This window comes from Hemitrygon akajei, chromosome 21 (assembly GCF_048418815.1).
Source record: "Hemitrygon akajei chromosome 21, sHemAka1.3, whole genome shotgun sequence".
Classification (NCBI taxonomy): domain Eukaryota; kingdom Metazoa; phylum Chordata; class Chondrichthyes; order Myliobatiformes; family Dasyatidae; genus Hemitrygon; species Hemitrygon akajei.
This window is the reverse complement of record NC_133144.1, coordinates 31,905,528-32,012,594: the sequence shown is the minus strand read 5'-3', so window position 1 is coordinate 32,012,594 and position 107,067 is coordinate 31,905,528. Positions and strand designations below refer to the sequence as shown.

At 44.6% G+C, this 107,067-nt stretch overlaps 1 protein-coding gene across 1 annotated transcript; it reads left to right on the top strand.

Moving 5' to 3' along the window:
* The first annotated feature begins 35,400 nt into the window (after positions 1 to 35,400).
* On the top strand, positions 35,401 to 103,883 carry LOC140714192 (polyunsaturated fatty acid 5-lipoxygenase-like). The gene is made up of 14 exons (XM_073025100.1): positions 35,401 to 35,727; positions 41,757 to 41,955; positions 57,189 to 57,270; positions 65,002 to 65,124; positions 75,648 to 75,754; positions 81,230 to 81,402; positions 82,371 to 82,517; positions 89,482 to 89,685; positions 92,903 to 92,989; positions 93,706 to 93,884; positions 96,859 to 96,980; positions 98,813 to 98,913; positions 100,081 to 100,251; positions 102,315 to 103,883. Exons 1-14 carry the CDS (start codon positions 35,578 to 35,580, stop codon positions 102,492 to 102,494), a joined length of 2,025 nt encoding a protein of 674 aa, XP_072881201.1. The 5' UTR covers positions 35,401 to 35,577; the 3' UTR covers positions 102,495 to 103,883.
* Positions 103,884 to 107,067: the final 3,184 nt, after the last annotated feature.

The window sequence follows — 107,067 nt, the reverse complement described above, 5'->3', positions numbered from 1 at the left end:
AATCTTTTGGAGGGTGGGGAAGAGAGAGAAGGGGGAGAGGGAGAGAGAGGAGCGAGAAAGAGAGCAAGAGAGTAACAGAGAGAGATGAGAGAGGAAGGGATGAATGGGGACCGAGAGAGGGAGAGAGGGGAGAGTGAGAGAGAAAGAGAGCGTGGAGGGAGGTAAGGGGAGGATAGTGTGGAGAGAGAATTAGCAAGAGTGAGAGATATCAAGAAAGGGAGAGAGAGATCTTCACAGGTAATCCTCAGGACAGTCAGTTACAGCGGATCAGGAGAGTGGGGAGAACTTATTCAAAACTGTGCTCCCACAGTCTTCATCCTTACCCTTTATATCTCTGTTCTGCATCCACCTAAAATCAAAATCCTCATCCTTGAGTCATGGTCCTTCTCGTCACTTCTATAACCTCCTCCTTTCCTGCACTAACTGCAGGCACTTGGGCCCTTTCTTCATCAGGAAATTTCTTTGGTCTAGCAGTGCTTCACTGTGGTGGCACGCCCTGCAATTCCATCTCCGCACCTCTCCATCTGCGAAAACCCTTCTCCTCCCCCCTGCCCAGTTCTCCTTTTTGATAAAGTTTGTAATCCCATTATATAACATCTTTGCTTGAGGTCAGTGTTTGTCAGAATTTGTGGACCATAGGATAATTTTCTATAAATGCAAGCTGCTGATAAATATCCCTGATAATTTCCCTCTTATTCACCTCCTCCCTGTTCAGGTCTTACCAGCCTTTCCTTAAGCTGTGACAGAGAACAGACTCAGTGCCTCTTTCAACTCCTATAGCACTTGGACTCCTCCTCATATCAATAAGGAGCAATAAAGATGTGACCTGAGAGGACGAGGTAGAGAGTCAGCATCAAGCGCAGTAATAAACTCCACAAGAGAGGCAAATGCCCTCATAATTCCCACCTTCTGCATTGTTTTACAAGCCTCCTCATTCACATATCATCCTAGGAGTGCAGAAAATTTTGGCACTCCTAGGAGGAGAAAAAAGTCATTGTTTTGAATTTTGATCAGAAACATCAAAAACATCTATAACAGTTTCAGGATTTTTCCTTCCATTTTGCTGCTAGACTAACATTATTTTGCTCCCCAGTACAAATCCCTTGGTTAATTCTTTACACTCATTTGTTTCCCCTTAATCACCAGTTGTTTCAAGCCTGTGTAACAGTTTATGGCTGTACAGAATTGTGCTCGTTAGGGTTGTCAGTGAGACTGTGCTCACGATCTGCCCCTTCAGAAATGATTTTTGTTCCTCTCAGGTGCTCATTCCATAAAGGTCCCATTAAACTTTTCCAAATGATCCATACCATTTGCAATTCATCCTTAATTTTTTGCATTTATCTTAAATTTATCTTGAACGTGGGTCAAAAAAAATTGTTAGGGGCACAGAATGCATCCAGTCTTTTTCCCAGGACAGGGGAACTAAGAACAAGGGTGCATGGGTTTAAGGTGAGAGGGGTCCTCAGGGTCTACTTCTCCATGCAGAGGGTGGTCATAGAATTATAGAAATGGAGAAGTACAGCACAGAAAATGGCCCTTTGACCCATCTAATCTATGCCGAAGCCATTTAAACAGCCTACTCCTAACCCTCCATAGCTCTACTATCTATGTACCAATCCAAACTTGAATGTTGAAATCGAGCTCACATGCACCACTTGAACTGACAGCTCATTCCACACACTCATGACCCTCTGAGTGAAAAAGTTTCCCCTTAAATTTTTCACCTGTCACCCTTAACCCATGAGCTCTGGTTGTAGTCCCACCCAGCCTCAGTGGAAAAAGCCTGGTTGCATTTACCCTATCAATGCCCCTCATAATTTTGTACACCTCTATCAAATCTCCTCTCAATTTTCTATGTACAGAAGAATACAGTCCTAACCTATTCAATCTTTCCTCATAACTCAGATCCCCCAGTCCCAGCAACATCCTTGTAAATTTTCTATGTACTCTTTCAACCTTGTTTACATCTTTCCTGCAGGTAGGTGACCAAAACTGCACACAATACTCCAAATTAGGGCTCACCAACATCTTATACAACTTTATCATAACATCTCATCTCCTGTACTCAATCCATTGCTTTATAAAGACCAATGTGCCAAATGCTTTCTTTACGACCCCATCTACCTTTGATGCCACTTTCAACAAATTATGGACCACTATTCCCAGATCCCATTGTTTTATCACACTCCTCAGTGCCCTACTGTTCACTGTGTAAGACCTACCCCAGTTGGCCCTATCAAAGTGCAACACCTCACACTTGTTTGCATTAAATTCCATCGGCCATTGTTCAGCATGTTTTTCCAGCTGATGCTGATCCCTCTGCAAACTATGATAGCCTTCTGCACTGTCCACTACACCCCCAATCTTGGTGTTATCCACAAATTTGCTTACCCAGTTAACCACATTATCATCCAAATCATTGCTATAGATGACAAACAACAAAGGACCCAGCACCTATCCCCGGAGCACACCATGGGTCACAGGCCTCCAATCAGAGAGACAACCCTCTGCTACCACTCTCTGGCTTCTCCAACAAAACCAATGTCTAATCCAATTTACTACCTCAAACTGAAAGCTGAATCTTCCTGACCAGCCTCCCATGCGGGAACTTGTCAAATGCTTTGGTAAAGTCCATGTAGACAACATCCACTACCTTGCCTTCAATCACTTTCCTAGTAAATTCCTCAAAAATGTTTAGTTAGACATGACCTATCTTTCATGAAGCCATGTTGATTATCCTTAATCAGTCCATATCTATCTAAAAACTTGTATATCCGCTCCCTTAGAATACCTTCCAATAACTTTCCCACAACTGATGGCAGGCTCACTGGCCTATAATTTCCTGGTTTATTTTCCTGGTCAGTATACGAAATGAGCTGCCAGAGGAAGTGGTTGAAGCAGGTACATTAAAATATATTTTCACAACAAGAGGTCATTTTTTTTTTTAAAGGGTATTTTCTTCACAAACAAGAGCAAATCTGCAGATGCTTGAATTCCAAGCAACACACACAAAATGGTGGAGGATCTCAGCAGGCCAGGCAGCATCTATGGAAAAAAGTACAGTCAACATTTCGAGCTGAGACCCTTCATCAGTACTGGAGAATAAAAAGCTGAGGAGTAGATTTAAAAGGTAGGGGAAGGGGAAGAGAGAAACACAAGGTGATAGGTGAAACCTGGAGTGGGGGGGGGGGGATGAAGTAAAGAGCTGGGAAGTTGATTGGTGAAAGAGACACAGGGCTGAAGGAAGAGGAGTCTGATAGAAGAGGCCATGGAAGAAAGAAACAGGGGAAAAGCACCAGAGGGAGGGGATGGGCAGGCAAGGAGATAAGGTGAGAGGGAAAAGGGGATGTGGAATGGTGAAGGGGGGTGGGGGGCATTGCCGGAAGTTTGAGAAATCAATGTTCATGCCATCAGGTTGGTGGCTACCCAGACTGAATATAAGGAGTTGTTCCTCCAACCTAAGTATGGCCCCATCACAACAGTGGAGGAGGCCATGGTTAGACATATAGGAATGGGAATGGGATGTGGAATTAAAATGGGTGGCCACTGGGGAATCCTGCTTTTTCTGACAAATGGGGCATGGTTGCTCAACAAAGTGGTCTCCCAATCTACTTCGGGTCTCACCAATATACAGGAGATCACACCAGGAGCACTGGACACAGTATGTGGCCCACAACAGACTCACAGGTGAAGTATTGCCTCACCTTGAAGGCCCTTCTTGGACCCTGAATGGTAGTGAGGGTCGAGGTGTAGGAGCAGGTATAGCACTTGTTCCAATTGCAAGAATGAATGCCAGGAGGGAGATCAGTGGGGAGGGACGAATGGACAAGGGAGCTGCATAGGGAGTGATCTCTATCTCTCTGGAAAACACAAAGTGGGGGGGGGGGGAATGTGTTTGGTGGTGGGATCCCGTAGGAAATGGCAGAAGTTGCGGAGAATTATGTGCTGGGCAAGTAGGCTATTAGGGTGGTAGATGAGGACAAGTGGAACCCTATTTCTGGTAGGGCAGCAGGAGGATGGGGTGAGAGCAGACGTGCATGAAATGGGAGAGATATGGTAGAGGGCAGCATTGATGGTAGAGGAAGGAAAACCCTTTCTTTGAAGAAGGAGGACATCTCCTTCGTTCTGGAATGAAAAGCCTCATCTTGAGAGCAGATGCAGCAGAGACGGAGGAATTGAGAGAAGGGGGTGGCGTTTTAACAAGTAACAGAGTGGGAGGAGGTATAGTCCAGGTAGCTGTGAGGGTTTATAATAGACATTAGTAGATAAGCTGTCTCCAGAGATAGAGACAGATTGAGAAAGGGGAGGGAAGTGCCGGAAATGGACCAGGTAAATTTGAGGGCAGGGTGGAAGATGGAGGCAAAGTGGATGAAGTCAACAAGTTCAGTATGGGTGCAGGAAGCAGCACCAATGCAGTCGTCAATGTAGCATAGGAAAAATGTGGGACTGTCACTAGTGTAGGCTTGGAACATAGACTGTTCCACATGCCCAACAAACAGGCAGGCATAGCTGGGACCCATGTGAGTGCACTTTTGTTTGAAGGGAGGAATCAAAGGAAAAATTATTTAGAGTGAGGTCAAGTTCTGCTAGGCATAGGAGAGTGGCGGTGGAGGGGAAGAGGTTGGGTCTTGTGTCCAGAAAGAAACGGAGAGCTTTTAGGCCTTTCTGGTGGGGGATGGAGGTGTATAGGGACTGGACATCCATAGTAAAAATAAGATGATGGGGGCAAGGGAACCTGAAATTATTGAAAAGATCCAGAGTGCATAGGAAGGGATTGAGAGTCAAGATATGCAGATATGAGTTCAGTGGGGCAAGAACAAGCTGAAACAATGGGTCTACCTGGATAAGCATATTCCCCATCCCCTTTTCCCTCTCTCACTTTATCTCCTTGGCCGCCCATTGTCTCCTTCTGGTGTTCCTCCCCCTTTTCTTTCTTCCATGGCCTTCTGTCCTCTCCTATCAGACTCCCCTTTCTCCAGCCCTGTATCTCTTTCACCTATCAACTTCCCAGCTCTTTACTTCACCCCTCCCCCGCAGTTTCAACTATGACCTTGTGTTTCTCCCTCCCCTCCTCCCACCTTTTAACTCGACTCCTCAGCTTCTTTTCCCCAGTCCTGCCGAAGGGTCTCGGCCTGAAGTGTCGACTGTAATTTTTTCCTCAGATGCAGCCTGGCCTGCTGAGTTCCTCCACCGTTTTGTGTGTGTGGCAGGTACTTTCTTCATTTAGTACGTGGATTGCTTGGATTGTTTACCTTTTATGTCTAATTGTTAGTCTTTGGACTGGCTCTGGGTCTTCGCTCTGTGTTGCAGGTGTCTCATTTGGGATCATGGGGACTGTTAAACTCTCTTTGTATTTATCACTTTTATTCAATTGGTGGTAATTAAATCAGCACAGGATTTTCAATGTCTTGCATTGTAGTTGTCGCCTTTGGGGGTTATTGCTTTGTCCGGACACCTGGCTTATCTGATTAGTCCTGAATTCCCATGTGCTCCAGGGTATATTTCAGGGCAGCAAGCCAACCCCGCTGAACAGCCCTCACAGGTGAGGAAAGGGTTCACCTGCACTTACTCTCTCCTTGTCTAGTGCACTCGATTTTCCCAATGTGGTCCTCTTTTCATTGGCAAGTCCATGCATAGACAGGGCAGCACTTAGCAAAGCACCTCTGTTCTGTCCATGACAGCCATCCCAAGCTCCTGGTTACACGCTATTTCAACTCCCCTTCCCCCTCACTTTCCCAATCACACACCAATCCGTCTGTCCTTGACCTAGATGAGGCCAAACACAAACTTTTTTAAAAAAAGCACTTCATATTCTGCCTGGAGAGTCTACGATCCTATGGCAGAAATATTGAATTCTCCTGTTTGAAGTAATGCACACCCTCTCTGTTCCTTCCTCCCTCTGTCTGATTCACCCAGGTTCTCTCACCACCCTTAACTTCTTCCAACCCCCTTCATCAGTCAGGGCACTGAGTGTAGGATTTGGAACATAATGTTGCATTTGTATAAGTCCTTCTTGAGGCTGCACTTGGAGCACAGTGTACAATTTTGGTCACCCTCTTTAGGAAGTATATCGTTAAACTGGAAAGAGTGTGGAAACGATTCATGAGGATATTGTTAGGACTAGAAGACCTGAGTGATAGGGAGAGGTTGGTCAGGCTTGATCTTTAATCCTTGGAATGTAGGAAACTGAAGACTAAGAGTAAGAATTGAACTTTATGCGAAGCATGGATTTAGGTTGAGAATGGCAATTTCTCCACACAGAGGGTGATGAGAATATGGAACAAGCTGCCAGAGGAGTGGTTGATACTGGTATGAGGAGGGGTGGGTCTTAGAGGGATATGGGCCAATCACAGGGAATTGGGACCAGCTGGGTGAGCACTGTGGTCCGCAGAGACCAGTCAGTCAAAGGGTCTGTATCTTTGCTGTATTGATCTATGTCTCCTTCCATACTTTGGCCAGACTCTGCACCTTGTTACAAGGATCTCTTGCTAAAATCAGCTCATATGAAACAAATGCTTGGATCTCATCCTTACTTAGCTGGACCTCAAGTGGTAGCAGGAAGGAACAATCCATAAACAATAGTTTAGTCTGTCACTTTGCACTTTGATAAGTTAGTTCAGACCAGTACAGATAGATTGTCCAACAGGGCACTATTCACTCACATGGCACCATGCACATAATAATTGTATTCACTGTTCCTTCAGTTAGGCAAGCAGCAGGGAGACAGCCCAGTGACCCCTGATCCATGGCATTAAGCCAGATCGGACTTCTCTGAGAGGGTTTTGGAATGGGTTTGCTCTAATCCAATTGAGGTTGAACATCACTGCATTAAGCAGGATTGCCATAATAGACAATAGACAATAGGTGCAGAAGTAGACCATTCGGCCCTTCGAGCCTGCATCGCCATTTTGAGATCATGGCTGATCAATTCCTATCAATACCCGGTTCCTGCCTTGTCCCCATATCCCTTGATTCCCCTATCCATAAGATACCTATCTAGCTCCTTCTTGAAAGCATCCAGAGAATTGGCCTCCACTACCTTCCGAGGCAGTGCATTCCAGACCCCCACAACTCTCTGGGAGAATAAGTTTTTCCTTAACTCTGTCCTAAATGACCTACCCCTTATTCTCAAACCATGCCCTCTGGTACTGGACTCTCCCAGCATCTGGAACGTATTTTCTGCCTCTATCTTGTCCAATCCCTTAATAATCTTATATGTTTCAATCAAATCCCCTCTCAATCTCCTTAATTCCAGCGTGTACAAGCCGAGTCTCTCTAACCTCTCTGCATAAGACAGTCCAGACATCCCAGGAATTAACCTCGTGAATCTACGCTGCACTTCCTCTACAGCCAGGATGTCCTTCCTTAACCCTGGAGACCAAAACTGTACACAATACTCCAGGTGTGGTCTCACCAGGGCTCTGTACAAATGCAAGAGGATTTCCTTGCTCTTGTACTCAATTCCTTTTGTAATAAAGGCCAACATTCCATTAGCCTTCTTTACTGCCTGCTGCACTTGCTCATTCACCTTCAGTGACTGATGAACAAGGACTCCTAGATCTCTTTGTATTTCTCCCTTACCTAACTCTACACCGTTCAGATAATAATCTGCCTTCCTGTTCTTACTCCCAAAGTGGATAACCTCACACTTATTCACATTAAACGCCATCTGCCAAGTATCTGCCCACTCACCCAGCCTATCCAAGTCACCCTGAATTCTCCTAACATCCTCATCACATGTCACACTGCCACCCAGCTTAGTATCATCAGCAAAATCGCTGATGTTATTTTCTATGCCTTCATCCAAATCGTTAACATAAATGGTAAACAGCTGTGGTCCCAATACTGAGCCCTGTGGCACCCCACTAGTCATCACCTGCCATTCCGAGAAACACCCATTCACCGCTACCCTTTGCTTTCTATCTGCCAACCAGTTTTCTAACCATGTCAATGCCTTCCCCCCGATGCCCTGAGCTTTGATTTTACCCACCAATCTTCTATGTGGGACCTTATCAAATGCCTTCTGAAAATCGAGGTACACTACATCCACTGGATCTCCCCCGTCTAACTTCCTGGTTACATCCTTGAAAAACTCCAACAGATTAGTCAAGCATGATTTACCCTTGGTAAATCCATGCTGGCTCGGCCCAATCCTATCACTGCTATCTAGATATGCCACTATTTCATCCTTAATAATGGACTCTAGCATCTTTCCCACCACCGATGTCAGGCTGACAGGTTGATAGTTCTCTGTTTTCTCCCTCCCTCCTTTCTTAAAAAGCGAGATAACATTAGCCATTCTCCAATCCTCAGGAACTGATCCTGACTCTAAGGAACATTGGAAAATGATTACCAATGCATCCGCAATTTCCAGGGCCACCTCCTTTAGTACCCTAGGGTGCAAACCATCTGGACCTGGGGATTTGTTAGCCTTCAGTCCCATCAGTCTTCTCATCACCGTTTCCTTCCGAATGTCAATCTGTTTCATTTCCTCTGTTACCCTATGTCCTTGGCCCATCCATACATCTGGGAGACTGCTTGTGTCTTCCTTAGTGAAAACAGATCTAAAGTACTCATTAAATTCTTCTGCCATTTCTCTGTTTCCTATAACAATTTCACCCAATTCATTCTTCAAGGGCCCAACATTGTTCTTAACTATTTTCTTTCTCTTCACATACCTAAAAAAGCTTTTGCTATCTTCCTTTATATTCCTGGCTAGCTTGCGTTCGTACCTCATTTTTTCTCCCCGTATTGTCTTTTTAGTTAAGTTCTGTTGTTCCTTAAAAACTTCCCAATCATCTGTCCTCCCACTCACCTGTGTGTACAAGAACTCCCAATGTACCACAGAAGCCAGCACTTCCCTTCGCAGCATTCAGAGAAGGGTCTGAGTTCTTAGAAGTACAATTCCCATTGCAGCCAGACAAGAACGCATTTGGCCGATACTCCTGTAAACCTTTCTATGTTGTAACCTATTAAAATCCCTTTTTCACTGGGCATCTCTAGAAACACTCTAGAGTTTTTGCCCCTTGCTAACAGCCACGGGGCTCCACAGCAAGGAAACCACCTTCCTCAGGCTACATCGAGGGGGTATATGACTTTAGTCCCACCAAACCCGTGAGTTTAGGATGTCTCCCCCACCCAAACCCTAGGTTCTGTGAAAATGGTGACTTACTGCCCCATTCAATTGCCCTTTGGCATGAAATAACAAACTTCACACTGTATATTTATGAACGGTAACTTAACCAAAGAGTTAGTAAAGAAAAGAAAGAAGAAAACTTAAAAGGCCCATTATAATTAATCAGTCAAATGTGCATAGGTTGGAGCTTAAATCTTCCAAAAACCATATTCACCAATCCTTGGTAGACCCCCGTGCCTTGTGCTCCATCAAATCACGCATTCCCACCGGACTGAATCCTACGGCTGGTTCTCTTCAGCTTCTTCTCTCCTCAGCTCCTGCTGAAAAGAAAACCTCGACTCACTTTAGTTTCCCTCACAAAACCTCTCCCCAGTGTTCTTCAGAACCTTCTCCCAGTTCCACCACCCTGATTGGATGACGCACATCCCTAAGCATCCCTTATCTTTAACAGTAACCCAAACAGGCTGAAAGCAGAACAGTCTGCTCTTACAGAACTGCTAAAATGAAATACCTTCAGCATAGCAGTAGAAATGTGAACCAGGGCCTTACACTCTCATCCCATCAAAAATAGACATGTCCTCATGACACTGAAATTTATCATCCCCTCATTAATAATGCAGTTTTCAAAGGAATTTTGTGATGTCTGGACCTACAATCCATTTGTAAATGGTAGTGACATATCTCACTAACGTCTTTGAAACGGGGTGTCCTCTGTCACTCGGATGATGTGGCAAGTACCCTTGGAACAACCCACACCAAACTCGTCAGTTGAACTTCAGCATCTTCTCTGTCAATCTCCTTTTCCAACCTCCAGGTACTGGGGAGTCTCCAAAGTTGAAAGTCAACTTTCCCTTTCCAGTAGATGGTTTATCTCCTGCTTTTCTCAGGACTAGACATCACAGTCACCGGTAAAAGCTGTGCCATCAGGTTCCCCACCCGAGGGTGAGCTCCCTCTCCGAGGTGTTCCTGACCATCACTGTCATCCTGTTTACCAGCTTCTGCAGTTCGGGCTTCACCAATATCCCAGCAGGTAAGTGTGACTCCTCTTCGTGCTCTTCTGGAGCATCGACCAGAGGGCCTCAGCATCAGGCATTCCAGGAAATTTGGGGTTTCCTGTCACTCGGGCTACTTCCTCAGACCATAAAACGACAGGCTTGGACTGGGTGTACTACACAGATCCTCGTCTGTGCTCATCATCCAGCCTAGAATGGGCGTGCACTTCCTCAAACACCAGGTGAACAGGCAAGGTTTTCAGAAAGCTCTCTCCAACTCTCTCCTTGCAGGCTTCCACTGGCCTTCTCACGACAGGAATATTTCTTCCCACAAGAACTGAAGCTTCACCCTTCTCGACAGGGTCTGGACAAATCAACACTAATGTATCAAGGACTGATATCTGCCTCCAAAAACTCCAGCTTCAACCACAAGTAGCCATCATATGGGTAGCCATCAGTACTAAGGTCCTGGAGCTCTAGGGCACTGAGTGGTGTCAATGGAAAATGCATCAAATACCGGTTGTAGAAGGATCTGTACAGCAGAGTAATCTGACAACCTGTGTCAAGTATGACTCTAACATAAATACCCTTGATCAGTAGAGATACACTGGAGCTTAACCCCACTAAGCCTTCGGGTGAAGGATTTTTCACTTTAGTCCCCCCCTCCTCCCAAGATGCCAGGCTGTTCCCTCACTGGGTCTCTCCGAGATTTCCCCGACTTCCCTTGATGTTTAAGTAGCCATTGGTTCACTTTGTGAAGGTTTTCTTGACCTTCACACACCCACTTGAAGTGTCCCTCCTCATCATAGTTGTAACAGACAATACTGGTCGCTATCCTTTTCAAGCAGCCCTGTTCAGTAGCAACCCTCTGCTTAGTACGTCCCACCAGTGGGTTGGGCTCCCTATCGGCTTTGTCATGCTTGGTGGCAGCACCAGCTGATATCAACGGAGATACCTTTCACGAAATCCTGTAAAGCCCCCACCTGTGGGACATCAGGGGTTGCTTCAGCAACAAGGGCTACTGTCGTGGACTGTGCCTTACTGATGGAAGCCTCCTGCTCTTCCATCGCATTTTCCTCCTCTCTTACTTCTCTGATCAACTTAACGAATGAGGGAGGGTGGAAATTCCTACGAGACATTTGGAGGCTTAAAGCAATCACGTCACGTGACTGCGTGCCCTTTGCCACTTGGTTTATCCTTAATTGATTCACATCAGCCAGTTGAATGGCCCCTTTATGCTGCAAGCAAAGCAGATGTCTCTCTAGCCGGAAAATGTAGGCAGAAAGTTTCTCCCCTTTCTTCTGAAACATGCGCCTAAATCCTGTCATAAACTCCACTGGGCTGCCCGGCATGCCAAAAACACTTCCTAATACTTGGATGTAGCCCACGGAATTAGCAAAGGGGTTCTCTGCCTTCAAGGACTTCAACACCTCAGGAACCAGACCTTTTAGACTCTCTACCAGTCATCGTCTTTCTTAAATGTTATTATTGTACCTGTCTCAACCACTTCTTCATATACTAGCCTCCCACCCTCTAGTTTTGGACTCCCTTACCCTGGGGAAAAGACTGTTGTCATCCCACCTTATCTATGCCACATCGTAACTTTACACATTTCTATAAGGTTAGTTTTCATCTTCCTACACTCTAAGGAAAAAAGGATCATCAATGGTGTTTGTGCAAAACCCTCTGAGTCCACTTGTAGGAATGGGAAATTGTTGCCAGTGTCCTTACGTAGGCCAATGTCCCCAGCATTCAAGATCTGATGAAGCCAGCCCCAAAGGGAAGACCTCCTACTTCACGTAAAAACACTAGGCTCCCAAAGCAGATTGTCCACCCTAAATCCTGTCGTGGCAAGGGATTTTCTAGAAAATGGAAAATTATCCATTGATTACCAAGTGGAGAGAGCAAATTATTCTGGAAAGCTCCCTTGGTGAATCCTTTGGTCATGAAAGCTCAGAGTGAGGAAGAGATAGCTCTATTATGACTTGACTCAATTGTATAAAAAGCATCTAGAAGCAATAGGGAAGATGCAAAATATTATTCTCAACAACCAAACGGATGCAGTGATCAGGACTGAGACTGGAACTCTGAGAAGACTGAAGAAATTCTGCCAGTGTTTTTCAGGACGGTAAAGAGGTTTGACACAGCAGACATAGAGAGACTATTAACATCTGGCTGGAAGCCAGGAACTAGTTCAGGAGAAATGCCTCTAACCAGAAAGTAATTTGAATGTGGAACTCACTACCACAGGAGCACAGAGGTGAAGAGAAAGGTTGCTTTCAAAGGGAAATCTAAAGAATAATTGTTACTACTCAATGTTCCTTTTCCAATTGCTATAACTTCTCCTTTTTACTAGTTCAAATTTACATTCTCTGATAACCTAGAAGGATGTAATTCAGTCCATCATATCCCTGCTAGCTCTCAGAGCAATGCCATTTGTCCCATTCTTCACCTTACTTCCCTGTACTTGCTCTTTGCCACATGCCTATTGACTGTAGTTTGCTTTTCCTACCATCCCAGCTACAGTCAGGGTAGTTTATAGTCACCAATTAGCTCCCTATCAAATAGCTGCTCCACCATTCCTATAATTTTTTTCCCAGTGCCTTTATCATATTTAACATGGAGGCCTGAGCAATCTTCAGTTTAACATCTTCATATCTTTGCATGCAATTTCCCAAAAATCGGAATTCCCATGCTTGTTCTATATGCATCATGTTAAGCCATATTACTATTTGTAATGCTTTGTGCCACAGATCTCTCAAAGTTCAAAGTATACATATTGTATGTCACCATATTCTACCCTGAGATTCACATTCACAATAGAACAAAGAAATGCACTAAAATCAGTGGAAAACTACACACAAAGATTGACAAGCAACCAATGTAGAAAATAAGGCAAACTGTGCTAACACAAAATAATAAATAAATACATACATACATACATACCGAGGACACGAGTTCTAGAGTCCTTGGAAGTGAGTCCATTGGTGGTGTTCAGTGATCACTTCAGTGTTGGGGTGAGAGATGTTATCCACACTGGTTCAGGTGCCTGATGGTTAAAGCTTAGTAACTATTCCTGAATGTGGTGGTGTGAGATCTACAGCTCCTGTACCTCCTTCCCCATGTCAGCAGTGAGAAGAGAGCATGGCCTGGATGGTGGGTGTCTTTGATGATGGATGCAGCCTTCTTGTGGCAGCACTCCTCATGCTCAGTGGTGAGGAGGGCTATTCTGGTGGCAGACTGGACTGTATCCTTTCTGTAGGCTTTTCCGTTCTTGGGCATTGGTGTTTCCATATCAGGCCATGATGCAACCAATCAGAATACCCTCCACTGTGCATAGAGATTTGCCAAAGTTTTAGATGACAAACTCCTAAGAAAGTAGAGACACTGTTGTGCCTTCTGTGAAATGGTTCTTGCATGCTGGTCCCTGGACAGATTCTCTAACACCAAGGAATTTAAAAATACTGACCCTCTCCATCTTTGATTCCCCAAATGAGAACATGTTTCGTGGATCCTGGATCCTGAATCCTTCCTGCTGTAGTCAATAATCAGTTCTTTGGTTTTGCTGATGTGTTACTGGTTGTTATGGCATTATTCAACCAGGTTTTCAATCTCTCTCCTATATCCCAATTTGTCACCACCTTTAATTCGGCCAACAACAGTGGTGTCCTCTTCTCTGCCCCAGTGCATTTGCTGCATCCTGGATTGTACTTACCAAAGCCCACCACCTCAAACCTATCAACCCTGAAATTAACTTCTCCACTTACCAATTATATGCCCGTTCTCCAATCCTTCTAATATTCTGCACAACCTGCTTCAGAATCAACAGTACGTTTGTTCTTCAGACTGAGCAATCTTTGCTGTGGGCTTTGAAGACTAGGGTTCATTTAATTTAATTTTGAAGCATTCATAACATTTACACCATTGCAACTTTTGGCTCTCGTTTTCAGTTGAGGTGGTACAAAAGTAACATCGGGAGAGACCTTTACTATCAGATACCTACCAAAGAAGTTAAGTGCAGTTTCCATACCTACACAAGTCTCCTCAGGCTTTGGTGATTGAGGAGCAATTCAAACAACTCACAATTGGTATCAGGAGCAAGATTCCCTCGATTCCAGCAAATGCACCCTCTTCCGTCTCCAACTCTGACATCAGTTTGACCATGAAGTATTACAGTAGGTCAGACATATTTCTGCGCTTGCAATTAAGTGAGTGCAACTTTCAACAGTGGTGGGAGGTGAGACAAGAAGCCAGCTCTTTGGTGAGTATCTGGTTGATATCTATCATGATGATATCTATGTAATGTCTAAGGTTTAAAGAAGTCTGGAACTGGTGGTCAGGTAACTAATTGCATAACACAGTTAAGTGGTTAAGCTAATATGTACCAAGGATGGAAGACAGTTCATGCCTCACAGCCCTGACGTGTGGGAGCTTCTGGGTGCAAAGTGATCTGGACATATCCTGCAGTATGTGGTCCTGGCTCAAAGGATTTCAGATCGGAGACATTGAGCTAACGACCGAGTTACGAATACATGGTACATCAGAGAAAGGGTAAACCACTGGAGCACTTTCTTACAGGAGCTGGTTGCACCCAAGAAGATAGGGTCTTCTGTCTTGGTCAGTCGCCAAAGGCAGGTGAAGCAGGCGCCTCAGTGCAACTGAAATATTCACTATCATCCTACATGACCTGTTATGTACTTGGAAGCAATTAAGAGATCGCCTACATATTATAGGATAGCACCCTGGTTCCATGTCAGGTCGAGCTCTCCCACAGTCTCTGCTGTGGCCTTGGAAAATGGCCAGACTTTCGTGATTCTAATCTGCCCACCCATGGAGAAGGAAAACCTGGCTCAGGACTTGGGCCTAACAGCAGCCCCCAAAATCCATGTGCACTGTCCAGGTCTGGGTAAATTTTATGTTCCAGAGACAGACTGTTCAGCATCATGGCAGGACTGCCCACATTGCGATGTTCTCATGGGGTGGCCTTGTTGAAATTGGTGCAGTCTATTGTCAACCGATATGATGCATAGTTTCTTTACTAGTCTTGTGTGAGTTAGTGGCTGACCAGATGTCTTCAGAATCAGAATCAGGAAGACATGAAAATAACAATAAGTTTAAAAAAAAGACAGTGCAAAATAAGAATTCATGGGTTCATGGACTGTTCAGAAAGTTGGTGGACAGGAAGAAGCTCAAAGATCAAAATAAATTTATTATCAAGTATATTTATGTCACTATATACTACCCTAAGATACACTTTCTTGTGAGTATTCACAGTAGATCAGAAGAAACAAAATAAAATCAATGAAAAACTTCACATAAATAAAGACTGATAAACAACCAATGTCCAAAAGACAAAAAACTGTGCAATTACAAAAAGAAAATAAATGAATAAGCAGCCAAACAAATAAATAAATAGACTGATAAATACATAGATAGAGAGATAAACACAAATAATAGATAGATAGATGGATAGATAGACAAATAATGAGAACTTGAGTTGTAGAGTCAGTGAAAGTGAGTCCATAGGTTTTGGAATCAGTTCAGTGTTGAGATGAGTGAAATTATCCAAGCTAATTCAGGACACTTCCCATGATCGAGGCACGACTGTGCAAGCACATGGCCATCAGCCAGTTAAGACAGCGAGAAGAGTTTAAAGGAGACAGCTTTATAGAGCAGGCTCCAGAGGAGCATTGACGAAGTAGAGGGAGACAGAGTAGGAAGGCTTTGGCTCAACGGGGCTTCAGTGAAAATGGGTCAAGGTGAGGTACAGCCAGGAAGATCCTGAGAGGCAGGATTTATGAACATTTGGAGAGGCATAATATGATTAGGAATAGTCGGCATGGCTTTGTCAAAGGCAGGTCGTGCCTTACGAGCCTGATTGAATTTTTTGAGGATGAAACTAAACACATTGATGAAGGTAGAGCAGTAGATGTAGTTTATATGGATTTCAGTAAGGCATTTGATAAGGTATCCCTTGCAAAGATTAGTCAGAAAGTAAGGATGCATGGGATCCAAGGGGTCATTGCTTTGTGGATCCAGAAATGGCTTGCCCACAGAAGGCAAAGAGTGATTGTAGATGGGTCATATTCTGCATGGAAGTTGATGACCAGTGTTGTGCCTCAGGGATCTGTTCTGGGGCCCTCACTCTTCGTGATTTGTATACATGACCTGGATGAGGAAGTGGAGGGATGGGTAAGTAAATTTACTGATGATGTAAAGGTTGGGCGTGTTGTGGATAATGTGGAGGCTGTCAGAGGTTACAGCGGGACATTGATAGATGCAAAACTGGGCTGAGAAGTGGCAGATGGAGTTCAACCCAGATAAGTGTGAGGTGGTTCATTTTGGTAAGTCAAATATGATGACAGAATATAGTATTAATGGTAAGACTCTTGGCAGTGTGGAGGATCAGAGGGATCTTGGGGTCTGAGTTCATAGGACACTCAAGGCTGCTGCGCAGGTTGACTCTGTGATTAAGAAAGCATATGGTGCTTTGGCCTTCATCAATCGTGGGATTGAGTTTAGCTGCCTAGCAATAATGTTGCAGCTTTATAGGACCCTGGTCAGACCCCACTTGAAGTACTGTGCTCAGTTCTGGTCGCCTCACTACAGAAAGGATCTGGAAACCATAGAAAGGGTGCAGAGGAGATTTACAAGGATGTTGCCTGGATGTGTCTCTGTTTCACAGCAAGAGGGGAGACATAACAAACAACTCACTGGTTTATTATGTTAAGAGTCTGTTGAACTGCTTTTTCCGAGCTCTGCACCCAGAGAGCTCAGGTCTCCGGGCACACAGTCTTAGATCTTCCGACTTCCACGACACACCAATTCCCTGCCCGGACACCAACCTTCAATCCGCCCTTCTCCAGAGCCACAAAATCTCGGACCTCCAAAGGCAGTTGAAGCTCTTGGGCCACGCCCTTGGCATGCCAAATAACAGCCAGTTGTGAAACCCCGAGAGTGGGTCCCATTCTCGCAATGAACCGTAGTCAGCGTGTAATTCCAAGTCAAAAGAACCCAAAAAGGGATATGAAAGATAGAAATAGAACTGTTTCTGAAGATGCAAAGGAGGCGCCGTTAGGCACCATTGATTCTCCTAAGCTCCATTTAGGCCACACCCTTTACACTGCTTAGAAAGGCAGGCTAAACCAGATGAGATGGCCAGTGGGCCTTATACTCTGATGAGACAGGGACATGCAAAGTCAGCTCCAGCAGATAGGGCGGATGAGATCTAGAGTGACATCCAAAGGCCAGAAGACATTTCTGCAACACTCCGTGGAGAGCAAAGGGCACGATGAGGTACAGGAGAAATCATTGTCAACCACTACAACCAATGAACCCAGTTGTGGCGACCTTCATACCACTGGACCTGGACTTCCAAGGTCGAGAAAGAGGAACTGCCCCAGTACAATAGAATTTCCACTTTAAAAACATGTTACACAGTTTTCCTGCCATCATCGGATATGACAAATAATTACCAAACCAACTATTAGAAACTAATTTACAGTTTTATGGTACTGTAGTAGTATTGATAGTCAGAATCAGAATCAGGTTTATTATCACCGGCATGTGACATGAAATTTGTTAACTTAGCAGCAGCAGTTCAATGCAACACGTAACCTAGCAGAGGGAGAAAAATTATAATAATAAATAAAAATAAAACATATTAATAAATAAACAATTAAATTAATTACATATACATATTGAATAGATTTTTTTAAATGTGCAAAAACAGAAATACTGTATATGACAAATAATTACCAGACCAACTATTAGAAACTAATTTACAATTTTATGGTACTGTAGTGTTCAAAGATTCAATGCCTATTTAGGAATCAGATGGCAGAAGGGAAGAAGCTGTTCCCGAATTGCTGAGTGTGTGCCTTCCGGCTTCTGTATCTCCTACCTGATGGTAACAGTGAGAAAAGGACATGCCCTGGGTGCTGGAGGACCTTAACAATGGACGCTGCCTTTCTGAGACACTGCTCCCTAAAGATGTCCTGGGTACCTTGTAGGCTAGTGTCCAAGATGGAGCTGACTAGATTTACAACCATCTGCAGCTTCTTTCAGTCCTGTGCAGTAGCCCCTCTATACCAGACAGTAATGCAGCCTGTCAGAATGCTCTGAATGGTACATCTATATAACTTTTAGAGTGTATTTGTTGACATGCCAAATCTCTTCAAACTCCTAATGAAGTATAGCTACTGTCTTGCCTTCTTTATAACTGCATCGATATGTTGGGCAAACACGAGGAAATCTGCAGATGCTGGAAATTCAAACAACACACACAAAATGCTGGTGGAACACAGCAGGCCAGGCAGCATCTATATGCTTCTCCTTATAGATGCTGCCTGGCCTGCTGTATTCCACCAGCATTTTGTGTGTGTTGTTTCGATATGTTGGGATCAGGTTAGATCCTCAGAGATCTTGACACCGAGGAACTTGAAGCTGCTCACTCTCTCCACTTCTGATCCCTCTATGAGGATTGGTATAAGTTCCTTCGTCTTACCCTTCCTAAAGTCCACAATCAGCTCTTTTGTCTTACTGACGTTGAGTGCCAGGTTGTTGCTGTGGCACCATTCCACTATTTGGCATATCTCACTCCTGTACGCCCTCTCGTCACCACCTGAGATTCTATCAACAATGGTTGTATCATCAGCAAATTTATAGATGATATTTGAGCTATGCCTAGCCGCACAGTCACGTGTATACAGAGAGTAGAGCAGTGAGCTAAGCACACACCCCTGAGGTGCGCCAGTGTTGATGGTCAGTGAGGAGGATATGTTATCAGCAATCCGCACAGACTGTGGTCTTCCGGTTAGGAAGTCAAGGATCCAATTGTAGAGGGAGGTACAGAGGCCCAGGTTCTGTAATTTCTAAATCAGGATTGTGGGAATGATGATATTAAATGCTGAACTATAGTTGATAAACAGCATCCTGATGTAGGTGTTTGTGTTGTCTAGGTGGTCTAAAGCTGTGTGGAAAGCCATTGAGATTGCATCTGCCGTTGACCTATTGTGGCGATGGGCAAATTGTAATGGGTCCAGGTCCTTGCTGAGGCAGGAGTTCAGTCTAGTCATGACCAACCTCTCAAAGCATTTCATCACTGTCGATGTGAGTGCTACCGGACAATAGTCATTAAGGCAGCCCACATTATTCTTCTTAGGCACTGGTATAATTGTTGCCTTTTTGAAGCAAGTGGGAACTTCTGCCCGTAGCACTGAGAGGTTGAAAATGTCCTTGAATACCCCCACTAGTTGGTTGGCACAGGTTTTCAGAGTCTTACCAGGTACTCCATCGGGACCTTCTGATTTGTTCTGTATTTCATTTAAATGCATAATTTGTTACTCAGTTAAATGGTAGTTTGTCTTTTTTATATCTTTTTAACTATTTCTATGAAAATTCAGCTATTTGGGGCAGCTGCTTAATTGGGTCAAAATGCACTGCTCCCAATGTGTCCCAATTAACCAGGATCTACTGTATTACAAATTAAATCAATAGTACAAAAGGAATGAAATAACAGGTAGTGTAACAGGTTCATGGACAGTTTAGAACTCTGATGGTGGAGGGGAAGAAACTTCCTGAATTGTTGAGTGTGTGTCTTCAGACTCTTGTTCCTCCTCCCCAATAGTAGCGATGAGAAGAGGGCGCGTCCCAGGTGGTGTGGATTCTTAATGATGGATGCCACCTTCCTGAGGCTTTGCCTCTTGAACATGTCCTCAGCGCTAGTGAGAGTCATACCTGTGATGTTGCTGGTTAAATCTACAACACCCTGCAGCCTCTTTCAATCCTGTGCATTGGAGCCTACATACCAGGCGGTGGTGAAACCAGTCATAATTCTCCCTACTGTACATCTGTGGCATACCAAATCTCCTCAGACTCCTAAATCGGAAGAGGTGTCATCATGCCTTCTTCATGATTGCATGAGCACTTTCTGTCTGAGCATTTCCTTTATAATTCTGGTCTAACGCTGTAGACAAGTCTGATGTAACATTACAGATGGCACGCACATTAGCACGTTTACTTTATCGCCAATTCCAATCACCTAACCACTGGTCAGTTCCATATAAAATTACAGGAATGTGTCTGAGCAGCGGAAATGTAATTTCTTTTCTAGAATTCTGAAAAATGCTCTTCTGTTTTTTTCCACTGACTGACTTCTTCTTTTCTGGTTTCCAAATACATAAAAACTCTTTTGAGCAACAGGGACCCATGGTATTGCAACAGCTTCGACAGGCTATGTGATTTTACACTCTGTGACCCTAATATCCTGCTCTCTGATTTCATCAGACCTGTCTCTTGGCCGTTCTCTTGTACTCTCACTGAGATGTTGTAACGGGTGTCATGCATCACCACTGAGTGTGAGTGTCAGGACATCAGGTGTACGGTGACTGAAACGGTCATAATGATTGATGTTATCTTGGAGAATGGGAAATTCTGCCTGGTTCTCCCATACTTTTATTCACATTAAGTTTTCGGGGGATTTTGTGTAACATTAGTTCCATATTTCGTATATCAATAGGAGGCCTGTTACCTGTAACTTCATTTCTCCCACGCGCCGAAAACCCAGTAGTGACCTGCCTTCTCAATTCTAACCACTCATCTACACTGGAACCAGTTACAAAGGCCAAATAGCACCCCCCTCCCAACCTGCATGTCTTTGGGATGTGAGAGGAAACCAGGGCAAAAGCCACCTGATCATAGAATGCACACCTGAGGCTAGGATCGAACCTGGATCACTGGAGAAGGGAAGAAACAGTAGCCACCAGCTGCAGCACCACCGTGACACCCAAACATGGCCAGCATTAATTGCTACAACCATTTGTGCCTCAGTTCACTGAGGTCCTTCTCCTGGAGGTGCTATTATACATGGAGGCCAACACTGAGATCCAGCATCAATAATGTTTCAAGATCAGGGTCTCAATAGAGATATGTGATTTGTAGAGCAACTTTAAGCTTTGACTCCTTGAGTCTGCTCCTTCTGCTTCTCAGTAGTTAAGCCATGGATTTGGGATGTGCTGTTGAAGACAACTCTAAGTATTGCAAGAGCATCCGGCAGGTGGTACACGCTGGCCAGCAATGAAGGGAGCAATTTTTACACTGGGTTCTGATGTTCTGGTTAGGTTCAAGGTTCTTTTTCAGAATGGTTGTGGTCAGAGCATTCATTCTGGCAAATGGGAGAACTGCTTCAAAAAAAATGCATTTGGACGGGCTTTTGGACAGCAGGAGTGGTTTGTAGTGAACTCGTTCTCTGGTTAATGGTTGTCCCCTGTATCTCATTGAAATCCATAAAATATTGAAAAGACTGGATTGAGTGAAAGTGGGGGGAATGCTTCCTTTAAGGGGTAAGTCTTGGACCAGAGGGACCAGCCTCAGAATAGGGGAATATACATTTAGAATGGAAATAAGGAGGAATTTCTTTAGCCAGAAGGTAGTGAACCTGTGGAATTCATTGCCACAGGCGGCTGTGGCAAGTCATGCAGTATATTTAAAGCAGAGGTTGATAGGTTCTTGATTAGTCAGGGTGTCAGGGTGTCAAAGGTTACAGGGAGAAGGCAGGAGAATGAGATTGAGTGGGATAACAAATCAGCCATGATGGAATGGTGCAGCAGACTCAATGGCCTGAAGGGCTTAATTCTGTTCATACGGTCTTATGGTCAAAATACTTCCAATCCATGTACCTGTCCAATTACCTTTACAAAGTTGTTATTGTGCCTGCCTCAACAAGTTCCTCTAGCAGCTCGTTCTACATCTTTGGCCATTCTTTGTGTGACAAAAGTTGCCATTGAAGATCCTTAGATTCTCCATGATCTTCTTTGTAATAGCTACCTCATGCCCTCTTTTTGCCTTCCTGATTTTCTTCATGAGTACACTCCTGCAGCCCCAAGTCATCCAGGGATTCATGATCCCAGCTGTCTGTACCTGACCCGTGCCCTCTTTTTCCTGACCAGACCCTCAATATTCTTCATCATCCAAGGTTTACTACTCCTGCCAGCCTTGCACTTCATTCTAACACGAACATGCAGATGTTGTGCTCCCACCATCTCACTTTAAAAACCTCACACTTGCCAGACATCATTTTGCCGGCAAACAACCTACTCCATGAGGTGGAAACAGATTTGACTGGAAGATGAATCAGCACATGAGTGAAGTAATTTACAGGGCCTTGGGAAAGATTGTTCAGTAGAGAAGAATTGACCTAGCTGGCCATGCAATCAATGTCTCTCACACTTTGATTCTGTTAGTCTCTGACTTTTTTGTCATGGGGACAGGAAGGTAACATTTACCTGGCGGACTATAAAATTATGGATGGAGTTCCTGCCAATAGCACTGACCCCTGCACCATGCAGTACCTGCATACACCCATCTGCCTGCTGTACAACAATTCAAAGAGCAAGCTGGTACCGATCGCAATCCAGGTAATCAAGGCGCTAACCCAGAAGAAGAAGACAGCATTGTGCAACAGCAGAGGTTGGACAAGGACAGCCACGAATGAATTGATGCCAGACTTTTAGAGTCTGCGGGTTAATCTGGAGAGCCAGAGGGGGCAAATGATGCAACTGAAAGGTGGTATCACTAGTCTCACTGCACTGCTCTTTCCCCATTATCCTGGAAAGTTCTCTCTATATCTCAAGTGCTTACTTTGTAAGTTACTACTGAGTCTGCTTCTCCTAGTTTTACAATGCATTCAAGATCAGATCAACTCTCTGCTTCTCAGCTATCTCTCTCTTGGCATCTTTAATCTATGCTTCAGTTACCAATTGTTCCCCCACTGGAAAAATAACCCTAATTTGCTTTCAAAATTTTAACCACCTCTATTAAAATTTGTTTTGCTTTCTTTTCTCTTCTCCCCACGTTAATGAACTCCTCATCCTTGATATCATGCTAATAAATCTTCCAACCCTCTGCAGAGCCTTGAAATCATTCCTTCTTTGGTATAATAATTCAGCCATGATGGAATTGTGGAGCAGACACAATGGGCCGAATGCTTAATTCTGCTCCTATGTCTTATGGTCTTGGGTGTCACAGCAACATAGAGGAAACAGCAGAATTTGGATTTCCAGTCTTTTGTACCCCACAAAGGAGGTTGAACAAGGGGCAGCATAGGCATCTGAGGGTTTCCTGGTGTGGACTGAGTGCTGGTTAACAGGTTGACTATGAATACTATAAATTAACCTGCTTTTCGCTGGTTACTGGTTTCTGATCAGTGAGTGAGGCATGAATCGGTGCTGGGGTCCAAAAGAAGTGTTCTGCAATTGCTGTTGTCTGGTTTGTCCTTTACCCCTGTGAATGGGGTAAGATCAACCAAGACCTAAAGTAGCACAGCTCAGAAGTCATCCAAAATGTTTATTGATACCACGAAACACTGTTACTAAAATAAGTTTGGTACCTGGTTTATTATCGTCACATGTAGCAAGATACAGTGAAAAGCTTTTGTTTGCCAGTCAGATCATTCCATTCATAAGTAGATCAAAGTCGAACAAAAGGACAAACCATAACAGAATATAGTGTTACAGGGACAGTGCAGTACAGCAGGCAGACAATCAGATGCAAAGAACACAATAAGGGAGTTTGAGAGATCCAGAGTTCGTATTTATTGTAAAGAGATCTATGCAATAGTCTTATAACTGTGGAAAGAAGTTGTCATTCAACCTGCTCTTTGGCTTTTGTATCTTTTGATGGGAGAAGAGAGGGTGTCTGGGGTGGGAGCAATAATTGATTTTGTTAGCTGCTTTCCCTAGGCAGTGAAAAGTGTAGACAAAATCAATGGAGGGGAAGCAGGTTTTTCTGAAGAACTGGGCTGTGCTTACAACTCTCTCAAATTTCTTGTGGTTTTGGACAGGGTAATTGCTATATAAGCCATGATGTAGCAAGATAGGGTGCTTTCTATAGTGCATTGATAACAATTAGTGTGAGTCACTGGGGCATGTCGGATTTCTTTAGCTTTCTGAGGAAGTAGGAGAAATGAACTGTAATAAAATATAGGATACACTGCAGGGAGTTCATGTCATGGTTAGCTCCCACAACCTGGGTTCAATCCTGACCTCTAGCCCTGCCTGTGAGGGGTTCTCCTTGTGACTGAGTCTCCTCAGTCCCTCATTTTATAATAGAAAAAAAACATTTACAGAATGCTTGTGAAAACTGACTGAAGCAAACCCCTCCTTTTATGATCTCTCCTTCTGTGACCAGATTATTCTACGCACCTTAACCCAAACAGTCCAGCGGCATTAATTTTCACGTGTTGTAATCAGTAAGATCCACGCACCTGAGGAAGTTGTATTGAGTAGATAGCCGGGCTGTAGGATGTCTGTGGAGGGTACAGCTGTTTTAATGGTGTCTTGTGGTTACCCTTGCTTGCGAAAGGGAACAATTTATCTTGGAGGCTCTTCAGCTTACATGAAAATGGTTAGTGCAAAGTTGCTTGAAGAAAGGTCACTTGTACCAAGCTGAGATGGAACTTGTAATTATGGAACCACAGAATTTTACAGCACAGAATACCAGGTCCATGTAACCTCTTTGTAGATTTGTCCACATCAGATCTATATCCTTCTATTCAAGTGGCCATCTGAATGCAATTTAAATTTTGCTCAATATTTATCAGTCAGAAGATAATTACATGCTCTACTGAAGACACCTGCCAAAACCACAAATATTCATAATATTGCTGAAGGGACCAAAGGGAACATCACTAAATCCAGCCTAAATCCAGGTGCTACAGGAAGTTGGTGCTGGAATTAGTTATGTTCCCTTTGGTCCCTTCAGCAAAACTGCGAATATTTGAGTGAGTGAGTCACAGAGTTAGCGTGTCAGAACAAGTACCCAGAGAAGCACCATCAGCTTTGATTAAATTCAGAAACCCCTGTAGTCACAGGGAGAATGTGCAAATTCCACACTGTCAGTGTTATTGACATATATCACAGAATGTAACTCTTTGACTCATCTGGTCCATACCTACCAAGATTCCCATATAAGCTGGTCCCATCTGTCTGTGTTTAGCCCATATCCCTCTAAACCTTTCCTATCTGTGTACCTGTCCAAGTAGCTCCTGATGAGGGCTACGTCGGTCAAGGTTGACCATGGATGTTGCATCCTAGCTAACTAGATACGCAAGCCAGGGCAGCACAATATGGAGAGTAAGCTGTTGCCCATGTAGCTAGTTTCCCCTTTCCACGCATCTGATGGCAACAGTTTGGCACCAGCAGCGTTGCAGGAGTTGCCGGTCAGCACTGAACTCCACGCAGGACTGTCTCAGGGACTCCAGCTCTGGATTCATCGCTCGGGATTTACTCCTTTGAAACCTTTCCCATGAGTGGGTATAGCTGCAAGGCAATGGAGTTTTGAGATCAGAGTTTCCTTCTCCTAGATGAGTTTCCACCTCGGCTGACGAGCCCCATCTGCCCAAAGCAATTGATTTGAAGGCACCGGTAGCCCGCTTTTGCCCCTTCTCCAGTCAGTAGAAACGGTTCCGCTGGGCTAAGCCAGACAAGGCGGCCAGGAGCTGGTCTTGATTGTCAGAGGCTACTTGAGTCGCATGCCATTAAGAGCATTTAATAGGTGGTGGGAGCTTATCCCCACTACCACTTCCAGCAATAACAACCATAAGGAACCAAGTACCTTCTAAATGCTGTTAATGTACATACCTCCACCACTTTCTCTTGCTCCATATACTGAACACTCTCTTGGGAAGAAGGGTGCCCCAATGTTCCTATTAAATCTCTCCCCTCTCAGCTTAAATCATTGCCCTCCAATTCTTGTTTCCCAATGGTGGGAAGAAGACTGTGCTCATTGCTAGGTTGTTTGAGTTCCTGAGGTGTCATCTGTCCAGGTCCCTCCACAAATGCTGCCTGATCTGCTGAGTTCCTTCAGATTTTTGTGTGTGGCTCCAGTCTGAACGTTGTGGATAGATCTGAACATTATCCAAAGATTAAGTCAAAGCCAACATAAAAGCCAAAGAGAGGGCATATAATAGAGCAAAAATTAGTGGGAAGTTAAAGGATTGGGAAAGTTTTAAAAAACCAACAGAAGGCAACTAAAAAGTGATTAACAAGGTAAAGATGGAATACAAAAGTAAGCGAGCCATTAATATTAAAGAGGATACCAAAAATTTCTTCAGATACATAAAGTATAAAAGAGAGGAGAGAGCGGACATCAGCCCACTGGAAAACGATGCTGGAGAGGTAGTGATGGGAGACAAGCAATTGGTGGACAAACTGAATAACTATTTTGATCAGTTGGTGGAAGACACCAGCGGTGTGGAGGAAGTTCCAGGCGATGCGGTCATGAAGTGTATGAAGTTACCACAACTTGAAAGAAGATTCTTGGAAATCGAAAGGCCTGATGTAGATAAGTCAACTGTATCAGATGGTGTACACCCAGAGTTCTGAAAGAGGTGGCTAAAGAGATCATGGAGGCATTAGTAATAAGCTTTCGAGAATCACTAGATTCTGGAATGGTTCCGAAGGATTAGAAAATTGCAAAGGTCACTCCACTCTTCAAGAGGGAGAGAGGAAGAAGTTGATTATTAAGGATGAAGTCTCAGGGTACTTGAAGGCACATGATAAATAGGCTGGAGTCAGCATGATTGTCTCAAGGGGAAATCTTGCCTGACAAATCTGTTGGAATTATTTGAAGAAATAACAAGCAAGATGGACAATGGAGAATTGGTTGGTGTTGTGTTCTTGGATTTTCAGAAGCCTTTGACAAAGTGCCTCACATGAGGCTGCTTAACAACCTTTGACCATATGGTATTACAGAAAAGATTACAGCATGGATAAAGCAGAGGTTGATCGGCAGGAGGCAAAGATTGGAAATAAAGGAAGCCTTTCTGGCTGACTGCCGATGACTAGTGTTGGATCTGATTCTTTTTACAATATATATCAACAATTTGGATGAAGGGATTGAAGGCAGTTTGCAGGCGATACGAAGATAGGTGGAGGGTTAGGGAGTTTTGAGGAAGTAGCAAGGCTACAGAAGGACTTAGACAGATTAGGAGAACGAGCAAAGAAATAGCAGATGGAATACAGCGTCGGGATGTGAATAGTCATGCACTTAGGTAGAAGAATTGAATGGAGAGAAAATACAAAAAAACTGAGGTGCAAAGGGACTTAGGAATCCTAATGTAGGGTTCCCTAAAGGTTAATTTGCAGGTTAAGTTTGTGGTGAGGAAGGCAAATGCAGTTAGCATTCATTTCAAGAAGACTAAAAGCAAGGATGTAATGTTGAGACTTTATAAAGCACTGATGAGGCCTCAATTAGAGTATTGTGAACAGTTTTGGGCTGCTTACCTGAGAAAGGATGTGCTAAAACTGGAGTGAGTTTCAAAGGAGGATCATGAATGATTCCAGGATTGAATGGCTTGTCACATGAAGAGCGTTTGATAGCTCTGGGCCTGTATTCACAAGAAATCAGAAGAATGAGGGGTGACTGCATTGAAACCTATCGAATGTCAAAAAACCTTGATAGAGTGGATACAGAGGGGATATTTCCTGTGATGGGAGAGTCTAAGACCACAGGACACAGCCTCAGAATAGAGAGGCATCTATTTAGAATGGAGATGAGGAGGAATTTCTTTAACCAGAGAATTGTGAATCTATGGAATTCTTTGCTGTAGGAAGCTGTGGGGGCCAAGTCTTTATGTATATTTAAGGCAGTGATTTATAGATTCTTGATGGTTCAGGGCATGGAGAAATGCATGGAAAAGGCAGAAGATTGGGGTTGAGAGGAAAGTTGGATCAGCCATGATGAAATAATGGGACAAATTGCCTAATTCTGCTCCTATATCTTATGGTTTTACTCCAAATTCAGTGAACACCTCCATTCTCACCTGAGAATGGGAGGAATGTTATTGACAAAGCCTGAATGGGACCGGGAAGCATTTTTCAGTTTGGGCAGCTGATGATGGCTTAGATGATTAGTGGGTGGGAACCAAACTTGAACAGGAAGAAAGAAACTTTGGGGAGGTGGAGGCAGCAACTTTCACAATAGTTAAAATAAAGTTGATAGTTAATAATAAAAGTTAAATAGTTAAATAAAAACAGGCCCTTGAACCACCAAGACACAAATCACTACAGATCAAGTGGTGGTAAATGAGAATAGCACGGGTATGGTGGGTCAAAGGGCTAGACTCAGTGATTCTATTGGTTTAGTGAGAGGTTCTCATTGATTATGAAGGTAGACCCAGTCAGTGTCAATGCTCTGCTACAGGAGGGATGTGATGCGCTTCGTCCACTGCCTCTGACTCTAGGTCTTTGTCTACTATGGGTTGTCAAGAGCGAGACTGGGAAAGCCTTGGGTGTGGCTTGGATTACGGCCACAGTGGCTCTGTCTGCAAAACTGACCAACAAATGCCTACCTCTCCTGACTAAATATGGTGGCACAGCCATTATATCTGGTGTACCTGCTTCTGCCTTCTGGAGACCATCAATATCCAGCTCTCTAACATGATCGAGGACATGCAAAGCAGGTTGGTGACTCTCGTGCCTCAGTTGGGCTTGGGGTATACACAGATTAAAAACAACAATGGAAGGAGGAGTCAAATCTAGATCTGGGGTGTGGGTGGGGTGGTGAGGAGCAGTAAGTGAATTGGACTGATCTACCTCCTTACAATAAAGGCAAATTACAATGGAGAAGATCCTGAGAGGCAAGATTTATGAACATTTGGAGAGGTATAATATGATTAGGAGTAGTCAGCAAGGCTTTGTCAAGGGCAGGTCGTGCCTTACGAGCCTGATTGAACTTTTTGAGGATGTGACTAAACACATTGATGAAGGAAGAGCAGTAGATGTAGTGAATATGGATTTCAGCAAGGCATTTGATAAGGTATCCTATGCAAGGCTTATTGAGAAAGTAAGGAGGCATGGGATCCAAGGGGACATTGCTTTGTGGATCCAGAACCGGCTTGCCCACAGAAGACAAAGAGTGGTTGTAGACGGGTCATATTCTGCATGGAGGTCGGTCACCAGTAGAATGCCTCAGGGATCTGTTTTGGGACCCTTACTCTTCATGATTTTTATAATGACCTGTATGAGGAAGTGGAGGGATGGGTTAGTAAGTTTGCTGATGACACTGAGGTTGGAGGTGTTGTGGATTGTGTGGAGGGCTGTCAGAGGTTACAGCGGGACATTGATAGGATGCAAAACTGGGCAGAGAAGTGGCAGATGGAGTTCAACCCAGGTAAGTGTGAAGTGGTTCACTTTGGTAGGTCAAATATGATGGCAGAATATAGTATTAATGGTAAGACTCTTGGCAGTGTGGAGGATCAGATGGATCTTGGGGTCCAAGTCCATAGGACACTCAAAGCAGCTGCACAGGTTGACTCTGTGGTTAAGAAGGCGTATGCTGAGAGGTAATGTTGCATCTATATAGGACACTGGTCAAACCCCACTTGGAGTACTGTGCTCAGTGGTCGCCTCACTACAGGAAGAATGTGGAAGCCATAGAAAGGGTGCAGGGGAGATTTCCAAGGATGTTGCCTGGATTGGGGAGCATGCCTTATGAGAATTGGTTCAGTGAACTTGGCCTTTACTCCTTGGAGCAACAGAGGATGAGAGGTGACCTGATAGAGGTGTGTAAGATGATGAGAAGCCTTGATCTTGTGGATAATCAGAGGCTTTTTCCCGGGGCTGAAATGGTTGCCACAAGAGGACACAAGTTTAAGGTGCTGAGGAGTAGGTACAGAGGAGATGTCAGGGGTAAGTTTTTTACTCAGAGAGTGGTGAGTGAGTGGAATGGGCTGCTGGTGACAGTGGTGGAGGCAGATACGATACAGTCTTTTAAGAGGCTTTTAGATAGGTACATGGAGATCAGTAAAATAGAGGGCTATAGGTAAGCCTAGTAATTTCTAAGCTAGGGGTATGTTCGGCACAACTTTGTGGGCCGAAGGGCCTGTATTGTGCTGTAGGTTTTCTATGTTTCTAACTAAGCTAATGACACATTGTTGGAATGTGGATGAAACTGGGGAAACCCACATGGTCACAGGGAGAACGGACAAATTCCACACACACAGGACTAGCTTCAATAGGTATCTTGTTCAGCATGGACAAGTTAGGCCAAAGGGCCTATTTCAACAGTGTATGACTGTATGACTTAACCTGATAGTGCCAAAGATTGGAATTGAACTTGGGTATCTGAAGCTGAAGTGTCATTCTGTGTCACTCTTATTTAAACTCTGTGACATTGACCCTATCCATTCTGCTCATGATTTTCTACACATCACCCTTCTTTCCCATATGCTCCAATGAAAACAGTCCCTACCTACTCAACCTTTCTCCATAAATCATTCCCTCCAGTATCGACAACATCCTCAAATATCTCCTCTGAACTCTCTCCAGCTTAATGACATCTGTCCTATAGCACAGTGATTAAAACTGAACACAATATTCCAAACACGAGGAAATCTGCAGATGCTGGAAATTCAAACAACGCACACAAAATGCTGGTGGAACACAGCAGGCCAGGCAGCATCTATAGGGAGAAGCACTGTCGACGTTTCGGGCCGAGACCCTTCGTCAGGACAATATTCCAAACAGCTGATTCTGGTTTTTTTTTTGCACACCTAGACCATAAGACAAAGGAGCAGAAGTCGGCCATTCGGCCCATCGAGTCTGCTCCTCCATTTCATCATGAGCTGATCCAATCTCCACTTTAGTCCCATTCCCCTGCCTTCTCACCATAACCTCTGATGCCCTGACTACTCAGATAACTATCAATCTCTGCCTTAAATACACCCAATGACTTGGCCTCCACTGCCGCCCATGGCAACAAATTCCATAGATTCACCACCCTCTGGCGAAAATTTTTTTTCGCATCTCTGTTCTGAATGGGCGCCCTGCAATCCTCAAGTCATGTCTTCTCATACTAGACTCCCCCACCATGGGAAACAACTTTGCCACATCCACTCTGTCCATGCCTTTCAACATCCACTCTGTCCATGCCTTTCAACATTCAAAATGTTTCTATGAGGTCCCCCCTCATTCTTCTAAACACCAAGGAGTACAGTTCAAGAGTGGTCAAATGTTCCTCATATGTTAACCCTCTCATTCCCGGAGTCATTCTAGTGAATCTTCTCTGAACCCTCTCCAATGTCAGCACATCTTTTCTTAAATAAGGAGTCCAAAACTGCAACAGTATTCAAAGTGAAGTCTTACCAGTGCCTTATAGAGCCTCAACATCACATCCCTGCTCCTATACTCTATTCCTCTAGAAATGAATGCCAACATTGCATTCGCCTTCTTCACCACCGACTCAACCTGGAGGTTAACCTTAAGGGTATCCTGCACGAGGACTCCCAAGTCCTGTTGCATCTCAGAACTTCGAATTCTCTCCCCACTTAAATAATAGTCTGCCCACTTATTTCTTCTACCAAAGTGCATGACCGTACACTTTCCGACATTGTAATTCATTTGCCACTTCTTTACCCATTCCCCCAATCTATCAAGTCTCTCTGCAGACTCTCTGTTTCCTCAGCACTACCAGCCCCTCCACCTACCTTTGTATCATCAGCAAACTTAGCCACAAAGCCATCTATTCCATAATCCAAATCATTGATATATAACATAAAAAGAAGCGGCCCCAACACAGACCCCTGTGGAACACCACTGGTAACCGGCAGGCAACCAGAATGGGATCCCTTTATTCCCACTCTGCTTCCTGCCAATCAACCAACGCTCTTTCCACGTATGTAACTTTTCCGTAATTCCATGGGCTCTTATCTTGTTTAGCAGCCTCATGTGCAGCACCTTGTTAAAGGCCTTCTGAAAATCCAAATACACAACATCCACTGCATCTCCCTTGTATAGCCTACTTGTAATTTCCTCAAAAAATTGCACTAGGTTTGTCAGGCAGGATTTTCCTTTAAGGAAACCATGCTGAGTTCTGCCTATCTTGTCATATGCCTCCAGGTAATCCGTAACCTCATCCTTGATAATCGACTCCAACAACTTCCCAACCACCGATGTCAAGCTAACAGGTCTATAATTTCCTTTTTGCTTCCTTGCCCCCTTCTGGCCCAGTTACACCCATGTTATCAATTAACCTACTAATCTGTACATCTTTGGAACATGGGAGGAAACCGGAGCAACCAGAAGAAAGTGACATGGTCATAGGGAGAATGTACAAACTCCTTACTGTCAGCGGTGGGAATTGAACCCAGGTCGCTGGTGCTATTGTAGCATTACACTAATCACTACACTACCACGCCTTTCCTAATTTATAACTAATTGAACTATTGGAACTATAGACACTTATCTCAAAGTGCTCCCACACTTGTGACGCCCTATTTCCCATGAGTAGATCAAGCTTTGCCCTTTCCCCAATAAGGCATTCTATATATTGCCTGAAGAGCCCTTACTGAATATTACAAATTCCACCCCTTCCAAGTCCTCAGTAATGTGCTTACTGGTGGGGAGGGCTTTACCTATGATGGAATGTCTATCACAGGTAAAGATGTCCCCACCATTGAGAACATCTACAAGAGGTGCTGTGGCAAGAGAGCAGCATCCAACATCAAGGACCCCCACCATTCAGGTCAATATCTCTTCTTGCTGCTGCCATCAAGAAGGAGGTACAGGAGCCTTGGGTCCCATACCAACTGGTTCAGGAACAACTACCCTTCAACCATCAGACGCCTGAGCCAGAGTGGACAACTTCCTTCACCTCAATACTGACTGATTGCACACCCTATGGACTCACTTTCAAGGAGTCTGTGACTTATATTCTCAGTATTTATTTATATATTTGTTATTTTTTTTCCAGTTTTGTTTTTGTACATTGGTTGGTTGCAATTGTGTGCAGTTTTCATTGATTCTATTGTGTTTCTTTGTATTTACTGTGAATGCCCACAAGAAAATTAATCTCATGGTAATATATGGTGACCTATATGTACTTTCATAATAATTTTTTTGAGTTTTGAATCCCAGTCTATGTTAGTAAAGTTAAAATTCTCCACTATAACAGCCCTATTATTTTTGCATCCTTCTGCATTCTTCTTGCATATTTGTTCCTCTAATTCCCATTGACTATTTGCAGTCTATAGAACAACACCACAACAGGATCGGCCTGTTCTTATATCTCAATACCACCCATAAGACCTCACTAGACAATCCCTCGGTAATTTCAACTTGGACAGCTGCAGTAATGTTCTCTTTATTCAGAAATGCATCCTCTTCCTTCTCTTTCCTCCATCTCTATCCTAGCTATATATCACCTGTACTCTGGAGTATTTAGCTGTCAGTCCTGTCCTTCCCTTAACCATGTTTCTATAAAGGCTGTAATATCCTAGCTCCACATAACTTTCTATGCCCTGAGTTTATCTGCCTTACCTGTCAGACCTCTTGCATTGAAATAAATGCAACTTAATCCCAGCCTGTGTAGGACTGGGAAGGAGCAATGTGAGAAATGTGCTCCTGACAAAGGAGCCAAGAATTTGTGTCACAGTCTCAAAGTAAGGGTGGGCTGGTTAGGGCAGAGAGACGGAGAAATTCCGTCACCCAGAGGCTGGTGGATGTTTGGTGGATGAATCCACTGGAGGGCAGTGGATTCATCCAAACTTGATTAATAAGATTTATTATTGTCACATATACTGAGGTACAGTGAAAAATTTGGTCCATACAGATCAATCCATTACTACAATGCATTGAGGTAGAACAAGGTGAAACAATAACAATGCAGAATAAAGTGCAAAGTGCAACAGCTACAGAAAATGTGCGGTGAAGGTAGACAAAGAAAGGAAAATCTGCAGATGTTGCAAATCCAAACAACACACACAAAATGCTGGAGGAACTCATCAGGGCAGGCAGCATCTATGGAAAAGAGTACAGCCGGTGTTTCGGGCTGAGACCCTGCAGCAGGACTGGAGGGGAAAAAAAAGAAGAGGAGTCAAAGTTAGAAGGTGGGAGAAGGGGAGGGAGAAACACAAGGTGATAGGTGAAACCCCGAGGGTGGAGAAGGTTGAAATAAAGAGTTGTGAGGTTGATTGATGAAAGAGATACAGGGCTGGAGAAAGGGGAATGAATAGGAGAGGACAGAAGACCATGAAAAAAAGAAAAGGGAGAAGAACACCAGAGGGAGGAGATGGGCAGGCAAGGAGATAAGTTGAGAGAGGGGAAAGGGGAATGGGAATGGTGAAGGGGGTGGGATCACCGGAAGTTCGAGAAATCGAGGTTCATACCGTCCGGTTGGAGGCTACCCAGACGGAATAAAAGGTGTTCATCCAACCTAAGTGTGGCCTCAACGCAACAGTAGAGGAGGCCATGGATTGACATGTCGGAATAGAAATGGGAAGTGGAATTAAAATAGGTGGCCACTGGGAGGTCCTGCTTTTACTGGCGGACGGAGCATAGGTGCTCGGCAAAGCCATCTCTCAAATCTACACCGGGAGCACCGTACACAGTGTATGACCCCAACAGGCTCATAGTTGAAGTGTCACCTCATCTGGGAGGATTGTTTGGGACCCTGAATGGTGGTGAGGGAGGAGGTGTAGGAGCAGGTGTAACACTTGTTCCGCTTGTAAGGGTAAGTTCCAGGAGGGAGATCGATGCGGGGGGACGAATAGACAAGAAAGTCGCGCAGGGACCGATCCCTACGGAAAACAGATCGGGGGTAGGGGGTGGCGGTGCTTGGTGTTAGGATCCCGTTGGAGATGGCGGGTTATGGAGAATTATGCGCTGGACCCGGAAGCTGGTGAGGTGGTAGGTGAGGACAACAGGAATCCTATCCCTGGTGGGCTGGTGGGACGATGGGGTGAGGCAGGCATGTGCGAAACGGAAGAAATGGAGGTGAGGGCTGCGTTGATGGTGGAGGAAGGGAAGCCCCTTTCTTTGAAGGAGGACATCTCCTTCGTTCTGGAATGAAAAGCCTCATCCTGAGAGCAGATGCGACGGAGACGGAGGAATTGTGTGAAGGGGGTGGCATTTTTACAAGTAACAGGGTGGGAAGAGGAATAATCCAGGTCGCTGTGAGAGTCCGTGGGTTTATAATAGACATCAGTGGACAATAAGGTAGACTACAGTATAAGGTGTAAGTCAAAATTCTATCTTACCGCACTAGGGGACTGTTCAATGTTTTTATTGGAGGTCTAGACCTTAGCAGAGACGGGGACTGAGTGGAGAAATATGGTGCTGTGGTAGAACTTCGGTGAAGGGTAGAACAAGGTGGGCGACGGCTCCCGGGCTGCTTTACCTTGACCTCATGCTCCCGCCAGCGCCGATCCGCAGGTGGAGCTGCAGTCCCGCGCCGGTGGTGAAACGGAGCCGCCGGCACCTCCCCCTAGTTCCGCTGACCTGTTGCTTCACTCTGGGGCGAGTGGAGGGGATCCGCCCCACATGCGCCGAACAGCTACTGGGGCAGTGGAGCTCCCGCACCACAACGAACGCCGGACCCGGAGCAGGACCAGATCTATTTCCAGCCACCGGGAGCAGACCCGAACATAACCCACCCGGATCCGATCCTGACACAATGTTTTCCTACACGGTGACGGTGGCGACTGGGCAGCAGTGGTTTGCGGGCACCGATGACTACATCTACCTGACGCTGATGGGCAGCGAGGGCTGCAGCGAGAAGACCCTGCTGGACAAACCGCTCTATAATGACTTCGAGCGGGGAGCGGTAAGACCTCTCATTCAGATAGACCGCGCTGTTCGGTTGCAAGAGGCTGCACCTCCACAAATCCCTCTTTTCCTCCTCCGCGTCCCTCTCCACTCCGGATCCTTCTTTTCCTCAGCCCCACCTCCACATACTCAGTCCTTAGTGGCCCCTCTCCGTCCACCTCCTCCGAAGCCCCAATCCCCCAGCTTTTCCGCAGCCCCTCTGCCCCCACCTCTTCCGCACCCCTTCTCTCCCCTTCCTCCATTCTTCAGCTCCTCTCTCTCCCCATCCTCCACAACTCCCCAATTCTCCCTCCCCCATCCCCCACAACACTCTCCACTCTATCTTCACCCCTTTCTCTCCACAACAACTCCTAGTCTCTCCGTCCCCATTCTCCCCTCTTCTACTGCTGTCAACCCAATAAACCTCCCTGATCCTTCACCTCACCCCATCCCCAGACTCAACTCACACCCTGAACCTCACTCCCTCTCACACCTTCCACCATACCTCATCATCCCATCCACTGCTCCAGGTGACATTCAAATGAGACCATGTTCCTGATCTCCTGCCCTTTCAGTCAGTGCATCCACACCCCACTACTTCAAAAGAGATGCCCGAGTCTCCCCTCTCTCTCCCCATCTCCCTCTAATCCGTCAGTTTCTTTAACTTTCTGGTCATGGTTTCTGAGACCCTCTGCCTCCTTTTTATCAACCCTATATTATTTCAAACACCTCATTAAATCACTCTTTGACCTACCCAGTCTTTCTCCACAGTAGTTTTCCTGTCACGGTAACGTCCTTGTAAATCTCCTCTGCATCACTCTCATAATGTGATTTGTTGCAAAATCTATATCTTTTTTAGCCAGGATTACTTGTGCCTACTCTGATTCGGTATTTGCACTATCTGTTGAGACTGATTTGTGATTCTTTTCCTCAGTAAATCTATACTAAGAGCAATTCTCAGTAACCGATTAACCTACCAGCAAAGTTTTGGGTTGTATGAGAAAACCCAAGTAGTTATAGAGGAAACATCAAACTCCACACACAACTGAGGCTGTGAGGCAGCAGACAGATGGTAACTTTTTTTTTACCAGGGTAAGGGAATCTGTGATTAGAGGACTTAGGTTTAAGGTGAGAAAGGAAAGATCTAAAGGGGACCTGAGCAACATCTTTTTCACACAAAGGCTGGTGGATATGTGGACAGTGCTGTCACAAGAAGCTGTAGTGGTGGGTACAGTTTCTGCCCTTACATGACAGACCGGTACATGGACAGGAAGAGTTAGAGGCACGTAGACCAAGCATAGGCAAATGCTTAGATAGGCATCTCTTGCTTGCCATAGACACTGTGCTCCTGGTCTTTGCTTATCTGTTGATCTCTTCCGGAGATGTCATTTGGAGTAGAGTGATTTGGGATTCTGCTGTAAGGTAGGCTTATAATACGATGGGTCCACTAGCACCAACAGAATGGAATTAAGGCCTTGGTTGGGAGAGCATGCCGACTTGTTTCAGTTTTCCTTCCATTGCATCCGGAGAATTTAAGAAAACTGTGCTGGTGATTTTTCTTGGAAGTAGATTTGCAGATGGCCCCCATCTATGAGAGTAGGGCCATGCAAGAATTCTGCCCAGTAAAACAATAAGATTAAACAGTGTTTAAGATCTTTATCTTTAAACACTATTTTTCTGAGCTGTCCAAGAACATATTTGCGAACTCAAGATATTAGTGAATTTTCTTACTAATGCCTGGCTTCGTTGTGAGGTTTATAGGAGGTGCCCCATATTGTCCAGCATCCTAGTGTGGACCTTACTTGCCGGACAGTATGTTGAATAGCAGAGGCAGACTGGAAGAAGACCTTTGTTTTATGCCTGTTGATATCCGTGCTCCTGTGTGCTTTGGTCTGCAACCCAGGGTACTTAAAGAGGTGGCTCTAGAAATCGTGGACGCATTGGTAATCATTTTCCAATGCTCTATAGATTTAGGAACAGTTCCTGCTGATTGGAGGGTGGCTAATGTTGTCCCACTTTTCAAGAAAGGAGGGAGAGAGAAAACAGGGAATTATAGACTGGTTAGCCTGACGTCAGTGGTGGGAAAGATGCTGGAGTCAATTATAAAAGAGGAAATTATGACACATTTGGATAGCAGTAGAAGGATCAGTCTGAGTCAGCATGGATTTATGAAGGGAAAATCATGCTTGACTAATCTTCTGGAGTTTTTTGAGGATGTAACTATGAAAATGGACAAGGGAGAGCCAGTGGATGTAGTGTCCCTGGACTTCCAGAAAGCTTTTGATAAAGTCCCACATAGGAGATTAGTGGGCAAAATTAGGGCACATGGTATTGGGGGCAGAGTACTGACATGGATTGAAAATTGGCTGGCTGACAGGAAACAAAGAGTAGCGATTAACGGGTCCCTTTCAGAATGGCAGGCTGTGACCAGTGGGGTACCGCAAGGTTCGGTGCTGGGACCGCAGCTGTTTACAATATACATTAATGATTTAGATGAAGGGATTAAAAGTAACATTAGCAAATTTGCTGATGACACAAAGCTGGGTGGCAGTGTGAAATGTCAGGAGGATGTTATGAGAATGCAGGGTGACTTGGACAGGTTGGGTGAGTGGGCAAATGTATGGCAGATGCAGTTTAATGTGGATAAATATGAGGTTATCCACTTTGGTGGCAAGAACAGGAAGGCAGATTATCTAAATGGAGTCAAGTTAGGAAAAGGGGAAGTACAACGAGATCTAGGTGTTCTTGTACATCAGTCAATGAAAGCAAGCATGCAAGTACAGCAGGCAGTGAAGAAAGCTAATGGCATGTTGGCCTTTATAACAAGAGGAATTGAGTATAGGAGTAAAGAGGTCCTTCTGCAGCTGTACAGGGCCCTGGTGAGACCCCACCTGGAGTATTGTGTGCAGTTTTGGTCTCCAAATTTGAGGAAGGACATTCTTGCTATTGAGGGAGTGCAGCGTAGGTTCACAAGGTTAATTCCCGGAATGGCGGGACTGTCATATGTTGAAAGATTGGAGCGACTGGGCTTGTATACACTGGAATTTAGAAGGATGAGAGGGGATCTGATTGAAACATATAAGATTATTAAGGGATTGGACACACTGGAGGCAGGAAGCACGTTCCTGCTGATGGGTGAGTCCAGAACTAGAGGCCACAGTTTAAGAATAAGGGGTAGGCCATTTAGGACAGAGATGCGGAAAAACTTTTTCGCCCAGAGAGTGGTGGATATGTGGAATGCTCTGCCCCAGAAGGCAGTGGAGGCCAAGTCTCTGGATGCATTCAAGACAGAGTTAGATAGAGCTCTTATAGATAGCGGGGTGAAGGGATATAGGGAGAGGGCAGGAACGGGGTACTGATTGTGTATGATCAGCCATGATCACAGTGAATGGCAGTACTGGCTAGAAGGGCCAAATGGCCTACTCCTGCACCTACTGTCCATTGTCTATTGTCTATTGGTGAATGAGTCAATACTGGCTTGGAGCACAGCATCTGAATCTGCACAATGACATACTTTGCCTGCGTGCTGCAGCTCAACTGCTGAGGTTGGCTGAGCTTGGTACTGTTGCCTTTGCTTGCACTGTTTGCTGGAGATTAACTGCATTCCTGCAGGAGCCTCTTGGGGGCGAGGTGTAGCAATGCAGGGAGGAAGACAATCAGAGTATTGAGCAATTGCTTGACACCAGTCTTCATCAAGATTAGTTAATTTACTTTTTGCATATTGTTGTGGAACAAGTGTAAAATTGAGATAACGTTCTTAGTTCAGCTGGATATGACGAGAGCATGCCGAGGCCGCTCCTAACTGATTGGTGAGATTGTTATAGACCAGCAATTGATGAATAGGGGCTGATGCTCCTCACTGCCCTGCTCCTGGGGTAATCATATGTTGAAGAACATTCCACTGTTTCCCTACATGGATGGATTATACACCATGATTGGAAGAAGTGTATGAGGTGGATCCCAGCAATGTGCCAGGCAGCAGCGAGACCCTCTCTGGTGATGACTGACAGTTTCAACTTTCTTAAAGGTGGTCACAACTACAATGACCCCAAGGTTCCCTGGTTTATCCTACCGTTCTGGCGATGGAGGTGAGGCTGTAGATTCACGACAATGCTCTTCACTGCTAGGATTTAGTTCTTCATTTGGGATGCCATCTGCTCCCAAGGGTTTGCTTTTCATTTCCTTCCTGACTTCTCATCAGTGAGACAACGTGAGGCAGAGCCAAGGATGCTCCAAGCCACAATTGAGGAGGTCTGCAGAGTGTCCCCTCCTGTGTGCTCCAGTTGCCTCACTGATTATGGTATAGTCACATCCATTCCTGACCCTCAGTGTAGTGGAGCTGGAGACGGCATTGACAGCACTGAAAAGCCTGAGCATGTCATTGCTGTCAGTGAGTTACTGGGCTTCTGTGCTCTCCCTGCCCCCATCTGTTCTGTAGTGTGCAGGTTTTCTGCCTTCAGGTGTTCTCAGCTGTTTCATTTGGATCTATATTACTGGGTAACTGGGATGCTGCTCTCTAGCTATGCTCACTTGCTCAACCAGCTATCCTGTAATGTGTTAGAACGTGGAAGAGTACTGCATCAGACAGGCCATTTGCTCCTCAATGTTATCCCGATTTATACTAAATGTCCTACCCCTGTGTATCATCCACATCCCTCCATTCCCTTCATAAACTCCACCGAACTCCCAGTTTAAATTACAACCAATGTCAGGGGATCGAGTTATAAGGTAATGTTGCAACTCCGTAAAACCCTGGTTAGACCACACTTGGATATTGTGTTCATTTTTGGTCCTCTCATTATAGGAAGGATGTGGAAGCTTTAGAAAGGGTGCAGAGGAGATTTACCAGGATGCTGCCTGGATTGGAGAGCATGTCTTATGAGGGGAGGTTTTTCTCTTTGGAGTGAAGGAGGATGAGAGTTGGCTTGATAGAGATGTACAGGATGATAAAAACAATAGAGTAGATAGCCAAAGGCTTTATCCCAGGGTGAAATTGAGGGGGCATGATTTTAAGGTGATTGGAGATAAGTCTAGGAGGGATGATAGGGGTACATTTTATTACACAGAGAGTGGTAGGTGCCTGGAACACATGGTAGAGGCAGATACATCAGGGACATTTAAGAGACACTGATATAGGCATATAATGATAGTAAATGGAGGACTATTGAGTGGGAAGGTTTAGATTGATGTTAGAGCAGGTCAAAAGTTTGCGCACTGAGTGGTTTGCACTGTGTTCTATAAGCAACTGCTAGATTCTGGATGGAACAGATATTACAGATTGGCGATGCTGCTGTGACCACATGCTAAGCTGAAGGGACTTGCAATGTAGTTGCAAAACTAGCTATTGGGCTGCACGTCTTGAAATAGCTGGCCGTCCAGCCAGCTGGTTCCCGCTGGTCTTTTCCAGCTATTTCTACCTTTGGAGTATCAATAATCAATAAGATTCCTGGAAATTCCCTAAAATAAAAATTTTAAATACCATCCCAGAAAATGTAATTAGTTTACAGCCATGACCTATAAACTTTCTTTTGTATGAGGATATTTGGTATGTCACCAAAGAATCTTGCGAATTTCTATAAATGGAGGACATTCTGGCGGGTGACATCATTCTCTGATTGGAGTTTCCAATGCAGAGGGTCGTAGGTTCAGATATTCCCATTTTCTAGACCAGCCAGAGAGGAGATGCAGGACCCTGTAGATCCACAACTTGCTGTGGAAAGAATTGTGAGGATCAATTGCTGTGCATGTTCAAAGTAGAGAGCTGCATGTAAGGAAAGTGGATCTCTTCACTTTCACCACAGCAATAATTGACTTGAAATGTGAAGAGGAACATTCAATGAACAATTCTTGTGGTTCTATGTTTCATTCTCTACATGTGCTAAACCCTAATTCGGTATAATAAGAACAGGGAAACTGAGACTTTATTTGTTGTAGGGAAATATGGAAATTTGGAAATTTCCCTTCATAAACATTGGCCCAGTGTCACCTGCCTGCTACCTAATCTTTTTCCTGTTTGCATACCATTAACTCTCCCCTCTGCCCCTGCAGGTGGATTCATATGATATGACTGTGTCGAGCGATATAGGAGAGATCCTGCTGGTGAAGATTGAGAAGCGCAAGTACTGGGTACAAGATGATTGGTACTGTAAATATATTACCATAAAAACGCCCAGCGGCGAGTACATGGAGTTTCCCTGTTATCGTTGGATTATTGATGACAAGGAAATCGAATTGCGGGATGGGAAAGGTTAGTACTAAACTTTCTTACTAAGAATGTTAAGAAATAAAAAAGAGAGTGGGCTACTCTGCCTCTCGAGCTTGCTCTGCTGTTTAATAACATGGCTGATCCAATCTTAGCTTCAACTTCTTTTCCTATCTGTTACCCAAACCCTTGATCCACCTTTAGATCAAAACCCGTGTCTCACAACTTTAAATAATGATTACAACTCTACTGGACAGAGGATTTCAAAGCTTCAAAATGAGTTGCCTTAAATGATCAACTATTTATTCTGAAACTATGTTCTCAATACCCACATTTCCCCTCCACCCTCAGGGGAAGCATCTGCTCCGTGCCACCTTTTCTATCCTCCTCAGAATCATGGAATCATTGTCTTTTAATAAGATCACCTCTCATTCTTCCAAACTCAATAAGCATAGACCTAACCTGCTCAGTCTCTCCACATACTTCAATCTTTCCATCACAGAATCTACCCAGTGTGCTTTCTCTGCACTGACTTTGAGTCAAGTATCCCTTCCCCAAATAAAGACTTCAAAATTGTATGTGATACATGAGTGATGTGTACACGTGTGAAAGAATTACATTTATATTCTATTTCCTCTGTATTAAAGGACAGTATTGCATCTATTTCCTGAATTATTATCTGAACCTAGTACTAATGTGACCTCCTGACCTGACAGACAACCAATGCTCCCTGATCCTGGACCCTGCCAGCCTGTGACACCTTGGACCTGCAGCACTGACTAAACATTATGTTAGTGCACATCAGACAGGCCGGAAGCCAGTTCCTTGCAGGACAATTTTTCTGGGGCTGTTATGATGGTTTGAGTTTCTTGACAGGGTGGGAAACTTAGAACTCAATTAGGGAGGAGATGCAGGAGCCTGAAGACCCACAGCTTCATCCCTCTGTTACCGTGTTTCTAAATGGTCCGTGGACCCATGACTCTTACCTCATTACTCCTTACTTTTGCATTATTTATTTATTTTGTAACATTTAGTAATTTTATGTCTTTGCATCGTCTTGCTGCCACAAATTTTACATCATGCAAGACAGTGATAATAATAAACATTCTGAAGTGAAATCAATAGCAGAAACTAAAGACAAGTGGCAAATAGTGTCACTAGAAAAAAGAAATTAAATAGGCAAAATTAAATTTGCTGTGTATAACAGCTTGCAGCGGTCACAACCAGGTAGATGAATTATTGGGACAAATAGAAACATAGGAAACAGGAGAGCACCAAGAGGCCATTCAGCCCTTTGAGTCTGTCCCACCATTCAACATGATTATAGCTGGTCATCTAAATTCTGCCTTCTGTTTCAGCTCTCTCTCTGTATTCCTTATTCCCTAGACCACAGGCACACCCCAGATTGTGCCAACATTCTGCCCATGAACACTGTCTTGTTATTCCTCATCATTCTGGCATCTGTCCCCTTCCGTTCCAGTCCTGATGAAGAGTCTCAGCCACTGTTTACTTTCTCCCATGGAAGCTGCCTGACTTGCTGAGTTCCTCCAGCATTTTATGTGAATTCCTCAGGATTTCCAGCCTCTGCGGGATCTCTAGTGTTTATGGCAGGGCTCTATTCCTGAGAACTGTTGTACGTCAGAAATGAACAACACATGGCTTAGGGGGAGGATTGCAGAAACAAAATGTGATGGGAGAGTGAGCAGGCATGGGAAGAACGGCTGCCAGCCAGCCTCACAGATTCAGTGAGTGGGTGAGACAGGTCGGCTCTCCCAGCTCTGGCCAGCAATACCCAGCCCTTGATTGCTGCACCTCGGGGAGGGGGACCCGTTGAGGAGAAAAAGCATGCGGAGATGCCCCATTTCCACTCAACAGAAGTTGTCTGCTGCCCCAACAAAATCAACAGGTCCATCCCCATCAATCCCAAATACTCATTCATGTTCATGGTCTTTCCTTGCGTTAGCTGCTGGCAACCTGGGAGGTCCTGGTTGCTAAGAGCAAGATCGTAACCCTTAAACCGCTGAGTGAGTGGTAGAGAATTCCACATGTTCATCACCCTTGTGAGAAGTTTCCTCATTTGCTCACTTATTGTTATTGGACTGGGATCCTTGAACCAGTTTTCCACCATTAGGAGCATCCTTCCTGCATCTAGTCTGTCTAGGTTTGATTCTTCATAATTTTAGTGAATACAAGCTGAATCAATCTAATCTGTCCTCGTATATCAGTCTTCCCTTACCCAGAAATCAGTCTGTGAACCTTCACTACACCATCTCCGTAGCCAGAGCATCCTTCCTCCAACAAGGAGACTAATACAGCACACATGGGCTGACCATCCCTGGACCCTGCGTAATTGGGATTTTGGGGATCTCCAGCAAGGCATCCCTGCTCCTGTATTTGAATCAATTTGCTATGCTGCCAAAGTTCCATTTGCCTTCTTAAGCATCTGCTGCACCTACGTTCATTAACAGGCGCAGCCAGCGAAAACACACAAGTCTGTGCAGCTCCCTCTTTCGTAACCGTTATCATTTAGATAATAGCTTGTCTTTCTGTTTTTTGAGCCAAAGATGATAACCTCACATTTATCCATAATCCAACCAATTGTATTAATCTGTCCAAATTACGCTGCATCTGCTTTAACACCCAGTTTTGTGTTACCTGCAAACCTGGAGATCTTATACTTGATTCTCTCATCTAGTTCATTGATGTATCTCTTGAATATTAGGGCTCCTAAGAATTTATTAGGCATCATCTTTTCAATTCCCCTATTGATAATTTGATTTGTCCAATCGATATGCAGATTGCAGTCACATAGTTATTGTCATACCTTTATCAGAAACATCTCTAATTTGCTATTTACAGCTTCCACTGCATCTCCAGTTACTGTCCAAGGATTTACATATCAACCCCCACTAACATTATCTAGCCCTAAGTGATTTTTTAGTTCACTCATAAAGATTCCATAGCAATATTCTTAGAGCTAATATCCTTCCTCACTATTACACTGATTTCTTCTTCCTTTGACAATGTTCTGCCTCCCCTTCCTTCATCCCTTCTTGCTAAGTCTCCTGGAATATCAGTTCCCTTTCCTCAACACTGTGTAGCTATGCCTCCTTAAGTGCAGTTATGTCATATATATTTGTGTATCTAAATTTGAATCAATATGTTGAGGAGCCAACTTGTGAATAGCTCTTACTGTGGAAAAGTATTCACAATAAGCTATGTTCACAAGGTAAATCCTCAACACATTATTGAGATGCAATGCCTCCATGTTTGCCATTGTAACATTATTTTACACTGTGTCCTGATTTATTTCTGTCCTTGAAAGGGCTGCCACAGTAGTGTAGTGGTTAGCTCAATGCTTTACAGTACCAGCGACCGGGGTTCTGTTCTCGCTGCTCCCGGTAAGCAGTTTGTATATTGTCCCATTGACATGGTGGGTTTCCTCCCACAGTCCAAAGATGTGCCGGTTTGTAGGTTAATTGGTCATTGTAAATTGTCCCATCATTAGGCTAGGGTTAAATTGGAAGGGAATTGCTAGGCAGTGTGTCTTGAAGGGCCGAAGGTCTACTTTGCATTTCCATCCTAATCGGATTCCGCTTAGATCCATCAGAACATCATTAGAAAATGCATGGAGATTGTTCAAGGATTAACTTCATCAGCCAGGGCACTGAGTATAAAAATACGGAGGTCATGTTGCAGTTAGTTAAAATTTGGTTAGGTTGTATTTATAGTATTGTGTTCATTTCTGTTGTCCCATTACAGGAAGGATGTGGAAGCTTTGTAAAGGGTAGAGTGAGGTATGTTGCCTGGATTCAAAAGTAGGATCTATAAGTAGAAGTTGGACAAACTCTTCTCTGGAGTGTCAGAGATTGAGGGGAGACCTTTTTGAAGTTCACAAAATTGTGAGCGACTTAGATAGGGTAGACAGTCAGAGTCTTACTCAGGGTCAAAATGTGAAGTAATGGGCGACATGGTACTTCAGTGGTTAGCACAACAATATTACAGCTCAGGGCATTTCAGACTTTGGTGTTCAATTCTGCCACTGCTCTTTAAGGAGTTGAATGTGTGGATTTTCTCCAGGTGCTCCAGTTTCCTCCCACAGACCAAAAGGAGCACTGGGTAGGTTAATCAGTCTGTAAATTGTCCCATGATTAGGTTAGTGTTAATCAGGTTTGTCAGTGGATGCTGTGGTAGCGTGACTCAAGGGGCTGGAAGGGCCTACGCTACGCTGTATTGCTAAATAATTAATAGTACTGGAGAGCATATATTTAAGGTGAGAAGAGCTCAAGATGTGCGGGCAAGTTTTTTTTTTACACAGGGATTCATTGATGCCTGGAATGTGCTGCCTGAGGTAGTGATAGAAGCAGAAATGATCATTTTGTTTAAAAGGCTTTTAGATAGACACGTGAATATTCAGGGAATGACAAGGTATGGATCACGAGCAGGCAGAAGCGATTTATCTTAGGGTTGGAAAAAGGGAGCTAAAAAGACTGTTCATGTGCTGTAGTGTTTTTTTGTTCCATGCTGATTCTAGTCCTATATAGGTATAATCCCTCCTGCTTGCACAGATCAGGTCCCAATGTCCCAGGACTGCAAATCCCTCTCTCCTGTACTGATTCTCCAGTCAAAGTCTTTAATTCATTCTCCTGTTGTTATGCTTACTAGTGCAAAGATTAATCCTGGGATTACTGCCTTTTGAGGTCCTGCTTTCAAGTTCATCTCTGAACTTCTTCAATTTGCATTGCAGGACCTTGTACTTTCTCTACTTCTGTCACAGTACCAATGTGTTTCACAGCCTTTGCCTGCTCACCCTCCCCTTAGAGTACCCTGCAGCTACTCTGAGACATTCTTGATCATAAGCACAAGGGAGACAACAAGTCGTCACAAATACATATTTTACAGCCAGGAAGGCTGTGGTGATACTGGAACACATTGGGGCTATCACTGTCATGTATTTAATATTTTTGTAATATTTGAGTATTATTGTAAATGTGTTGTTTGATTAAATATTCTTTGTTGTTTATGGGATACATCATCACACCACCACATCGTAAGTGTGCGCATCCTGAAAGAAAAAATGAAGTGTACACACTCTCCCGGTCTCCCCTTGTTTTTCTATCAATTAGTTTTATCTTTTGGAGTTACAAAACATAACAGTGGCGATGAAGTTTTAAATGAACCCAAGACAGCTACCTACCTGTAGAAATAAAGGGGGACATTCAAGTTAATAAAAAGCATAGTGAGAAACGATTGAATTAAAAGAAACCAGTGCAATGCATGCTCTTTTGAAAGGAAAGAGATGGTTAAGTTAAAAAAAAAGGCTGAAAACGGATGGAATTCACGGGTACATACGCAGTGAGTACCAGGTGATCTTAATCTTAAATTTTGAAAAAGCAGAAACGGATTGCTACATTGGAAAGATAGAAACTTTCGATTGCACAAAAGATAACTGACTGATGTATACTGAGTGAATTGAGTAGTATTTTAAATGGAAGAGCTGATGCGAAACGAGTGCCAGTTTTGCTGAGTGCATTAGGAGGGAGAGCATACAGTTTGCTTCGAAGTTTAATGGCTCCAAACAAAACAGCCAAAATGAGCTTTATTGATATCATGAACATAATGCAGGAATATTTAGAACCATAAAACATTGTTGATTGCAGAATGTTTTAGGTTTCATAAGCGGAATCAAAAGGAAGGGGAGTTCATTTCAGCGTACCTGGCTGAACTGAAGAGATTGTCTGAGCATTATTAGCTCAGTGATAAACTTACTGATACTTTTACAAGAAAGTATCCAAAAACAGCTTCTAACTGAAGTGCAACTCACATTTAAAAGAGTAGTTGAAATTGCTGTCTCAATAAAAACAGCAGACACAATTGAGTTGAGGTCAGGAATGAATATGAATGAGAATAAGATCGCAATGCCCTAACTGAAATCTGGCTTGCTGAACAAATAGTGGTAGCATTGTGGCAGAGGTAGCGTTGTGGCAGAGGGTTTCATACACCAAACCAATATAGGTTTAAAGGCATATCTTGCAGAAAATGCAACAAAGTTGGAGCATGTACAAAGAGCATGTCAGGCAGATAAAAATAAATGGACTGCACAGGGTAGAGAAAAAGATTAAAAGAAAGTAAAGTTTCAGTTTCAAAAAGAGCACTAATTTACATGCTGTTGATGAAAAATCTGATAATGATCACAGGACTTGGGTACCCTTGAAATTCACAATGTAAAAACTAACAATGGACAGGCAATATGGCTCACACCAGATGTGATCAGCAAATTAATTGAAATGGAATTAGACACTGGCTCTCCTGTTTCGTTATTCCATAAAATGAGATTGAATGGTATTTTAAAGATACTGAACTGAAGCCGGCAGATATCCAACTAAGAACTTACACCGGAGAAAATTACCTGTAGAAATGACATACATAACAATGAAGTACAAGAACCAGCAAACCACATTGAAAAAACAGCATTGTGGGGTTGTGATTGGCTGAGACAACTACAACTTGATTGGAGATCCATCCATCGTTTGCATGCCACATCCCTTGCAATAGAGCCAACTGAAAACAAAATTAAGAAAGTACTGGGTGATGCCATAGCAATGTTCAAGGATGCATTGGAAAACTCAAACGTATCAAGGCTAAAGTAGAGCTAAATGAAAATGCCACACCCAGGCTTTACAAAGCCCATCCAGTTCCTTATACCATCTGTGATAAAGGAGCCAGTGAACTCGATCCCATGAGGCTGAAGGAATTCTGTTCAAGGATGAGTGGAGGCCATCAGCAATGCCTGTGGTTCCAGTAGCTAAGAAGAATGGGTTTGCCAGGATCTGTGGCGACTTTAAGGTCACCATCAACCCAGTACTGAAAGTAGATCAATACCCTCTGTCCAGGATAGAGGATATCATTACAAATCTTTCTGGAGGAAAACACTTCACCAAAGTGGATTTAGCTGAGGTCAACCCACAGATTAAGACGGAAGAAGAGTCCAAATTGTTTCTCACCATAAACACTCACAAAGGGTGTTATCACTATAATAGGATTATTTTTAGAGCAGCAGAGAGCTGAGGGCCAGCTGCTGCAAGGCTGCCCAGGCACTCAGTTATCTGGAAGTCATCACTGTTACTGGTAAAGATGTCAAGGTACATCTCCAAATTCTCAAGGCACTGTTAAAAATATTTGAAGATTATGGGCTCAGAGCATGACACAAGAAGTGTGAATTCAAACCAAGCATCACTTACCGTGACAATACCATTGACACTTAAGAACTATGCAAGTGTGCTGAGAAAATACAAGCAATAATAACTCAACCCCAAGGCCAAAGGGCGTGTCACAGTTGCAGTCCTTATTAGGATTTGTCAGTTACTATAGCAGGTCCCACCGAATATGGCTACCGTGCTTCATCCCTTGAACTCATTACTGAAGATTGGGTAGAAATGGCAATGGACAAAGCAGTGAGAGGTGGCTTTCCAAAAGACAAAGGAAATGATGATGTCATACACTGTACACACACATCGTAATCCACATCGTCCAGTGAAGCTTGCCTGTAACACTTGGCCTTATGGTATAGTTTAGTCATATCACATATTATGAATGATGGAAGGGAACGCCCCATGACTTGCATCCCTTACCGCTGCAGAGAAAAGCTACACATAGATTGACAGAAGGACCTTCAGTCTGGTTTGGGGTGTGAAATGTTTCAACTGGTATCTCTGGAAGAGAGTTTTTATCCTCATTACTGATCATCAACCACTAGTGTCCATTTTCATTCTACAGAAGGCTGTTCCACTAACAGCAGCAGCACGAATGCAGAGATGGGCTCTTTTTCTTGGAGGACACAATTACAAGATCAAATAGAGAGGAGAGATCATCATGGAAATGCTGATGAATTGTCCCCTTTACCTATGAAAAAGGAAATACCTGAAAAATTTACCAAAGAGATCACTCCTCTTGACAGATTCTCACTTAATGCAGATTGAAAGCCTATCATGGGTGAAATGATCCAAAGGGAAACCAGAAAAGACCCCACCTATCTCAGGACTACACAACCACCCAAAATGACTGGAATGTGCAGTGGAGAGTCCCTATTTCCCCCATTTTTACCAGCATTGGGATGAACTTGTCTTTAATGGAGGTTGCTTTGTATATAGATCGAGAGTTGTATCACCAAGTGTCGGAGGAGCTACATGCCAGTCATCAAGGTGTGGTCAGAACGAAAGGAATGGCTTGAAGCTTTTTCTGATGGCCTGGGATAGATCTGCAGATTGAGCAGCTTGCCATGCCTTGTTCAGGATGCCAGCATGTCCGTGGTAGACAGGTATCCAGAACTGTCAGAACCACTTCCTGCAGTCCCAGAGTCAAATCCTACGACCACCAGGGATGGATCCCCAGAACCTGAGATTGTTTCACAGCCGCAAGTCTCATTTGCAAAACAGAGTGACCTCCCCAGTCAGGAAAGGTGTTATCCCACAAAGAATGAGAAATCCTCCACAGCAATTAAATCATTAGGCCTGAATGATGTACACACACACACACACGCTCACTCATACACACGCACAGTATCCAGCACCATTCTGTCAGGAGTCACTGTAATTCCTACCCATGGAATGCGTGGGTTCTCTCTGGGTCCTCCAGCTTCCTCCAATGGTCCAAAGAAGTACTGGATAGGCTAATTGTTCATTGTAAATTGTCCCTTGAATAGTTTAGGGTTAATTGGGTTTGACAGGGGTCACTGGGCAGAATGGCTCAAAGGGCCTACTATGCATTGTATCGCTAAAGAAATAAAATAAATAGGTATAATAGTTGAGATGCACCTATATTGAGTTGGGGTTTATAGCTCAGCAGTGAGGAGTGTTGTGTATTTAATATTCCAGTAATATTGTAAATATATTGTTTGATTAAGCATTTTTTGTTAACACAATTCATTACAGGTTATATGTAAAAGTAAGTGAATGGCAAACGTCATCATGCCACCATGTCATAAGTGTGTAGCTCACTAAATGTAAAAATGAAGTGTAAACATTCTCCCTGTTTCCCCATGTTTTTTTTGAACAGGTTTATGTTTTGGAGTTACAAAAAATAACAACCACCAAACCATGCTTGTAATTTTGGGTGTGACATAATTTAGGCAATTCTATAGGTTTGCACGCACATTGTTCAATAATAATGGGAGACATTAACCAAGAGGTAGATGGGGCAAGTGAAGTTCATGTTAATAACAAGATAAAGGGCAAAATCATGGAGGGTAAACAAGATCAAAGGTTTTAAAGGTACATTTAATGTCAGAGAAATGTATACAATATACATCCTGAAACGCTTCCTCTTCACAAACATCCACAAAAACAGAGGAGTGCCCCCAAAGAATGAATGACAGTTAAATGTTAGAACCTCAAAGTCTCCCCCAGCCCCTCTTCCTCCCACGAGTAAGTGGCAGCAAGCAACGATCCCCCCCCTCCTCCCCACCGGCAAAAAAAAACATCGGCACCCACCACTGAGCACTCAACAAGGCAACAGCAAAGACACAGACTTGCAGTACTCCAAAGACTACTCGTTCATTGGGTATTCGACATACCACAGGCTCCCTCTCTCTGATAAGGCAGAAAGAGGTGTCTTCATTTCACAGCAAGTGGAGAGACATAACAAACAACTTGCTGGTTTATGATGTTAAAAGTCTGTTGCGCCGCTTTTTCCGAGCTCTGTGCCCAAAGATCTTGGGTCTCTGGGCACACAGCCTTAGATCTTCCACCTCCCATGACACTCCGATCTGCTCGGACACCGACCTTTGATCCACCTGTCTCTCCAAAGCCACAAGATCTTGGCCCTCCGAAGACAAGCTTGGCTCTTAGGCCATGCCCTTGGCGTACCAAATAACGGCCAGTCATGAAACCCCCGAGAGCGTGTCCCCTTCCCTCAAAAAACCATAGTCAGTGTGTAACTCCAGGGCAGGGTCTTCAAAAGAATCCTGAAAGGGAAAAATAGAGATATTAAAGATGGAAATAGAGCTGTTTCCGAAGACGCAAACAAAGGAGTCGCAGTTAAGCTCCTCCTCCAAAAGATTGTTCTCTGACTCAATGTCTCCAGTTAATGAAGCAAAAGGCCATTTTGTTGTACAATCAGAAATGATGTATTCATAATCGGAACTTTCAAGGAAGAGTAGTTGTAACACAAGAGCGCTGAGCGTAAAAACTTAAAACCAATGAAATTAATTTGAAACCAAACTGTTAACTTTAAGCAAAGGAAGTTGTGAAACTATAAGGGGACAGATGGATGTGGCTGATAAGTACACTGGCAAGTACAAATCATTAGAATTCAAAGAAATAATTAGTGAATTACTAAGACTGATAAATGAAATTAAAATAATACTATGTCAAAGGAAAAACTGAAATAACTGTCAAAAATTAGTTCCAGGGAAGAGTGAAATCTGACTAAATCTCTCTGACATTTGATCTACATTTCACCATTCTGAAATAGGTTGCTTTGGGGATTGTGTTGCCCTGATTATCAGCTTCAAAGTTTCGTTAGGTTCTGAAATGGTTCCTGCAGATTGGAGGGTGGTAATTCTGACTTCACTACTGAAGCAAAGAATCTGGGAGACACGGGGTTATAAAGCTGGAAAGTGAGAAATATGCCCTTCAGCCCACTACATCCATGCTGACCTTTTTGATCCATCCACACCAATCCCACTTTCCCAACCCTGTTTACTTCCTTGCCTATTTCAAGTCCCTCTTAAATGTCTCTTAATCCTAGTGATTGTTTCTGACTCCATCACCTCTGCAGTAGGTGTACTCTGTGTAAAAGGCTTTTACCTCCAAACCCGTAATTAAGCTCGGTCCTCTCACCTTAAACCTAGGTTATCCATGTTGGTCCTATTCTCAGTCACCAGTCTTCCCATCCTGCTGACAATTTTGGCACTCATCCTATCGCTAAGCAACAGTGACAAAGACTGAAAGGCCCCTGATCCCATCCACATTATTCTGCTCTTCACTTGCCCAGCCTCAGTATGGCCTGTTGCCAGGGGAAAAGGGGATTCCGAGACGCAATGTGACTGTGGCTTATGAAGTGGACTGATCACCAGAACAGTCACTAGTGCCCTGAACTACACCTGTGTATCCCTCTGAGAGCAGAATTTTATAGAGGTACCATGTGACGCAAGGGGTCCCACTCAAGTAGGGATAAGGATGCCAAAACATGTTATTTAAGCAATGAGTAATGTTGGTGTTCAATGGTATATATCAGGGATTCCCAACCTTTTTTATGCCATGGATCATTAGCCAAGGGGCCCCTTGGACCCCAGGTTGCAAACCCCTGGGATATATGAATACTGGGAGGTGGAATGCATGCAGTTTTCATGCAGTCACACAAAGGTAATGCTTTTAGCAAGTGCAGCAAGCTTTGTTGCAATTATACTGGGCTTTGGTGATCGCCGTCTTACAGTGGTTGTGTGGATTTGATTTCTAATATGCTTGTGTAGATTCTGGCACTGAAGGAATTGATATAGCAAGAAAATTAGGAGGGGCCCATACCTGCAGTGTTTAGAAGGATAAGAGAACATCTCACTTAAGCCATCCAGGATTGTGAAAAAGATTGACAGGGTGGATCTGAAACTTGTTCACTGTAGCTGGAGAATCCAGAACAGGGGGTGCAGTCTCTTGGGGACAGCATTTCTTTAAAGAGTATTGCAATTGTTTGGAATTCTTTATCCACTCATGACTTTATCAGTGTTGAGTTTGTTCTGTTTCATTGACTGTATCAAAATCCTTTCTAATTTTCAATCCTGCCATTAGGAATCCTTTTCGCCTTCAAGGACAGGTTTACTCTGGCATCCTCAGTCCTGAACCAATCCCATAAGCAGTTCCCAAAATGCTGGGGGCACTCAGCAGATCAGGCAGCATCAATGAAAAGACAAACGTGTTTCAGGTTGAAACTCTCCAATGTCCATCAACTATACATTCGTCTCCATAGATGTTGCCTGACCCACTGAGTTCCTCTAGTATTTTGTGTGTTGCTCCAGATTTCCAGCATCTGCAGTCTCTCTTGTGTACCTAGTCCTGTAAATTTCTATTGCAGCCAAGTGACACAATGGGATAGAGACCCGGGTTCGATCCTGATCTTGGCTGCTGTCTGTGTGGAGTTTGCATGTTCTCACTGTGACTGCATGTGTTTCTTTCCTCAGTCCAAAGATGTGGAGTTCAATAACTACATAAACTATCTGGACCTGTTTCGAGTTGGATCATGCTGTTTCTCTGTGGTAGTCAATGGGCAGCCTGACAGTGGCTCAACAAGAATTAATTGTGCCATTCGAGGGCTATTGTGCTGACAAACTATCACACTAAATCAGTCATCTTGTTACCTTTAACCTAATCTTCACACCGTTACTCATCTTTCACAAGTTTATCTTTATCACATAGGCTGGTGTCAGAAAGCTTTAGAAGTTTGCAGAAACACTCATTTCTGCCTCTTGCAACTGAGCTTGTATATAGGACTATATGGCTGAGTGGATGAGATAGGGATCAATGACATGCACTGCTTCTGTGCCTGCAGAAACCACACACCATCAGTCTGTGCAACTTCATATGAGATCTAGTGGGCAGGGAACATCAAAACGGGCAAAGGTTTACTCAACAGGCACAGACTGGGGTGGTGGGGTGCCTACTCAGCATGAGACAGCACATTCCAGATCCTGGTGTGGACCATATTGCTTTGCCTGCTCAGGGAGTATCTAACAGGATGGTGCAGAAAGAGATTTGCTCTTCATCAAGCCCATACAACTAGTACCCAAGAACGGTGCAGAGGGACTATAAACTACCCCTGTACTGTTACCTTTAATTCCAGACCCCCATTTTGCTTTTGTTTTTAAAATGATTTCAAGTATCAACAAAAAAACTTTAGATAATATATTATTCCAGCAAGACGTACTCCTGTCCCTGCAGAACCACGGAAAATCAGACCCCTCGTGCTCCGTCTCCGCAGGCAACCACACCCCTCGAGTTCCATCTCCACAGGTAATCAGACCTCTCACGCTCCATCTCCATGGGTAATCAGACCCTCGGGCTCTGTCTCCGCAGGCAACCACACCCCTCGGTTTCCATCTCCACAGGCGATCAGACCCCTCCCTTCTGCCTGGGACCTGCGAAGGGCCACCTTGCTTGGGCTGAGGAACAGACGGATGAGGAAGCACCCAGACTGACCCAACAGCCCTCCTACCTCTGCACAGGATGCCCAGACAACAGGAGCATGGGCCTGAGGAGTAGCCAGGACCTGAACAGTCCGTTCGAATTTTCAAGGGGCTGTGCAATCTCTTGCAATCCATATGAGTTTGGAACGTAGACACGTGCAGAAATGGCAGTCAGCATAGGAGTCTGTAAGCTAACTGAGCAATTCAGTTCCACAGGGCAGCTTTGTACAGTGCTTTCTGCCCCAGGACCTTGATGTAAAAGGGGAGGAGGAGCACTTCCACGTACCAACCCACTCTCCCTCACTACCAGGTGTCAGGCAGACCACTGTGGTGAGTCTGGGTGGCAGATGAAGGTACGGAAGTGGAATTGTGAAATCCCTCTGATTATCTGAGAGATGTTATGTGGGGCCAGATCCTAGGTATAGTTTTGGGTCTAGTGGTTAGCTTGGCTGGGATCACGGAACAATTTTGAACTGCCTGGATACCCTTGAGTCTCCCAGAGGCTCTGGCCGCCAGTCTTGGTGTCTCTCCTTCGCCATCCATCCCCAGATGTGACAAGCAGAGCACTTGGCCAACCAGGGGAGACCATGTCCTGACCCAGAGAAGGTCCCAGTAAAGGTTAGACTTCTCTGAGAGGTGAGGGTGCCTGCTATTGAGAGTTTCTGAAGGCAGAAAGTCTCAAACAGGGTATGGACACACACCAGTGATAGGCCATCTTCCTCATTCAGGACACTGTGACAAAGATCCAGCAGTTCCCTTTACCCCAAAATAAATCAGTGACGTGCTTCTGAGCATTGGCAAAGAAGTATTCGGCTAACTGGCATCAGAAGCTGGGTCACCTGTGTGTTCCCAATCAGTGATTGTCCCTGTCGGACAGTATAGAGCAGGTCTGTCCAGTGGCCTTCCTCTGGTGACTCTTCCTTCCAAATCCTGTCATTGGGGCTTGGATAGTTTTTCCAGATGCATGGTACTCCATGCGAAGAATCACATCTCCTCTGGCAGGGAGTCCGCCCACCACTGGCTGACCAGGGGTTCAGAGCACCTCTCCAAGTTAATCCTTCTGGAGGACGGGACAGGAGGGTGGATAGGATCCAGCGCCACCAGCCGCACCTCATTGGTGCAGGCCAAGAGGACAACTTCTGTGCCAGGCCTACACAGACTCATCAATCAACCACCTCTTTCAAACACACAGGGTGGCTGCACAGAAATGGAATAGATTCTGTTTGTTTATTTGTTTATTTATTGATTAATTGAGATACAGCACGTAATAGGTCCTCTCAGCCCATTGAGCCATGACACCCAGCAGACCCCAATTTAACCCCAGCCTAATCGCAAGACAATTTTCCTACCAACCGGTATGTCTGTGGACTGTGGGACGAAACCAGAACACCTGGAGAAAACCCATGTGGTCACCAGGAGAACATACAAAGTCCTTACAGACAGTGGTGGAAACTTAGCCTAGGTTGCTAGTACTGTAAAGTGTTATGCTAACCACTATGCTACTATGCATTTGACTTTCTGAAGAGCCAGTTAGTGGGATTTAGATAAATAAATACATTAGGTACATTTCCATCAGAATATATGAACTATATCAAGGTAAAATGCATCCAGTCTTGTGTAGGATGTAGTTGAACCTTGCTATTCCTACCCCAGGAGGATGTGACTGGACAGTGCAGAGGTAGTATTACTCTCTGACTGACTCTGAGAGTGTGTGACTGGGCAGTGCAGAGTGGGTTTTACTCTCTGTCTGAGAGTGTGTGACTGGACAGTGCTGAGGGAGCTTCTCTCTGTGTCTGACCCCAGAAGGTGTGATGGGGGAGTGCAGAGACTGTCACCTGTGCTGTCCCAGCCCCTGAAGTGCAAGGTTGCCTTTGAACATGAAAAGGGAGGCTCCTATTCATTAGATGAGTACATTCACGGTTGATAACCAAAACACAGAGGTGACTTTTAAAAAGGGAAGGTGTTTAAAGGAACAACTGCTTTCAGCAACATGTCCTGCAAAGTGCACGTTAGACTTTATTTAACTTCCACATGTGTATGAGGAAGGTGCAATTCACTCACTCAATGCTGGCAGACCACTTAACACCCTGCTTCCTTCTTACAGCAAGGTTACCCCGTGATGACCACACTCAACTTGCTAAACAACACCGACACCGAGAGCTGGAAGAGAGGCAGAAGCTTTACAGGTAAGGCCTGATGCAATGGGGCAGATTTACCGCTCGCTAGTTCTTAATCAGTAGTTTTATGTAACCGTGAAACAAACCAGTTTTATCCCCCTCCTCCCATGGGGTTTACAGGCACAGGGTGTGTTACACCGCACTTCAGAGTGCAGCTGAACGTTGTCTGGTTTACTCTGCCTCAGGACTCGCATTCCTCGACAGAGGGGCCAGTTCCTACTTTGGTTTAGCCCACGGCCCAGTGCTGGAAACATGGTTGGCTGACTGCAGTCAGCAAGTTTAAAATGAGTGTTTCTAGCAGAGGAACAAACCACTAGACACTGACGTACTGGGAGTAGCCGCAACACCTCTGGTTTTGTGACTCGTTCCTGCAGTCTCTCAAATTTTCACCGTGAAAACAAAGGAGGTCATTTTGTAGTGTTCCTGCTGCCTTCATGGTAAATCAAATGAGCCTCATACATTTGGTTAATCTAATCTTTGTGGTTACATGATTTGAATTGTTCACTGTGCCAAGTTGCCTTTTTGCTAGGAATGGCATGAGAGAGAGAGAGAGAGAGAGAGAGAGAGAGAGAGTGAGAGTGAGAGTGAGAGTGAGAGTGAGAGTGAGAGTGAGAGTGAGAGTGAGAGTGAGAGAGAGAGAGAGAGAGAGAGAGAGAGAGAGAGAGGGGGGGGAGAGAGAGAGAGAGGGAGAGAGAGAGAGAGAGAGAGAGAGAGAGAGAGAGAGAGAGAGAGAGAGATTCCTTTCACTCTAAACATAAATTCCACAGATGGTGGAAATCCAAAGCAACATACACAAAATGCCGGAGGAACTCAGCAGGTCAGCAAGCATCTATTGGAAATGAACAACCAGTTGACATTTCAGGCTGAGAACCTTTTTCAGGACAGGAAAGGAAGGGGAAAAATGCCAGAATAAAAAGGTAGGAGGAGGGCAAGAAGGCTAGCTAGAAGGTGATATGTATAGCCAGTAGGAAAGATAAAGGGCTGGAGATGAAGGAATCTGATAGGAGAGCATCATGGATCATAGGAGAAAGGGAAGGTGCACTGGGAAAGGTGATAGACAGGTGAGAAGAGGAAAGAGGTTAGAGTAAGGAATAGAAGAAGGGGGGAGGAGGGAATTTTGTTTATTGGAAGGAGAAATTGATATTAATGTCATCAGGTTGGAGTCTGCCCAGTTTGAGTTTAAGGTGTTTCTCCTCACCCTGAGGGTGGCCTCTTCATGGCACAAGGGGAAGCCATGGACTGAAATGTCAGAATAGGAATGGGAATGGGAATTAAAATGTTGGACCACTGGGAAGTTCTGCTTTTGGTGGATGGAGCAGAATTGCTCAACGAGCCTTCCTCCAGTTTACGACGTGTCTCTCCAATGTAGAGGAGGCCGCATCCGGAGCTCCAGTTACAATAGGTTTGAAGGTGAGATGTTGCCTCACCTGAAAGGACTGTTTGGGGCCCTGAATGGAGGTGAGGGAAGAGGGCTTATGGGCAGGTGTAGCACTTCAGCCTCTTGCAATGTGAAGTGCCAGGTGAGAGATTAGTGGGAAGGGATGAATGGACAAGGGAGTAATGGAGGGAGTGATACCAGCAGAAAGCAGAGAGTGGCAGGAGGTAAAGATGTGTTTAGTGATAGGATCCCTTTGCAGTTGCGGAAAATTATGTGTTGGATGCAGAGGCTGATGAAGCGGTAGTTAAGGACGAAAAGAACTCTATCAGTGTTAAGGTCTGGGAAATGGAGGCAATGCGGGTGAGGGCAGTATCAATGGTGGAGGAAGGGAAATCCCAGTCTTTGAAGAAGGAGGACATTTCTGATGTCCTGGAAAGGAAAGCCTCATCCTGGGAACAGATGTTGTGGAGACAAAGGAACTGAGAAAAGGGAATAGCATTTTTACAGGAGACAGGGTGGGAAGACGTATAGTCAAGAATCAATAAGTTTATAAAAATGTTGTTTGACAGTCTGGGAGACAGAGAGATTAAGAAAGGGGATGGAGATGTCAGAAATGAACCAAGTGAACTTAAGGGCGGGGGGGGTAGTGAAGTTGGAGGCAGAGTTGATGAAATTGAAGAGTGCAGCATGGGCGCATGAAGCATCTCCTCCCACTTTCTCCAGACTCGGGGGTAGCCATCAACATCCACATGGGCCCTGCCTTTTCACTGGCTAGGTAGAACAGTTCATGTTGCAAGCCTTCCTCAGTAATACTCCCCAACTCTTCCATCGGTACACTGACGACTGTATTGGGACTGTTTCATGTACCCACGCTGAGCTCGTCAGTTCATCAACTTTATCCCCAAGCAAGTGTGAGATGAGATCACTGCATCATAGAGACATGGAGAGAAAGTATGTGGGAAACAAGACCGTCGTACCATCAACCATTTTATTTACTCCACCTTCCCATTAACTCCCCCCAAATTTTATCACATACTTAACATACACAGGACAGTTGACAGTAACCAATTACTCTACCAACCTGTGTGAGGAAAGTGGAGCACTCGGATGAAATCACAAGGAGAATGTACAAACTCCACACAGACAGGCACTTGAGCTCTGAGTTGAAACCAGGTCTCTGTCACTCTGAGCCAGTAGCTCTACTAGTGTGCTACTGAGGGGATGGACTGTGGGAAGGTAAGCAAAAGGTTAGTGTTTTGAAAATGGTCGGGGGCTATGAAATGCCAAGGGATCTCAGTAGATGCCCGAAGATCCTAGACAATAGTGGGTTAGAAACATATGTGCCTTTCATGGCTGAAGTACAAATTCAAAGGCAAGGAAATTGTGTCAGAACTGTACAAACACTTGTTGGCACTGTAAATTAAGTTGTATATTAGATCCAGCAGCATCCAATATACGCCTATTGTTCTATTAGCAATAACAGTCCCACAAGAGCTTCAAAAAAGGGCATTTATTCTAATGCAAACAACAAAGGGACAAGTGAATGTGATGTCTGTGCCTTAGTTTCATGTGATGAAACTATGTGATGCAATATTCGCTGACCGTTTGACTTATTTACATAGCACACACAAATACATAACACTGGTATCTCTCTGAAATGGATAAGCATCTTTCAGAGTTGCATCCTATAATTACAGATTCAGTCCCATTGACTGGCTTCCGCAGTCATTTTACTTCCCCAGTCTCTGCCTCTGTGCTTGTTCCTGAAACTGTGCAACTTGAAACCCTATTTTTGACTTGCTGCTCTTGAACAGCTATTGACTATCAACATCAAGAGTAGATAGAATCTATCTTGCATGTCACTCCTGGGCCAGTGGGTGTGCCTCTTGCTGCGAGCTCCTAACCTACAGGGAACACTTCCAATGTGATTGCCACTATGAACCAAGAGTCTTTTCAGGCCACAGATTTGGACATTTTCATTGCTGTTGCAGAGTTTTGAAGTTGCTGTCTATTGATTCTGCTTCTCAGTCCCTGAAGCACCATTTTCTGGTTCATTTTCTGTCTGTCAGCTCTCCTCTCTTAAGTTAGGCTGTACCAACCTCAACCATACGTGAAGGTGATGTTGGCTTAACACCCTACTGAGTAAAAGTAGGAGTGGTGTGCTTGATGATAGATTATCTAAGCAGAAATTAACTCCTGGGATTTAACTGAGATTTTAAATTCCTCACAGAAACCAGTGAGATTCCTATTGACACACACAAAATGCTGGTGGAACGCAGCAGGCCAGGCAGCATCTATAGGAAGAAGCACTGTCGATGTTTCGGGCTGAGACGTCAACAGTGTTTCTTCCTATAGATGCTGCCTGGCCTGCTGTGTTCCACCAGCATTTTGTGTGTGTTGCTTGAATTTCTAGCATCTGCAGATTTCCTCGTGTTTGAGATTCCTTTTGACCTGACCACAGAAAATGTGGTCACACTTGTCAAGAAGGGCAGTGAGGAAAAATACCTTCTAATGATAGTTCTGTGGGTCTAACACCAGTAGGAAGGAAGTAATTGGAGAAAATGCTGAGGGGCAGTATTTATGATGGAATGATGGGATCTAATCAGCAACATCTAACATGGCTTTGTCAAGGGATAGATCCTGTCTGACCAATGTAATGGAAATTTTTGAAGTGGTAACCAAGTGTATTCATGAGATCAAAGCAATAGATGTGGTTTGCAAGGACCTCAGAAAGGCTTTGGACATGGGAGACCTACTGAAAATGTTAGGGTATGTGCAATGCAGGGCAATTTGCAAACTTGATCCAAAATTGGCTCAGTAGTAGGCAGAGAGTGATGGAAGAAAGTTGTTTTTGTGATTGGTTGCCTGGTTACAGTGGTGTTCATCTGGAATTAGTGCTGAGGTACTTGCTATTTGTAATATATCGTATGTAAGTGCTTTGGGATGTGGATGTAGGAGGCACGGTTAGTAGGTTCACAGATGACACAAAGATTGGCAGAGTCATGAACAGTGCCGTAGGACACAGAGTGGTATTGATTTGTTGGTGAAATGGTCTAATAAGTGGTGCATGGAGTTTAATTCAGATAAATGTGAGCTGATGTATTTTGTGAGACTAATGAAGCTAGGACACACATCATGAATGGTAGGGTCCCAGGGAGGACTGATGAACTGAGTAACCTTTGAGTACAAGTCTAGAGATGACTGAAGGTGACAGGAAATGTAGATAATGTGATTGGGAAGGCATATGGGATACAGGGCTTCATTAATTAGGATATTGAATGTAAAAGAAAGATATTTATACTGTAAAACTTTGGATAGTGCTCAATTAGAGTACTGCGTGTGGTTCTGGGCACCACCTCGGATCGCAAGACCCTGCAGTGGATAGTAACGTCAGCTGAGAAGATCATCGGGGTCTCTCTTCCCGCCATCATGGACATTTACACTACACACTGCATCCGCAAAGCAAACAGCATTATGGAGGACCCCACGCACCCCTCATACAAACTCTTCTCCCTCCTGCCATCTGGGAAAAGGCACTGAAGCTTTCGGGCTGTCACGACCAGACTATGTAACAGCTTCTTCCCTCAAGCTATCAGACTCCTCAATACCCAGAGCCTGGACTGACTCCTTACTGCCCTATTGTCTTGTTTATTATTTATTGTAATGCTTACACTGTTTTGTGCACTTTATGCAGTCCTGGGTAGGTCAGTAGTCTAGTGTAGGTTTTTTCTGTGTTATTTTTTACGTAGTTCAGTGTAGTTTTTCTACTGTGTCATGTAACACCATGGTCCTGAAAAATGTTGTCTCATTTTTACTATGTACTGTATCAGCAGTTATGGTCGAAATGACAATAAAAAGTGACTTGACTTGACATCATAAGGTGTAGAGGAGATTGACTAGGGTGTTGCCTGGGATGGAGCATTTCAGTTATGATGAGAGATTACTTACACAGTTTCTGTTTGAATGTTGGTGTTCGTCAGTCTTTGTCTGTTGATATATAGTTTCTCGTAAAATTTTACCTGTAAGTGCTTGCAAGTAAATGAATCTCATACTTTGATAAAAGAAGTTACTTTGAACCTTGAACTAGATTGGAGAAGCTGGGTCTGTTTTCCTTGGAATGGAGAAGGCTAAGAGAGGACATCATTGAGATACATAAAACTATAAAGGGTATAGTTAGCGTAAACTGTAGGAAGCTTTTCCTTACACCAGACATCAACAAAACAGGAGGACACATTCTTAGGATAAGGAGTTCCATTGGGGATCTGAGGTGGGGCAGCTTGCACCGAGAGAATGGTGAGCACGTGGAATAGACTGTGAGAGTGGTTAAAGCAGGGTTGCTGACAGCATTTGAGAGGTGCCTACACGAGTACTTGAAGCACCCAGACAGAGAAAGTTATGGACCAGCTGCTGGGAGAATGGATTTTTGCAGATGGGAGCCCACTGTCCAGCATGGATGCAATAGTCGAATGGCCTGTTTTCATGCTGAGTCTATTTTCAGATTTCCAGCACAGCAGCTTTTTGCTTTCAACATTCTTGCATTTGAGACTACTGCCTGAGGTTATGTTTTACAAGCTACTAACCTGTGCCCTTTCTTGTGAAGCAAGTAGCACTTAAACCTTGAAAACTATTCCAATGACGGGGGCTAGCTGCAGGCCCAGCCACATGATACCACCCTTGCTCAATAAGCATGGTGATGTCCCTCAACTGTCTGACACAGCTATGCAGTCCTCTGACGGTCTTGGCTGTCAACCTAATGGAAGTCACAACCCCACAGGCAAAGTTAAATGAAAATCCTTTGTCAATGGTCCTTTTCATCTCTTAGACCACAAATGAAACTGCCTCTGTGTGAATACCTAATAACTCTCCTAAGTTACCAGAACTCAACCGAAGTGTGGTGATGTAATCACTCATAGATTCTCCCAATTTTTAGTTACACATACAGAATTTATAACTACCCAGCATGCAAGCTACCTCTGCAAATAAGATACCTGTAGGTTTCTGGAGACCTAATAATTAGTGAATAGGATGGGTACACTTTGGAGGGTCTTCCATGAGGAATGTAGCTTTTTTTTCAGTTCCCTTATTGCTTGTTCACTGACTGCACTTATCTCCTGCCTCAGGAGTATCTCTGGCCATGATAATCATTGTCCGGGGAAAAGTTGCTTCCCATACCTAGTTATACACCTCCAGATTTTCCCACCCACCAGTCATTGCCATAACCCATGTATGTGGATCTTTACTCTCAGCTTGTCCCATCCGCTGCATGCTCACACTTCTCTGTATGTTCCTTTTGCTTCACAAGTTGGTGGAGCAGATTCCGGAGGAAACATTCCTCTCATCATCAGTTCTGCCTTTGAACTGACCTATGGAATCTGGTAACAATTAAACTGATTAGAAAGACTGGCCCTGTTGTAGGAATCAAACTGGACACACCGGAGACTGTGGTAGGACAAAGGACCCTGTGGAAAATCCTGGCAATCCTGCACGATGTTTCTCACCCTCTGCATACCACCTTTGCTGAACAGAGGAGCACTCTTTAGTAATAGACTAAGACAACTGCACTGCTCCAAAGAGCGCTATATGAGGTCATTCTTACCCTCGGCTATTAGGCTCTATAATGAGTCAACCTACAGCTGGAGTAGTGATAACCTGATAGACTGGTTGAGGTAACATTTTTTATTCTTTCTTACTTCTCATCTAATACTTGTATATCTGTGCACTTGTAATCCTACTGTGACACAGTAATTTCCCTTGGAATCAATGAAGTATCTATCGATCTATCTAACAGTGGACTGACTTGCTTAACCTTCAGTCAGCAGCTGAGGCTCCGGGATCTGTTTTCTGTCAACACACATAAAATGCTGGAGGAGCTCAGCAGGTCAGGCAGCATCTATGGAGGGAATTAGACAGTAGACATTTCGAAGGGTCTCAGCCTGAAACATAAGCAGTTTATTTCCCTTCACAGACTCCAAGAGATTAGACTATTTTGCTGCTGAATATACAACACTGACTTTCTCCCCAATGTGTGTAAGTACATCATATAATTCTATACAAATCTGCGCAGATTCAATCTGTTTGCCAGCTTCCTTGTGCTGTGTTGGAGCGCTGTGTAGAGTTCATGTCCCCACAGAACAGGAAGGAAGTGAGAACACCAGGGAGGGAGCAGAAAAGATCTACAAGGATATTGCAGGAGCTGCAGATTTGAGGGCCAAGTCATTTCGAAAGATCTGAGCACGGCACGCAAAATCCATGCATCCTTCCTCTTCCCAAACCCCCTCCTAATGTACCACCCTCTTTCTATTTGTGCTCCCCCCTCCTTTCAGTCACTTTTCCCCACTGTATGCCTGTTTTGTTTGTTACAGGTGGAAGGAATGGCATCCGGGTTTCCCGCTGAGCATTGATGCACACCTCCACAGCGATTTACCACGAGACATCCAGTTTGACACCGAGAAAGGAGTGGACTTTGTGCTGAATTACACAAAAGCGTGAGTAGGCATGGTCTTTCCACCTATCCCAGGTGGACCTCAGTGCGGGGCGCCTCACTGCCTTTTTCCAGGGGTTCCCAACATGGGGTCTGGACCCCTTGTTTCATGGTATTGGTCCATGGGATAAAAAAGCTTCAGACCCCTACTTTAGGCAGAATAACCTATTTCCATCTGCGCTGACTAAGGGAACACCATCCAGTGTAACACCATCCCTAATTGAATGTCCTGGCTGCATTCATGGTTTTCCAGAGACAACAGATACTTTGGTGTTGTACCCAAGTTATCTCTGCATGTCATAGAGTCACCAAGAAGTACATTACTTTAACCAGCCCTTCAGCCCATCATGTCCGTGCTAACCACCAGCCACCTATTTACACTAACCCCACATCCCATTTTATATTAGGAAATAGAACATAGAACACTACAGTACAGTGCAGGCTCTTCTGTCTAAGGTATTGTGCTGACCTTTTAACCTACTCTAAGATAAATCCACCCTTTTGTTCTTACATGGCTCTCCATTTTTCTATCATCGATGTGCCTTTCTAAGAGTTTCTTTAGTGCCCCTAATGTATCTGTCTCCTGGTAAGGATGTTCCACACACTCACACACTATGGGGGGAAAAGAAACATCCTTCTGACATCCACTGGACTTTGTTCCGATCACCTTAAAATAATGCCCCTGGTATTCGCCGTTTTTGCCCCGGAAAAAAAGTCTCTGGCTATCCACACAATCTATACCTCTCAACACCTTGTACACCTCTATCAAATCACCTGTCACCCTCCTTCACTCCAAAGAGAAAGGCCCTAGCTCACTTAATCTATCCCTGTAAGACATGTTCTCCAATCCAGGCAGCATCAGGGTAAATCTCCTCTGCACCAACTCTAAAGCTTCTGTATAATGAGGCAAACAGAGCTGAACACAATACTCTGAAGTTTTGTTCAACCAGAGTTTTATAGATCTCCAACATTACCTCACGGTTCTGGAACTCAGTCCCCTGACTAATGAGGACCAACACACTGTACACTTTCTTAACCACTTGATCAACTTGTGTGGCAAATTTGAGGGATGTATGGACATGGACTGCAAGATCCCTCTGTCCCTCCACACTGCTAAGAATCATGCCATTAACTCTGTATTCTGCCTCAAAATTTGACATTCCAAAGTGAATCACCACACTTCTCTGGACTGATCTCCATCTGCCACTTCTCAGCCCAGCTCTGCATCCTGTCAGTGACCTTCGTCAATCTTCTACACTATCCACAACTCCACAAACCTCCATGTCGTCTGCAGACCTACTAACCCACCTTTCCACTTTCTCACATGTCATTTATATTTAAAAAAAACACACAGAGCAAGGGTCCCAGAACAGATCCCTGTGGAACACCACTGATCACTGGCCTCCAGTCAAAATATGCTACAATTGCCCTCTACCTTCTATGGGCAAGCCAATTCTGAATTCACGCAGCCAAGTCTCCCTGGATCCCATGCCTCCCGATTTTCTGAATGAGCCTGTTATGGGGAACCTTATCAAATACCTTCAAAAATGCATTTACACCACATCCACTGTTCTGCCTTCACTGTGTGTTTTGTCACCTCCTCAGTCAGGCTTGTGAGGTATGACTTGTGCCTCACAAAGCCATGCTGGCAATCCCTAATAAGACTATGCTTCTCCAAATGCTAGTAAGTCCTGTCCCTAGGAATCTTCTCCAATAATTTGCCCACCACTGAAGTAAGACCTACTGGGACTACTATAATTCCCAGGGTTATCCATACTCCCTTTCTTGAAGAAGGGAATAACGTTTGTCAGCATCCAATCATCTGGTACTAATTCTGTGGTCAGTGACGATGCAAAGATCATAGCCAACAGCACAGCAATCTTTTTCCTTGCTTCCCATAGTAAACTGGGACATATCCCGTTAGGCACCTATACTAACGTTTTTCATTTTCAAAAGTTCCAATGCATCTTCCTTCTTAACACCAAGCTGTTCAAGCATATCAGCCTGGTTTGTGCCATCCTTTCAAACGTTAAAGTCTCCCTCACTGGTGAATTCCGAAGAAAAGTACTTATTAAGGATCTCCCCTACCTCCCTCGACTCCAGGCACGTGTTTCCTCTTCTCTCCCTCATCAGTCCTACCCTCACTCTAGTCATCCTCCCTGTACTTCACATATGTGTAGAAAGCCTTGGGGTTTTCTTCCATCCCACTCACTAAGGCTTCTCATACCTTCTTCTAGCTCTCCTAAGTCCATTCTTCAGCTCCTTTCTGGTCACTGTCCTGGCTCTGTCTGATCTTTGCATTCTAAACCTTAAGTAAGTTTCCTTCTTCCTCTTGACAGGGTGTTCCACATCTCATGTCAACTATGGTTCCTTCACCCTACTATCCCTTCTCTGCCTCAATGGGACAGATCTATCTAGTATCCAATGCAAGTGCTCCCTAGACAATGCCCACATTTTCCTGAGAACATTCATTCCCAATTTACACTCCCAAGTTCCTGCCTAATCATATCATAATTCCCTCCCCACAAATTAAATACTTTCTCATAACGTCTGCTCCTATCCCTGTCCAAGGCTATCACCCAGCAGTGAAGCACTGGGTCAGGAATTTACTAGCATGTTAACCACAGCACCAGTCAGGTACCACTTTAGCTCACTTGCTTTGCCTGATGTGTATCCATTTAGTTTTGCCTTCTACCTCCACCACCGAGGGTACAGGCCAGGGAGTCTGAAATGTTCACCCAGTGAGAGATCTGACATGAGATCTGGTTCGTTTCCTAGCACCATTCACCCCACATTCCCATGAACTTCCCCAAGATTCTGTCATTCACCTACACATTCAGGACCTCAGCCAATGCACCTTCCAACCTGCATGTCTTTGGGCTGTGAGAGGAACTTCAGGCCTGTTTTGGTATGAAGGGGTAATTATTCTGTGCTGATGTTGAGTGGATAACAGTGAACGTATGGCCTGTACACAATATTTTGTCTTGAAGGCAATGACAGTGGAATTGAAGATGGACATTTAAAGCCCACTAATTTGTCAGTGCCTATTTACGCAGTGCCTGGTCAAAATAACACCAGTTCCTGGCAGTTTGCAAAAGTTCTGGGGGGAAATAAAGTTACTGAATCTGTCTTCCAGTTCCAGGAAAATGCTGGAGGAGGTGTTGCAAAACCCCAGTGTTTGGGGAAGGAGGGATGGTAAATGCTCGAAATTGGAACATTGTCCATGGGTAACTGCTGGAATCCATTGTGCTTTTCAATGCCAGAAGGTGTACTCACTGACCACCACACCGTGGGCTCAGGGGCATCTCTGGGTCAGATGAAGGAGCAGTGGTTGCTGTATCCACAGGCGAGAACTACTATCCCATCACAGAGCATAGAACAGGCCCTTTGTTCCGCTATTTCCATACTTCTATCAAGTACCTATCTATACTCATCACATTTACTAGCAGTTTCCCTGTGGCCTTGGTGTTTTAAGGGATTGAATAAACTACTCAGATGTTGCTGGGGTCTCTGACTCAGTCACCCTCTCAGGTAGTACATTCAGTTGCCAACCACTTTCTGGGTGAAGTTCTAGCTTAGTGGTAGGGCTTTTCTCTTTGGAGTGATGGAGAATGAAAGTTGATGATTGACATGTATAAGATTATAGATAGAGTGGAGGGCCAGTGCCTTTACCCCATGATGGCAGTGGCCAATATCAGCAAGCGCCATTATTGAAGTGAGTGGAGAAAAGCTGAGGGGAGATGTCAGAGGAAGCTTTTTTTTCACAGAGGGTAGTGGTAGAGGGAGGTACATTAGAGACATTTAAGAAACTCTTAGATAGGCACATGGATGATAGAAAAAATGGACAGTTATGATCACTGTAGGAGGGAAGGGGTAGATTGATTGTGGTGTACGTTAAAATGTTGGCGCAACATCAATAGCTAAAGGGCCCTGTATACTATGCTGTCCTGTTCTATGTATGTTCTCAGTCACCTATCCTGCTACTTTAAACCTACGCCCTTTGGTTATAGACAGCTCTCTGAAGGAAAAAGTATTTCTCTATCTACAATCTCTCTGCCCTTCAGCCTCTTTACTTCATGGAACACAAACCCAGCCTCCAGAGTCTCCTCATAGCTGAAATGCTCCAATCCAGGCAGCATACTCTGTACGCTACCCAGTGCAGTCACATCCTTCCTGTTTTATGGTGATAGAACAGCACGCAGTCCTCCAGCTGTGGTCGTATTGTACATGACCTCTCAGTTCTTAGCTTGCTAGCTGGTGAAGGCACATATCTCCTACACATCCCACTCTGCTCACTGTGGGGCTCCTCTTGCCTCATGTGAACAGGAAGTTCACTGAAAACGCAGTAACATGGACGTGGCAAATGCTGTCCCGTTACATCTCCTTCATCAGAGCCGGTGGCATCCATTAGTCCTAGCCTGCTAGAACCGGGTGGGGTTGCTCGGACTTCTTCGCCACCACTCTCTGTGTCTTTGTAAGCTGATGTATTTCTGGAGGAGACTGTCTGCTGGGAAAGAAGCAGAACCCAGGGTCTGGGAAGCTAGTGTGGAGGTTACTCTTGTGGCGATAGATGCATTTGCTATGGCGCAGTGGTGGCGGGGGTGCAGTAGGAACGTGAGCCATTGCAGAGGCTTGGAATGGTACTGAGCCAATCAGAGCGCTGGGTGCTGCTCTAACGATGCAACAATGTGCAAGAGTCATTTGGCTATTCTGACCATTTTACCAGCTCCTCTGAGCTTCAGGGCTCCATTAGAGCCAACGCTGAAGCACTCTGACTGTGAAGGACCAGAAAGGGAGAGGGCTTGTGAAAGGGTCTGGTTTCAGTTCTGCAAAAGTGAGGTGAAGAGGAGGCAGTTTGCTTACTGTGAATAGTATTTGGATCCAGCTCTGGCACAGGCAACTTCCCCAGTTTCAGGAATAGCAGTCAGGGCAGGAAATAGAGGGTGTTTTACTGCGGCGAGGTGCAGGCTCAGTACAAGTGTTATTAACCCTGAACGTCGGCAGTGGAAAGTCTCCAGTCACTGCCCCTGCACGCATCCCATAATATTCCAAACATGGCATCAGCGGTAAAGTCTCTGATGACAAATAATGGGAGGCGGTGGGGTTTAGAGAGCAGCCGAGTTGTGGGAGTGTCTGCCCTAGTTGTGGATAGTCACAGTGCAGCAGAACAGGAAGAGGAGAGTGTGAGAGTCAGGCTGATGCACGAACGTTTACAGAAGTCCCAGTCAGTGCTCTGAGCTGGAGGTGATTATCGATAATGGATAGGTGGGTCACAGAGTGGGTTTCTGTGTGGAGCCAGGGTCCTAATAGTTGTGGGATCTAAAACTTCTGAGGCTTACTTTGTCAATAACTCCTTGCCAGAGCAGACTTTCAGTAGAAGCTTCAGACATACGTTGGGCCCACTAGCAAATTAGATCTAACCCCAGTTTCGGGCTTGGATGGTGTAGTGCTTTACACAAATGCAATAAATGAGGACCTGTTTTTTTGCAAGACACAATTATAACCTACCCGCACTCTGTGTCTCCAAGCTCCCAGTAGAACAGGGGTTCCCAATCTCTTTTATGCCATGAACCAATGCCGTTAAACATTCCCAGAACTAGAGCCTGATTCAATCGGCATTACAAAGCGTCAAGTATATAACTCTCCTGTCATCAGCTCACAGGAGACCCACATACAAAGTATACAATATCAGTAGGATTGTGATGTTTTTCACAACTTCAAGTTTATTGTCATCTGACTGTACAAACAACCAATGAAACAACATTCCTCCAGATCATGGTGCACCCACACAACGTACATCACACGAACTAAAAGGCGGAGTACAGGCTGTAAAAGCTGTTAACAGTACAGTTAACAGCTCGCTATCCTGCTGACAAGACCTCAGTGGTGGCAGGGTATTCTTTAGTCTCAGAGCCTGAAGGAAGAAGCTGTTACCCAGTCTTTTTAATCTATATCTCTCCTACACATTTCAGCAAGGTACAAGTGACATCAATAGATACACTTCACATAGTTATAATTGGCATTTTTTTAATAAATTGAGTCCAGTAATTTGATTCCCCCAGGTTTGTTGTTGAATCAACTTTGGGACTGTTTCGTTCTCGACCTGACCAAGTCTGTTTCAAGTCCAACCATGTCTGTTTCTTTGCCAGACTTGGTAGGATTTGATGCTTTTCTGAATTCTACACAGGATCCAAGTTGAACACAACTGTAGAATGGAGTGGGTCACCACCCAAGCCCAGAGAGAATGCTGCACAGTTAAAGCCCACCTCCTGTGCCCAGCTGGGGGAAGGGGTGAAGCAAAGGGCGAACGGAAAGGAGCAGGAGGACAGGAGGAAGTTGGCAGTGTTCAACTGGAGCTTCACCTGTGATGTCCCATCTTCCTCCTCCTCCACCCCACCCCCTTCCTCTCCTCAGTCTGTGCCTCGTACCCCGATTCTTCCTAGCCTGCATGCTGCCCTTCCACTAGTGTCAGTCACCGTTTGCTGTTGGCGAGGCTGTGTAACACGTGGCATCTGATGGGGGTTAAGTGGTGGGTGAACTGGTGGGGTGAGTGATGAAAGACGAGCAGTGAGGGGTAGATTAGTGGTGGGGAGGGTTATAGCACACGTTGGGACTTTGAAAAGTGACTGATATGTTGCAGTGAATTTAGATCCATGAGATAGCAGAGGGTGTACTTGAATAGCTTACTAACGGTCTGACTGCACCCAAATTTAGGAAGGAGTTGTGCACATAAATGCACCGTTCCTGGTGACACCCCTCTCTGCTTTGTCTTCAATGCTGAGGGTCTCAGCTTTTTCTCCTTCAGCTGTAGCACCCTAGCAGCCATCTTGCAATCAAGGGCTTCTATGTGTTGATGCACAAACAAATATCTGCATTGCTTCAGCTTCACGCTGTGCGTTTGACTACTGTACTCGTGGTATTCCACAGATCATCCTGGTTATACAAATATCAATCCATTTCTTGCAAGATTTTATCCATTGTGGACTTTGGTAAAGCTTTCAAAAAGGTCCTGCATGGCAGGCTGATCCAGAGGGTTAAGATCTATGGACACTTGATGCATTGAATTCAAAGTAGTCAAAGGGTAGATCGGTTGGAATTGTGGGCAGAGCAATGGCATATGGAGTTTGGACAAGTATAAGGTGTTGAACATTGGGAAGTGAAATGTACACAGTTGATAGCAGGACACTTGGCAGCATTGGTGTACAATGGGAGTTTGGGAAGTAAGTGGATAAGGTGATAAAGAAGGTGTATCACATACTTGCCTTCATTGGTTGTGGAACTGAATATAGAAGTTGGAAGTCACGCTATAGCCCGATAGAAGTTCTGTTAGGAGAAAGGTTCTGCTGAGTATTTTTGTTGAGTTCAGTAGACATTCCAATTTTGTGAATATCTCTACAGCAAAACACAGTGAATATTATCTACTATCTGAGACTTCTCCACACAGCTGCATGGTTCTGTTTGTGCCAATGACCCATTCACTCTGAGCAGTCTTCACAAATTCATGCATGCTTTTCCAATTCCCTCTCAGCCGTGTTCTTCAGAATGAATGGTAGTGACCTGGGCCTGTGACAGACATGTCTAATGTGAGTGTGCAGATTGCACCTTTCTCCTGTGACGGTGTAGATTGTATCCTCCTCCTGTGAGAGTGTAGATTGTACCCTCCTCCTGTGAGAATGTAGGTGCCCTGGTTGATAAATCTGGGATAACACTAAAATTGGTGGTTTAGTGGACATGAAGTGGACATCTAAGGTTACAAGAAGATCTAGATGAACTGTGAAAGTGGGCCAAGGAATGACTGTGAAATGTAACGCAGGCATATGTGTAATAATGTATATGGGGAAGTCATAACAGTGCAGGACGTATACAGTGAATGACAAAGCACAGGAGAGTGATGTAGAACAGAGACCTGGAGGTAAAAGAAAATTGTCCCTAAAAGTGGTGACACAGGTGGACAGGGCAGTGAAGATGGCCTTTGGGACTCGAGCCTTCTTTGGTCAGGGCTTTGCATACAAGAGTTGGGACATCATGTTGCCCTGTACAGGGCAATAGTAAGATTACAGCTGGAGTATTGTATTACATTCTGCTCCGATGAGATTAGGAAGGATAGGACTAAGCTAGAGAGAGTGCAGGAAAAAATCACAAGCACTTTGCCAGGACTGGAGCATTTGGGTAAAAAGAGGGATTGAACTGGCTAGGATTGTTTTCCAGAAGTGAGGGTGGCTGAGATGTGATGTATAGAGGTTTATAAAATCAAGTGAGCCATAAATAAGATCTGTAGAGTTAGTCTATTTCCTAGGTTGGGGTATTCTATAGTCAGAGGAGTGGTCTATGTGAGAGGAGAAATATTTAAAGGGATCATTAGAAGCCACTTTTTCCACACAGAACAGTGGATACATGGAAAAAGCTGACAGGGGGAGCTATACAATTACAACCTACGGACTCACTTTGAAGAACTCTTCAGTTCATGTTCTCAATAGTTATTGCATTTATGTATTATTATTATTTCGGTTTTCTTTTGTATTTGCAGTTTGTGATCTTTTGCATATTGGTTGTTTATCTGCCCTGTTGGTGTGGTCTTCTACTGATTTACTGATATGCTCGCAAGGAAGTGTATCTCAGGGTTGTATGTGGTGACATATACTGTATGTACTTTGATAATAAATCTACCTTGAACTTTTGAACCTTGAACATTTAAAAGAGATTTGGACGGGCACGTGGATAGGAAAGGTTTAGGGGGATAGAGGCCTAATACAGGCAGATGGGCCTAACCCAGGTCAATATTCTGATTGTCATGGATGAGTTGGGCCAAAGAGCTTGTGTCCATGCTGTATAACTAAGACTCTGAAGTCATTCAGGGTTGTTGGGGGTATAGACTAGCTCCACGGTGTCAAAGCCACCCAATGAAAATTGTATGTCTCTTTCGTGTTTCCCGTTCAAAAAATAAACCTGCTGCAGTGTGTCAAAACAACAACTTTGCACTCAATGTCAGTAAGACCAAGGAATTGATTGTGGAAGGGGATGTCGAGGGAACACACACCAGTCCTCACCTAGCGATCAGAAGTGGAAAGTGTGAGCAGCTTCAGTTTCCTGGGGGGAGGGGGTCAGCATCTCTGAAGATTTATCCTGAGCCCAACAAATTGTCACTATTACAAAGAAAGCATGACAGTGGCTAAATTTCATTAAGCATTTGAGATTTGGTATGTCGCCGAATGCGCTGACAAATTACCGCAGACGTACTGTGGAGAGCGGAGAGTTGCATCAGTGTCTGGAGAGGAGGGGCCATTGCACAGGACTGGAAAACATTGTAAACTCAGCCAGATCCATCATGAACACTAGCCTTCCCAGCATGAGGACATCTTCAAGGGCGTGATGTATCAAAAACGCAGCATCCATTGTTAAGGACGCCCATCACCCAGGACGTGCCCTCTTCTCAATGATATTCGTCTGCCAAGTGATGTTCTACCACACTGGAGTGAAAAATATCAGGTCCTGTTCACTCACACTGCACAGAATGTTGGGGAAACTCAGACAACTTCCAGGGAGAAAGAAACACAACTAGTGTTTCAAATTAATGATCATTAATCAGAATTCTTTAAAAATTTCATTCAAAAGTAACATTAATTGATTGGGCCAGTTGTTACAGACCCTATTTCCTGTTATTTAAAAAGCCAACTCTCAATCTGAGTTATCTGTCAGCTGCTCCTCTGTACTTATTCATTCACCACCAACTTCTTTCTAATACTGAAACTTTGATTAAGGAATTGTCCACATCTCACTCTTCTCTCACTAAATTATTCAGAGATAGATCATGAGCTTCAGAGAATCACTCAATACTTTGAGGACCATTTGGGAGGAGATAGTGATCCTTAACCATCCAGAGCCTCTCATATTTAGACTTCTGGATAGGAGAAGTGTCTTATGGTTATTTACTAATCTTTTGGGATATAAGCATCTTTGGTAAGACCGGCATATATTGGTAGTGGTGGTGCTGGTGATCTCCTTTGAGACACTCTAGTCATGTGGTGAAGCTGCTTCTCCACTTCTACGAGAGAGAAGTTCCAGGATTTAGATATGTGACGGTGAAGGATTGGTGATGTATTTTCAAGCCAGAATGATGTGGGTCTTGGAAGGTAACTTGCAAGTGGTAGTGTTCTCATGGTAGACCTTGTCTTCATTTGTATCTCACATGATCGTACAGGTCACAGGCTTGAATGAGCAAGTGCAGTGCATTTTGAAGATATTCTACACTGCAGCTGCTGTGATGAAGGAACTGAGCATTTAGGGTTGTGAATGGGGAGCTAATCTCCTGGTTTTCTGAGCTTCTTGGAGAGCTGTTGTACAATATTTCAACAGCTGCAAAAAGTAGGTAAGGACCTTTCAAGCTGTGTCCTTGCAATAGAATAACTTCAAGGAATGAATTCTTACTCCCATCCTCCATCTCTCCTATGTCTGTGCCAGGTAGATAGAACATGTTAGAAAATGCTATATTATGTAAGCTGCTAATCGAAAGCAAAATTCTTTCTCTAGGATGGAGAATCTGTATGTGAATCGGTTCATGCACATGTTTCAATCTTCGTGGAGTGATTTTGCTGATTTTGAGAAGATCTTTGTCAGAATTAGCAATACAATTTCAGGTAAGTAATACTCCCTCTATTCACCAGGCTCCACACTATCAAGGGAAATATTGACCAAGAAATTCGTCCACTGCTAAGCGCGCAATGAACAGCTTGGGTTACTTTGAGAGGAATGTAGTTAGTCCCTCTCCAATGGAGTCAGAGTGGCCCTTCATCCCTCTATGTCCTTACTGACCTGCTTGCCCATTGAACACTAAGCTTACTTCCCTGCAGTGCTGTTTGCTTCTAATGCCTTTCCTATCCATGTGCCTGTTGACATGCCTCCTAAACATTGTAATTGGATCTGATTCCACCACTGATTCTATGTACTCGATTTGTTTTCCTCCAAGTATTCCTTTTGAAGGCTGCTCTTCAGCCTGTATCCACCACACATTCATAGCCAGGCATTCTAGATCTTGTCCTTGGTTCTGGAGGCAACAGAAGTCGAACCTTCGATTAGGTCCTCTGTACAGGCTGGCTCCTGCAAACGAACTCAACAGGGTGTGTTGTTGCACCAATCCTCTTCTCAGTCTTCAAGTCAGGTTTATTGTCATATCCACCAGTACCTATATGCACAGGTGTAATGAAAAACTTGCTTGTAGCTGCACCCTCTGAACCAGCATTCATAAGAAAAACATAAATAATTACATTTATGGATTTGCAAGCATTTGGACGAGCATAGTCTGATTAGGGATAGCCATCTTTGTGAGGGCCAGGCTGTGCCTCAAGAGTCCGATTGAATTATTCGTTGGTGTCGCAAAGCACATTGATGAAGGTAGAACAGTGGATTTGGTGTTTATTGATTTTATTAAAGCACTTCATAAGGTTCCCTCATGATAGGCTCATTCAGAAAGTCAGGAGGTATGGGATCCAGGGAAACTTGGCTGCAAGGATTCAGAATTGGCTTTCTCACAGAAGGCAGAGGGTGGGAGTGGATGAAACATCTCTGCCTGGAGGTTAGTGACCAGTGGTGCTCCGTGGGGATCTATTTGGGACACGTTCTTTGTGAGCTTTCTAAATGAGTTGGATGAGGATGTAGAAGGGTGGGTTAGTAATTTTGCAGATGACATCAGGGTTTCTGGTGTTATGAATAGTGTAGAAGGTAGTCATTGCTTACAACATTGATGCAGAGCTGGGCAGAGAAGTGGCAGATGAAGTTCAATCCAAAAAGCGTGAGGTGATACACTTTGGCAATTCGAACATGGAGGCAGAGAACAGGGTTAATGGCAGGATTTTTAACAGTGTGGAAGAATCTGGGGGTACAAGTCCATAGAACCCTCAAAAAACACAAGAAATTCCACAGATGCTGGAAATCCAAAGCAACACACACAAAATGGAAGAACTCAGTACGTAGGCAGCATCAATGAAAATGTACAGTCAATGTGTTGGGCCGAGACCCTTGTTCAGGACTGGAAAGGAAGGGGAAAAATGCCAGAACAAGAAGGTGGAAGGAAGGGGATAGAGGATAGCTGGAAGGTGATAGGTTGAAGCCCAAAGGTTAGGAAAGGTACAAGGCTGGAGAGGAAGGAATCTGAGAGGAGAGGAGAGTGGACCATGGGAGAAAGAGAAGGAGGAGGGATATCAGGGAAAGTGATAGACAGGTGAGTAGAGGCAAGAGGCCAGAATGGGGAATACAAAAATAGGGTATGGTGGGGGGAGATATATTTTTTACCATTCATGCCATCAGGGTGGAGATGACCAAGATGGAATGTAAGGTGTTGCTCCTTCACACTGAAGGTGACCTCATTATGACACAGCAGGAGGCCATGGACCAACTTGTCAGAATGGAAATGGGAATGGAAATTGGAATTAAAATGTTTGGCCATCGGTAAGTTCCACTTTTGGTGCATGGAGCAGTGGTGCTCATCGAAATGATGCTCAAATTTCCGATGAGTCTTGCCAATACAGAGGGGGACACATCAGAAGCACCGGATGCAATACACCAATGTAGAGGAGCGCAGTGGGTCGCATTCCGCCATTGATGTTGCCCTCATCTGTATTTCCTCCATTTCTTGATCTTCTACGCTCACCTGCCAATTCACCTCCTCCCTCGCCTCCATTCACAGTCCCAAACAGTCTTCCTAGGTATTGCAAAACTTAACATACAAATCCGCTGGGGCCGTCTGTTGCATCCAGTGCCCCTGATGCAGCCTCCTCTATATTGGTGAGATCTGTCTTAAATTGGGTGGCTGCTTTGTTGAGCACCTCCACTCCATCTGCCAATAGCAGAACTATTCAGTGGCCAAACATTTTAATTCCCGTTCCAACATGTCAGTCCATAGCCTCCTCTTGTGCCATGATGAGGCAAACCTCAGGATGAAGGAGCAACACCTTTTATTTTGTCTGGGTTGCCTCCAAGTTGATGGCATGAATATCAATTTCTCCTTCCGGTAAAAAAATATATCCCTACCCCTCCCCTCTTCTTCCATACCCCACTCTGGCCTCCTACCACTTCTCAGCTGCCTATAACCTCCCCTGGGTCCTCTCCTTCCCTCTCTCCATTGGTCCAAACTCCTCTCCTGTCAGATTTCTTTCTCTCCAGCCCATTTCCCTTCTTACACACTTGGCTTCACCTATCACCTCCTAGCTACCCTCCTCCCCTCCCCCCACATTTTTATTCCTGCATCTTCCCCCTTCCTTCTTAGTCCTGAAGAAGGGTCCCAACCCAAAACATCGACTATCTGTTCATTTCTATTGATGCTGCCTGACCTGCTGAGTTCCTTCAGCATTTTGTGTCTGTTGCTTTAAATCCCTCAAAGTTGCCCTGCAAGTTGGTAGGGTGGTTAAGGAGGCATATGGTGTGCTGGTCTTCATTAGTTAGGAGACTGAGCTCAAGAGCCATGAGGTAATATATTTCTTTAAAACTCTGGTCATACCACATTTGGAGTGTTGTGTTCAGTTCTGGTCACCTTGTTAGAGGATGAGTTTGGAAGATTTTGAGTGTGTGCAGTGGAGATTTAACAGGCTGCTGCTGGTTTTAGAAAGCTTGTCTTCTGAGAATAGGTTGAGCAAGCTCAGGCTTTTCTCTTTCAAGCGAAGGAGAATGAGTTTCATCCTCAAACTTGGAATGACAGTACACGGGCAGTGCTTGTGTAGGGTCTACTCAGCCTCTCTGACTCCTCCACTAATGTGGAAAATATGATGCCTGTTACACTCAAGTAGACCCTAAGTCTGAGATCATCTTGTTCTCATAACAGAATTATTGCAACCCCCCCCCCCCCCACCCCAGACTAACAATCGGGAACCACACCAAGATCCCAGACAATGTGGATCACCTTTCATACATTGAGAAGAAAACGGCACAGTCCAGCATCACCTTCAGTCCAATTCAGCAACACCGACAACTGAGGAATCAAGACCAGAAATCTGCACCAAGTCTAGGATCTACCATCCCTGGTGATCTCACTCCCCCATACACTTTGCAGTTACTAAATAAGCTGCAGCAATGGTTCCACTGGTTGGACAGACCCAATGCCACTCCACTCTCCCAGGCCAACACCACCCCTGCCCAGTGTCGACCAGCTTTCACAGCAGGACCCATCCATTGCGCACCTTTCCTCAGACTGCCAAAGAAGCATTCAGTTCTGACCTTGACCACCCCAGGAGTTTCCAGTGACGGAAGAAATGTTTTGAGTATGTCCCCTTCAAGGAGTGTGGTATTCTCAGCAGCTTGGGAACTCCTGGTATATGACATCTCAAGCTGTTGAAGAGGCATTGGAAAGACTTCAGGTCCTTTTTGCAGAATGTAGAGGCTAAGTGTATATGTTGGAAGCAGCTACCACCAATGGTGTGGTCACACCTGCCCTTCCTATCAAAGATACAAGATAAAACTCATTAGCCACCTCAGAACTGCAGTGGAGCAAGTAATCCATGATTCCATTAGAGCAGAATTGGCCTTTTAGGCCATTGAGTCCACAACGCCATTTGATCTTAGCTGATTTATTTTCCTTCTCAGCCCCATTCTCCTAACGTCCCTTTAACGTTACTAATGCCCTTACTAATCAAGAAACTGTGAGCCTCCACTTTAAATATACCCAATGACTTGCGCTCCACAGCCAAATGTGGCAATAACTTCCACAGATTCAGCACCTCTGGCTAAAGAAATTCCTCCTTATCGCTGTTCCAAAGGGATGGTCTTCTATTCTGAGGCTGTGCCCTCTGGTCCTACACTCTCCCATTATTTGAAACATCCTCTCTACATTCACTTTATCTAGGCTATTCAATAATCAGTGGGAATATCTGACATGCTTCTGAGACTGTCAAATATTGAATATAAGTCTTGGAAGTAATTTCCTCACGTGAAACCAATGCTCCCTTTTGATTAATTATTTACTTTATCTAAGCCCTTCATCATCAATACACCTCCATCAAATCTCCTGTCACCTCATACGCTCTACAACATATATGTCAAACTCAAGGCCCGCAGGCCAAATCCGGCCCGCGGTGGAATTATCTTTGGCCCGCGAGATAATATCTAATTACTATTAAAGCTGGCCCCAGTAATCGAAGCGCCTATGGCGTATGATATGGCTAATGCTGAGTTTATTCAGGTACCAGGTTTTCAGGGTTTTTAGTGTTTATTCGGCAGTCTTGCTCGGCAGTCTTCTTCATAAGAAATGGAATTTGTAAAGTGAAACACTTTGTAGTTTTAGCAGAGACTGAGACACATGAGAGCAGGCTGAAAAAACGGAGGCAACGAAAGCTGCGTTCGCATGCGTCCGACTGATCCGGCCCGCATGAAGCTGCATTTTGCTCAATCCGGCCCGTGACCTAAAATGAGTTTGACACCCCTGCACAATCTCAGCTCCTGCAACCCAGATTGGAATCTTTCTCTTATCTCCTTTCCCTTCCTGATGATGCTCAGATCTGGGCCCAGATCTCCCAGCTGAGGTAGAACTGTTTTACTGTTTTGTTTAACTAATGCTTTGTTCATGACATGTATTAATGAATCACAGGATCCATGCATTGTGAACCTCTCCTTCAACCATCAAAGATCTTCCTGGACTCCCTACAACATTCCATTTCATCTGCATTTCCCTGGCTCTTTGCACAAAAATGCATGTTTCCAGATCTTTAAATTTGATAAACACCATCCTTCCTGCTCACCACTTTCGGTCTGTAGATTCCATTGCTGTCAGATCAGTTTGCTGAGGGCTGGAGTGTGGATATGGTGGGAGTTGGCATCATTCAGTCCCTTGAAGGGAGGTAGCCATGATTAACCAGAATGACACCAAGGCTCGTGGGCCAGTTATACAGCCACAAGTTGACTGAGGCTCAGTGCGACAGGAGTGAAGCCTGGAGGGAGGGTTGAGTGTACCAGGTAGTAGAACCTTGGAATTCTTCCCCTAAACCCTGTGGATGATGGAGCTCTGGAGAGAGATGGATGGATTAGGAATGGCAAGTGAGCAGTGCTCCAGCAACACTGCATTCAGTGAACTCAGAAGGAGAGCGCTGAAGCGATGAATTAATGACACCCTGTACTTCTATCTCATACAGAGTATGTCATGCAGCACTGGCAGGAGGACTTCATGTTTGGCTACCAGTTCCTCAATGGGTGCAATCCTGTCATTTTTGAGAAGTGTAACAAGCTCCCAGACAACTTTCCAGTCACAAATGAAATGGTGGAAATCTGCCTGGAACGGGGCCTCACGCTAGAGGAAGAGGTTAAGGTAAAGTCACTAGGACACTGCAGAGGATAACAAATGTCAGATACCACCCCGGGGGGCTTCACAGGGCGACTAATGTCGGACACCATCCCATGGACTGCAGGGGGTAACTAACCACAGACACCACCCCGGGCGGACTGCAGGGGATAATTAACCACAGACACCACCCCGGGCGGACTGCAGGGGATAATTAACCACAGACACCACCCCGGGCGGACTGCAGGGGATAATTAACCACAGACACCACCCCGGGCGGACTGCAGGGGATAATTAACCACAGACACCACCCCGGGCGGACTGCAGGGGATAATTAACCACAGACACCACCCCGGGCGGACTGCAGGGGATAATTAACCACAGACACCACCCCGGGCGGACTGCAGGGGATAATTAACCACAGACACCACCCCGGGCAGACTGCAGGGGATAACTAACCACAGACACCACCCCGGGCGGACTGCAGGGGATAATTAACCACAGACACCATCCTGTCCGTTTAGATTAATGATGACATGCCCCCTGCTGGACTTGGGGGTGATATTGCCATTGAATGTCAAAGGTAGGTGTCTCTCTTGTTGGAGATGATTTCTACCCGGCACTGTTGTGGCATGAATGTTGTTTGGCTGCTCCTGGAGTAAAGAAGATCAATGATGAAGTGTCTGAAGATCGTTGGGCTGAGATCACCACTCTGAAGAACTCCCACAGTGACATCTTGGGGCTTGGGTAACGAAGGTCATTGGGAATGAAGGAAGGAAATCTGAGAAAGTAGAGCTTCTGCAAAAAGTGGTTATGAGGTGGAAACAGATTTGAATGGAAGATGAATCAGCGCAGGAGGGAAGCAATTTATAGCACCTTGGGCAGGATTGCTCTGTAGAGTAGAATTAAGGTGGCTGCCCATGCAATCAATGTCTCTCACACTTTGATTCTGTTATTCTCTGACTTTCTTGTGTTTTATTTTGTCATGGGGACAGGAAGGTAACATTTACCTGGCGGACTATAAAATTATGGATGGAGTTCCTGCCAATAGCACTGACCCCTGCACCATGCAGTACCTGAGTGCTCCCATCTGCCTGCTGTACAACAATTCAAAGAACAAGCTGGTACCGATCGCAATCCAGGTAATCAAGGAGTTAACTTAGGAGAAAAAAGGCAACAGAGGCTGGACAGGGACAGCCACGAATGAATTGATGCCAGGCTTTTCAAAGGTTCAAAAGTCCAATTTAATGGTAGAGAAATGTATACAATATACAGCCTGAAATGCTTTTTTCTTCGCCAAACATCCACAAAATCAGAGAAGTGCCCCCAAAGAATGAACGACAGTTAAACGTGAGAACCCCAAAATCCCTCCCCAGCTCCCCCCTCCCGCACGTAAGTGGCAGCAAGGCAACAATAACCCCCTCCCCAGCCCGGCAAAAAAGCGCTCTCGCTACAGAGCACAAATGTGAGCTAGGCGATAGCAAAGACACAGACTTTGCAGTTACCCCACAGACTATCGCATTTCATCCAGCATTCAACAGCCCACAGGTTCTCTCTCTCTCTAATAAGGGAGAGGAAGGTGTCCCCCATTTTCACAGCGAGCGGGAGACATAACAACAACCCGCTGGTTTACGATATTAAAAAGTCCATTCCGTCGCTTTCTACGAGCTTTGTGCCGGAAGATCACAAAGATCTCGGGTCTTCGGGCCCACAGCAAAAGATTTTACAGCCTCACCGACAGCACTTGAGGCTCCTACCATGACACCGACCCTCGATCCATCTGTCTCCAGAGCCCCAAGATCTTATGCTTCCAACCACTAGACCGACTCTCAGGCCGAATCCTTGGCGTGCCGAGCAACAATGGCCAGTCCAGAAACCCCGAGAGTGGGTCCCATTCACGCAAAGAACTGAAGTCTGTGTTTAACTCCAGGTCAGGGTCTTCAAAAGAACCTTGAAAGGGAAAAATAAAGATATTAAAGATGGAAATAGAGCTGTTTCCAAAGATGTGAGTAAAGGAGTCGCCATTTAGCACCATCTTAACTGTGCCTCCAACTTCTAAAGTCTGCAGGTTAATCTGGAGAACCAGAGGGGGTAAATGGTGCAACTGAAAGGTGGTATGAGAGGACAATTTGTGCCAGGCCCAAATTATTCACTAATGGTGAAGGAACCATTGTACCTCCACTGTTTTCTTGGAAGAGCCCTCCAACTAGTCTCACTGCACTGCTCTTTCCACATTGTCCTGGAAAGTTCTCTCTATCTCAAATGCTTACGCAGTCTCACTTTGTAAGTTACTATTGAATCTGCTTCTCCTATTTTTACAATGCATTCAAGATCATACCATCTCTCTGCTTCTCAGCTATCTCTCTCTTGGCATCTTCAATCTATGCCTCAGTTTACCAATTGGAAAAATATCCCTCTAATTTGCTTTCAAAATTTTAACCACCTGCTAAAATTTGTTTTGCTTTCTTTTCTCCAGAGTTCAGACTTTTGCATAGTACTGTAGTAATTTATGTATATATTGCTTTGTACTGCAAAAAAAAAACAAATTTCATGACACATGTGAGTGATGATAAACCTGATTCTGACGGGTCTCTTTTGTGGACTGAGAGTGGAAGGGGAGCAGGGAGAGGGGATTGATGGTTAGGAAAAGGGGAGAGGAGTGGGAAGCACCAGAGAGATATTCTGTCATGATCAATAAGCTAATTGATTGGTATCAAGTAGGCATGCCTGGTGTCGCAGGGCTAGATGTGTCTGCACCTGCACCACTCCCTGCCCTGGGACTCCTCCTCTGCCATCTTTCCCACACCCCTCCCATGGTGCTCCAACCTCACCACTTCCAACATCCTTTGCTCCAGCAAGATTTACAAGGTCGCTCTCCGCTCCACATTGACAAATACAGTACTGTGCAAAGGTCTTAGGCACCCCACTTATGTATATTTTGCCCAGTCCTGTACCACATTTACAATCCAAGTATAATACAAAGTTCTTTAACATCTATACTTTTAGAAGTATGGTCACTTGTCAGTCAGAGAATGTGGAAGTCAGATTGCAAATACTATTGATACAATAGATATTTCTTCTAAGGACAGAGTGATTTTTAATAGAGGATTTCTGTATGGATTGGGATAAGCTGGCCAGTGGTTGTCTGAAATGTACCGAATTTCCAAAATGATGTACAACAGCTGAGGGAATCTGATAGAGGGACAAGATTTATGGGGGTTAGACATTAAGAAACATTTCCCCTGTCGCATTGGTGTCTAAGGTCAAAGAGCACAGTTTTAATGTGAATAAGAGGATGTGAGGAAGAATTTTTATCATTCAAAAAGTGGCAGGAATTCGGATACACTGGACAAGAGGGTGGTAGATGTAGAAACACCCAAAACCTATAACAAGACTTGGCAGAACAGAATTGGGATTGCTGTAGGATCAGTGTAAATAGGTGGTTGATGGTCAGCACTGACTTCGTGGGCCGAAAGGCCTGCTTCTATACTTTAAGACTCTGTGACTGGCTAAATACCTTCCAAACCAAGACCTGGTAAGCAAAAAGACAAGGGCAGCAAACACTTAGGGAACATCAACACTTAGGAGCTGCCCTTCAAGTCACACACCAACCTGAGATGGAAAGATATCACCATTCCTTCACCAATGATGAGTTAACGTCTTGGAAATTCCTCCCTAACGGCATTCCTCAAGGAAGACAGCTCATCATCCCCTTCTCAAGGACAACAAAGGATGGGTACTTTAATGCTTGTTCAGCTCTTGAATGAATGTATTAAAAAATAGAAATAATGGATTTGAACTTGAATCACCAAGGCATAGCATGTTACAGACCAAGTGATAGTTAATGAAATTTAGTATAGATAGGCCAGCGTGGACATAATGGGCCAAAGGGCTTGTTTCTGTGCTGTGCCTCTGATATATCTTATAGTGAAAATCGTTTTGGTCTCAGTGGAGTGTAATGAATGCTGGTTTTTAAACAACAGAATGGTGTTTGACTATTGGTGTAATAGTGATGGGAATTGACTGAGTTCAATATAAAGTTTGAAAGGGAGGAGCAAGCAGCAGCCATGTGGATTCCAAAACAAAACAGAAAATGCTGGAAGCACTCAGCAAGTCAAGTGGGGAGAGGAACAGAGTCAACATTTGGATGAGGGTGTTTTAAATTGTAGAGAGGGGGAAAGAACAGAGGGGATTTTATCTCAACAGCTTGGGTTTGCACGCTGTGAGATTACATCAGGTGTTTGTCTCCACAATTCACCTATTCTGATTAAGTGTCCTCAGTCAAAACCATCAAATCTGTTTCTCACTTCGCAGGTCAGTGGGAGAATCTGCTAAGTGGTTTCAGTAGCTCCTGTACTAAGTGGAACTACTTTTTCTCCAGGTGATATTCTTCAAAGCCCATTCGCAAGGTACTGAGCAAACCTAGCAGCAGTAAGATGACAGGACAGGTGGGGGTTGTGCTCAGAGAACCAAGAGAGAACCAGTTCAGAGAACCAAGAGAGAACCAGTTCCTATCCCCAAGGGGAAGGATCATAGATAGCTGAGGAAGTAATGAACAATGTAAAGCACATAGAAGGGCAGAAACCAGCACAGATCCTGGCAACTGAGAGAGATAAACAGCAGCAGGATATGACAATGTGTAATAAAGCTGCAGAGCACGAGGGCAATAAAGAATATGCAAACCAGTACAAAGGGAAGGTAACTGGAACACTGAGATCCCTTGAAAAAGTTGTTTTGATTGGAGATGAAAATAAGATAAGAGTTTTGAGGTATTACTTCCTGTGGGGACAACAAACCAAGCAACTCTAAACAAGTAATGCTGACAAGAGCTCATCATAATTAATGTAAATCAATAAGAAGCTTTGAAGAAGGATAGCGTGACAAACCACCAGAATCAGATCATTTCCATACTAGGAACAGTATAGTGTAGATCATTATGAGGAGGAACCGGAAATGATCCATGATATATGGGTTATGGGCTTTATACTAAAGAACAGAATTTCAAAAGGTTCAAAGTTATTCCAAAACTACCACTGACAGAGCATAGGAATTAGACTGTGAGCTGATCAGGTCACCTCTCTTCAGAAAGACCTTGGCATGACTGCAGCATGGATTATGGAAAAGTGATGCATTAGGGAGAGATTTTTCCATGGACTGTATACATGGTAAAAGGATTATTTAATTGACAGTTTCTGGGAATAAGGAGGAAGTAACAAGTGGAAAGAAACTACTTCTACTGATTGATAAGTCTAAGATCAAATGACCAAGCTTAAACATTCGAGCCAGACCTTTCCAGACAGATTGAAAGAACATACAGAAAGTGGTTAAGGATTTAGAACTACCTGGGACAGATACTATTCTGGAGATAGAAAGGCAGAAACCAGCACAAATGACTGGCCAGAGTGTAAACAATCACACAGAACTCTTCCTCTGTCTTGCCCTTCGCTTAGTATTTTCTTTTTAAATAATTTCTATGTGCCAGTGTTGTGGACTTCTTTTAAGTGTCTCCTAGGGTTTCAGATTTCTCTGTTACATCTCAATCAGAAGAATCTTTGTTTTGTGGTTTAGATTCTTGTGAAGAATACAGTTCTGCACCACTTCTATTTCCGTTTCTCAAACTGAACATACTTCGACTTCTTATCTGAATGTAAAAGTCCTCAATTTACATCTTTCCTAGAAGTTTGTATAGTTCCAAGCCTCTCTGTTGCTTGCCAAAGGGGGACAGGCGTAGCCTCCCAGACGTGTCTAGGAGTGAAAGAACCTGGATGAAGTGGGCGTCAGGAAAGGAATAATGCAGGGAATTTGGCAGAATTGAAGATGGATAAATCCCCAGAGGGAGTGTAATGAATGTATTGTTGTGCAAGTTCTATAGGCTATGGATTGGTTCTTTTCAGATTGGAAATATCTAATGTTAGGCAAAAGTTTTAAAAAGGTTATGCATAAACAGGAACTATGAACTGGTTATTCCTCCATCAGTGAAGGGGAGAATGCTGGATTTCATTATAAAAGATGGGATAACAAAGCATTTGGAAAATAGTCACAGGATCAGAGTATGAAAGGGAAGTTGAGCATGGCCAAACTAGCAGAACAGATGAGACAGAACCAGTAAGATTTGGTGAATTTTTGGGGTTTGGGAAAGCTCTTCTTAAGGGATATGCTACTGCAGCTGTGCAGGGTCTTGGTCTTGAGTACTATGGACAATGCTCATTTCTCTGTCTGAGGAAGGATGTCTTGTGGAAAGAGGCAATGATTCCAGGGATGAAAGGGCTGATGTGTGAAGAGAGATTGGGTTAATTAGGTTTATATTCACTAACTGTTTAGATATCAGCAGAATGAGAGGGGACTTCATAGAAATCTATAAAGCTCCAATAGGACTGGACAGATCAGATGCTGCTGACAGTGGGGCAGTCTGGCACCAGGGGTTGCATTCTAGGGTTTCGGGGTAACTCGTGCACACTGAGGGGAAGCATCTTGTTCTTCCAGAGAGGAGTGAACCTGTACTTTTCCCTGCCAGAGGACAGTTGGAGTCAAATCACTGCATGTATCAAAGAAGGTGTTCTCAGTTCTGGAAGAATCGAGGAATGTAAAGAGAAATTAGAAACAGGAGACTGAGTTTGTATAATCAGCCATGATCATATTGAGCCGTGGGACAGGCTCCAAGGATCAAATGACTTGCTCCTTTTCCTGTTCACAACTTTGTTCACATACAAGTCAATCCTCTTTACACTCCTGCATAATGAAATAAACTCTGCCTCAGTCTTTTGATGTATCTTGTGTTGTTCTGTAACCTTGCATTTTGACTATGGTAATTTAGTTCTACTCCTATTAATCAAAACTTACTTTATTTCTCCTAGCATTCAGTGCACTGGCCTACTAATTACCTCATGCCTCTTTGATTAATCTTAATATCCCATTAAAACTTTTCTTCCATTCACCATTGATTATTTTTCCCCAACTAATTAATGACCTTCCTCCATCTTTTGTAATCCATAATTTTCACACAGCCCAAATTACATTTAATACAAACAGCCTTCCATAAGACCATAAGACACAGGAGCAGAATTAGGCCATTCAGACCATCGAGTCTGCTCTGCCATTCCATCATGGCCCATACACCTGCCTTCTCGCCTTTGATGCCCTGACTGATCAGGAAACGATCACCTTCCGCCTCAAGTATATGCACGATCTTGGCCTCCACTGCAGTCTGTGACAGGTGTTCCACAGATTTACTACTCTCTGGCAAAAAATATCCTTACTCTGTTCTAAAGGGTTGCTCCTCAATTTTGAGGCTGTGCCCTCTAATTCTGGATACCCCCATCATAGGAAACATACTCTCCACATCCACCCTATCTAGTCCTTTCAACATTCGGTAGGTTTCAATGAGATCCCCCCCCCCCCCCGCCCCGTATTCTTCTAAATTCCAGTGAGTACAGGCCCAAAGCTGCCAGACACTCCTCATATGTTAACCCCTGCATTCCCGGAATCATCCTCATGAACCTCCTCTGGACTCTCTCCAATGACAGCACATCCTTTCTGAGATATAGGGCCCAAAACTGTTGACAATACGCGAAGTGCGGCCTGACTAGTGTCTTATAAAGGCTCAGCAAGATCTCTTTGCTTCTATATCCTATTCCCTTGAAATAAATGCCAACATTGCATTTGCCTTCTTTACCACAGATTCAACCTGTAAATTAACCTTCTGGGGGGTCGTGCATGAGGACTGCTAAGTCTCTCTGCATCTCTGATGTTTGAACCTTCTCCCTAATTAGATAATAGTCCTCACTATTGTTCCTTTTACCAAGATACAGCTAAGGCCAATGCTTTCTCTGGACCTCCCTCAGCACCAGGAATTGTTCTAGTATTTTTGTAATCCAAACATCTGTATTTAATCACTGTGAAGCAGCCTCTCCTTTTCCTGTCAACATCCTATACATCACTCCTCAGTCCCAGCTCTCACATTTATTCTCCCCTATTTTGTTTTCACAATTTCTGCAAAGCTGCTTCCCTTCCCCTCATTAATTTGTGATTTTCCACATTTAATTTTTGTGTTTAGAAAGTTCTGATTTAATTTCTGACCACCAGTAACGCAAGAACCTTTCTCCGCAGCTGAAACAGGAACCTGGTCCAGAAAACCCCATATTCCTTCCCACTGATTCAAAGTATGATTGGTTACTGGCAAAAACATGGGTGAGATCATCGGACTTCCAAGTACACCAGACTGTCACCCACCTCCTGCGGACACATCTTATCTCTGAGGTGTTTGGTATCGCTCTGTATCGCCAGCTCCCAGCCGTGCACCCACTCTTTAAGGTACGTCCTCTTCCTGGTCCTTGGAGCCAGTGTTGCACAGTGACTGCTCTGCATGGGCCTGTGTAAACCATGGAATAAGATGGAGATCTGTGTCACACGTCAGTTTGATTTTCCCCTTGGCCAAGTGTAAGCCTGTAATGTGTTTGGTTCATCTTGATTCATTCTTGGGGTGTTTGGGTGGTCTCGGTGCTGGTGATGAGTTTCTCTGGATCTCATCCCTGGTGGTTTCAGGCACTCAGACTGATTGCTGCTCTAGTCCCAGCTCCAGCAACATTCCTATCACCTTCAGTGATTAGTCTCCGTGCAGTTCACACTTACTATCTTATTCACCATGAACTTAGCCAGTGGGTTAGATGGCCCCTGTCCCAGAGAAATTCCTCATGCCTGACCATATCCCGTCCTGGTCCCTCTTACGTTGGATAGTCCCAGTACCTGTGTGTTTCAGCCCCATCAATCCCCAGTGACGTTGGTCCATCTCAGTCCCAGAACTTCAGACTTTGCCTGACCCACGTCAGTGTGCCCAGCAAGCATAGTGCCACACCTAACCAAGCCAGTCTTGTTCCCTGCAATGTTGTGTTCCCCCAGTTCCCAATCCCAATCCCATTCCCAGTGTCCCACTCTTCTACCTTAAACATCTGGATAGTGTCTATCCTTGTCCCAAACTCATTCCTAATGTATTTGAACAATCCTTATTTCATTCCTGACCCAGTCATAATCCTACTGCCATCTGAGGCCCTTTGTTTCAGTCCCCTCTCCTTGCCAGTTATATTGTTCTGTCTGAGTCCCATGGAATTTAGGAAGGATGTTGGGATGTATCATCATCACTACCCTGGGAATACCAATGGGACAGTGCAGACGGAAAGTTTCCCTTCCTGTGGGGTTAATTCAAGTAGAGCTTATTCTCCTATGTACAAGTACATAGAGGGCTGGATCTGTGGCATTCAGGATCACTGATCCAGAGCTATACAAGAAGGCCAGATGTGACCTATAGAAGGCTATTTTATAGCAAAAAATTATTTCAATTGAGGTTAGAAATAGAACTGGATGCATGTCTGCTCTGGCAGGGTTTGCAGGAAAATATCTTCCTACAACACAAAACTTAATATCATGAATGGCTGTGATTCTTCACTCCCAGATGAGCTCAACTGCTTTTATGCAGCTTTGAAAAGGAGACTAAAGCTAAAGCTGGGCAAATCCCTGCAGCATCTGGTGACCCTGTGATCTCTGTCTGAGGGGCTGATGTCAGAGCATCTTTCAAGAGGGTGAACCCTCGCAAAGCGTCAGACCCTAATGGTGTACCCGATAGGGCTCTGAAAACCTGTGCCAACCAACTGGCAGGGCTGTTCAAGGACATCTTCAATCTCACTGCTGTATTTGGAGATTCTCACCTGCTTAAAAAGAGCGATAATCGTACAAGAACCCAAGAAAAACAGGGTGAGCTGCCTCAGCGAATATTGCCCAGTAGCACTCACATCTACTATAATGAAGTGCTTTGTGATGTTGGTCATGGCTAAAATAAAACTCCTGCCTAAGGACGGACCTGAACCTGCTGCAATTTGCTGATCGCCACAAGAGATCTACAGCAGATGCAATCTCACTGGCTCTCCACTCGGCCTTGGATCACCTGGACAATAGCAATGCCTACATCAAGCTGGTGTTTATTGACTGCAGATCAGTGCTCAGTGCAATCATACCCTCAGTTCTAATCAATGAGCTCCAAAAACTGAGCCTCTTTTTCCCTCTGGATCCTTGACTTCCTTCTGGGAGGCCACTGTCTCTGCAGATCGGAAGTAACATCTCCTCCTCGCTGACAATCAACACTGGTGCACCTCAGGGATGTGTGCTTAGCTCACTGCTCTACTCTCTCTGCACCCATGATGCACAGCTCAAATGCCATCTATAAAATTGTCGGCAACACAACTATTGTTGGCAGAATTTCAGATGGTGCTGAGGAGGGGTACAGGAGTGAGATAGATCAGCTGGTTGAGCGGTGTCGCAACAGCAACCTTGCACTCAATATCAGTAAGACCAAGGAACTGATTGTGGTGTTGATTGATAACACACACTAGTCCTCATCAAGGGATCAACAGTGGGAAGGATGAGCAACTCAAGTTCCTGGGTGTTCACATCTCTGAGGATCTATTATGGGCCCAACATATTGATGCAATTACATAGAAAGCACTACAGTGGCTATATTTCAATAGGAGTTTGAGGAGAATTGGTATGCTACCAAAGACACTCGCAACTTTCTAGAAATGTGCCATGGAGAGCATTGTAGCTGGTTGCATTACCATTTGGCATTGTTGGAAACTGCCAGCTCCATCATGGGCTCTAGCATCCCCCCTCCAACATCCAGGGCACCTTTAAAAGGAGATGCCTCAAAAAGGTGGCATCCATTATTAAGGACCTCCATCACCCAGAACATGCCCTCTTCTCATTTCTACCATCAAGGAGGAGGTACAGGAGCCAGAAGACACGCACTCAACACTTCAGGAACAGCTTCATCCCCTCTGCCATCAGATTTCTGAGCAAACAATGAATCTATGAACACTACCTCACTACTTTTGTCCTCTCTTTTTGCTCTACTTATTTGTTTATTTATACTTAATATTGTAATTTATAGTTTTTATTCTGTATTGCAATGTTCTCTATCGCAAGACAACAAATTTCATGACATATGCCAGTGATATAAAACCTGATCCTGATTTTACATGTACGCACAGATGCAATGAAAAACTTAGTTAAAAGCAAAATTCACAAGTAAAAATGTCGATCATAAATTACACAGTTTTACAAGAGTGAATATAACTAGAAAGAAAAACACAAAGTCCCTTTTAGTACAAAGTGATCAGGGTAGTCTTAGTGTTGCTAAAGGGTAGTGATTAAAGTTTTGCAGATTGGTTCATGAACTGAACGATTGAAGGGCAGCTGCTGTTTCTGAACTGGTGATGTGGGACCCGAGGTTCCTGTTCCTCCTGCCTGATGGTATCGGCAAGAAGATGGTATGGCCCAGATGATGAAGGTCTTTGATGACAGACGTTGCCTTCTTGGGGCAGCACCTGTGGGTATTGTGGCTTACTTGGGAAGAGCCGGGTGGCTGATCACTTTGAATTTGGAACATTTAGAGCAGTGGAATTAGTGTGGAATATTTCATTCATTCTTTCTAACCTGCCGGTTGTTGCCAAGTTCAAACTTTTCCCTCTGTGTCTGTCACCAGCTGCTGCTGCCTCACATCCGGTTTACAATTGCAATCAACACCAAAGCAAGGGAACAGCTGATCTGCAAATGTGGGCTCTTCGACAAGGTGAGTGTGTGAACCTCTGGGCACTAGGACCCTGTTAGCTAGTAGAATCTGAAATAATAATGTAAAATGGTGGAAATACTCAGCAGGTCAGACTGCATCTGTGAGTAAAAGACCTTTTCAGGGCCAAAACCCTTTGTCACAACTGGGAAAGAGGGAAACGTTGATTTCAGGTACAGAGAATGTGGGGAGAATCAGTAATGGGCCAAGGGTTGCAGAGGTAATCAGCGATAGCTAATTGGGGCAGTTGGTGAGTGAGAACACAGTGTGAGGACTGCAAGCATTGGACATCTCCACAGGTCAGTCTGTGCTACTAGAGGGAGAAAAGCTGAGCCAATATTAGATGGATGACTTAAGACAGAATGGCCAGCTCTGATACAGGCAGAAACAAAGGACTTGAGAAAGACGAGATGCTGTTCCTCCAGTTTATAGTTACTGATTTTGAAGTTTCCATTGTGTTTATTCGCCAGATTAATGGAAAGGAGGAGGTGTGGTAGTGACAGGGCAAAGACTTGAGTGCACTGTTGTACTGACACAGCAAATGCACCACCCAGCGTTTGAGGTCCAGCTGATAATAAACGTGCCTGGTGGTGGAGCTTGCATGTGTTGAACCCCCGCCTCAGATTAAACCAATTCTCGGTGTTGCCATTTGAATTGTTGTGTTCTGACAGTCCCCCACACCTGGGAACACCCATCTGATGTCCTCTCATTGTCTACAGGCGAACGGCACAGGAGGTGGTGGCCATGTCCGCCTGGTGCAGCGTGCCATGCATGACCTCACATACAAATCTCTCTGCTTTCCTGAGGCCATCAAGATACGGGGAGTTGAAAGCACAGAGAAGCTGCCATATTACTACTACAGGGACGATTCACTGAAGGTCTGGGATGCTGTCCAGGGGTAAGTTAACGCCTGGATGATTTTGCCCACAGCTTGCTGTATTCCGAGTTCTAACCAACCAGTCTCACCTCAGTGACAGGGTACGTCCAGTAACAATAAACAGGAATGGAAGTTGCAATCATCTGGTCAAGTGTGGATTGTCAGTAAAAGGCAGCATTTATTCATTACTTCATCAAAAGGTTGTTGTCAAGTTCAAAGTGGTTTTACTTCAATCGTTGATGCATTAATGAAGAATTGTGGTTAAAATGGCCAAGGTGAACTTCCAGGAAGCCTTTGTTAAAGAGCCACATCAAATGGCAGCCGTCAAGATAAAAGGTCTTAGAATAAAGAGGTTTGTGGCAGAATGGGTAGAGAACTGGCTAAGTACCGGGCAGTCGTGGTTAGGAGAAAACAACTATCCTTTTTTCTGGAGGGGGAACAGAGACTGGATGAAGACTTTTCCTGGTCAATATGATTTCCTGGACTTGGGTGGACCAGACATGATTTCCAAGTTTCCAAATGACGCAAAACTTTGGGAGAAGTGGCCTGTAGGGAGAATGGACAAATCCCGGATCAGTCACAGCTGGAGGGCTACATATCCTCCCAACAACCTTCTTCAGGCTTTAGAGACTGTGCAGGGAGCTCCACCATGATGAACTGGAATTGGAATTGGTTTATTATTGTCACATGTACAAGGTGCAGTGGAAAGCTTGTCTTGCATGCTGTTCATACAGATCAATCCTGTACACAGTGTGTTGAAGTAGAGCAAGATAAAACAATAACAGAATGTAGAATGAAGGTTAATAGCTACAGAGAAAGTGCAATGTAGCTAGATATTAAGATACAAGGTAGATTATCAGATCAAGAGTCCATCTTATTGTACATATTCAATATTCTTACAACAGCAGGGTAGAAGCTGTCCTTGAGCCTGGTGGTATGTGCTTTCAGAATTTCGTTTCATCTGTCCAATGGGAGGGGTGTAAGAAGAGGGAATGTCCAGGGTGGGTGGGGTCTTTGATTAAGCTGGCTACAGAGACAGCAAGGACTATTTCAGGGTTGAGAGATGGTTGCTTTGCAGACAGATTGCAGAAATGCAGCGTTGTTCCCTTTGGAACAGAGAAGGTTGTGAAGGAATCTGTTGGAGGGATTAAAATCATGAAGATTACAAAGTAAAGAGGAACAAACTTTACCCAGCGAGGTAGGGATGTAGAATGTAGGGAATTGCAAAAAAAAGCTAAAGTGATGTGAAGAAAGTTTCTGCATTAAGTGATAGAATCAAAATCAGATTTAATATCATTGGCATATGGTATGTTGTTATGTAGCAGCAGTACATTGTAATACATAATAAAAACTGTAAATTATATTAAGTATATTGTTATTAGAAAGTTAAATAAATAGTAAAAAGAGAAAAAATAGTATTGAAGTAGTGTTCTTGGGTTCAATGTCCATTCAGGAATCACATGGCAGAGGAGAAGTAGCTGTTCCTGAATTGTTGAGTGTGTGCCTTTAGGCTCCTGTACCTCTTCCCTGATGATAGGAATTAAAAGAGGGCACATCCTTAATGATGGATGCTGCCTTTTTGAGGCATCGCTCCTTGAAGATGTCCTGGATACTGGGGAGGCGAGTGCCCATGCTGGAGCTGACTTGAGTTTACAACTTTCTGCAGCTTATTTCGATCCTGTGCAGTGGCCCCTCCATAGCAGAGGGTGATACAGACAGAAGTAATTGGGAAGTGAATATACTGCTGGGCAGTAATGGTAGCAGATCTAATGTAGAATTCAAAAGGGAGCTAGATAAATATCTAAAGGACAGGGGTTTTCAGGGCTGCAGGGAGTGGGACTGTTGATTTCTCCAACAGAGGCAGTGGAGATAAGGTGTGAAGGTGAGGACTGAGCGAGGCTAAGTAGGAGTCTGGGATGGAGGGAGTTCAGGAGTGAGGAGGGGAGGGGAGGGGGAGATCGGGACTGTGAGTAGATTGGAAGTGGGGCAGTGGTGGATTAAGGCTACATCCACACTAGACGGGATAATTTCACGTAAAAACGATAGGCGTCCGCACTAGCCGTTTTTAAAAATATCTCTGTCCACATTGAAACGGATATTTTGGTGAATCTCCTCCTGCTGCGCATGCGCAGGACACATCTACCAAAAACAAACGACATGTTTGGTGTTGAATCTTGCTGTGAAAGACGGTGTGTGTTTGTTCAGTTATAAACGACGGGCAGCTGTTGGCTCTCGCGCAGGAGGACTTAAAACTAAAAAAAATACTGGAGCGTATGGAGGCAACTGACAGGGAGTTCATGGACAATATGACCCAGCTGATGATGAACATTGAAAAACTGACGAACTCTGTTGCATTAATAAAGCCCCTTGTTCAATGTCTAAAACATGTCTGCATCAGTATTATCTTGTATTTCCATACAATGTTACATTAGGCTGTTACACATCTATTGTCAGAGAAGTATTTGCATAAGTAGGTAAACCACCTTCATACAAGCAAGGACAGAAAACAGGGCAAAGTGAGAATACTTATTTATTCAGTAGGTTATGGGTCAAAGTATTTGGTGAGTACACTTCTAACTCTTCTGGCTTCAGTCTCGTTGCTGTCTGTTCTGAAATTGTTAGGTTGCATTCAAGAAAACAATTAAATGGCATGCTGTCGCGAGCATCTGTTCTGGCAAGTCATGACAGCATTCTCAGATTTCTCCGGTTACCCCATCCACACTGATCTGCCCAAGCGGCATTTTCAAAATTACACACCCTGGAGAGTGTTTCTGAAAAGCTCTGGTTTCGGGGGAGGAAAACACTGTTTTAGTGTGGACGGAGAGTAAAAAAATGAAGAGAAAAAGCTTTGGTTACGGATTTATCCGGTGTAGCGTGGACGTAGCCTGAGTGTGTGCAAGTGGGGATAATGGATAAGGAATGGGGTGAAGTGTGTCTTTCAGATGTTCCCAGATTACTGCTGTGCATTTCAGGAATGCTAATTTCTCTTCAACAGCTTTGTCACAGAGGTGGTAAACATATATTATGATGATGATGAGGCTGTCCAAACAGACAATGAATTACAGGCCTTTGTGAAGGATGTGTTTGTCTATGGACTGAAGGACAATAAAAGTACAGGTAACTCTTGCTGTATGTCACATACCAGTATTTGTTTTACTTCCAGCTTAAAAATAGTGGCCCCTATTTGGCCTGAATCTGGTGACTGCATGTATGATTTTGATGTGGAGTGTCAGGGAGCTGTTCAAATGCAGAAGATCTCCCAGCTGAGCCAGGTCCCTGCAGTGATTACTGCCAACGTGCACACTGACCAGGCCAGGACTGTCCCATCACTCTGCTGGAGTTCAGTCGGATCTCAAGAAATAGTTGCAGATTCACTTCCCTTTGGCAAAGTTGCCAGTTGCTTTTCCTGGGGAAGAGTAAACAAAACCCCCCTGGTCACTGAATGCCAGTGTGTGACTACAGCCAGGAGGACTCCTAGCCGTAGAACACAACAGCAGCACCCAAAACCTCCATCACTGTCCACAGAGAGCACGCCAGACGCCCAGGATCAATGTGCGCCACAGTAGTGAGTGGGATGTTCAGCCCAAAGTGTTTCTGCTGTCCTCTTAGAACACCCATCAACTACCTTCATTACTTGCCATTCAAAATATTTTTTCACCTTCCAAGTTATTGCTGAACCTCCATCCACTACTCTGTCAAGTAGTGCATTCCAGATCATAATTCACCATTTAAAAGTTCTAGTTCCCAGTTATTGATCCCTCTTCCAGTAGAAACACTAAAACCTTCCCTGATTTCATACACTCTTTTTTAACCTTTTCACTCCTGTTTCACTCCACCATTCAGGGTTGCTCCTTCACCTAGCCTCTGGAATTATATCCCCAAGGGGGTTCCTTAATTACCCAGCTCTTGGCCAATTCATTGATCTTCTGGCCAAGTATTTTCTATGTAGCTGGGCAATATCACCCTTGTGCGGTGCATTGGGATATTTAGTTTTGGAATGGGACCTACAGCCAATCATGTCCACACTGACCACCAAACATCCAAACAGAAACCCCGTTCTTCCTCTGGGATCTCCATCAACTCCCCGACTCCACCCGTCTGAGGTCCCCTGACACCCACTTCTACCAGAGGCAATCGACATGGACGGTTAACCTCCTCACCTGTCTTTGGGATGTGGGAGGAGGTCAAAGATAGGCTTCAGAAATACAAGGTCACTGGGTTCTCCACCTTCCCAAGACCTTCTGGCTGGATTAACCCTGCTACCTCAGTCAGTATGCAGCCTGGTCATGTCTCAGGGCTGTTACTTTCTACTCCAACACTGAGTGACTGCAGCAGTCTCCATACCAGGCACAGTAACTGACCTACAAAAAAGCTGGATGAACTCAGCAGGTCGGGCAGCATCCGGTGAAATGAGCAGTCAACGTTTCGGGCCGAGACCCTTCATCAGGACTAAAGAAGGAGGGGGCAGGGGCCCTATAAAGAAGGTGGGGAGAGGGTGGAAAACCAATCAGAGGAAAGATCAAGGGGTGGGGGAGGGGAAGCGGGGGGGATAGGCAGGAGAGGTGAAGAAGGATTCTAAGGGGAAAGCACTATGGGTAGCAGAAGAAGGCAGAGTCATGAGAGGTGATAGGCAGCTAGAAGAGGAGACAGAGTATAGGACGTTGACTGCTCATGCAGAGGTGCAGAGGTGGCGAGAGTAAAAGCTTAGGAACTGGTGGCGGAGAATACGGGTCGCTGTAACTCAGCAGACTTCAACCAGCTGAGTCAGCAGCAAATGAATCTCGGATCCCTGGTCTCCAGAAACTACTCTGTTCAAAAATATTCGTTCAGAATAACCTCAGGGATTTAACTGAATAGATTAGCCATCCCATCACTAATATCACATGACAAAAATGTAAATGTCTTTACATTTTTGGTAATTAGAAAAATATATTTTCTCCCTCATACAGGATTCCCTAAATCAGTGAAGACAATCCAGAAGCTAATCGAATACCTGACCGTCATAATATTCACCACCTCCTGTCAACATGCTGCAGTCAATTTTGGACAGGTACTGAATCAATTCCCAGATTCCTGGTTGTATTGTCCTGATTTGGACAACTGTGAGACGGAGAACCCCTGTATTTTGTGTTGGTATCAGGCGAGACTCCAGCTGCAGTCGGAGACAAGGTCAAAGTTGAAGTTAACGAACATGACTCAAGGAATAAATGTAGCTCAGGGTTGCTTCTGTCACGTAGGGCATTGGGTAATAGTCCTTCAGGACAGCAGACTCACTCCATGCCCAATGGAAAAGAGCTTAATCAGTTGTGGAATGAGCAGTTAAATTGTAATTCCAGCCCTTTGTTAGCATCTGGGGCCATTTTAATTTCCTTTGTGTGGAGTTCTAGTCCCATCAGTAGATGTCCACAAAGAGATTGTCCTACATTTAAGGCTTGTGGCTCCCATAACTGAAGAGTGAGCGGGGTGTTTCTACAGCTGAAGGGAAGTGGTGGAGGAGATGGGGTGACATTTCTCTCTGTAGGGAGAAACAGAACAAGAGGGTTGGGAACAAGTAAAAGCAGGAGTGGGGGGTGGGGTCGGTGCCAGTCTGGAGTTCAAGCACGTCCCAGGTCTTACCAGGGGGAGGAGGGGTGGCACCCGATGTGGGCCTCTCTGCTAAAGGAGACTGAGAGGTTAGTTTCTATTCCAGCTTTGTCTCCAGTGGGTAACTTCAGCAGTCTGCCTACTGCAGCTTAGAATAATTTCCTGCCCAGAATTATGCATGGAAGTAGTTGTCACAGGAACACCAGGCAGTCTGACATGTAGAAGGAGAATGGCTGGAAGCACAGAGTGACTGTCGTCAGAGTTTCTTCACATCATAGTCCTCCTGGGCTAGATGGAGACTCAAGAGTTGACACTGCAGCATTGTTGTTCCACGGTTTGATCATGGGACCCCAACAGTCAGGTGAGGTGGCACATCTGCTTCTCCCCAAATGCTAGTAATTCATATCTGGAGGTCACCAGTGAATCCAGACTCCTGGCCTTAGATGTTAAACCCAGCACACTGAGGTAGAATGAATGGTGCATGAAAAAGGGAGACAGGACAGTGCGGATCACGATTGTGAAAACGTTTGGTGGGAACTCGTCAGGGCTCCTAGAGCAGGGAAGTGCCTCCTTTAGAAAGGACATCCAAAACTGAGGTCAAGTTCCTCAACATGCATGTGTTCTGTGTTCACAGTATGACTGGTGTTCATGGATCCCCAATGCTCCTCCCACAATGCGATGCCCTCCACCCTCCAAGAAGGGGGTTGTCACTGTGGAATACATCATCGAGAGTTTACCGGACAGGGGGCGATCGTGCTGGCATTTGGGCGCAGTGTGGGCACTCAGCCAGTTCCAGGACAATGAGGTAACCCATTATAAGTACATGCCAGAGACATGACTCCAGACCTTCACAGTGCCTCACAGCCTGGACTCCTCACTACACTTCAGGTCACTACCAATTAGACCATTGTTAGGCAATACAGCCCATCGAATCTGCCACACCATTTAATCATGTCTGACTCATTATCCCTCTCAACACCACTCTCCTGCCTTCTCCCAGTAACCTGTCCTTGAAAATCAAGAACATGTCACCCTCTTCTTTAAATATACCCAATCACTCGGCCTCCACAGCAGCTTGAGACAATGAATTCCACAGATTCGCCAGCACCAAAGTTCTCAAGATCAAGTTCAGATTATTGTCATTCAGCCAAACACAAGTGTACTGCAAATGAAACAACATGCTCAGCACAGTACTTAGAACTCACACACAACACAAAGTTATATTAACAAATCATAGTATATGACACAAAGTAAAAGGTAAACAGTACAAAGCTTCTGGTGCTTCATACGTGATGAGACCTGGGAGGTGGTAGGGAGTTCAGTAGTCTTACAGGCGGGGGGAAGAAGCTGTTTCCCATCCTCACAGTTCTGTCCCAATGCTACCATATCTCCTGTGTGATGGAAGGGGTGCAAAGAGATTGTTGGACAGATGGGAGGAATCATTTTCAATGCTAAGGGCCCTACGTACATATTTGTCCCGATAAATATCTCTAGTGAGTGGGAGAGAGACTCTGATCATCCTCTCTGCAGTCCCTGCAATCATTAGTAGGGCTTGCAGTCAGATGCCTTGCAATTCCCAAACCAGATGGTGAATCAGCTAGTTAGAGTTCTCTTGATGGGGCTCATTCAAAAATAGGTTAAAATGGGGGGAGGGGAGACTCACTCACCTCAATCTCCTCGAGAAGTGGAGATGCTGCAGTGCTTCCTTGACCAAAGAGGTAGTGTTGAGGGATGAGGTGACATCGTCCATTATGTGCACTCCCAAAAACGTGGTTCTTTTAACTCCATCTGGTATCAGCTGAATCCCGCAGCAGAATCTCAGTCACCTCCGGATCCCATCACTCCCGTCCTCCTTGGGCTGTCCATCATCCGTACACATACTGTCCATAGCTCAACCTCCAACATCCGATAGATATCCTCCCTAACAGCATGCTGGCTCCCTCCTCCCCGTCACACCAAAAACACAGCCATGTTACACTCTGGGCTAGTTTTGTACATACAACTGACACGGCAGGCTGCAGTGCAAAGTGAATCTGATAGTCGATAAACAAGAGAATAAAAATCAATCTTTCTCCCTTTCCTTATTCCAGTTCTTCAGTTTCCCTCCTCTCCTTTCTCTTCCCTCACCTCCATTCTCCCTCAACCTTTCTCTCTCTATCCTCCACTTCCTAACTCAGCTACACCTCAACTATTCATCCTTTTTGTTGAGAGGACCCTCTGTTCCTGGCACACTGTACTGTCTCTGGACCTCCAGTCCCTTCCCTCTTCCAGCAGCTCTTCCTCCCTCGATATTCTTTCCCCTAAAAAGCTGAGGTATTTTCCTGCTCAGAGAAGGGTGAAGTGGATGAGTCCACTGCCTGTTTAATCCTGACCCCAGTGTCAAAATTGTGCATGGATCCTAATCAGAGATTCCTGCGCAGTATTTAAATATGAAGCGTATTTGAGTATTGATCATGATTAAACAATAACTTGATCATAATGTTCTCACCTTTGTTATCAAATCTCTCCATGATTTGTCCATCCAATCTCTGCGATCTTTTCCAACCCTATAATCCTCAGAACTATATGCACTCCCTTACAATTCAGTCTTAAAAGTTTTCTCAGTGAGGTCATCCCCCCCCCCCCCCACCTTTACAGGCTTTACCACCAGTTGCCTGGCCCATCTCTGGAATTTCCTCTGTAAATTCTTTGTCTTTCTCACATTGCTTAAAGCACGCTCTCTGACCAAACCTTGCCCACCTGCCTGCTTACTTATCTCCTCAGTTAACTTCCCTGTGCAGTGCTTCAGGGCATTTTGCTGCTGAGTAAATACTTTCTGGTGATAATCAATGACCTGAGTTCAAATGTTTATGATCTTTATTTCTTCAGCTGTTTCTTGGAATGTATCCTGACGAACACTTCATAGAGAAACCAGTCAAGGAGGCCATGGAAAACTTCCGGATGAATCTGCAGGAAATTTCACAGCGCATTGCAGAACGTAACAAGGATAAGAAATTGCCGTATTACTATGCATCTCCAGACAGAATCCCCAACAGCGTGGCAGTGTAGGGGTGGGTCAGTGTGGGACTGGCACTGCCTGCTGTTAGATGTCTGTTGCCTGCTTTGTTCTCTTTCAGTCAGCAACCTGTAGGAAAGGGCCCCATCTAGATCTTTGAACAGCCTTCTGCTTAAACCCCGGTGAAAAGGTGTGAAGTGGAACCCGCAGCACTGCCGGACTTCGATGCTCAGGACCCCGGGTGTTTCCTGTCAAACTTGCAACCAGTGTGAGCCTCTCCTCATCGCTGACCGACAACCATGGCAAGTTTCACACCTCTGGCTAGCGACATCTGAAAATGTAAAAGATTGCCTTTTCTTGTCACATATACACCAAAACATACCAGTGAAAGACGTCGCTTACGTCGGCTGCCCACAAGTGCGGCCGTGCTTCTGGCGCCAACATAGCGTGCCCACAGCTTACTGACACTAACTCGTACGTGTCTGGAAATGTTGGAGGAAGCCAGAGCACCCGGACGAAAAAGGGAGAACGTACAAACTCCTGACAGGCGGCGGCAGGAATTGAACCCCGATCTTGTAGCTGGATCTGTAAAGCACGAGGCTGACTACTGTACTGCCCCTGGGCCTTGTTATTCCAACCTTGTTGATGCTTAACAATTCTTCTAAATTTGATTTGCGTGTAAAGGGAATTTAAATTTCATTTTTATTGGTATTGGTTTATTATTGTCACACGTACTGGGATTCAGTGAAAATCTCTTGCACGCTGTTCAGACAGATCAGATCATTACACACAGTACATTGAGGCAGAACTAGATAAACCAGCAACATACAGAATAAAGTCAAGTCAAGCCAAGTTTATTATCACTGAACTATACACATGTATACTGTTGAACAAAACACTGTTTCTCTAGACCAGGGTGTAAAGCACAGTAACACACAATAATTTAGGAAAGTAAGAGCAAAGTCTACAGATGAATTACACATAAATAAACAAAGTAAAGTGCATAAATTAAATATTATCAGGTACAGAACAAATTATCCAGTGACACTTCAAATAGGATGCGGGGATGCGGCAGTGAGTTCAGAAGCTTGATGGCATGAACAGCATCTATGGAGGGCAGTTGATATTTCTGGTCAAGACCATTCGTAAGCCTGGGTTTTCAATTTCCCTCCTTAGATGCTGACTGAGTGTGAGTGTGTGTGTGCACGTGTGGTGGTAGTAGTAGCAGTAGTGGGAAAGGGGTTTGTTATTGCCTGCTGCGTGTTGGATGTACGTTGGTGCATTGTTCTGCATCTTCTGGGCATGTTATATTGGCACTGGAATGTGAGGCAACACTTGTGGGCCGTCCCCAGAACATCCTCAGCTTGTATTGGTTTACTTCACTGTCTATTTTGCTGTAAATGTGATTAATAAATAATCTGATCTCTTATTTCTTCAACAAACTGAGTTTGCAATTAATGCACCAACCAACTATACAAAAGACTGAAATCGCTCAGCGTGTGTACTGTCCAGCCATTCCAGGCTGCTTGTGGCGGAAGGTGGCAGAGTGGGAGGAAGTTGAGAAGCTCCAGATTTCTGTCCCTTTTATGTGAAAGGTGTTTACTGGTGTTAGACCAGTAATTTTTAGTTATGCCTCCTTATTTAAAAATCCTTTTCTTCTTCAACCACTCAGTTCAATTGACCTCCATCTTTAGGACCCAATGTTACACAGAGCTGGTCTTCACAAGCAAAAGATTCACCGCAGACTGAACGATTGCAGAGAGAAAATGCTGGGCCCAGCAGCTCATGCAGCCTTTGTGGACAGTGAAACAATTTCCCTCTTCACGCACTGACTGACCTGCTAAATCTTTGCAAAATGTTCTCTTTTTATTTTGAGATTTCTAGCATCAGTTACACCAGGAGGAGCTGCACTATTACCTCTTTCTGATAGGTATACCCACCCCATGTGCCAGCGCCCAGACCAACGCTGACTCTGACCAGCTGCAACATAACTTACAGCATCTGCCCATCTCACCAGGGTGGGAAAGATATTCTGGAAAGCACTTCTGGTTAAAATTACAGATGTGCAATATATGGCAGGCCCCTCTGTGTTAACTCTATGGGCTGGGAGATTGAGAGACTGTGTAATACTGTGGCACCGTGGGAGACTTCTGCCAGTCAGTGCAGGGGGATGGGTTTTTTTGAAGAAGCCCATTACCTTTCATCAGTAATTGATGAACACCCAGCAGCACAACATTGTCCCAGTGGCATCTCTGGGAATAGTCTATTGATTAGGGTCCTCTGTTAAACAATTGCTCAGGATTAACCTCAATTGAGATTGATGCAGCAGTTCCCAGACCTTTGCAAGCGCACAGTCCATGAAGAGGAGGCTGACAATCTTTTCCCATCACAGCCATCCCGAGGGCAGAGGGCACTGTGGGTGAGACTCTAACGTGTGCAGGAAGGATCTGAAATGGAGGGACTCTCTGACTGCTGGTCTTAAGTCTTCCTGCTTGTTGGTGAGTTCTGGTCATGGGGCATTCCATAGAACATTACAGCACAGAAACAGGCCTTTTGGCCCTTCTTGGCTGTGCTGAACCGTTTTTCTGCCTAGTCCCACCTGGGCCATATCCCTCCATACATCTCTCATCCATGTACCTGTCGAAGTTTTTCTTAAATGTTAAAAGTGAGCCCGTATTTACCACTTCATGTGGCAGCTCATTCCACACTCCCACCACTCTCTATGTGGAAAAGCTCCCCCCCCCCCCCCAATGTTCCCTTTAAACTTTTCCCCCTTCACCCTTAACCCATGTCCTCTGGTATTTTTTTTCCTCCCCTAGCCTCAGTGGAAAAAGCCTGTTTGCATTCACTCTATATATACCTATTGTAATTTTATATATCTCTGTCAAGTCTCCCCTCATTCTTCTATGCTCCAGGGAATAAAGTCCTAACCTATTCAACCTTTCTCTGTAACTCAGTTTCTCAAGTCCCGGCAACATCCTTGTAAACCTCCTCTGCACTCTTTCAACCTTATTAATATCCTTCCTGTAATTCGGCTAAGTGGTTCTCACAGTCTGCTCACAGAACAATCCGAAAGTATTCATTGTGTCACACAGAGCCTACAGGACTCATCATGCTTACAATGGCCTGATGGACATGATCCAAGGTGGTTTCCTGAAATAAATTTTCCACAGAGGATAGTGAGTGTAGAAAGCTCCAACTGAATGTATCCCCTTGGGAAAACACCTTGTAGTCTAGTTGGAAATATTAATGTTTAGAAGGAGCAGATGAACTGTCCAGAAGATCCATCCACCCTTTAACTAGGAGCGAATACAGGGCTAATTCTTTAACAGTGTGTGTGTGTGGATGGGCATGAAGCAGCCTGGGACCTCACATCACGAGGATCATTTACAGTGAGTGGCAGCAGTGTAGGGAGGAAGGTGTGCAGTAACAGTGAGGGACAGAAGTTTTGGGAGGAGGGGTGAGGAACATGAGAGAGTGTTCAAAAGAAGTGAGCGGGGCAGTCTGGACATCCTGTGCACCACAGTTCCTGAGGAGACTTCGAACTTTACATAATCAGGTACTCAGAAAGGGAAAATAAAAAAGTCAGTTTTTAGTGGAGCGGTCATTGTAGGAATGGACTACTGGTAGAGTGGGGAGCTCAGGCTTTGGCGAGGAGAAGTGAAGGCTGTAGGTAGATTTTTTCATTTAATTTTTCTCTCTCTCTCATTGCACAGATAGAGCAATGGGAACGCCAGGCAGGCTAGTGGGATGCTGCTCTTATGGGATGTGTCCCTGATGACTACACCTGCGAGAAGTGCAGCCAGATGCAGCTTCTTACAGACTGTGTTAGGGAATTATAGCTGAAATTAGACAAACGCTATCATTCAGGAGGCTGAGCAGTTGATCAACTGGACATACAGGGAAGCAGTTACACCCAAGGTGTAGGACAAAGAGAACTGGATGACCATCAAGTAAGGAAAGAGATAGGCAGTCAGTGCAGAGTATCCCTGTGGCCATTCCCCTCAACAACAGGTGTATCACTTTAGATACTGTTGGGGATGACCAAGAAAAGGAAAGCCACAGCTGTCAGGTCTCTGGCGCGGAGTCTGGCTCTGTGGCTCAGAAGGGAGGGGAAAGTAGATAAGTCAGTAGCAATAGGGGATTCCCTAGTTAGAGGAGCAGACAGTAGATTATGTGGACATGAAAAAGACACCCAGATGGCATGTTATGTCCCTGTTGCTTGAGTCAGGGATGTCTCAGATTGGTTCCACAGCCTTCTATAGGGGGAGAGTGAGCACTCATGGTATATATTGGTACCAATGACACAAGTAAGAAAAGGGAGGAGATCCTGAAGAAAGAACATGGGGAATTAGGTAGAAATCTGAAAAGCAGGACTTCCAGGGTAGTTATGTCTAGATAGCTGCTAGTGCCACATGCCAGTGAGGGTAAGAATAGGATGAATTTACAGATGAATGTGTGCCTGAGGAATTCGTGCAGGAGGCAGGGTTTCAGATGACCTACAAAAAAGGACAAATTATGTGAACTCAAGGGAGACCAATGTCCTTGCAGGCAGGTTTTGCTGGAGTTGTTGGTGAGGGTTTAAACTAATTTGGCAGGAGAATGGGGACCAGAGTGATAGGATAG

Bases quoted from the DNA above. Each gene is read 5' to 3' on its own strand.
- LOC140714192 (XM_073025100.1), top strand. From the start codon at position 35,578: ATGTTTTCCTACACGGTGACGGTGGCGACTGGGCAGCAGTGGTTTGCG. The intron at 75,755-81,229 runs GTAAGTAATACT...TATCTCATACAG, and splicing joins AATTAGCAATACAATTTCAG to AGTATGTCATGCAGCACTGG. The intron at 98,914-100,080 runs GTACTGAATCAA...CTGTGTTCACAG, and splicing joins CTGCAGTCAATTTTGGACAG to TATGACTGGTGTTCATGGAT.